General features: G+C 43.8%; 1 protein-coding gene across 4 annotated transcripts; it reads right to left on the reverse strand.

Annotated features, from left to right (window-relative positions):
• Nucleotides 1–4802: 4802 nt before the first annotated feature.
• PCGF5 (polycomb group ring finger 5) lies at nucleotides 4803–117120 on the reverse strand. 4 transcript variants are annotated; one of them, XM_084764023.1, is made up of 10 exons: nucleotides 116869–117120; nucleotides 52894–53175; nucleotides 30533–30629; nucleotides 27923–27978; nucleotides 27756–27815; nucleotides 25866–26014; nucleotides 22880–22978; nucleotides 19796–19885; nucleotides 14722–14781; nucleotides 4803–10085 (listed from the first exon to the last, which is right to left on the reverse strand). In XM_084764023.1, the coding sequence occupies exons 2-10, from the start codon at nucleotides 53003–53005 to the stop codon at nucleotides 10038–10040; spliced, it is 771 nt and encodes a 256-aa protein (XP_084620149.1). In that variant the 5' UTR covers nucleotides 53006–53175; nucleotides 116869–117120; the 3' UTR covers nucleotides 4803–10037. The 4 variants fall into 4 exon arrangements, with proteins under 4 accessions (XP_084620149.1, XP_084620147.1, XP_084620148.1 ...); XM_084764021.1 differs by lacking the exon at nucleotides 116869–117120 and adding an exon at nucleotides 71251–71456; XM_084764022.1 differs by lacking the exon at nucleotides 116869–117120 and adding an exon at nucleotides 55105–55308.
• Between the last annotated feature and the right edge of the window lie 27059 nt (nucleotides 117121–144179).

Here is a 144179-nt window from a genome sequence, read left to right on the forward strand (position 1 = left end):
TGCACATGTGTAAGGTAGACAGATCTAAACTAGAGGTCATCCTCAGTCATTTGGCTTTTTTTTTTTTTTTTTTTTTTTTGAGACAGAGCTCACTTATTGGGCTAGAGGGCTTGGCCAGAAAGCCCCACTTATCTCTTCCCCCCTCTCCCTTACTGCTTGGCTAAAAGATGTGCACCAGAAAGGCAGGATTTATTTTGCCTGTGTGCTGGGGAATCTGAACTCGGGTCTTCATGCTTGCATGGCAAACACTTTCCTACCTGCACCATCTCTCCAGGCCTTACAAAATTTCTTAAAAGAACACGCCCTTATGCCGTGGTGCTTGTGGCAGGTCTCTTTAGGACATAACATGAGCAGACCCAGGTCTAGGTACAGGTTAGTGGCTCCCCTTAGCAATATAGGGGGAATGGGGCTGCTGCGAATAGTGACAGTTAACAGAAGCTGTGTGTTCACGGTGTAGAGTCAGTGCTCTCGGTATTCACTCACGGGTTTCTTTTCTTGCCGAGCATAACTGTGCTCACAGCGTTCGCTGGGCCGGACAGCTAAACACTGCAGACTAGTTATGTGCTGCAGACACTGCAGTATATAGCGTGGCGATGGGTGAGACACAGGACCTGTAGCAGTTTATCAGAAAGGATGTCCTGGGAACTGCCGAGGAAGGGACCAGAGGGAACTGTGACCTACCTGAGATCACTCAGTTGGAGTGGCCAAATGAAGAATAAAGCCACTCCTGGTTGGATCCCAGGATCCCTTTTCCTTTCCCACAACAGGTTTCAAGCAAGAACTCTGGGCTGCCTTGGGCAGGGGCTATCCCAGAGCAGGGCCAGGAAAGGTGTTTGGCAGAGCCCCTGGTGGTATGGGGAGCCCTGGACACCAGGTCCTGGACAAGGCTATAGTGAAGGCTTTTTGAGATTTGTTCTTCCATCTTATTCAAACTGGCCCCAGCCTCCCACCCCTGCAGGCTTCCTAAAGCGGCTTTGTGGCTGTTCCTCTCAGGTTCCATGTTATCTTCACGCCTCCTTGGCCTGAACTTTCCCTACCTCCTATCTAGACCTTCACCTGGAACCCAGTAAATTAGATTATACTGGAGGTGGAGCAGATTGCGTGGTGATTGTGGTACTTACAGTAATGGTAGTGGGGGAGTGGTAAGGAAGATGGCGATGGCGTGGTATGATACTGGTGGCCGGGATGACGGTGGTAGTGATAATGGCTACGGTGATGGCGGAAGTGATGGCGGAAGTGATGGTAGTGGTGGTAATGGGGATGATGGTGCTGGAGGTGATAGGGCTTGGTATGATGTGGGGGCTGTGGTAATAGGTGTGACGGGGTGGTATGGAGGTGGTACTTGTGATGGTTGTGGTTGGTTTGGATGGTTATTGTAAGCCATCAAAAAAAATCCCCCTCCTTTATCTACATATGCTTCTATTCATCCTGGGTCTCACTGACATTGCCCCAGGACCTTTGTGTCCTCTAGGCTGGAGTGCTGCCCTGGGAGTATGCACCGTGGCATACCGGGTGCTGGTGAGGTTCGGAGTAATGCGTGTCTGTGAGCCTCCGTGTGTGCTGAAGATCAAACCTGGGTCCTCTGCAAGAGCAACAAGGATTCTTAAGTGCTAAGCTATCTATCCAGCCCCTATTTTCTGCTCTTACATAGTGCTGGGGGAACCTGGGAGCAGGAAGGCAGATCTGCCTTCATCATACTTATTATTGGACTCTTTCCCCCAACAGAACAATGTGTTTATGAACTGGAGAGATGCTCACAGGCACCTTTCCTGCTTGTCACACGGCAATTCTGCAGTAGACACGGTGCTCGTGTCAGAAAAGGAGGCAACTGTCAGTGTTTAAGGCTCCTGTGGGCATCAGTTACTCTGAAATCAGCTCCCTTCACTACTGTTCACTTCCGGTTATGGCGTGCACAAGGTCTCTGTCTGTGTCACATGAACAACACTCCTGTCTAGGCTCCATATCTGCCGGGGGGGGGGGGGTTTATCAGTGGTGCTGAGGAAAGTGCTATGGGAGGACAACACGTGGCCCAGTGTGCTTGACAGGACACAAGTCGTGCTGTAGGAGAAATAGGGCACTGTAAGTAGTGTAGGGGGTTCTATGAAAACCAGGGACTTATAGGGACAAAAGCGGCTTTTCTTGGGCTCAGCTAAATTTAGTATTTTTGTTGGAGTTAAGGTTTTTCTACATTTCCTAGGCTGGTCTCAAACCATTGGGCTCCAGCAGTTCTTCTGCTCCTATGTGGTTGCGACTTCAGGCACATATCATGTCTTCAGACTAGGGCATTTTAACAGGGCCGGGCACTTGGAGGGAGAAACGGCTTTGTAGGGAGGCAAACAACACTAGAAAGAGAGGCAAGGCTTTGAAAAAGGAGTGGATCTCCTGAGAAGTAGGGCTCCTGAAGAGCAGAGCTTTCTAGAGAGCACGGGAGTTTGTAGCAGATGAGAGCTTGCTGAAGGGAAAAAAAGCTTTCTAGGAAGCAGCCACGGTTTGTAGAATAAGCAGAGCTTGTAAGGATGAGCCTAGGCCATGCCTATGAGCAGGGCTTCCTAGGAGGATCCAGGCCATGCCTGTGAGCAGGGCTTCCTAGGAGGATCCAGGCTATGCATGTGATCAGGTAGGAGGATCCATACCATGCCTTTGAAGAGGGCTTCTTAGGAGGATGCGGCCATGCATGTGAACAGGTAGGAGGATCCAGGCTTAGCATGTGAGCAATTTCATAAGGAGAGCAGGGATTTGTGAGTAGAAGCAGTATAACCTTGTAATGTACACTCTATAAAATGCAGCCTAAGAGAGAACCTCAGGAAACCCCCAAGGCTGAGGCCAGCTTGCAGCCTGGTCATCTGTTGGAACACGGATAAAGTCCTCACACTTCGGACTGCATACATGACTAACATTCACATGCACCTATGTCCTGGCTTTTCTCTAAGCTGTAATACTACTGCAGGAAACACAAATTTAAAAAATTTCTCTGTGCTTCCTCTCCTACCTTGTTGCCTCTCTTTAACCACTACCTCTGTCTATTCTATTTCCCCTTCTGAGTGACATTTCAGCATTCTCCCTTGGGTCCTCCTTGTTATTTACCTTCTTTGGGTCTGTGCATTGCTGTGGGTTTATCCTGTGCTATATGATTAAAATCCACTTATAACTAGGTACATATATGGGTGTCTCTCTGGACCTAGATTACCTCACTCAGGATGATCTTTTCTAGTTCCATCCATTTGCCTGCAAATTTCATGATTTTAATAGCTGAGTAGTAGTCTATCGTATAAATGTACCATATTTTCTTTATCCATTCTTCGGTTGAGGGACATCTAAGTTGTTTCCAGATTCTGACTATTATGAATAAAGCTGCTGTATACATAGTTGAGCAAGTGTCCTTGTATGGTGGAGGGTCCTTTGAGTATATAACCAGGGGTGGTATAGCTGGGTCTTGAGGTAGAGCTATTCCCAATTTTGTGAGAAAGCAGCAGCTATGAGGGGGGGGACAGCTGTAGAAGACAGAAGGCCTGTGGAGAAAAGAGAAACCACGGGTGGGGGCATCTCTGTGACAAACTGGAGCCCTAAGTTAGGGTAGGCTCCGGGAAGACTTCGAGTAGGGGGGTCCATAGAGACTGAAGAGGGCCCCCTCTAACTAGACAAGTCTCCTAATAGAGGGAAGGGAACACCAACCCACCCACAAAAACTTTGACCCAAATTTTACCCTGCCTACAAGATGTTCAAGATAAAGACAGGGATTGAGAAAATGCCCAATCAATGCCTGGTCCAACCCAATACCCACCTCACAGGAGAGAGCCAACCCCAGACACTATTAATGATACTCTGCCATGCTTGCAGACAGGAGCCTAGCATAACTGTCCTGAGAGGCACCACCTAGCAGTGCCTTGAAACAGATGCTGAGAGTCACAGCCAAACACTGGGAGATATGTAGGGAGTCTTGTGGCAAAGAGAGGGGAAGGAGAACAGGACCTGGAGGTGAACGGAACTTCCCAAGAAGACAACAGAGCTAACCAAGGCCCACAGGGGCCTGGCATGGACTCTACTTAGGCCCCCTACATAGATGAGAGCAGGATGTTTTATTAAAAGGTACAGGATACCGAAGACAGCTCTATAGGGTGAGGATCTGGGACAGGAGAGCTTAACGGAGCTTACAAGGAGGAGCTTTAAGAGGAAGAACCCCAAGTGACCTGTAAGAGCAGAGCCTTGTCGAGTGAGTCTTCCTGATGAAGGCAGTTTGAAACAGGGTAGTTTCTCATGGTGTCGCAGCCCATGTCGCCTTGTTGGGCATGATTCCCCATCTCGTCTCTAGGGTAGCTATGCTGGAACCAAACTCTAACGTAGGAGTTTGAACGCTAAGGACTGTTTTACTTGGCTTTCAGAAAATGCCACCTCCAAATTTCCAGGTACACAAAAAGCTGAGCAGCTCAAGGCCAGTCTTCCAAAGGTAACAGCCAAACCTGTTTGAAGAAAACACTGTCAAGTCCCACGCACACTGTGGCCTCCTTTCTCAAATGCAAATGCAGATTATGTTAAATGTGTAGTCCTGCTTAGGGCATGGCTTTACCAGATCCCCTAGCTGTCTTCCCAGCAGGCCAACTTTTGGTCAATGACATGCAACGGGGTGTGTGTGTGTGTGTGTGTGTGTGCGCGCGCGCGCGCGCGCGTGCACGCGCGTAGACACCTGAAACACCTGAAGTATTACTCTAAATTCCAATAGAACTTGCTTTGGAAACTGCACTTAAAACATTTTTAACAGAGGGAGTGGTCTATACCAAGTAACATTAACAGGCAAACAATAAATATGCAATCAAAAAATTTAATAACAAAGATACTATTTTCAACATGGTCAAATATACATAGCTAAGCCCAGAATTTAAAAAAAAAATGTATCCAGCTCAACAGTACAGTTATACAGTTTTGTACAGAACATTCCATAGATCAACAGAAAATACATGAGCACAAAAATAAAAAATATTTAAAGAGAGTGTCTAAGCAGCATTTTCTTTCTGCAAAACAGACATAGATCTTGTACTGATTAAATATCTACAGGTGCTTTTCCTTTACAAAAATACATAGATTCTTAATAGACTAAGTCATTAACAATGACCTGGTAATTCCTTCACTTCAATTTGAATGATTCATAAGCTAAATCTTACAACCACAAAAAGGTTTTTATTTGTATTAAGATGTTATCACTTTTGACAAAAAGCTTAAAGTATTTCATATTTCAAAATAAAATTAGCAACATAACTTTACAATATATTCTGTGCTAGATTTAATAACCATGAGGGCTATTCTAAGAAATGATAGCTGTTGAGTTGCCAGACACAGGAAAGTGAAGGAACACGTACCCCCCGCCCCCACGCTCTTGTCCTGGACCACAGCTTCTTAAGGACACTTAGGCCCCCAGTCCCAATCTGAAAAGACTGCAAAAGAAAACCGGCCTCCGACAGTGCCAGGCTGACCTCCAAATATGTGCATGTGTAGACAGAGTCCCTGCTCCTGGACTTCCGTGAACACACCAGACTTTGTACAGATGCTCCCAGAATGGTTGGGTCTCCGTTTGTGCTACAGTTTGTTCTTTTTTTCTAGTAACTGTTACAAGATAGAAGAAAACTAGGTCTAGTATTTAACATATCTGTTACATCTGATTCTAGATTCAAAGACAATTAAGAAGAAAACATATTTCTGGAAAACTGTTTTGAATCATGGAAAAGTGGCGTGAGGATAGACACATTTGGATGAGATTTTAAGGAATTATTTTGAAGTTTACTTTTATCATTTTTCAAAGTGCCCAAACATTTTAATCCGACTAGAAAATATGGTGGCCAGTAAACTTACTGTTTGTGACAATCATATGCCAGGAAGAGAAGCATTTTCAAATGACCCGAGAAACACCACAGCTTTACACAAAGCAATAAGGTCCCTCCTGTTTAAGGACATTTTGTGTTTTTTAATCTTAAATCTCATGGTTTTCACCAAAACACACTGCAGAGCTCATGAAATAAATCCAAACAGCTGGTGATTCTGGGCTTTGAAGGGCGTCTGAGTAGTCAGGGCATTTGCTAAGCTTTTCGCGAACCAGACCTAGCAGACATGTCCCACCCTTTATCGCTCTCCACAGGATTCACATACTGAAAACAACAGTAACAGCATTTCAAGTTTTTATGATTCTAATCCAGAAAAGAGGTTTTGGCAAATTCATACCAATATTTTACTGGTATAAAGCTTAGGTTTCTAGAGAATTCCCATCTACTTAGAGGAATGGGTGAAGAATGTGGCTCAGTTGTACAGGACGGTGGGCTGGTTCATCCACTCTGTGGAGGTCTAACCTCAGGCTGATTTTACCTCAGCAGCAGAGCAGAGCAGACTGTCAACCCCAAAGAAAGAATGGCACACTAGGACATTTTCAGTGCTCCATTTTGCCAAAATTTGGCCACATGGTTGTTTAATTTCACTAAAACAGCTCCTGAAAAGGGTTACTTTTAAAGAAAAAGAATCACAGGCCCTTATGGAATTTCACTTTTAAAGACAGTAGAAACACTTGTGTAAGTCCAGTAGAACACAGTTTGTTTCACACAGGCTTGTCAGCCAGCAGACCGCACTTCACACTGACTGGTGTGCCTGCCAGGACTTCTGTTAAAGCCTGTCTTCAATGGAGCTAAACAGGCATAATTTTCTTCTTACCTCCATGGAATAAAAGGATTCTTAAAATTGAAAAACCTCAATTTCAAATTTTTAAAGTAAGTTTGTATTTCTTCCCATTTTTATAGGGAGGATATTTATAATTGTTTATTTCTTTCTCATATTTGAGGATTCTCTAAGATCTACCAGATGGTGTTGGGGGGGGGGGAAGTGAACATATTTGAAGGGAAATATGCTGATTGTGACAAGAAAGACACTTGATTTATCTCACCAAGAAAACATTGCAGTGCCTTCACTGGTGACATGCAGTAACCAGTCAAGGTTACTACTACCGATATACAGTCTGTCTCCAACATGTAACAGTAAAATGTCTTTGGTGATGCCTATGTTCTTACAAAGCTCTTTTAAGAAGCTTGTAAGCGCCCACGTAGATAGGAAACCATCGAGACAGGTACAGACGACTCGAGACTTATGCAGGAAACCTACAGCAGAAGTGCACTTCAGCAATGAGGCACTTTCTCAAGTCAGAGAACATCAAGTCAAGTCACAACATTATATAACACACTTGCTTCTTTTTAAGGACTCAGTTTAAAATGAACATTTGTGCAATCTCACTGCATTTGTGCAATGTGGCATTTCTATGGGGTATGTACTTAGTGAATAAAGAATATTTAAAAGCTGTTAAAAAACATTATTCTAGCCACTCAAACCTCAGACTTAACATAACTTCTTCAACGAGCCTTTTAGTTTACTTTTAAGCTAGAGAAAAGGACATTTTAATCTCTATTAACTGATGTCATTCATCACTGCCACTTAAAGTGATTCTTATAGACCACAGACTTCCTTTATATCCAAGATTCCATGGCCCTTTTAGGTCCGATTTTTAAGGCAAGTAAAACTGTTAACAAAATATTTTCTGGAATAAAGTTCTTTAGTTTATTGCTTAAGAAACAGCAGGTTGAAGAGTAACTTTCATTTATTCTTGGGCTTACAGATCCAGATAGTTATTCTTGCAAATTATTTAAATTTAAGGGTTTTTGTTAATCAACCCTGTACATGTAAAAGATGGCCACAAATAGGGCCTGCTTGTGTTTCCTACAGCAGGTTCTGGACAAGGGCAACTGAGGGTAAAATAGGTGTATGTGGTCCACGCTTGGGCTGATATACAGGAGGAGGCTGGCTGAAGAAGCACACCACACTACTCATGGTCCCGTCTGATAGCAGACATCCTTAATGGTATGTTTTGGCACATAGTCCATTGCATCTCAGTGAAGTGACATTAAATGAAGGAAATTTTTATAAAACTTTTCTGGTTCCTGTTTGCTATGTATCCCTTGGAAAATACTCATGTATGTGACCAGGCAACAAGCAAAATTTAATGAGACCTTGTATACAAAATTCACCTGTGGCCTTAAGGCTTGGTTGAGGAGCCAAATAGCCAAGTCTCAGTGTGTGGCTTTCAAAATTGATTTTGACTTATGTTAATTAAAATTCACCTTCATATGTAAAACATTATTTAGCTAAATGTAACAAATTGCGAAATCTTTAAATTCTTTTTAGGGATAACTAGGAACTAGATTTTGCACCACAGCAAAATAATTTCTCCAGTTAAGATACAAAATTCAGTTTTTGGTCAAGTATAACGGTCTTCCCTACACTCTTAAGAGTAAATCATCAGGCTTTTAAACCCTGCTCCTGAGTTCTTCCAAAAACAGCAATCTAACAAGATGAAGTTAAGAAACTGCTATAGCCTTCTAATACAGCAAACTTTAGTACAGACTTTTTGACTTAAAAAAAATAAAAATCATACACTTTCAGCCTTTTATATTATGAAAACCACTAAGATTGAGCTGTATTTTGTATATTTCTTAGAGCTGTGCAATGTTGATTTCTATGAAGTACTCTGGAATTCAGAAACATTAGCTTGTGAAATATTTTACTAAAAAATTGGACCACTTGTGTTCACAGAAAAAAAAAAGTGTGGACCATGCACAGGGCTCTTATCAGATTTCTAAAACAAGCATTTTTTCCTAATTTCCTCCTACCTCTCAGAAGTTAGCTCGTTTCAGAACAACCAGTAGACATGCTCCACAGTTCTCTTTTTTAAAACAACTATATGTTTTACAAGACTTACATGTTTGAGTGTAATAAGGTAAGGGGACTCTAACTTGCAGGCTACTTTCAAAATGAATGGAAGACTTAGCCAAACTGCCACCATCAAGGACATCATCTTACTTCTGACTTCCACGCATGCATTTTTAATGAACTCACGTCTAAAACAATAATCCCACTTTACCTGGTTACTACAGTATCTAAAATAAAGTATCCTCAAACCACTAATTTTGGTTAGCGTATTTATCTACTACATGGCAAAAGTTTGTTTTGTGCGTACGGTTTGGAAACGTGATACGCAGCTGACCATCTGAATCAGTAGCTTGAGAGTGTTATCTAAAAATCCTGGTATTTAAAACCATCGCACATAACCCTCTGCATGCCACGACACATGCCTAAGGCCAACTTAAAAAAATTATGCTTGCATAAAATGACATCAACAATGCAATGATGCACACACAACATGGGCTAGACAACCAATGGAGTCTTGTAAAGCAACACCCACCTGCTCTAAGACAGTAACAAACGTTAATGTACTCACACATTAATTTTATTAAGTCAATATGATCAGCTGCCAACATTATGAACTTCAGTTGTCCAAGTCACATGTTTCAACATGTAGGGCTAAACGCCTTTCTGTGCAATGGGAGACTACCCAGACATTTAGGGCATCTCCAACTGCAATGTGCTCTTGTCAAAAAATAACTGGAATTCTTCACAAAAGACTTGCACACTCAAGAATAAGCTGGCATTTTGGCTTTTTTTTTTTGGTTTATTCTTTTTTACATAAAAGTTTACCAAGAATAGGACAGTGGCTCAGAAACCACCTTTCTAAATATATTCTTATACAAAATAATTTCAAGATATAATTATACTAGGTTCTTGTACAGTACTCTATTTTAACAAGAATAAAAGTATTAAGTATGTGAAAACTGCAACACCACAAGGATTGAGCCATTTTACTAGTGTAATTAACATCAGAACAACCTTGCAACAGGCAAGCAAAATATTGAGAAAGCAGAGTCCTGGCTGCACACCTAATTGATTTCAGCCGTGGCTTGCACTCCGAGACGGCAGATGGTCAGTAGCAGAAGGGCACTTGAATTGCTCCTAATAGAAACAACATGAAGGAAACTGACAATTTGGAGACAGACAATGGCCTTATGTGCATGCTGAAAGTCAGATTGTGTCTCTCAAGTCCACACACCGTTCATTGTGCAATCTGTCGACGAGTAAACAAATAGTGCAGGATTCATTCAGTGCAGTCTGGGCCCCTTGGCCTACCCAAAATCAATTCTTGGTCGATACTGCAACACCATAGGGTACGACTATAAAAAACAAAACAAAAACAATGAGTAAGACCATGTTTACATAAAAGCAATGGTTTATATAGAAAAGCCTTGAAGAACTGAGATTTTATAAACTTCATAAATTTATTTCCTGGTAATAGTGATTACAAATTAAAGTTGTCACTAAATTGAAGTGATTAAAATGTAATTTAAGATTGAAATTCCTCTCGGTACCCGCCCCCCCCTCCTCTAGCAGGCCCATGGAGGACTGCAGCTGCATCACATCCCACTAGCCACTCTGTGGGCTGAGGATTTGCACTGTAGATTCTTCCAGGCTGCTGTAGGTGGAAACCCACTGAACCACACAAGAGTAAGGGCCCCTACTCTGCAAATCAGTGAAACAAGAGTTTCCACAATACTGTTCATACATTTGATGCCCTTTCCTTTAGTATTTAGCATTTATTTTAAAATGGTCTTTAGAAGTATTGAAAAGCATGTACCTAACTGCTACATGAAATGGTGACCACCTCCTTTCAATCTGAGTCACTGTTCATAGCTACTGCTTGATGTAATAAAGGCTTTCCATTGTCCTCAGTGTTGTTCTATGTAGAAGGCTCTGGCATCCGCTGCCTACCACACACGTCCTAGGGAGGAAAGAGCCTCCCGCAGATAGAGGCAGGCACCACGCACCCTCTCCATCTGCTTTAACTCCCTCTTCCACCACCACAGAGAACCAAATGGTCAGAGTGCAGTATGGAGAATCAATGACTTTCCTGTTCTATAATCTGCAGGTTCCCACTTTTTAAGTGAACTCCAACGAGCTAACTATCACGGAGTCAAGAAAAGGCCGAGATGACTACTGACCAATGGTCTGCTGCTATCTTTGGGTACCTTCAACAAAGAGAACACTGTATTCTTTAATAGAAAAAGGGCAGACCGAGACTCTACAGTCCTGACATGCCCTCTCAGCATTTCCACGCATGTCACAGTGAGAAGACTCGATGCTGGTATGCACTAACTTCCAGTTAGAAGAGGACAGCAGAGTAGGGAATGATGCCCCAGGCTTTGTCCTCAGCTGAAGAATAAAGCAGGTGCCGCTTGTGGTCTAACGGACTGGCACAGGAGTCTCAGACTTGCAAGGTTCCAATGGTCTGACCCATATGCTACTTCTATTCATCCTAAGTTTTACTCTGGTCCTATAGGAGCAGCTTGGAACTTGGTTAGTTGGATACAAAATTCTCTGGCTATTTCTGAAGCTCAGTCAGACTTTGTGAGGCCATAGTTGTACATGTTACCCCCTGCCCTGTGTGAGTATGTCTGTGTGTGACTGTGTATAAGTGTATGTGTATGTGAGTGTATGTATGTGTGCATGAGTGTGTGGGTGTGTAAGAATGTATGTGTGTGAGACTGTGTGTGTGTGTGTATACACATTTGTGGAGACCAGAGAGTAATCTTGAGTGCGGCTTCTCTGAAACTGTTCACCTTATATTTTGAGACAGGGACTCCTTTATTCACCCAGAGCTAGCCGACTAGATAAGGCTTCCTGACTAGGGATCACAGAAACCTACCTGCCTCTGACTCCAGAGTACTGGGATTCATACTCTTATGTCCAGATTTTTTATATGGATTCTTGGATGAACACAGGTCCTCATGGCATCAAGACAAGAACACTGCCAACTAAGACATCAACCCAGCCCTCTAAACTCTATATATTTTCTTAAAGTTTCCTTCTGACACTAAAACTTCCTTGTTTTTTGTTCACAAGAGAAAAATTGTGTTTGGTGTTTCCTTCTATAGCCCCAGGGCTGGAAGAGAACCCTGTGCAGAATTAACCTGCTCACCAGCTTTCCGTTAAGGAGCCTTTCTGCCTCAGCCCTTGCTCGGCAGTGCTGCACGCAGGGGCTCCTGAGCTGCAGCCTATCCTGGAGCAATTCTCTCCTCATGCTGTGGAAGTTGGCCCCTGATCTGAGCCCTGAGCTTTATAACACACTGCAGCATGTGGGTGGCAGTGATCATGCTCATTGCTCACCTCAAAGTGTGACTGACAAGAAATGCTTGCTAATAGTATTAAGTTAAATAAAATCTTGGAGAAGTGTTTGGAGTTACATCTAACTTCATAATTTAATCATGCAGAGTCTGCCATCTAAGAAGCCACTTAAGGTCTTTGTGTAAGCCATGAGTAGGTCTTGTTCTGAGGATAGATATACTGACTAAAAATTGTGTGATCACTTGTCGTTATATTTGACTTTTTTGTTTTGTTTTGTTTTGTTTTCTGAGATAGGATCTCTCTGTGTAGCCTTGACTGTCCTGGACTCGCTTTGTAGACCAGGCTGGCCTAGAACTCATAGTGATCCGTCTGCCCGGCTTTGACTTATTTTTAACCATTTTATTTTTAAAAATCTAAGAGATGAAAACAAGAGACAAAGAGGAGACAGAAATGTGAAATATTAGTTGGTAACCTAGGCAAAGGGTCTTTGAAATAATTACTTCAGTTTTTAGTTGTAAAATGTCAAACTAAGAAGCTCATAGAAAAATTAGTACCAAAGCTGGGTTTTATAAAATGTCTTTTCAGCATCTAGTGAATTTTGGAGAATTCCATAAAAACTAGCTTATTATCTGTCTGTCTTCTCCTACAATGCTAAGCCATTTTACATTTCTGATAAATATTCTACAAGGTCTTGACTTTATCCTTTTTGTATGGTATTTTAGTAATTATTTTGTGTGTTATTTAATATTGTTTATATTCAAAGTGAGATTTGGCTCTAGTTTTTTTTTTTTAAGATTTTATTTTATTTTAAAGCTGTGTATTTTTAAAGTGTGCCTGTGTGTGGTCTAGGCACATGTGAGTGCAGATGCCCAAGCTGTCCAGAGGCATCCCAATCCTTGGAACCACCTGATGTGGGTGCTAGGAATTACACCCTGGTCCTCTGTAGGAACAACATGCACTTTAACACCTGCACCATCTCTGGTACTAGTTTTCTAACTGAATTCTCTGTCAAGTTTTACTGTCATATTGATGCTTCCTTTAGGAAATGATTTTTAGGAGGATTTAAACTTAAAGTCTAATTTTCTTACAGTGCTGTTATCCACAATGAAGTGTTGAAGAACAAAAAGGAAATGAGGTGCAGCTGCAGATTTGCCTGATTACAGTGCTCGCCATCACTTAGGATCAGAGCTAAAGAGGAGCTCATCTCTCAGGAAGCAGACACAACATGAAGACAAGGGTGGAAGCCTGTGTGTCCTGGGTTACAGCTACAGACAAGGGATTGCTACAGTACATCGCCTCCACCATGCGGACGTTACAAGTTCCACTCAGTCAACTAAACTGTTCAGCCCTCTCCCTCATCTGCTTCCCGAGTGGCTTTCTCTTTCCCTGGCTAGATGGTATGTTAGGTTACATCGTGTCTAAAAAGCTAGGACTCAAACAGTGTTTCCAAATGTTCACATCTTAATGGTGGATTGAGATTCCTGTATCACAGCAGTAACCAGAAGACTAAGCTTAACCACAGAACTGCACCACTGAAGGTCCCTAGCACTGACCACTAGGAACTAGATTGATGATTTGCTTAACTACTGGGATAAAGGACAATGGATTGCTTATAAAAACATCTTATGACTCATCTGTGAGATTAAGAAGGGGCACATGATCTCTGTCCTTAGTAATATAGTAATGTCTTACTACACTGCATACAAACTCTTTTCCAATTAAAAATGTATTTCTTTTTAAACATATATATGTGTGTGGGCACGTGCACACCAGTGAGGGTGTCTGGGGAGCCTAGAGGTCTCAAATGCCCTGGAACTGGAGTGACAGGTTGTTAGGAGCCATCTGACATGGGTGCTGGGAATCAAAACTGGGTCTTCTGGAAGAACAGTACAGCTTTTTAACTGCTGGCTCATTTTTCCAGGCCAGTTTCCAAATCTCTAAAATGTATTTTTATTAGAGAAGCATTTCTTAGGCACAAGTTTAAGTTCCTTGTGTGTTACTAAGTGATCTCAGTCATTCCATCATGGCATCCCAGAGCAACAGTTAAGGCTGGCCTCAGCAGCCCGCTCACAGCTAAGGCTGGCCTCAGGAGCCCGCTCACAGCTAAGGCTGGCCTCAGCAGCCCGCTCACAGCTAAGGCTGGCCTCAGCAGCCCGCTCACAGCTAAGGCTGGCCTCAGCAGCCCGCTCACAGCTAAGGCTGGCCTCAGCAGCCCGCTCACAGCTAAGGCTGGCCTCAGCAGCCCGCTCACAGCTAAGGCTGGCCTCAGCAGCCCGCTCACAGCTAAGGCTGGCCTCAGCAGCCCGCTCACAGCTAAGGCTGGCCTCAGCAGCCCGCTCACAGCTAAGGCTGGCCTCAGCAGCCCGCTCCGCTCACAGAGTTAGCCAGAGCTCCTATTTACAGTCACTCGGTTTGACTTTTCATCTCACTCCAGGACAGATTAGAGATGCCTCAAGGGCTAAAATAGAAATTCTTGATTCATAAATAATAGTTGTTAAGACAGAATTTCATTCTTAGTTCAGTAAAATGGCTAATACAAAAGAACTGAAATAATGGGAATTTTTGTTATTTAAGTTTGAAAAGACTTAGGAAACTAGTTTTACAAAGTGTCTGAAAACTTAGCTTGGGATGGGAGTGCTCAGCACAGGCACTGTGGTGGTCATATGTCCCGTCATGAGTGCCTCTTACCTGATACAAAGTGCCATCCTGACAGCAGACTTGCGAGGCTGAGCAGTTCAGACAGCAAAACTGCGGAGGAGATGAACTCATCAGATAAGAGGCATCCACAACGGGACACATTTAAAACTTGCTATTTAAAGTAGTTTAACTCAAAAATAAGTGCCAACATGAGTAATTTAAGTAAACACTGAGGAGTGGTAGGGGTTTTGGGAGGTCAGTTTTTTGTTTTTTGTTTTGTTTTGCTTTGTAGACAGGGTTTCTCTGTGTAGCCTTGGCTGTCCTGGGCTTACTCTGTAAACCAGGCTTGTCTCAAACTCACAGAGATTTGTCTGTCTCTGCTTCCCAAGTGCTGGGATTACAGGCGTGCATCCGGCTGGAGGGGAAATATTTAATAACTTAGTGATTGGTAAATTTTAGTGTTAAAAAAATTTAACATTTGTCTCTGAAGTTTTTTTTTTTAATATTCTGAAACTACTGAGATGGTATCCTACTCTTTTCAGTTTCTTAGTGTAGAGTGGGTACCATTTTCCTCCCACCTGTTCCTGCAGTCAGTCTTTCCTATGCCTCCTCTTTACCTACTCTGAGAGCAGTACTATTCAAGACCAGAAACTCTACTCTCCCTAAGGGACTGATGCACTGCTCAGGTCAGATTCTTAGTTCCCACACTTGTTTTAATAGCATTGATGAGCCCTTTCAGTTTGTTTGATAGTCATGTTTGCAGTCTTAATAGCTATAGAACTTATATTTTAAGCTATGCATTTATTAAACACTGCATACTCTTGCAAATAGAAAAATTAAATGTATAAATAGCTAAAAAAATTAAACACATGAAAACATAAGTTTAGATTAATCAGGAAAAATTCAACTTCCCAGAATAGGCTTTTTAAGGTTATACTTTGGAGGGTTATAAAATTTCACCAGCTTTCTCTGGAAGTTGGTCCTTGACTTTGTTTAGTGCTCGTCACTGTCCTCTAACGCCAGCCTCGCACTACTGTCCTTGACTGACTCGGATGGGTCCTTAAGCGCTAACCTATCACACTTTGTCTGAGTAGGCTAGTTGCAAAAATCATTCAATAAAAATAGAGTTAAGATGGAAGAAAGTGATTTCATTAACTTTTTCCTATTAATCTCTTTAGTATCAGTCAAAACAGATGTGTTTGTTTGCCTTCCTAAAATAGGCAGAGACTGCAAATCAAGCTATGGTGCTGGAGTGGCTGAGTTAGGAAAAGAAACAGCAAGGGCCATCTGGGAAAGGCAGCTGGTGGACTGAGGGTATCTACCTACCCACAAGGTGAGCAGGAAGAACACGCCCATGGTGAAAGCGGAGGCTGAGCAGAAAGCTGCTAAACCAGGCGTGAACTTGAGAACCTAACCTGAGCAGTGTGGAAGTAAAAATGCAGGAGGAGTGGGCTGAGATCCTACGCAGTCTAACAGAGACGCCATTACTTTTTTTACTTATTACATTAGGCATTCTGCTAACTACTTTAGCACATAATAGTAGTTCTTGCTCAACTGTCACAATTTTAAGGATCTCCAAAACTGAGGAAAAATAGGGAGGTAAGACACAGCTGAAGGAAAAGAAGCTATAGTATATATAGTGAAAAGTTAGTGTTCAGAAAATACAAGCAGTTCCTACAAGTCACCAAGAACAGCCAAACATATGATTAGCAGAGATACCATATTGCTAAGACGCGTGTCAACAAGTCAGAAATGGGCCCTCTTATGCATTACTGGACAACTGGCAACCTCTCACATTGTAAGCTTACTCCACTGTAAAGCTAGCATTCTAGGCAATGGATATGCTTGTGCATTTGCAGAATACATGTTTGGAATAGACACAGCACTGCTTGTAATGTTAAAAATGAAAACAATCTTGATGTCCACCAAAATAAAAGTTAATTAAATTATGCTAGTCACACAAATGGAATTGTACCAATATGTTAAAAAAAAAAGTAACTTTAAAGTGTAATAGTTTTCCATAATACATATTATCAAATGAGAATACAGTTGCTAGAAATATATATGAATCCATCTATGTCTCAGATAACTTCTGAGCACAGGCATGGCCTCATGTACAGAAATACTAGCTTTAGGGGAACATTAGATGCCTGAGTTACCCCTGACTGAAACATGGATCTCTACTTACATACCCGCAATTCATAGAAGCCACACTTGGGCATTATCCCTGAGATTTAAGCACTACTGTGGTCAACTCTAACATTCACCATAACAATCTTCAAGCAAAATTATTGTAATGAATTATAAAATTTACAGCAGCTGTTTGACCAGGTGTGTGTTTTGATTCATAAGGATGAAGATATTTTAATTTATCATGATGGAGACAAGGTCTAGAAAGGACTGGAGCCACCCATGTCCATCTTTTCTAAAGGGGTTAAGCTAAGAGAACCTAAGGTGGGGGAGGGAAAGCACGGCCACAGGCCTGGATGCTGCAGGGGACACTCCAGCTCTGCAGAACTGGGAGGAAAACTCACTTCCCCGAGAGGACAGAAACAGCGTGAGAGAGGGACACAAAGATGGAGTACCCTTGCCTGAGGCCAATGACTCAACCCGGTGCAGAATTTACAAGCAGACATTCCACAGCACTGCTGAGAACAAAAAACTGCAAAGGTGACAATTACAGCCAAAGCAATCCAGAAATACAGCCCAGTGCCAATCACAAACCCACTCAAAAGCTGAGGCTCAACATGATTTTAAAAATCAGATTTCTGTCTCAATTGATACAAATGGACCTCATAAATCAATTTAGAAGGCCTTATAACAAGACATATTAGGACTTCAAAGAAAAAAGACAAGCGTAAGGCTTTAGACAGGAGCTTTGTGAAAGCTGCATTGTGTGCAGGCCTGGGTAAGAACAATGCCTGTTTAGAACACACACAGGTGTGTGCACATGTGCATGTGCAGACAATGGCGGAGTCTTCACACAGTGAGGTGCAGGCTGCACTACTCAATAATCTACAGAATAAGCTAACTCTTTAACCTTGTGTGTAAATGATTCAATTCCAAGTGGACTAGAATGTTTATAACATTTAGTAGCTATCAGCGCAGGAACAAGCTGAGCACAGCCCAGGGCTAAGCTAGTTAGTAAGGCCAGCAGTAGAGTACTGAATCACTGAATCAGCAGCATCCTAGCCTCCTGCTGGCATGGATGGAGCAACCAATCTCAAAGCTAGAGACATGGAACACTAGCAAAAAACAGTTTAGAGAAGACAAGCCATCTCTCCAGGTCTACCTCTAATAACTTTTAAAAACCCCGAAACCTCAAAACTGTGTGCTCAGAAGTGTAAGTGCATGAAGACTTGTGTAGTCGGCAATCTTTTGGTAGAAAGCTTGAATCAGCCATCTGATGCTTTGACATTAAAATAACTGGTAACTGAGCTTCTTGGCTCTTGCTTCTAATCAGGCTGAGGCCGAAGAATATTAGTCTCAGGCCAGCCAGTGCTACAGTGAGCTCCAGGCCAGCTTGGGCTAAATAGTAAAATCTCCCTTCAAAAAATACTCCTCCACCCAGACATATACAAATGGACACCACGGGCAGCTTTCAGGAGACCACTGTAACAGGTGAGCACTAGCAAAGGGCTTACAATGAGTGACCTTTAACCTTTAGGGTGGTCTATCCACAATGATGAGTTCCGGCACTCACACACTGAAATGCCCATTGAACTAGCAAAGAAAGCCCACATTACAGTCACTGCAGTACTGTTACTGCAGAGCTAGCACATCTGCTTCCCACAGTGCAGACTCACCCTCTGCAGTGTGCACCTTCACCTGAAACAAATACTTCAGGCTCAGGTAAATGAAGGCAATGTGCATGCAATCCTTAAAGGCTATAAACAAGGCAGGTCATTATTTATGCGATACAAGTACATTAAAAAAGGCACCCTAAGGTAGTCTGATGAGCTCTTCAACTAGCAAGTGACTGACACTAGGACATAATTTTCCCTTCCTGATCTTGAGGTATTTTTGCCTGTGGCTAGAGTACTGCAAATGATAGAGAATATTTTTTTTTTTAATCTGTGTGAAAACCAGATAGGAAAACGACAAAAACCTTCTGATTTAAGATCTCGGGTGTTTCAATATTATTCTAACATCACCATCTCATTTTCTTCTGAAAAAACAGACAAATATCTTAACCACTATATATATATATATATATATATATATATATATATATATATATATATATATATAGTACAAGGATCTTCTGAGGTTTTCTAACAGTCCAACAGATGTTAGTTATATGACGTCAGAATATCTCTGTGCTACAGAAACACGGCAACCCTCGTTATTTGTAAATCCCACATTATCTATATTGTGTGAGGCAAAAGCTCAACGCTGTTTGACAGATGATGTGCTGTGTGCTAGGTAGCTCTCATCAGCCTCGGGTATACACATATGCATTCAGCTCCCCAGGGGCTCTGGCAGCATTCCCAGTGCTGCTGCTTCCCACAGACAGGCTTGTCACCAGAGCACCTCACAATTGCTAACACTCCTGGCTCAGGTGGACTGAAGTTTAACAGTTAACCTAAGCAAAGATATTTAAAACACAAAACCCTTTTTTGGGGTGGGGGTCCTAGGTTTTCTCCTTCATCACTAGGGAGCAAGGCACAGTAATCTACTTCTGGCAACCAAGTCCTCCACTAAGTCTCTTTTCCTCAATCCTGATGTGACACTTGTATTGATTGCGCAACCCCACCCACTGTCTCTTTCCATGACGGCCCTAATGATCTCTGACTGACTGGCATCTACCTAACCCCACTTCACACTTTCACATTTCTAGCAGACACCAGGCTTTAAAAAGTACATGCCATCTCTGTTCTCAGGATAGCAGAATCCTGGACCTATTTACAGTTGAACTTAAAATTTTACCTTCAAATATTTAACACAGACATTGGCCTTGTACTTGGGCCAAGTTTTAGGTACTGGAGAATAAAGAGGAACCAGTTTCTTCTCTTTCCCAAACAAATGTTCTTGATTTTAATGCTCCTAAATGATACTGCTAAATTTGAATTATATAATAATATATAAGTAAATATATACATAGGTAAATACAAAAGTAATTTACGTTTTCTCCTCTTAGTCGCCATCTTGTCATATAGATGAATTCCATAGTATGATCCTTTCCCATAATTTCACCATTGCACAGCACATCCAGCTTTAGAAAGAATAGTTAAAATACATTAATGCAAAGGACATTTGAACCTATACATTTTTATACATTTTCAAATTTTAAAATATCCAACTAGCTATATCGACATGTAAGAACACTGGCTATTTTTACTAACCCACTTTGTCACAGAATTTCAACTGCTCAGATGTAACATGAACCAACACTTACCTGTGCCATACAACTGTATCTCAAGTTGGCACACAATTTATAAAGGCAATGCCAACTATTGATTCATGTTCTAGAGATCTACAGGCTTTAGACACAGGCTGGGACCACTCAAAGTGGAGCAAGCACATTCTATATACACCTCTCAGACTCCTCTGAGGTTTCCAGCATGGAAAGGTGTTTTACCTTCTCCTTAGTTCGGGGTCAAAGAGATAGGGCTTTAGACCATGGCGCAGATCTGTGTGTTCAGGGCTATCTGGCCTCTCTGATGTACTTACAAACTCTCCCTTTTGTTCTAGGTGGCCTCCTATAGGCACCCATGCTAAAGCCTCAAGAGGCTAGAAGAACTCCGTCCATCTTTCACTGAGTCAACAAAGATTCCCAAAAATGAGACATCTCAGTTCTCTAGTTCCCGGTGAAAGAAACTGCTTAAGATTTCAAGTGTGGAGGGAAATGAATTTTAAATGAATCTGTATCTATTTAGACAAAGACTAGAATTCTGTACTTGAAGCCTATTGCAAGATATAGCCTCAATTATATTAGATATATGAACTATATTATTAATATTTTAATAATATGTGGTAATATATAAACTTTGAGACTTTTTCAGTTATTTTATTAATTCTTAGAAGAACAAAGGACTCAACTCTCTTTTCTTGATCTTCTCTGTAAAACAAATTTATAAGCAAAGCTGAAAAGAAGCAATTGCTAATCAGGCAGGCTGCATCAATAATCATGAGCAATTCAGGCACCTGTTCCCAATTAGCAACGCTGTTTCAGACATTTAATTAAATAATACCCTTATATAATGGGCAGAAAAATAATGGGAGACCAATCCATACCTTAATGAAAGCTCAGTAGGTTAGAACATGAGACTCTTAATCTCAGGGTCATGGGTTTGAGTCCCACGTTGGGCGCCAATTATTGTTTTTAAGTTACATGTATTATCTATAAGACCGGCTAGCAATCAATCAAGACACAGACACTTGTCATACTTTAAAATAGCCTTAGTTAACCTGGGGCAAGGCAGATATCAATCCTCTAAACTACCTCCCATAGTAGGGCAAGCATGGGATCCCTGCCTCAATCCCATACCATCTGCTTCCAATAACCTCTATTAAGCTACCTCCATACTTGTTAATGTTCTTCATCTGGGCTGGATTCTCCATCCATCCTGCTGGCCACGTGCTTTCTTCTAGCTAACCCATGGTGGCGTTCCTCTCCTCTCCTCAGGTCTCTCTCCTGTTTTCTTTCTCAGTGGTTGTCTTTTTTCTTCTCAGAATTCCTCTCTCTCCTAGCTCCACCTATCTCCTGCCCTGGCCAGGTAGGATGGCTTTTTATTAAGCAAAAGGTGGGTCACACAGACAGCAAGCAGTAATCAGCATCCAAATACATCAGACCATTTTCCAACAAAGTTGTTATCTTTGGGATCGGGCTCTGACACTTTAATATTTGTATTAATGTATCTGGAGTTTTAAAAATGATTTATTTTTATTTTATGTGCATTGGTGCTTTGCCTGCATGTGTGTCTGTATAAAGGTGTTGAATCACTTGGAGCTGGATTACAGAAAGTTGTTAGCTGTCATGTGAGTGCTGGGATTGAACCCAGGTCATCTGAAAAAAGAGCCACTGCTCTTAACCACTCCAGCCTTTATCTATGAAAGAAAAATAAAAGAAAGAAAGAAAGAAAGAAAGAAAGAAAGCTGTAGACCCAAACTAATAAAAAAATTTGACCCAGACTAATAATCAATCAAGCCAGCCATTTCCATTAGGTTCAAGATCAGATGCGTCCTCAGAGACTCCTGTCTGCCAGGATCTGTGCTTAAGGCCCATCATACTTCGGCTGCCTTTAGTACCGGCCTTTAAGTCTCATGAGAAGTCACCTGTCCCCACAGAGCATGCCTGTTCTTTGGCCTCTGCTCCAGCTCACCACTCGAGGATAGGGCATCTGCCTATGCTTTGGTTCCATTTCCTGTTGGCCACTTTAGATTTGTGCTATGGCCTCCAAGGCTCAGGGGGTATCACAGAAAAGGAGACTTTAAGAGCCAGAGGACAGGGAGCTGGGCAGCAAAAGAAGTCTTATGGACACGACAGAGCCACTGTTCTAATGGAGGTTCTACAAGGCTTGCACAAGGCTGGGCCGAGCAACATTTCTTCACAGATGGAGGAGTCCATGAGGCCCCATCACACGCTGGGTGTCTACTGGCAATTACCGGTTGCTGGGGAAGGAGTCATTGTTCAACCGCCCACAAATTAATAATCCAGAGATGTCAGAATGTGGTTAAAGTAAATTGTCCTTGCTTCAATAAATAACTTCTTTCTCAGGCTCAGGCAAGAGACTCTTATCAAATTCAATGTACCACAAACAAAAAGAAGGCACAGACATAGTGGGAAGTGTACTTAGGATTCCAACTCACTCAGGGGTGATGAGAGGGGAGTGGGTAGGAAAGCAACTTAAATTTCTATATACATATATAAAGTGGTCAAACAGTAAAACAAAAAATTTAAGAAGTGACATATCTTAAAGCATGTTGACATTATAAAAAAGGAAGAACTCATTTAGCTAGGCAATTTATTTTGAGAGTATTAATATAAAATTTTCAAATATCTCCTTTAGTTAAAATGCATTAATGTGATGTACTTGGGATATTTTTATAAAATATTACATAAATATTAAATTCTAAAAATTAATTCTTAAACATGAAAAGAATTATTTTCTATAAGAATTAACTTGAAGATATTCTTATTTTTTCTTCCAGAGTTTTGCTACAGATCAGAATCATAAAAATAATCACAATTAAATATTTTACTTACCTCATAAGAACTTGGAAGTTTTAGTTTTAAACTCAGAAACTTTTTAATAGTTCCTACAGTAACTCGTGTAGAACATCGAATGAATTTCTTCATGAGACCCTAAAGGTAACAGGTAGACAAATTAAACAATCTAATTTGTTTTTACTAAAACTTTAGGCATATACCTGTAATCCCAGCATTCAGAGGATGAGGCAGGATTTGAATGAGTCCACATGGGTTGCAAAGTGAGACGGTCTCATAAGAGTACCCCAAACCAAACAAAACCAGCCCCAAACCAAAGGCATGGTCTTCTCGAGTTACTTTGAATATTTCCTAAATGTAAAACAAAAACTTCCAATTCTCTTAAGTAAAAAAAAGTTCCCAATTATTGCCTATTATTTACATGACATTCTTCAAGAATGCATTAGTGTGTGAGTCAGCAATCTGTTAAGTAGGCAATTTGGTTTTTTTTTCCCCAAAGATTTTTTTTTATATAAAGAAAATAGAGTTTAAGTAAAAAGATACAAAAATATCAACACTTTATTAAACAATGCTACTTTCTAAAGCAGTAGGAACACTTGTTAAGCATATTGGAGAACCTCTAAGTAACCAAAGAGAGCAGGAGTTTCATTAAGACTAGGGGCGTCTGGGTACAGCAGGAAGACACCTGCTCTGTGCCAGCAGGCCTCAGTGCCTGCAAGCTGAGCAGTGCGCTCTGGCTGGAGGAAAAGTGTTCCCCAGGATGTGCAACTGCACTTGGGCGCCATCACTAAGCTCTGTGCGCCTTGATGTGGCTCTTGTCTTACATGAGGACAGTGGTTCTGATTCGCTCTTTAAGCTTGAGCAGAGCCTCCTCCTAACAGATCCCCACATTACTGTTCAAATTCCCAAAATTAATAATCCAGAGATATCAGAATAGTTAAGGGAACATTTTAAGACAAAGCAATGGAGTGTTTCTAGAATTCATAATTCAATATAGTCTGGCACAAATCTAACAAAATTCCAATCTGGATTATGTAAAAGTTGATTTGGAAATATTTAGAAAATAAAAATAATGAGCACATTCTCCAGACATGAAACCAAATTACACTTGCTCTGTGCACCTGAGAACGACCATATAGATGTCTAGAGAGTGGCTGGCACCTTAAGACAGAGATGACTGGTGGATGGGGGGGAGGGGCGAGGAGCCAGGCTTCTTCTTGCTATCTCCCTTCTGACGTATGGAAAATGGGAGCATTGTGGTACAGCCCAGGGGCTCACCAGAGACTAACCTCACCCTGCTCAGCTGTCATGTTTTGTTTCCAGAGTGTCACCTTCCCATGGCACAACACCCTTACTGTGTCCTGTTGTCTAACTCAGGAAGTACAGAATTCAGAAATGTCTCTTTCTAAGCTGCTTCCCTGAGGCCACCGTGGGAGAAAGCACAGCAGCATCAGAGGCAGAAGTACAGCAGCAGGTGTCAGAGGTTGATAAACCAAGGCTCAGATTCTGTCTTCCTCTGGTTCTGAAAGAGTTAAAAGACTAAATACAAAATCTGCAGTGCTCTACCCTGTAAGGTCAGAGAGGCCTGCAGTTCTAGGGTACAGCAATGACTTACCAGTTTCCTGTGCGTGTGTGCGTGTGTGTATGTATGTGCGCGTGTGTAAAGTCCAGGCTCTTTATGTTTTCCTCTCATTTCTTTAGTATTATGATTTACATCTCTACCAGTCACAATAACTAACAAGTGACTTTCACTTATCTAAAATGAACAATTTAGTAGTTGTTCAACAATTGCGATATCCAATTTCAAATTTTTCCTCGTCTTCCAAAGAAACCCTTTACACTTTAGTGGTTACTTCCTATTCCTGCTCCACACCTGGCCTGGCAACTGCTCGTGTGTCTCACGTGACAAGATTTTTTTTCCTACTACTAATATATTTACCACACAATGAATAAATATTCATTAGCTTACTATGCTCAGATATAGCCATTGTTTCAAAATGCTGTTTAACTGAAAATCTAGGTTAAATTTGTTTTTAATTTCACAATACGGATGTACCATTATTAGTAATATGATAGGAAAGAGATTCAACCCATAAGAATTCAACCTATAAGATTTACACAGATGAAGAAAATTAAAAATAAAATAAATACAAACCTGTGAATAAAACAAAGCACAGAAGAAAAACAACAACCTGAGCAACTAAGAAGGGCTTGGACCAAGTGACAAGATTACATAAGAGCTCACTCAAGTAGTGAACATTCATAATGAGAATGAAAGCCGCTGCCAGTTAAAACACAGGAAACACTAAATAATATTTAAACACCAAGCTGAGACAGCAGTGAGTTTTAAGATTTTTAAGAGTCAGATCAATGATGAGACACAGGAATGAAGATGTGTAGAAAATGAAGGAAGTCTCCAAGGCACTTTATAACACAACTTTTTTTCAGACCTACTATTTTATTAATGAAAGATGTTATCCCTCACACAGGAGGCTTACAGAGTTTCAAGACCAAGTAGAAGACTGAAGAATATAATGCAGGCTGAAGAGATGTCTCAGCATCAGTAAGACACCAACGCTCTGCCAGCGGACCCAGGTTCAATCCCTCGCACCCACATGGCCGCTCACACCCCGCCTGTGACTCCAGGGGATCCAACACTCTCTGCAGGCATACACATGATGCACAGGAACACATGCAAGTAACACACCTACATACATGGATAAACCTAAACTTTAGAAAGAATAAATTTAAAGACAATTAAAAGTTGGAGACACTGCTTGAATGAAATAACCAGTCTGTTTTGGCTGCTGCATTTCAAAAATTAGCCACTAGATGGTGGCATTGGCCTGGGATGGTTGGGGGTGGAAAGACCAGGTGCCTGGAAAGCAAGGGCTTGGCCTTCCCCAGGTTCAGAATTTTAGAGAATGGCATTCAACTGCATCACATTAACAAAAATCTTTGAAAGAAATAATGTTCCTATGTTATAAAATTCATCAAGAATTAACAGTGCAACCTGCCTACTCACCTTTACTACATTGTCCCCTGACTGCCCGTTATTTCGTAAACAATCCAGACAGATAGCAATTTGTGGGTCACTTCTGTGATAGTCCTTATCATCTTGGTTTTCATCACCTTCTTCATCTGCTTTAGATTTGTCAACCTTTGAAATGTCATCTGTACAATTGAAGCAAAACTCACATGACCCAAAGTTTAAAAGAGAGCAACACTATGGTAATCACCATAACTAATACTTTTTAAACCCTCTAATGAACTTACTAGAAAATCCAAAGGGAAGATTCTAGATTAACTCTGTTTGGTCACAAAAATTGCAATTAGGGATTAGGACACTTTAGAAGGCAATTGGATACAAAATACTTCCAACTTCAATAAAAGATATGTTCAAATTATAAACCAAGTATTAACTTAAAAAATTTTAAATTATAAGCAAACTTCTCTAAGTTCTCAGAATTTCAAATTACTTAAGAACTCAATGACAGAAAAAGAAAAGTAGATTTAAAAATGCTTTGTAGTCACTTAACACACTAAAATTCCACTAAGAAAATTTGAATACTATACTTTATATAACACAAAATTTACTTAGAATGTTACATGCATGCAACTGTATTTACTGATGCATTTATGAACCATCTTGAACAACGTGTTAGACACCTGAGATAAGAACATGATTAAAGGATGTGAAGTCTGAACAGAAAATGCCCCACAGGCTCGTGGGCTTGCATGTTGGTGCTGTAAAAAAGGCAGATATTGGATGAAGTGGTAAATGAGACGTGACTATGTAAGATTCAGAAATGTTTTCAGATAAAATATATCTACCTAAGCTAAATATGAAAACCAGCTCTGCAAGAAGTACATTATAAAGCTCCCCTACGATGAGAGGCACATCCTTGTTCAATATAGTAAAAGTGCCTTACTGAAGTGGGACGGCAGCTCTTGCTTCTTTTCCTACCCATACGTACAAAGCCCATGTACAGTCGTCACTATCAACACTTGGCTCAATGAAAAACATGCCCCAAATTAAAAATCAAATCCAAAAATACTTTGGAAAGGAAAAAAAATAGGAAAAGGCTCATAAACCAGGATGTACAAAATGTCTAGGGCCAACAAGTCCTAGAGATAGGCCTATCTCTACCTTCTCAAAGGTGACTTAAAAACTGTGGGCATGTGTGTGCAGGTGCCCATGTGGATGTCAGAGGACAAATCTCTGAAGGCAATTTTCTCTGTCATCTTGAGGGGCTGAAGAGCCTGTATGTAAGCACTGAACATCAAGCTGGCCCATACCTTAGCCTTTCATGTGCACTCTGGGGATCAAACTCAGGTACTCCTGCTTTCAAGGCAAGTGTTTTAGCCAGTGAGCTTTCTCCTTCTCCAGGCCCTGCTGAAATATCATTACCTAGATCCCAGAGAAGAAACGTGGACACTGGGCCTGGTGATGGGGACACCTTGATGAGTGCACAGAGGCGCTTCCTGACAGATCCAAGACCTGAGTGTAAGCTCCTTTCAGAGCCTCAGAGCACAGCAAACCCCTGCCGTGGCTCTTAGGCACATTTCACTCTGTCTCTTATTGGAGTACCTTTATAAGTGAAGTAAAAATAAAACGCCCTCATGATTGAGGGTCACACTAAGATTATTTCTTCAGATTTTTCTGTCCTGAAACTATTGCCATTATCACCTATTCAGTTTTCTCTTAGGTTTTCCTCCAAGTCCAATTTCCTCTCTCCAATTACTTTCAACTGGTAATTCAAGATCATGCAGATCTGCACAGATTTAGATAAAATCTCCTGGGGGCCAAATGACTCCTGCACAGGAGATCTGTGAGTGTGGAAAGATATTACTCCACCAACATAACAACCGAGAACACCGAGAGAAGCTGGCAGAGACACACATAGAGAGTTACCTTGTCCGTTTTCTTGAGGTTTATTTTTCTTCCAAAATTCCAATTCACGCTGAAGTTCTTCTAATTTGAGGGAAAAAATATGAAAACCATAGCAGTATGAAATCTTTAGTAGAAATACAAAACACACAAAAAACCCAAGAAGTCTACAGAACCCAAAGGGAACTTACTTTCTCGTAGTCCAGGCACCAACTTAAATATAATTTCCTCCAATGTGTTATCCAGCCTTCAGGGGTTGGATGGCGGGGGTAAACAATAAAGACATCAAAACTCAATATACACACAGTTTGAGACTTGTTACCTGTATCATGAAACACACTACAAATGGTTTGAATGTACTTACTACACCAGTGCTGCCTGCACAGAGCGCACACCATTTCCCGGAGCCTGCCTCTGGTGGTGTGCTAACAGGGAGAAATAACCAGCCTTCTCTAGATGCACTCCTGTATGCACACATGCATCTGCCATTTGTCCCTTGATTAAGAGGTGGAGCCCAGATCTCTGAGAATTCCCAAACCGGAGAATAAGGACTACCTAGGAAAACTGCTTAGACCAAAAAGAACATTGGACAAATGATAGTGAGCCCTAGCCTAGGTCTTATGGGGCCCTGCAGGTCTGTGTTCTGTGTGACCCAGCCACAGAAGAGCCCCACTGCCCTGGCGAGCTGGCCCTAGACATTGCACTGGCAGTCCATCCCAAAACATGGCAGAACACAGCTGCTAACTGAAGCTGCAGGAATGAGGAAAGCCAAGGCCAGATTGCTCACTAGCCCACAGCAGTGGTGAGGAGTGAGGAATGCGGGCCATGAAGCACTAATGGAGGGGTGGTTTGTCCTGCGGCAACAGCTAACGTTCCCTCTCCTCAAATCCCTACAGTTCTGGTCCTTTTCTAAAAATGAATGTTCTCCATTTCATTTTCTGAGAAATTTAGACAGTTTGGTCATTTAGATTCCCTAGATAAAGAGTTCTGTATCTTAGTGTTTTTCTTGTTTTCTTTTCCTGACAACATATAACCCTCTTTTCCAGGCCTTGTTGCTCAGCCCACTCTCTTGCTTTTTCTACAGCACCTGTTCTTGCTTCATCTTCATTCTTCTCAACAGTATTGCTCTTCTCTGACATCAAACATCTAAAGAGGCAAAATCTTCTCCAAAAGTGTCTTTTAAAGCTGTTATTGGAGCTGGAGAGGTGGCTCAGCACTGCAGCCCACTGGAGATCAGTTCCCAGCACCCAAGCGGGATAGCCCACAGCTGCCCGTGACGCCAGCTCCAGATCTAAAGCCTTCTTCTAGCCTCTGCACACACCTCCTGTAGACACACAGACCCAGACAAGCAGACAGACAGATGGGGACGGCACACACACACATACACACACACAATCAGAAACACACACACACTAGCAGACAGACAGATACACAGACACACAAGCAGACAGACAGACAGATATACACACACACACATATACTAGCAGACAGACACAGACACACAAGCAGACCGACAGACAGATACACATACACACACATACACAAGCAGAGAGACAGATACACAAACACATACATAAGCAGACAGAAAGACAGAAACACACAAACACACACTTTCTATTTCTTAATCCTCTTTCAACCTGAACAAGTTTGGAAAGTGTAGTTTGTTGTTACTGTTATATGCTGTTACTTGCTGAGCTCCCTATAACTGGTCTTACAACCAGTATCATTTTGCAACAGTCTAACAGCATGGCTTAACTCTTTTTAATTTTTTCCGTCTGTTCTCTGTGCCTAAATAGTTTTCTTTATCCAGCTAGAGCTATTCCCCAGTGTTGGGAGCAGGTTCCAGGACTCTTCACGGACACCAAATCTGCCTGGTCCAGTCCTTCATTCTTGTAAGACACTGTAGGACTTGATACCTAATTTCAAACCAGGGGCAGTCTGCTTATAATAACACAATGTGAATGCATCAGTTAATGTAGTTTACTGTTTAGGGAATAATGACAATTAAATGTTCAGCACAGAAGCTATTTTTCTTGCAAACAGATCCAATGGGCAGTTGGCCAAGTGCAGTGGAGACAGATCCAGGGCTATGGAGGGCTGAGTAGTCCCTACTGCCCTCTATACCTTCTTTTAAGTTTTCCACAGACCATGTTCCAAGGTTCCAGCTTGAAACTAAACATGTGGACAGTTAGCTTTGTCTCACTCCTTAGCTCTAGCTCTGTATTTCTAACAGAGGCTGAAAAATCTCAGCCACCTCCTTTTGCTCATATATATCAAGACTGTCTCATTCAACTCTTAAAGTTTTAAATGATACAACACTTGCAAATGGGCTCAGAGTAAAAGGGCTGACTTCTCTCACTGGAGTCACACTTTTCACTAAGCCTTACTCTCAGCTAATTCTCAGTTTGTCTCCCACACATTCTTTCTTATCACCTCGCATCAACCTTGCATTCTTAGGTCCCAAATCACTTATCAATCTCTTTTTCCCATCACATATTTTTCCTACTATTGCTTTCCTGATAATTTTATTATAATACATTTATCCAACCTAGATCACCTGCACCTGAAAATATCTGAACTCTAAAAATTCCAAGAGAATGTTGTCATTTTAATTGCAGATACATTTCCTAAATACTATGTAATCTTATCTTAAACTTTTATTAAAGATTTAAAAATGAAATAAAATGCTTTAAAAAGACTGCAAATGCCTAAGACCTAAATTATGTTCAAATAGCATAATAAAGATTACAAATGCATACAATTAATTAAGGTCAGACAAATTATAGAATATGTTTCTTTACCTTAACATTTCTAATGGATTTGTTTCATGAACTTGGTTGCCACACCTTGGACAATCATTGCTGTCTTCAAAGTGCTGGACAATACAGGTCTTACAGACTAGGAAGAGATAGGATGGTATGTTAAAATTAAGCTCTATGAACTTCTCAAATTATATCACCAAAATAAAGCCTAACTGAAATCAAAGCCTCCTGATACAGTATCAAAAGGAAATTCCAATGTACTTACTGTTTCTATTAATATAGTTATAAATTAAATACACTATACTCATATTTTAAAACACTTGTGCATTTTACAAAAGGGGTCTTTCTCACTTAAAGAAATGGGGCACAGGAAAGTACAAATTGTTGGTTTTGCTTGTACTTCTTTTGCTAAAGCTTTATTTTAATGTAATATAAACAATTCCCAATAAAACTTGAATGACTGGGAATGTAGTCCAGTGATAAAGCAGGTCATGTCTGTGAGGCCCAGATTTAATTCACAGCACTGGAAAAACAAAAACCATAAGAGTTTTCAACATCTTTGGCTCCTGGGACAAAGCAGCAGTTACTATGGAACTTCTAGGCTCCGAGAGCATGGTGAATTTGTGTTCACAGGTGCCATAGTGTCACAAAACACACAGTATAAGAAAGTGTCAAGCTGGCACAAAGGTGAACTGGAAAAATGATTGAGGAATGGACAAGAGTAATTAGAATTTTAAATAAAGACTCTAAATAAACAGAAGTTTGGAGCCATATGGCAATACAGCCCACACTTCCTCTGAACAGTGCTAATCTCTACGGTCGTGAACTCCTTTTATTTTACCTAAGCTTCTGTTACTTAGTAAGCCAACTGCTCTGTCTAAACATGTCCTTATACAAACCTCAGCCCCTGAACTACAAAACTGCAATCCAATTCCTATGCCAATAATCCCCCTTTCTGTATTACTTCTCTATATCACCTCACATTTTCTCTGGGTATAGACTTACTCCCCTTTGCTTTGCAACTGTATTCCAATCTACTTCCCTCCCTCTCCTTGTATCCCACATGCTCTGACAGAAGTCAAAGGTTATCTGAATGACTGGCCAAGAGAAAACACTAAGATTCCTACCACTGAGATTGGGTCTGAAAACTCGTATATACACACTGCCTAGAGCAACACTATGGAGAACTCTGCCAGGCATGTCATTTTAAAATCACTTACTATATATGGGGAATAACACTTACTTCGTTTAATTGTTCATTTATTAAATGAACTGAATGCCAGGCATTATACTAGGAGCTGGCAATATAGGAATAAGTGGCATAAAGTCCACATCCTTATAGAGTGCATACTAGTCACATAAAAGCATGCAAACTTCAGTTAATGAGGGGTAGTCTTAACCCCCTTGCCCTTAAGAAACTAGGGACGGAGCCCTGGTGTCTAGCAGTTGTGTAGAACTATCAGGTTAGGCCTCTTAAAAAGGTGACGTTGCCAGGTCTTTCTGTGTTCTGTGATAAGGACACTTAAGTCCCAAACAGTTAGGGTGGTAACCTCTTCACTATACTTCTGAAATCCAGGTAAAAGACAACATCAGAAAGCATGTTTAAAAAGAAGTGTCTGTCTTGTTCTTCAAGCTATTTTGACCCCTAAAGAGTTTATTAAAAAATGTTTGTTTGATACAGAGCCTCATATAGTCCAGGCTGGCTCTCAATTCACTATTTCTGATGCTCCTGTTTCTATCTCTCAGGTACCTGGGATTACAGATAAGCATCAGCACACCTAGATCCCAAGAGGGTTCTCAACTGTTTGTTCAAAAGTCAAAATAATCTCTGACAGGGTGGCCTCTCTAAGTCACACTGGAGCAAAAAACAGACAGAATTCCATTAGAAAATTCCTGGTATGTGCTCTCTGAAATGTAAGAAACAAAGAAAAAAAGATATAAAAAACAAGAGTAAAGTGTTTTTATAAAGGCAAGTAGTGCTACTACTGACTTAGAGCTCTGATTTTTGTGGTCCAAAAGTTGTCCTGCACTTAATGTAATCGTGGTTATACACAAGCCTTGACCGAAAAGACACATGGCATACCCAGGGCAAATGCTCACTAAGCCAGGCAAGACACTAAGGGTCAGACCCTACGGTCCCAGGGACACCAATGCTAGTCTAAGTTATCTGATCAAAGGGATGTAAAGGGGAAGCATCCAAAGGTGTGTGAGATGCTTGTGGCCAAAGCAGAACCAGTACCCAGAACAGTGATGAGGAATATTTATCTAAAGTCTCGATCTGGGCTGTTCAAATGGTAGTCACTGGCCACATACTGTTACTGAGTGAGCACTTGAGATGTGGTTAATTTGAGATGTGCTGCAATTGTACATTTATGTTAGATATTCAGTAAACCTAGACAGCCCCTGTTCAGATCTAGCCAATGGACAGCTCATCTCATGGTAGTGGGGAGAGCTGGGACTGCCTGGCATGAACTCTGGTGCCCCCTATTTGACCACTTCTCCTTGGTGGGGAGGCCTGGTGGCACTCAGAGGAAAGGGAAGCAGGCTATCGGATGAGACCTGATAGGCTGTGACCATATGGTGGGGGAGGAGGTCCCCTTTTGTTACAGGTCTAGGGGAGGGGAATAGGGTGAAAGAAGGTGGGGGGGGGCAAACAGGAAGATATATGTAAGGGGATAGCAACCGGGAAGGAATTTGGATAAATTATTCAAATATTAAAAATTAAATATTTAATGTATTTTTGGTTGTGAGCCTAGCCTTTACTGGCTGAGCCATCTCTCCAGCACAACCCCACGGTCACAAATGGACAGATCATCGAAGTAGAAACTAGAGAAATAGTGAAGCTAACAGAGATCATGAATCACATGGACCCAACAGGCAGCCAGAGAACTTTTCACCCAAACACTAAAGAATACAATTTTTCAGGACCTCACAGAACCGTCTCCAAAATTGACCATATAGTTGGTCACAAAGCAAGCCTCAACAGATACAAGAAAATTGAAATAACTCCCTGTATCTTATCAGACCACCATGGACTAAGGCTGACCTTCAACAAGAATAGAAGTAACAAAAAGCCTACACACTCATGGAAACTGAACAATGTTGTGCCCAACGACAACGGGGTCAGGGATCAAATAAAGAAATTAAAGACTTTCTAGAATTCAATGAAAATGAAGGTACAAAATACTCAAACTTATGGGACACAGTGAAAGCAGTTCTAAGAGTTCATAGCACTAAGTGCCTCCATAAAGAAATAGGAGAAACAAGCAACTTAACGGAACACTTGAAAGCTCTAGAGGGAGAAAAGTAGACATAGCCAAGAGGAGTAGACGGCTAGAAATAATGAAACTCAGGGCTGAAATCAATAAATTAGAATCACAGAAAGCAATTGAAAGAATCAACAAAAGCAAGAGCTGGATCTTTGAGAAAGTCAACAAGACAGACAAACCCTTAGCCAAGCTAACTAAAAGACAAAGGGAGAATACCCAAAGCAACACAATCAGGAATGAAAGGAGAGACGTTAACAACAGACACCAAGGAAATTCGGAGTCGTTAGTTCTTACTTCAAAAGCCTATATGCCACAAAATTTGAAAATCTAAATGATATGGACAATTTTCTTGATAAATTTCACTTCCCAAAGCTGAGTCAAGATCAGGTAAACAAATTAAATAGTCTGATATTCCCCCAAGGAAATAGAAGCAGTCATCAACAATCTCTCAAGCAAAAAAATCCAGGGCCAGATAAATTCAGCTCAGAATTCTACTAGCCCATCAAAGAAGAAATAATACTAATACTCCTCAAACAGAAATAGAAGGACCACCAGCAAACTCATTCTATGAACCCACTGTCACCTTAATACCTAAGCCACACAAAGACCCAACAAAGAGAATTTCAGACCAAAATCCTATAAAATACTGGCAAACTGAATCCAAGAACAAATCAAAAATCTCATCCACCATGACCAAGTAGGCTTCATTCCAGGCATGCAGGGGTGGTTCAATATACAGAAATCCATCAATGTAATCCATCATATCAACAAACAAAGAAAAAAACACAAATGATCATCTTCTTAGATGCTGAAAAAGATTTGACAAAATTCAACACCCACCCATGTTTAAAGTCTTGGAGAGATCAGGGATACAAGGCACATACCTAAAAATAATAAAGGCTATATACAGCAAGCATATATATAGCCAACATCAAACTAAATGGAGAGAAACCTAAACTGATTCCACTAAAGTCAGGAACAAGACAAGGCTGTCCACTCTCCCCATATCTCCTCAATATAGTACTTCATGTCCTAGCTAGAGCAATAAGACAACTAAAGGAGAACAAGGGGATACAAGTTGGAAAGGGAGCAAAGTATCACTATGATGTGATAGTGTACATAAGTGACCCTGAAGATTCTACCAGAGAACTCCTACAGCTGATAAACACCTTCAGCAAAGTAGCTGGATACAAAATCAACTCAAAAAAAAATCAGTAGCCCTCCTGTATACAAATGGCAAACAGGCTGAGAAAGAAATTAGGGAAACTATACCCTTCATAATAGCCACAAAAAACATAAAGTATCTTGGTGTAACTCTAAACAAGCAAGTGAAAGACTTGTATGAAAAAAAACTTCAAGTCTCTGAAGAAGGAAACTGAAGAAGATTATCAGAAGATGGAAAGATCTCCCATGCTGTGGATTGGGAGGATCAACATAGTAAAAATGGCCATCTTACAAAAAGAAATCTACAGATTCAATGCAATTCCTATCAAAATGTCTACACAATTATTTACTGACTTTGAAAGATCAAGTCTCAACTTCATATGGAAAAACAAACAAACAAAAACCCATAATAGCTAAAACAATCTTGTCAATAAAAGATCTTCTAGAGGAATCTCCATCCCTGATTTCGTAAAGCAACAGTAATAAAAATGGTATGGTGCTGGCATGGAAACAGGCTGGTTAATCAATGGAATTGAATCGAAGACCCAGAAATAAACCCATATCTACGCACACTTGACTTTTGACATAGAAGCCAAAACCATACAATGAAAAAAAGATAGCTGGTCTAACTGGATGGCTACATGTAGAAAAACGCAAATAGATCCATATTTATCACCCGGCACCAAACTCAAGTCTAAGTGGACTAAGACCTCAAAACAAAACCAGACACACTAAATCTGTTAGAAGAAAAAATGGGGAAGAACCCGAACTCATTGGCACAGGAGAGAAGTTCCTGAACAGAACAGCAACAGGCCAGGCTCTAAGGTCAACAATTAATAAATGAGACTTCAGGAAACTGAAGAGCTTCTGTAAGGCAAAGGACACCATGAATAGAACAATATGGCAGCCCATAGACTTGGGAAAACTCCTCACCAACCCTACATCTCACAAAGGGCTATTATCTAAAATATAAAAAGAACTCAAGAAATTAAACTCCACCAAACCAAATAATCCAATTAAAAATGGAATACAGAACTAAAAAGAGAATTCTCAATAGAGGACTATCACATTTCAACATCCTTAGTCATCAGGGAAATGCAAATCAAAACAACTTTGAGATTCCATCTTATACCTATCAGAATGGCTAAGATCAAAAACTCAAGTGACAGAACATGCCGGTGAGGATATGGAGCAAGGGAACACTCCTCCATTGCTGGTGCGAGTGCAAACTTATACAACCACTTTGGAAATCTTGTGCTTTCTCAGAAAATTGGGAACAGTACTAACTTAAGACCTAGCTACACCGCTCCTGGGGGTTAAAGAAACTGTGGTACATTTGCACAATGGAATACTGCTCAGCTATTAAAAACAAGGAAATCTTGAAACTTTCAGGCAAATGGAAGGAACTAGAAAAGATCATCCTGAGGTAACACAGACCCAGAAAGACACACATGGAATATACTCACTTGTAAGTGGATATTGCCCAACATAGATGTCCTCTGAGAGACTCCGCCCAGCGGTGGACTGGGAAGGATCCTGGGACTTGAAGTGGGAAGTATGGAAGAGTTGGGGAGAGGGAAGGATCAGGGGGAGTTAGGATCCCCACAGGGAGACCATCAGGGCTGGGGGATCTGGGCACAGGGGGGCCTGCACAAACTGATGCGCTAACCAAGGACAATGCAGGCAGACAACCTAGACCCACTGTTCAGATGTAGGGGATCGACAGCTAATTCTGTAGGGGCGCGGGCGGGGGATGCTGCTACTAAACCTCTGGCATGCACTCTGGTGCCCACAATTTGGTCACTGACTGCCCCTTGGTAGGAAGGCCTTGAGGGCACACAGAGGAAAGGGATGCAGGCTATCCTGATGAGACCTGATAGGCTGTGGTCAGACAGTAGAGAGGAGCACCCGCCCTAGGGGAGGGGAATAGGGCAAAAGAGGGAGGGGGGAATGGGAAGATAAGAGTGAGGGGATAACAATCTGGGCATAATGTGAAGAAATAAAAAATGAATCCACATGAAAAAATAAAATATTTAATATAAAAATAACCTCAATGATTTTATGTTATTACACATTGGAATGACAATTATTTTAGATATACTGGGATAATATTAAAGTTTTTCTTTTAAATGTAGTCATGTGCTATTATAATTTTTACTATTTTGTGCAGATAGATATATTGTTTGCATGTGTGTCTGTGTACTACATGTGTACAGTGCTCTCAGAGGCCAGAAGAGAGAATTAGACACCATGGAAATGTAATTATAGATAGTTGTGAACCACCATGTCAGTGCTGTCAATAGAATCTGGGTCCCTCTGGAAGAGCAGTCTTAAGCACTGAGCTCTCTCTCTATCCCTGTACTAATACTAGATATTTTAAAATTATATATGTGGGCTAGTTTTGGGTAGACGGTTAGGGACTAAATCCAGGGCTTTGCTCAAGGTAGGCATGTGTTGCACCCTATATTCCCAGCCTTGTTTAAAATTTTAGTTTGAGACAGAGTCTCAGTAGCTCAGAGGGGTCCTGAGTTGCGGTACAGCTCAGACATATTATGAGCTTGTCATTCCGCGCATCAGCCTGGGACAGCGGAAGCACCGTGTCTAGTTGTGGATCACGGCTATTTCCACTGAAGAGTGCTGCTCTAAATGGACGGAAACTCTCATCAAGGATGGGGTTCTTTCCCATTGGGACATTTGAGATACAGCATTTTATTCATTTCTGCAAATGAAAAGTAAGCAGCTTCAGTAGGTCTTCTCTGATAAATAGTGGAATTAAGACCAAAATGCAGGCTTATGACATAAACCAGACACCTTCTTTCTAGAGGCTAAGGCTCAAAACTAGCATTAAACAAAATTCAATTTTTAAAATAAGTTTTTTTTTTAAAGAAAAATGTAAGACATAGAACAATAACCCATTTTTTAAATTCTAGTATTCCTCTATGTTCCTAGTGGTCGCTGGATGGCTACCACCACCATCAATGTGTCACGGAATTACATGCAGTTTTATAAATTAATTCAGCAGTTCTCAACCTTTTTAATGCTGCAACCCTTTAATGAAGTTCCTCGTGTTACGGTGACTCCCAACCATAAAATTATTTTTATTTCTACTTCTTGACTATAATTTTGCTGCTGTTATGTAAATATTTTTGCAGTTAGAGGTTTACCAAAGAAATGGTGACCCACAGGCTGAGAATCACTGAATTAGATACATTAATACAGTCTAATAATTTGATTTTCACTACAACCCTATAAACTGGCTAGAAGTATTCAACTTCATGCTTGAGGAATATGAGCAGAGGACAAACTGCCTGACTTCATGACACTACATGGTGGGACTCCAGGACTTGAATTCAGTGTCTATTGAAAACCAGTGCATATTGGTATGATGTAGCTCTTGCTGATTGGATCACTTTTCCCCACCGAGCTACAAACTATAGAACAACACTACCTTATTCACTATTTTGGGAGTTGTACAGGTCAATTTATGGAATTAAATCTCTTTTAGTATATTACAGGTATATTAAATATATTAATACATAGTATATTAGATGCATATTGTATATAGTATATTAAGTAATTTTAGGTTATGTTAGGTTTTGGGGGAGGGGTTGAGAAAGGCTTTCTCTGTCACTGTCTTGGACTTTGTAGTCCAGGCAGGACTTGAATTCACAGAGATCTGCCTGCCTCTGCCTCCTGAGTGCTAGGATTACACATGTACCCCACCATGCTTTAGGTGCAGTGTAGGAAATATATCCCCCTCTTGGATGTTATAAGGTGTTAAATGAGCACAGTGTTTATATTACACAAATTAGAGCTTGAGGAACGTTCAATGGCAATGAAAAAGTGAAATGGGGACAGGTTTCTGGTGCTTAAAACCTGTTCATCACTAGGAAGCTACCTGAGATGCAGCTTAGCACAAAATACTCTCTAAGGTACCTTAAATATTTGACTCCGAGCTCTGTAAGTGTCCAGCTGTTCTCCTGGCTAACTCGACTGACCTCTGAATGGCGTCACAAAGGCCCCAGGCTCTGGTAGGACTATGCATGCAGAGCGCCACGTCTTCCTCCTCACCAGCCACATGAAATAGCTGGGGCAGAAAGAGTTGGGGTCTAAGTGGGAAAGCACTTCAGTGACAATGCTGACAGATGCCAGGCTCTGGGCTCACATCTTTGTGTGGATTACCGTTTGGACTCTGACCATGCTCCTTCCACACATGAACAGTGGCGTACAGAGTACGGAGACTGCCTACAACTCCCTGGCTATATGCAGAGCTACAATCCAAACATCCAGCTCTAACACCTTTGCAATGTATCTTAGGATAGAGAGTATTTAGTCCCTGACCTCAAGATGGCATTTACGTGTTGCCGCAATGTTAAACTAGTTGGTGCTGTTTCTAATACTTGCCCTAGCTCCCGAAAAGTGAGTCAGGACCTGTCACATTTATTAAAAGCTGTGAAGTGCTGTAGCTGGGCAGATACTCAGCTGCTCTAACCGACTACGCTGGCCTGGCCTACCTCCCGGCCATGTGCTGTGTTACCTGCCATCTAGTCTCACCCTGGCTGCTCCTGCTCCATCTGTGTCCGCATGGAGACTCTCTCATGGCCACCTCCTCACGGCCTGGCGACCTTCTCTTTCTCTGTGCTCCACCTGAGATCCTCCTCCTGGGACTGCAAGTCCCATCTTAATTTTCTACCCAGCAATAGACTGTTCAACTCTTTATTAACCAATCAGAGATGATAGAAAACTTTTACACAACACTGAGACAGGAGATTCTTCAATTAAAATACAGAGACACACTTAATACAATGTGAATGAAGGCCACCTCTACACTGCAGGGAGGTGACTTAACCCAGGGCCTCAAACATGTCGGGTAAGTGCTCTACTACCCCCTCCCTGTAGCTTTAATTCCTCACGAGCTCACCATAAACATCATTAAAATGAAAATAATTACTGAATATTTTTACTGCTTCTAATCTTCAGGTTTGAAAAATGTCAAATATATAAATCAATGGGGAGATAGCTATTAGGCTATCTAATACAGTTTTCTACATTGATATGGGCAGCACAAACTGGAGCAGAGAGCTTGTATAGAAGTATCTGCACATTCTCTTTTGGACTAATTCACCTGCCCTAAGATGCTAACTCTGCAAAGCTCCCTTACTGGTGTAGGCAAACAGTAACTGGGCAACACTGGCCACTGTGATTGATGATGGGCAGAAGCTGGTCACAAACATCTTCCTTTATAAAACCTGCCCCATTCTAGGATCTGGCTCTCTGCTAAACTGTAGTCAGAAGTACTTCATTAGCAAAGGACAAATCACTGCCTCAGGACAGATACAGCCAGACAGTGTGTGAGCCAGTGCAAAGGACGGAAGCCAAGGTAGCAGAGGACGGCCACTCCAGATAGTCCTGCCACAGACTGTCCACATGCTCGTCATTAGGCTCATTATTCATTTGTACCTATGTATAAGAGAGATTTTAAAAGCTATCTACCCTACTTGGTTATTATGGGGACCAAATAAAATTAATTACTGGTTTATAGTGTCTGTTAAATGTGAGCTCTTTCTGTAAATCAGATTACTGGGTGAGCAAACCATCAGAACAAGGAGAACTAACATAAAGTCCTGAATGCCATCAGCCCATGCCTGGTTCGATATGTCCATTTAACAGGTGGGCATGCCACTGGAAGTGGACTGTCTATCACTTTGTGGTTAATACCTTGCAATCATTTCTACTTGCAACTTAGATGTGATGTGTAAGATACTTTGATTGTTTTGCCTCCATGAAAACTATCTTCTCATGTGGGACACTTCTTTTTCTGAGGCAAAGTGGGACTGGGGTCGGTTCTCATCCAATCAACTAACTCTTTTCCAGTAGACATTTTCCCCTGAACTTCATGTTCAGTACATCCCAACATTGACCTTGGGCTAGAAGTCGCTCGCATTCACTTCCCAATCATGTTGATGCACGTGCACTGTTACAGGCCGCTGCCATGGCTGAATTACCCAAGAGCTATCATCAGCCATCTCACTTCCTTACTTTCACGACTTTGGCGGCATCTGCAGAGCAGGTACCTGGCAAGTTGTTGGCCTATCATGGAAATGCAGCCCATCCACATGTCTTACCTGTCTGCTTTGATAGAACAAGTAATTTAGATTTATCGTTCAGAGCACTAAGTCCGACATTACTGACCACATTGTAATAATCAGCTTTTATCCTGTATCTTTAGCACTGCCACCCAGCAGTAACACCCTGTTTATTACTTCTGTTAAAAAGCATCTAGGTATATTAGTCTTATCAGCCAACTTAAAAACATTTTCCCCTCCTTCTTCAAGGGTATCATTAAATGTGCCATTCTTTAAAAAGAACAGAAATAAACCAAAACCAAAGCAGAGTCTCTCTATGCAGTTCTGGCTGGCCTGGGGCTGGTCTCTAACCCAGAGATCTGCCTGCCTGTTTCCTAAGTGCTGGGGTTAAAGGCACATACAACTGGGTCTGGGTTGGGCCATTCTTCTTTTTTTTTTCAGTGCTTGAGGTCAAGCCTTCTACCACTGAACTAGAACCTCAATCCTATAGGTCACTATGGGAAACATTTCTCATGTAGTTTTTATGTTGAGGACATTTTCTGCTATCAGGTTATATGTAGGCTCTAACTATACACAGGAGAGGCATGTTTCCTGCTTTTCATAATACATATCCCTACATGTGTAACTAACACTGATTTAAAAGTTCCCTAAAGTTACAATCTGCTGCTGTGAGCTTCTTAGTTTTACTAACATAAGGAACTAACAAGTACCTTTATTTCTCCCGTGTTGTTACATGTAGCTTGCCTCAAAACCCTATAGTGATAACTATTTCCTAGAAAGCTGTATCCCTTTTTCCACTGAGATGAAGGAACTGACATTTTACCACATCAGCACCTTGGCACAAACCATCACTACATAAGATTCCTGGCACTGCTACTTCCATACTATAAGTTTAGGTGACTCTTTTAACTACAGTCTAGTTTATATTATTCCTTACTCAAACCCATCCACAAAATGGGCCTTAATTTCCCTCCTTCATTTAAAAAAAAGAAGCCCTCCAGAATCCTTAAATGTGCAGAACTTGTGGCCCCCACCCGTCTCCCCTCACCTCTGACCTTTCATCTGCTCACTGCTGTTCAGCCACACTGGCCTCATGCACTCACAGCTTCAAGTCTGTGATCTTAGCATTCCCTCTGCCCGGATCTTCTCTCAGGTATCCGATGGGTTAGCTTCTCTGCTACAGGTTCAAATGTCACTGACTCAAGCTTGTCCTGCATGTAGACTTTTATGGATTCTAATACCATACTGATTGTTCAAGTCCCCTTGTCCAGTTTGACCTTCACTATCTATAGCAGATAAGTGATAGCCTTCTACTATATATTATGTATGATACTCTATGTCCCCAGGATCTGGACCAGAATCTGAACAAAAACAGGCTCAGTGAATACATGCAGATAAAAGGAAGCCATGGGGGTTAGGATACTAAAGGGAGCTCAGATTCTAGGTCTACAACTTTATCACTGTAGTCAAGTCAGAAAGAAGTCTACATGCCAACTGAAGGAATTCTGAGTTTACCAGCAGCCATGAAGAGGCACTCATTCCAACAGTACAAATTGGCAGCTGCATATTCTAACGAAGGGAGTTTTGTTTGGCTTTTTTATAATAGTCTGTTAGAACCAGTTACAAATATCAGCAATTGTGAAGATTCCTCAAAGTCTAGTGCAATGTTAGACTGCAGCTCTTAGGTTTCCATTCAGCCTTTGTGCTGGGTTCTTAATTAGTACTATTTATTTACCATAACCTCTAGGTCTGGGGACTTTCTGTTAGACATCAATATACTATATAATTAAACTTTAAAATTTTCTGTTATCCCTTTATTTATCCTTTTGTGTCTCCTATGATGATGCTTGCTCAGTGGTTTATTCCTCACTATTTCATAGCTTCAAAATAAAAAAGATCTATAAGCTTAACATAATTCATCTTTAACATAATGATTAACAGCTAGTATCCAAACTGTTTAAAATCAGCAACTATTCTTATTTCTAAAGATCATCCAAACAAACACTGTAATCACTTTTATGAATGGGGGCCAAACACCATGTGAAGCTTTAACAGTTTCACAGACCTGTGGCACTGCACGTGCACCTACTGCTAATGTGACTTCAATCTGGATTTTGTTTTCTAAACAGACTTTCACTCCAAATCTAAGGACCTCATAAATAAAGCACCAGAAATTTCATCAAAATAATGTCTTTTTCCATTAGGATAGCTTCTCAATTCAGAACTACGAGCAGACTCACATCCTTATCATGCATCTAATACCTCACGAAACCAGTCTCTCCTCTCACATGTAATTAATGTTACTTAATGAAATATTAAAAACAAAGATAAGCAGATGAAGAAAGAAGAGAGTTAGGGAAATGTCACAGGCATCTGCAGAAGAGCCTGAGTCAGACAGTAGGACTGAGGACCCGGCTCTGGTCCATTCTGGGTGTTTCTTATTATTTCTCAGTCGTCTACCTGAAAGAAGAATTTGGAAGGAGGGTCTGAAATACATTTTCCTCCAGCCTTTCTGTAGCCCATGTCTTTCTATTTTTTGGTCTCTGCTGAATATCAACTACTAAGAAAGGCTTTTATCCACTTCACTTCTTCACAGCATTGGTATATACAGAACCTGGATCTCATTCTTTCCTTGCCTGTTGAAGGTCTACCCTATCAGAGCGTAAGTTCTAGGAGGTTATGAACTAGGCCCAACATATTCGTTTTTCTGTTTCCTGTGGTAATTATAATACCTGGCACATGTAAGTGCCAATAAACACTTGCTGAATGATCAAATAATACTGCCCAGCTACAAGGAGTCTTGGTTAGATTAAATAAGACAATGAAAGGAAAGAGCTCAAACTCCCTACGACAAACATTCAATAAACAATAACTATGACTTCAATCTTTTATTAGCATTTACTTAATCACAGTATGATTCAACTGTAAACTGTCTAATTTAAGGGATGCTAGGATGACAAAGGTCTGGTCCAGAGTGGTGCTTGTCAGATTCTAGTGTAACACAGATTCACCTAGAGGGCTTGTTAATACAGATTTCTGCCCTTATCCCCAGAGGTCTACAGTGAAGCCCAAGAATTTGCACTGCTAATGAGTTCCCAGGTGACACTGTTGCTCATGGATGCTGCTAGCCTGAAGACTGAACTGTGAATAGCAAGAGTATGGGGCATGAGACTTCAGCATTAAATATCAGCCCCTGTACCTTAGTTGAGTGGCCATATGATTACTGTATTTGTTCAGAAACAGTAAATGGGAGCCGGAGCGATGGCGACACTTATGAGTGTGTACTGTTCTTACACAGCTGCAGAGGACCTTGTGATTCCAACCCCCATGATGGATATCTCACAACATCTGTAACTCCAGCTCCCCGGAATCTGACACCTTCTTATGGCCTCTGTGGATACCTACACTCATGTGGACAAACTCACACAGATACATACATAGAATTAAAAATATAAGTCTTTAAAACAAAAACCAGTGAATAAGTAACTGAAATTTGACATCATGATTAAGCTACTCCTATACTCTATTACATTTACTCTCACTCTCTCCGTGTGTGTGTGTGTGTGTGTGTGTGTGTCTGAAGAATCCAACTTAAGCTCAGTGGCAGGTACCTTAACTCACTGAGTCAACTCCTCCATTCTTAATATTGTGATATAAAATCAAGTTCTTCATCATGACACCAGCTGTATCTATCAGGGAACCCATCTTCTTTGTATGTGTTTTGTTCCAAGGGATTACTGCCATAATTTCTGGAAGGGCAGAAAGAAGAGATTCTGATGAACTTTATGACTATGAAGACATGTTCCCTCCCTTAGGGAGGCACTAGAAGATCCCACAGGAACCTCTAGCTAAAAAGGGTTAAGAAGCCACGCACTGTGCTGCACCTATCACACAGGAGCTTTTGGAATGAAGCTCCTCCGTCCTTGACTTAGGTGAGACTCTTTTAAGTCAACAATGTATACAATCACCAGAATATACACTCGACAGCTCCCCACACTGCCTGGGGCCTGTCATAAGACAGAGGACAGTCTCTGAGCTAGGCCAAACAGTAGTCCTCACTCTAGAGTCCATCTCCTCCTTTAATACTCACAGGTGCCTCAGTTGATACTAGGACGTAGTTTTAAAAACCTAACTCATAACTCCTAACCAACAACACTGTGCACATGTCTTTCAAATTAGCTAGCACTGTGTTTGAACTACTGAAAGGAAAAACATGTGATCAGGGATTAACTGTCCATTTATGCTTTTATTACACACTCACCAAATATTAGGGAGACATGTAATCTACACCTGTGTAGAAGACATGTATAGATGGGACTTAGAGGGATAAATGTTAATGGATGGATAGTTGTTGGCAGAGAACACAGCAAGAGAAATTCGTGCCAAGGAGAGCAGTACCTGAACCAAGTGTCTCCCTGTGTGTGATGTAGAGGAGAAGAAGCAGGGAAACAAACCACAGGAAAGTAGCTTTAATTTATCCTGGAGGCGGCAGCATCACACCTCTTTCTTTTCTTTTCTTGTTTTTAAATTTTTTTTCTTTTTTCTTTTTTTTTTTTTTTTTTTTTTTTTTGAGACAGGGTTTTCTCTGTGTAGTCTTGGCTGTCCTGGACTCACTTTGTAAACCAGGCTGGCCTTGAACTCACAGAAACCTGCCTGCCTCAGCTTCCTGATGCTGGGATTACAGGTGTGTCACCAGGCCTGGCCAGTATCATACCTTTCAGACTTTTTTTTTGGGGGGGGGGGCAGGGTCAAGATTGAAAAGTGGCAGTGACAGAGCCAGATGTGGTGGCGCACGTCTTTAATCCCAGAACTTGGGAGGCAGAGGCAGATCCATCCCTGTTAGTTCGAGACCGGCCTGTTCTACAAAGTGAGTCCAGGATAGCCTGGGATACACACAGAGAAACCCTGTCTCGAAAAACTAAAAAAGTGACAGTGACAAAGACATTATGTCTTTAGGCACAGCCACCCTGTACTGGTCAGGACTGTGTCACAGCAGGGCTGGTGAGAAGGAAGCATGGCCTGAATGAGAACAGTGGAGGGGTGAAGCCAGATGGATGGGAACTCTGGCAGTTTTGTGAGGGTAAACAGAACCAATAACTGTCTAGCTGGACCACACGCCTACTCAACGTGGGGAGTGTCTTACTGAAGGCCTGCCTAGCTTAATAGTGAAAAAGAATCTACTACAGCTACTTTGTTAGGCCACCATAATTCCCTACTATATACTAAATCTTTTCCTTACACCTACAGGTAACTGCAGCTTAGACCTCATCAAGACACCCATCTTTACAGAAAATGGGAACCATGACAGAAAGCCGCACATGGCTGCAATGCGGAGATCAGTGGATGGGGGCATACACAACTATCACAACTCCTACGTCTGCGGCTTGGGGAACACTGCAGAAGACTGCAAGAGCCAGAATACCAGGACGGCTTCTGTGAAACAGTCTTCTCTAGAAATGACTGGGAAAATGACAATGTCAACGGACATATTAAGGTAGAAGGAGGAAAATTTCAATGGGTCTCACCACTAGACAAAAAACTAGAGCAAGTAATGACCACTGGTAAAATTAGCTTGTCCCAGAGATGAGCCCCCTTATTGGTTGTCATGTAGAATGGTCATTCCTGAAACCACATATACACAAACAGAAACAGATTCAGCATGTTGTACTTATGTGTACATAAGTACGGTATACATATGTAGGAACAATAATGAAAGAGTTTAGAGTGGAAGGAACATGAAGTATTTGCAGGGGGGGCACCTGGCAGGGGCTGGACGCAGGAATAGGAAGAAATTATGTGATCTATTTCAATTACAAACATTAAAAAAAAATAAGGATGAGGAAAGGGGGGCGGTAAAATACATGCCAATAGTAACTGGAGAGAGCTGAGGTGCTGGTCCACGTCAAAGCACTGCAATACATGCTACTTGAAACGGCCTGCACACATATCTGGCCCTCCCTGGGACGGCCTGCACACACATCTGGCCCTCCCTGGGACGGCCTGCACACACATCTGGCCCTCCCTGGGACGGCCTGCACACACATCTGGCCCTCCCTGGGACGGCCTGCACACACATCTGGCCCTCCCTGGGACCGCCTGCACACACATCTGGCCCTCCCTGGGACGGCCTGCACACACATCTGGCCCTCCCTGGGACGGCCTGCACACACATCTGGCCCTCCCTGGGACGGCCTGCACACACATCTGGCCCTCCCTGGGACGGCCTGCACACACATCTGGCCCTCCCTGGGACGGCCTGCACACACATCTGGCCCTCCCTGGGACGGCCTGCACACACATCTGGCCCTCCCTGGGACGGCCTGCACACACATCTGGCCCTCCCTGGGACGGCCTGCACACACATCTGGCCCTCCCTGGGACGGCCTGCACACACATCTGGCCCTCCCTGGGACGGCCTGCACACACATCTGGCCCTCCCTGGGACGGCCTGCACACACATCTGGCCCTCCCTGGGACGGCCTGCACACACATCTGGCCCTCCCTGGGACCGCCTGCACACACATCTGGCCCTCCCTGGGACGGCCTGCACACACATCTGGCCCTCCCTGGGACCGCCTGCACACACATCTGGCCCTCCCTGGGACGGCCTGCACACACATCTGGCCCTCCCTGGGACCGCCTGCACACACATCTGGCCCTCCCTGGGACGGCCTGCACACACATCTGGCCCTCCCTGGGACGGCCTGCACACACATCTGGCCCTCCCTGGGACGGCCTGCACACACATCTGGCCCTCCCTGGGACGGCCTGCACACACATCTGGCCCTCCCTGGGACGGCCTGCACACACATCTGGCCCTCCCTGGGACCGCCTGCACACACATCTGGCCCTCCCTGGGACGGCCTGCACACACATCTGGCCCTCCCTGGGACCGCCTGCACACACATCTGGCCCTCCCTGGGACGGCCTGCACACACATCTGGCCCTCCCTGGGACGGCCTGCACACACATCTGGCCCTCCCTGGGACGGCCTGCACACACATCTGGCCCTCCCTGGGACGGCCTGCACACACATCTGGCCCTCCCTGGGACGGCCTGCACACACATCTGGCCCTCCCTGGGACGGCCTGCACACACATCTGGCCCTCCCTGGGACGGCCTGCACACACATCTGGCCCTCCCTGGGACGGCCTGCACACACATCTGGCCCTCCCTGGGACGGCCTGCACACACATCTGGCCCTCCCTGGGACGGCCTGCACACACATCTGGCCCTCCCTGGGACGGCCTGCACACACATCTGGCCCTCCCTGGGACGGCCTGCACACACATCTGGCCCTCCCTGGGACCGCCTGCACACACATCTGGCCCTCCCTGGGACGGCCTGCACACACATCTGGCCCTACCTGGGACGGCCTGCACACACATCTGGCCCTCCCTGGGACGGCCTGCACACACATCTGACCCCCCCTGGGACGGCCTGCACACACATCTGACCCTCCCTGGGATGGCCTGCACACACATCTGACCCTCCCTGGGATGGTCTGCACACACATCTGGCCCTCCCTGGAATGGCCTGCACACACATCTGACCCCCCCTGGGACGGCCTGCACACACATCTGACCCCCCCCCCCCGGGACGGCCTGCACACACATCTGACCCTCCCTGGGATGGTCTGCACACACATCTGGCCCTACCTGGGACGGCCTGCACACACATACCTGGCCCTCCCTGGAAAGGCCTAAGGCTTCGGGGATCTCAGTAATGCTCTCATTCCATTCTGCTCCAATACCCTGACCCACCCTTGTGTCCCACCATGTCCATCTTCCCCACCGTGCTTTGTTCATTTGCTTGTTTTCCACTCCCTCACTCTTCTCCAGCTTTACCGGAAAGGCCAGGAGGCAGATTCCAGGGCTGGCTTTCCTCACTAGCATACCTTCGCTTACGTATTTCTCAGCTGACTGACCAATGGGGCAGATGTCTTTAGTTCCCACAGCAAGAACGAGTGCTCTTTCTTTACCCATATATCATCCCACTGTAGTTTTTGTACAGATATTTTAGTAAAGTACTCTTCATATAAAGTTATGTCAACCTCTAAAACTACAAAGCATCGCAATGTCACTTAATCTGTCTCAATTCCTGCCTTTCCCACTTGGTTGCTTTGCTCAATTTTAAACACATTCCAAATTATTGTGAAACTGTATTCTTCCTATGTTATTACATGTAAAAAGCCCTGGCAGAAGACGCAGACGCAGAATATGATCACATCAAAGCACCCATGCAAGTCTACCAATGCTGCTTTATAGTACTGTTCATGTTATCAGAACAAACAAGAAAGTGCTCTGCAAATAGGGTTATTTCCCTAAGGGTTCAATATAAAGATCTACAGGACATAGAAATCCAAAAACCCAAGAGTAATAACCCTCATGCTATGGCTACAGCATCCTGAGGCTGGGCACCACGCTGAGGACCTGACCCCACACTAACTGACTGCCCAGGGCTCTCGGTGGATGATGGCTTCCACATCTGTGTTAGCATTGTGTTCTCATCAGAACTCTGCCACTTCAGTTCTCAGGAAAGGCTCAGAGTGGGCACTGCCCAAGAACTGCTTACAGCAGAATAACCTGTACAGTTTGTTATTTACCTCGCTAGGCTTTCAACTACTCTTTCAACAGGCTATTGCCAAGGTTGTTGGCTACTCTCCACAAAGGGACAGTAAGGCCCTACTGCTGAAGACAACACTCGCAGATGTCCCTGAGTATAGAGACTCCTATCCTAGGGGAAAACCAAATCCTATAGCTCTGCTGGAAGAGCATAGCAATAAAATGACTTTAAATGCCATTGTTATACAATGGATCAGTGCTTCTATCAGCCATTATCAGAGAAGCTGCCTCTTGCAGCAGATGAGAACTAAGGGTCCCACAGGTGGACAGTGGGCAGAGCACTCAGTCACAGATGGGATGCCTTGGCCAATCCCTCCACTAGGGCTCAGGGACCTATGCAAAAAGACTGCTAGAGCCAGAGATGACAGAGGAATCCAAGCAAACTGTCCCCAGACAGACACAACAGGACCAATGCACATATGAAACAGACTATGGCAGCGTGCACAGGGCTTACACAGGTTCAAGACAGATGGGGTCTTAGCACTGAGGGGGAAGTGGACACAAGTCCCCCACCCCTACCAAGAAGCTATCTGCAACAGGCACCCACTGGCCAAGGAAAAGTTAGTCTCCTCCAACAGAGCCTCACTGGGTATACTATCCACACTCCAGAGTAGGCCCCATGCCCAGAAGTAAATGGCCAACACACAACGAACTCAGTGGTATTTTTGTAGACTTTTTGTTTCATATTGTTTTGTTTGAATTTTTTTTTGTCGTACTGGTCTTTTGCTTGTGTAGTATGGTTTCTGATTTTGTGTTTTTGTGGGTTATTATGTGTTCATGCACAGATGAGTTTCTTTGGGTTTTCTGTTGTTTATTTTTTTAAAGAGAGAAAAAAAGGGCATGGAGTTGTGTGCACAGACAGGTGAGAGGGAGAGGAGAAAAGGGGAAAGTGCAACCAGATGATGTTTATAAAAATTTTCAATAAAAATGCAAGAAGAAAAATCCCAGCCACTCCTTCAGTGGAAAATAATACTTTGTAAAGCATATTAACAATATATTCTTCAATGATAAAATAAATGGTAAAAATAGCAAAATAAAATTTCATGGTTTATCAAGAAAAAAGAAAAATGATTTTTGCTTCTAACTAGTATACTTCTAGAATCTTTTGGTTTTCTTTTTAAAAAGATAATAATTTGGGATTTTATTTAAAATTTTCTTTCAGGATATAAAATTTATAATAGACAGAAATTGAGAGATTTGTGCTTTTACCTTACCCCTCATAGTCAGCCATTTCTGCTGGAGAGATCCAAATGCACAAATGCTAGAATCAGTGAAACCAAACAGACTGTGGACTATACATAGGTATGACAGGAAGCAAAAGAACATGCTCAGCTGCCTGCTCCAGTGTGCACTCCTTAAATCTTTCCCCAAAACATCCACATCCCAGTCACCTCCACTACGTCCACCCCAGATCTTACTGTCTTTGAAGCCTCTGCGTGCGTGCGTGCGTGCGTGCGTGCGTGCACACGTGTAGCAGACCTATGGGTAGGACAGTCTTCTAACTGATCCAGTGTTCCTAGAACCTGCCAAGCTTATTCTGGGCTCAAAGTCTCAAGACTTACTTGCTAGTCCCTCTGTCTAGAAGGTTCTTCCCATATTCCTACGGAGTGCAATCGCTTAACATTTCTGTTAAAATGGCATAGATAGGCTGACATGCCATCCTATCAAACAACTCCATCCTATCTACAATCTGTTCCTCTTCACGCCAGTCATCACCAATTAATATTGAACATATTTATTATAAGTTCTCCTTCCTAGAAGGTAAACTCGTTGAGCAGAGGTTTTTTGTTTTAAATTTTTTAAGAACTCTTGTATCTGTATTTAGCATCGCACCTGACACATAGTAGGTAATCAATAAATGTTTTCAATGACAGTTATTAAGCCCTCTTGTAATCCTCTCTATTTAGCACTGTACCTAACACATAGTAGGTAATCAATAAGTGTATCCAATGACAATTAATTATTAATTGTTCAAGTTAAATACAAAGCAAGGACAAATTAACCATAGAAGACATTTCACAGTTAACTACTAATTGAACAGTTAACATCCCAGGGGAGTATCCATCAACGCCACGACAGCTTTTCCACAGTATATGTGACCAGACTTGACCATAAGACCCAGCAAGTTTCAGTACGTTCAAACAGCTTTCAATAAAATTCTGTGTTTCAAACTGTGATTAAATTATTGTACTGGTTCCTTCTGCGTGTCAATTTGACACAAGCTAGAGTCATCAGAGAGGAAGGAACCTCAGTTGAAGAAATGCCTTGGTGAGATCTAGTTGTAAGGCATTTTCTTAATTAATGATCAACAGGGGAGAGCCTGGCCCATGGTGAGTGGTGCCATCCTTGGGCTGGTAGTCCTGGGTTCTACAAGAAAACAGGCTGAGCAAGGCAGGGGAAACAAGCCAGTAAGCAGCACCTTCCATGGCCTCTGCATCAGCTCTTGTCCCCAGGTACAGCCCTGTTTGAGTTCTGTCCGACTGCCTCCAGTGACGGACTGTGAGCTGCAAGTGTAAGCCAAACACATCCTTTCCTCCAAACTTGGGTTTTGGTCATGATGTTTTGTTGAGCAATAGAAACCCTGACTTAGACAATTATATATAACGTAAGATTTGTCAGATTACTTCCAAGTGATTTTATTCGGCTCATTTGTTTGAAACTATGGGTATGCAGTCTATCTGTTCAGTGGGGAAAATGAGCTCAAATGAGGCTTTGAAAAAAGACCTGTTATTATACGAGAAACTGAGCAGGCGCTGGAGCTGAATTCAAGTCCACCACTTTCTTTTCACACAGGGGGAAGATCCGAATACTCTTTGCCCTATACCCACTCCAAACTGCTTCAAGATTACTAAAAAGTTAAAATGACTTCAGTACACACAGCATCGAGTTTAGAACATATGATAGACATTAAACTGGGGCTACTGGAATCAGTTTCACTGAAGAAAAGTATAGTAACAGAACACAGAAAGTATGTATACTCATACAAATGGTTGTAAAAATGCCTCTTTCTTTGATAATGTCGCTTTTTGAAAATTCATAACCAATTAAAGTCTTTTAAGACCATTTTACAATCTGGTTTTAGAGTCAACATTTATTAGGATTCAAGTTAATTTTCAGAATTTGTCACTGGGATGTTAACAGCATAAAATTTCCTGAGACTGCTTTTTAAAACTTAAAATCCAGACAAAAACAAAGCACAGCAGGTTTAAAGAAAAAAAACACAGAGATAAATTTTGGTGAGCACGTGAAATACATACATGTATGGAGGCATTCTGTCACTGTGGTTGGCTTGATCAGATATCCTTTGCAGATATAGCAGGTGATGTACGGGTTGAAATCTTTCACCAAGTGTTTCCTTTGGGTAGCCATTCGTGGTCAGCTGGCTTTAGCAGTTCAGGCAAAGAGGGGCACTAGGGAGAAGAAGCTGGTCCCAGAAGCTGGCGCAGCGTTCTTGGCAGGGGTCCTGCGTCATGAGCATGCACACCCAGTCTGAGCACAGATCACTGATCATCACTCCTTTTGGTGGTCCTTTTTCATATCTGTTTCCAAAATCATAAGAGAGAAGGCATCAAGTTTCTTATACTGTATTTAATGTCATTAACAGTACATTTGTAAGGTCTACGTTTGGTGGCAGAACCTTTACTATACAATTAACCTGTAAGTCTATTATAATTTAATCGAGAGTAACATTCAGCCAGTTCTGAAGCCTCAATTATCATCACCTCCACACATGGCACCAGAACCACTGAATCAAATTAATATCATTTCTCACCAGTTTTTACTATCTGCTTGACTTTCTCCAAAGAGTTTCTGTCACTACAAGGTACAAAGACTCAAAACTGAAGTCATTAGCCCTCCTATCAAAGTGGCCTCGGTTTCCGTTTTCTGTTCTCCATCTAGTGAATAGTCAAATCAAGCTGATGTCCACTTCCTCTCCTCAAATACATGCCCTCTAGTCGTGGCCTCTTATATTCTGCTATCAGGTTTTTTCTATCCATCACATTTAGTACGGCTCAAAAAAAAGGGGAGGGGGAGTTTCTTAGCATGTCCCAGGAGATGTAAACCATATTCCTAGGCTGACTTTAACCTTTCCTTCAACACTTCAGGTAATAAACCGAGGGGATCACTTCTCTCTCCCAATGGACTCTGCAGGCTCCTGTCTTCCACCCAACTTGACAGCTGCATCTTGCTTGACTCCCTCTCCTATGCTTTACTTAGTGTGTTCTGTATTTGTTAACGTTTATTTCTCCCTGGTTTGATTTTTCTTTCATGTTATCATTCATTCATTCTTGTTTTTTGAGGCTGGGTTTTCATAAAGCTCAGGCTGGCCTTGAACTTCTGCTATGGATGGGATGACCTTGAAGCTCTGATCCTCCTGTCTCCTCCTTCAGAGTGCTGGGATTACAGGTGTGTCCCACCATGCTGTGACAGGGATCAAACTCAGGGACAGTGCAAGCCCCGGCAAGCATTCTACCAACTTTTTATCTCCTCTGCTAGGCAGAAAGTTTCCAAAGAAACCAGTCACATTTAGTAGATACACAACCTGGGAAATGTACTGTGCCTGTTTATTTTGTTGCTTAGTTGTAAAATAAAAGAGCTCTAGCTACCTAAATAAGTGAGGCTTAAATGTTTTAAAGTAAGATAATGCACAGTGAAAACCGAAGAAATGTCACTAATTTCTCTTGCAACTTTACGAATAGCTAGTTAGGTTATTTTAAAAGTTTTGCAAATTCCCTACAAGAAAGATGCCCTTGAAAAACAACGTCACTGAAGATGCTGATTTCACTAAATTCTTCTACGCTTAAGCTCATTTTTCAGGCAGGAACTTTTCTCCTATCTTGGCTGTTAGCTCATAGGCGAGTGTAAAACGACTGGAAAAGTCTAGAAGGCATCATTCCATCAGCACACACCCACTGCGAACATTCAGGGCTTAGGCTCCCAGCGTCTATCCCTTCGGGGAAATGGTGTTAAGGATATGACAGAAAGTGTAATTAAATTAATTGCAATCTAGGGGTTCTGGCCTTAGCCCTTGGTGACCTTCAGCAAAGCATTAATACCCTCGCCTGGATCTCAGCTCTTCTTTACTCCTGGGACTTAGGCGCTTGCGGCAGCCCTGATCCCAAACCCAGAGCCCTGTCACCCAAAGGAAGCGAGTGGTTGCGGTGTCGCGCCGGCGGCCCCTGGCAACTTTTCCGCGTTGGGCGGCGCGAGTCCCGGAGGTTCGAGCCCTCCGCCGCCTGGCAGGTGCTCGGCCCGGGACCCGGGGGCCATTCGCGCGGGGACCCCGAGACAGGACGAGTCTCCGCGGGCCGGCCGGGCCGCCCCCCGAGCGCAGACCCGAAGCCCCACGCGCCCGCCCCGCCCCCGAGCGACTCGGGCTCCAGCGCCCGGCGCGGCAGGTGTCTGGGGCGCCGCGACCGCCGGCGCAAACTTGGCGCGCGGCCGGGCCGCCCCCGCGCGGTACCTACCCAGTGGCCGCCGCCGCTTCTCAGCCCGCCGGCACGCCCGCCTCCGAGCTCGGGAAAGCGAAAGAGAAACAACTCCCGCCGCGGCCTGTCTGGTCCCCCGCGCCCTGTCCGCCCTCCCCCAGCAGGCGGGAGCGCGCGGGCTCCGCGGGGCCACTCGGCTCTGGCGCGATAGGGCGCGGCGGGCCTCGGGGCCAGGCCGGTGCCGCCTCCAAGGGCAGCTCCACCCACCTCCAACCGCCAGAGCCGCCCGCCGGCCGGCCACGCCCCTCCCGTGGGCCCCGCCCCTACCCGGCGGCCACGCCCTCAACCCACGCCCGCTTGCCGGTGCTCCTCCTAGGCGCCTGGGACACCCTGCGCGCCCTGCCCCCACCCCTGTCGCTCCTGGGTGACACGTAGCTGGGGCCAAATTTTATCTCTGTTCGCCTTATCCTCGCCACCCATCTCTCAGTTGTTTTCATTATAACAATGACCAGTATGTTTTTCCTGGCGGGCTCAAAAGCGATGGTCAGCGCTGCGACTGAGTCACTCCACTAAATTTTCTCCTTGGGGCGGGGGAGATGCCTCAGCGGATAAAGGAACTTGCCCCCAAGCCTGAGGACTTGATCAATTCCCCAGTAATCAACGGAAGGGGAGAGCAGACAGAAAGACTCCTGCAAGTTGTCCTCTGACCTCTGGAAAGGCAAGGTGGCCCAAGCGCACCCACCAGCATCTATACAAATAAATTTATTTATCAAAGAATTGTCTCCTAGCGGGGCATTGCTCCCATACTGGACCCACGGGGTTGTAGTGGAGATGAAGATCTCTTAAGAGCTATGAATCTTATTTAGAAATCACTATTGAACTTGCTGCAATTAAGCAATTAAGATCACTGACATACAAGTGAACTGGAAATTTGTGTAGGGAGTGAGAGCCATAAGAGGTAAAAATGTGAGCCGGGCGTGGTGGCGCATGCCTGTGATCCCAGCACTCGGGAGGCAGAGGCAGGCGGTTCACTGTGAGTTCGAGGCCAGCCTGGTCTACAAAGTGAGTCCAGGACAGCCAAGGCTAACACAGAGAGACCTTGTCTCGAAAAACCGAGAGAGAGATAGAGAGATAGATAGAGAGAGAGAGAGAGAGAGAGAGAGAGAGAGAGAGAGAGAGAGAGAGAGAGAGAGAAACGTATCAGTTTGCAAGACTCAAAAACAAAAAACAAGGCCCCCACACACACCCCTACCTCATGCTCTTTCTAGTGGACTTTGAGATTTCCAAGACACCATTCATTGAAGGAAAAAGATTTCTTGAAAGACGTCCTGTACTCTTCATATGATCCTTTCCTACTGCTTTCCCTAAACTCAAATTCCTACAAATACAACCGTGCTAAGCATAAGCTAGACCTGGTACTTTTGAGACAGGGTTTTCTGGATAGCCTTGGCTGTCTTGGACTCACATCTTAGAACAGGCTGGCCTCGAATTCACATCTATCCGCCTGACACTGCCTCCCCAAGTGCTGGGATTAAAGGCCACCACTGCCCAGCTTTTTTAAAGACTATAATCCTGGACTCCTAGGGTCCTAGGCAAACCAAGGTAGCCTTCACTTACTGATCAAATATAAAAGGAGCATTCTCCAAAGGGCAAGCTGCAAAGCAACCTTTAATCTCACACACCAGGGGCGGGGGGAAAGGTTGCAATTCCATCATCTCTTTTGTAAAAGCCAGAGCAAAGGTGGCTAAAGAATTCTCAGAGAATGCAGAGCATTTGCTTTATCTCCTAGAGGCAGGCAACACCTCTGGCTAGTGACAAATTGTGGAGGCTGAAGGAATAAAGGCACAGTCCAGGCACACAGGTATCCAGAGGTACAGGAAGCTTTAAAAACTATCCATGTTTCTGTTAACTACACAGGTAAATTGACGCAAGTAAAGCAAACTCCTTTGAGAGACGCCACAGGAAGACGCCATCTTCTGATAGAGCTTTAAGTGATTATAACCTTATGGACCCCTTTCGCAAAACTATGGTTCCAGGAAGGGGGTGACTTCTAGAAGACACAGCAATTACAGTAAACAAAAGAAGACAAGTCACCATCAAGTGACTATAGGCCTCATGTTGTTCATACCGGAGGGATCCAAATGTGAAAAGCCAGCCTATTTCTGAGGTATTTCAATATGCAATGGGAAGATCCGACTAAAATAAATGGGGAGACGGTGCTGTATATACTGTGGCACATACGTTAAAACATATTTTTTCAAGGGTAACAAACAGCTCATGAACTCCAAAATGAATGCAACTGGTGATCAATGAATGAGCTAGCCAGCATTTTCAGAAATGATCTTGGCCATGGATCTAAAAAGGCCATAAGCTAACAAAGGCGGGACCGGGTGCTCATACTTAGGCTGCAACAACCAGTCCCTGAATGTGGATTTAGAGGTGGGGATGCTGGAATGTGATGGTGGGGCTGAGATATGGAACAGTGTCAACTTTCAATTGCTGTGACATGAAGCCATGGCCATAGAAACTCTTGTAAAAGGAAAAAATGCTTAGCCAGGACTCGCTTATAGCCTCAGAGACCAGTTCACACTCATCATGGGAGGGAGCACGATGTCAGGCACCTGTGGTGCTGAGAGATACATCTTGATATCTATTAGGCCAAGAGAGACTGGTCTTCCCACGTGCTTTTGAAAGCTCAAAGCCTGCCCCCAGTGAGAAGCTTCGCCCAGGAAGGGCCACAGCTCCTAATCTGCCCAGTCCTTCTCAAATAGTATCGCTCCCTGATGCTCAAGCATTCAAATATATGACTCTATAGGGTCATTCTCATTCAAACCAGTTTGTAATTTCTTCGTTCTCTTCTTTAGCAACCACCTGGATTCTCACTCTGTGTCTGTCTCTGTGTCTGTCTGTCTCCATCTCTCTGTCTCTGTCTCTCTCTGTCTCTGTCTGTCTCTCTCACCCAAAAAATAAGAAAAGCAACTGGATTGCTTGCCTAACAGGTCCAAGGCTGTAGATCCAATTTCCAGTTGCTGTAAAAATAAAATGACAATAAAGCCCACCAAACAGTAATTTAAAACTTAAACATTAGTCTGATTAAAAATAATAACAAGAGCTGGGCACATGCTTGTGGTGCACACCTGTGGTACATGCCTGTAATACCATCACTCAGGGAGGCTGAGGCAGGTGGATCTCTAGGAGTTCAAGGCCAGCATGGTCTACAAAGGTCCAGGATAGCCAAGGCTACACAGAGAAAGCTTGTCTTGAAAAACAAAGAAGCAAAACCCCCACAAAAATAATAGCAAGATCAATGCCAGGAAAGGACAGTGTTTTCTGGTGAGTGTGCATTCTAAGTGTAAGGCAGTGCGGCATGAATTCCTGACTTCATTTTACAGACACACAAGACCACCAACCCCCCAAACAAAGAGCAAATCCAAAATCACAGCTGATTTATATCAAGCCAAAGCCAAAACAAAAGGGACCAGTTCAGTTTTATTTACACCTTTTAGAAATTCTTAAGTACAAGAAGTTATGGGATATATAGTAAACACGGTAATTAAAAAAAATATATGGAGAGGGGGAAAGAGAGGGGAAGAGCTAGTAACAGCAGCCATTTCCACCACTTGTAATTAAGTAGTACGTTAATATCAACTGATTTTAATGGTGTAACTTAGTTGAAAAATAGGGAGATATTGTCCCCTGAGAATTAAATGATGGTCTTTTCATTATTTTAAGTTAGTTTATGTACTTCAGTATAGTCTTTTAACAGAGTATCTTTAACGTATGAACTGCCTCCTGTAATCTAAATGTCTTCCTATAGAGATTGTGGAAAAGATCACAATTTAATGTAATTATCCTACTGGGCCCAAGTACCTTTGTGTTATGATCATAAGTATCACAGCTCACAGTCTGAAGCCTACTGAAATATTGGTGATGGAGGCGTGCAGGGAGGGGCAGAGAGCTGAATGGGGGGCACAGTCAGCCACTGTTTCTCACTGTGCCAGTTTCCACAACCCAGTAACTGTCAAGGACTCTGCGACCCGTCTCTCAAACCCCTACCCCTGCTAGCTCAGGTCACTACCATCTCTTCCCTTTGTATTCAGACTATGAATCAGTCTCCTGTCACCCTGTCCTCCTCCTCCTCAGAGCCACAGGACTCCTAACTACAATGTGCCACATCTTGCCCCTTGCTTTAAAAAGGCCCCCAAATCCCTGTCACAGGCCCTCCTGACTTCCATGACCCAAACCTTAACGGACCTCCTTGACTTCTGGTTAAACAGTCTTCTTACAATTTGGCACCCTAACCTAATCCACTTACTCTTTCCTGTCCCTGTTAAGTCAGAACAATCCTTATGTATTTTTTAGGTATCCGCTGATTTCAAACAGCATTTCCTGGACACCTCAAAGCTTCAAGGAGCCTTCTCTACAGACACAAACATATGACATAACAACTCATCAGTTTTTGCATGTGTCTGTGTGCATGTGTTTTCACCTGTGTAGGTGCATGTGTACAAGTATGTGCATGCATGTGGAGCCCAAAGCTGATGTCACTTTCCACCATATCCAATGTAGCATGTCTCTGATTGAACCTAAGAGCTTGCTGATACAGGATCTGTCTTTGTCCCTTGAGTAGTGGAATTACAGGTGGGCTGACATAACTACCCAGACTTTATGTGAGGGCAGGATTTAAACTCTGATCCTCACATTGCCTGGCAAGCACTTTACCCACTGAGCCATCTCCTCAGCCCCAAGCACCATATTCTTACTCTTTGAAGTCACCCATCCCCGACTTGAATTGTCCATTTTATCTGAGTCTGAACTAAAATGTGAGCCCTGTGTGTTTGTCCTTGACTGTGCATTCCCAGTGCAGCAAACACTCAAAGAAATGCTTATTTAAAACAAACAGACAAAAAACAAACCAAAACAACAACAACAACAACAAAACCAGGAACAGTTACATTTGAGGACGGATCCTCTATTTTATGCTTTTTCTTTGACTTCTTCTAGGGTGAATCTTCAGAGTATGTAAGATAAAGGTATAATCCCTAGGACTGTTTATTAAAGTCACACCAGGGAGTGGAGACTTAGCGACAAGAAAGAGTTATATAGAAATATATCAAAATGTGTTAACAGTATTAAGCAGAGCACAACCAAATAGTACGGAACTCCAGGTGAAAGCACTAGGCTGTGGTCAAGAGATCAGGCCCCCGTGTGCCCACTCTGCCTTCTAGAAAGGCAGTAAGGCACAATCCCAAGGCTATGGATCTGAGAACAAATGGAAAAGAAAAGCCAGAAAGGAGGAGAGACCCAGTACACTAGAAACCAGCAGGGAAATGCCGGAGACAGGAACAAGACTAAACCTGTCTTCTTTTTTGGTGTGTGTGTGTGCACGCGCGCGTGCGTGCGTGCGTGCATGTACCTTATCTTTTGAGACTTTCACTGAACCAGCTGGCCATACTAGCTAGGCAGTGAGCTCTGGGGGTCCACCTGTCTCTGTTCTCGCTGCCCTAACAAAACCTAGCTTTTACATGGGTGGTGGTGACCCCGAACTTGGGTCCTTGTGTTTTATGGCAGCTATTCTACCCACTGAGAGCCATCTTCTTAACCCAATATTTTAAAGCACTTTCTATGTATTATGCTATAATGGAAAGTCTGCATTTTCCCCCCTTCTTTGGGAAGTGGGGTGGTAGTGGACAACAATCCTATTTTTCTTTACTACAGTGTTAATGGCTGATGGAGCAAGTTCCGGTAATTCTTGAAGACAAAAGAATAGAACTGAGGGGCTGGCTCAGAGATAGCTCGGAGGCGCAGAGCTCTTCCACAGGACCTTTGCTCCACTCCCAGCTTGAATTCCAACTAGTGGCTCACAATTGTCTGTAACTTTAGTCCTAGAGGATCCTCTGCCTTCTTCTAGCCTTCACAGGCCCTGCATGCATGCGGTGTACAGGTATACATGAGGGCAACACATGCACAAAGCACAGAACTGAAGTAGTTTCAAACTGTAAGGAAAACTGAACTTCTCCAACCATCAGGACTAGGACATTTCAAATCATCTTTATGAAGCTGTAGGGGGTTTGACTAAAGTCCTGGGGTAATACATGCACAGGAGACCTAAGGGAGAAACTAAGAATAATCCTCCCAAGCTCCAGGGAGAGAATGTATCATAAGTGAGGGGACTGAAACCCCAGCAACATCAACAGACAAATAGAGAAAAGAGAATTCCAGGAAAAGGTTTTACTTTTATCGATAGCTGCCGATTAGAATTTAAAGAGCAGATCTAGTGCCAAGAGATCAGTTTTGTTTTAACTTATTCCTTATTGAGAAGTTTCTATTGATTTAGAGTGCACATCATCAGCCTGTGTGAGCACCTGTGCTGTGCTGAGTCTTCCCTCACCTCTACAGGAGGGGACCTCCACAATGGGGAGGCGAGAGGACATTTTAGAAGTCAGCTCTCTCATTTCGCCACAGGTCCTGGGACAGAACTCAGGATCAGGCCAGCACTTTTTTTTCCCTGATAAACCATCTTATTGGCTCAAGAACCTGTATTTTGGTTGGATAAGTCAATTCCTTCAGCTTGATTTTTTTTTTTCCTGAGAATGGCAATTATGTCTTCTTTTGATGAAGGGGAACATTTGAGGTCAAACCCTGAGTTTTACTATGCTAGGCACGTGTTCTGCCACTGAGCTGCACCGCCAACTAAATTCAGAGGCCCTGTCATCATCTTAACCATTATGTACATGGAAGATTTTCTGTATATATTTTGTTATTATAACAAATACAATTGAGAGGACCAGTGGAAGAATGCAACGGTCTCCTTCCTCGGATCTCTGGAGCACATTTAAACTTTAAAACTAAGATGGGGAACCTTAAATATTTCACTAGGAAACCCGTGTCTATAAAAGTTTTAATAACTAGGCCAACATTAAGAATTGACTTACTTCCCTCTACCAAGGGAGTAACAGAAGTCTAGTGTTTTGGTTTTTCCCCCCCTCCCTCCCAGTAAGATACAGACTCTCTGCATGGGACCCCGGCAGGGTTAATGAGCCACTTGAGCTATCTGCTCTCACATCTGGCAGGATTAGCAGACTCCTAAGTCCAAAGGAAGAAGGGCCCAGGGAGGAGTCCAGAGTCAGCTGTGGACTGTCAGGTAATGCGGTGCTGAGGGGCAGGCAGGCAGCCAGCGGGAGAAAGAGGTGAACAGCAGACACAGACAAGAAGGCCAAGGCCCAGAGGGGAAGCTCTTCTCCCTCCATTCACAAGTCCATCTTGGACCTGGGAGCTCAGACGGGTGGGAAGAAGAAGGGGGAAAAAAATCACTCTTACAAAACCCGAAAGAGGTAAAATTGGTTTATCTGTTGCTTTCAGGTATTCGAGAACTTAATGACTGACTAGGATACAGCTTTTTGGTTTTGTTTTTCTATTTTTCTGTCTAGGTTTATAAAAAGCCAGAGGTGGGGTCTAATTTAAAGCAGGGAGACACGAGCTAAATAAAACACAGGATAAAAACTGGTAACTCTCAGGAGTTCAGAGTCTTGGGACCCTCTGGAGCCATGATAACTTCCCCCTCATAGTTCAAGGGAGGCTAAAGGGTTGGGAAGAATTATCTTAGCCAACTAGAGAAAGTCTCTCCTGGTACGGCTCACAGCATCTTAAGTAAGGAACACATGGAAATAGAAGCTGGCCACGTGGATATACGGTGACTGAAGCTGAAGCTCATAAGGGCGGGGCCACCACTGCCGACCCTAATCCTGATGACTGGAGAAATTCGTAGTTTCCTCCATGGATCATGAACAAACAAGCAAGGAAAGAAACAGCATCCACCTTTGCAGCAGGCAAGACTGCTTAAGTTCAAGTCATGGTACAGTTGCTTCTGGGGTTTACATTTCAGCACCTATGCCTCCTTGTTTTCTCATCACTTAACGGGTCCTGACACAGGCACACATCATAGAGAAGTTATGTGGGATGGTGCCACGGCTGCACTGACTATATATTCAACAGACAAACACGCTCGGAGTTAACTTAGACTTCCCACAGCTGTACTGTCCCCTGCTCTGGAGAAGACAAGAGTTATAGAACATTTATCTCATTAAAGTCCTCGTGCACAAATAAGTAGAACACATTTCTTCATACACTTTGCTTGCTTTTAGTACTACGCACTAGGAGGAAAAGCTAGCTGACCCAACTCATCTTCAATATGCCCGCTTTCCACCCTCCGGGAATTTAAAGCTAAGATGGCTACTCCTGAGTAAGCTGAGCAAAATGAGCGGTGGCTTAAATTAGGAAGCGGATATGTATTAGATGTATGTGTAGTTTTACACATATTCAAAACTCTATCTCTCCGACTGGGAAATGTCTCAAAGAGAGAGGACTGAGTCAGTTATTTCTTCTCTGGAAAACGTGTACGCAAACAGAAAAAACAATGGTCAGCAAGGAGCACGGAAAAGGGGAGACATGGAGACACCGGCACTATCTAGGGTTAGGAGATGCTGGGCTTGGCGAGTATGAGTGGGCACCAGGGCAGTGTGTTCTCCCACTTCCCAGGGGCAGCCCATCACGCCAAGGCTGTCACAGTTCATCTCCAGCGCTGATTTCCGGTGCTGACAAGGATGCCCCCTGAGCACGCCTTCATCTTCCCTTCTGCAGATATGAAGCTCTAAATACATAGTATCCTTCTTCCCGTGTTTGATGTCATGTCTGTGTGAAAATCCAAAATTAGGGGTCTGGAGAGATGGCTCAGCGGTAAAGAGCACTGAGCCCAGAGGTTCTGAGTTCAGTTCCCGGCAACCACATGGTGGCTCACAACCATCTATACTGGGATCTGATGCCCTCTTCTGGTTGGGCAGGTGTACATGCAGATAGGGCACTCATACATAAAATAAATAACCTTAAAAATAAAATTCAAACTTAGAGGAACACTTAGAGGAACATTCAACATCCTTAGCAATCAAGGAAATGCAAACGATATTCATCTTACTCCTGTGCATGGCTGAGATCAAGAAAACAAATGACAGTTCATATTGGCAAGGGTATAGTGCAGGGGTACACTCCTCCACTGCTGGGCGGAGGGCAAACTTGGTCAGCTATGATGGGAATAAGTATGGAGGTTCCTCAGAAAGACGAGAACCGATCTACCTCAAGATCCAGCTGTACCACTCTTGGGTATATACCCAAAGGTCTCTTTATCCTTCCACATGGATACTCACTCAACCACATCCAGAAATTGGAAACAACCCGTATGTCTCTCAGTAGAATAGATAATGAAAACATGGTACATTTACACAACGGGAGTAATACTCAACTCAAAATGACTTCATGAAATTTGCACATAAATGAATGGAACTAGGAAAAAAAAATCATCCTGAAGGAGAGTAGATGAATCCAGACCCAGAAAGACAAACATGGTATGTATTCCCTAATATGTGGATATTGGCTGCTAAATCAGTGATAACCAAGCTATAATCCATTGACCCACAGAGATTGTGAATACAGTTAGGGACTAGGGGAAAAAGATAGAAATCATTAGGAAAGGGAAATAGAATAGTTATTGATGGACTGGAGGGCTAGAAAGAGAGGATAAAGTGGGAAGGGGAGGGAAAAGAGGACTAGGGAGGGAACGTAAGGAACGACAACTAAAATTAAGGCCCATTTGAAGGGTAGTATGGAAACCCCAGTACAGAAGAAAAGACATACATGAAGGTGATCAAAATGAAATCACCAAATAATGAGGGGACAGAGCCCCAACTGGCCATCTCTTCTTACCAAATGAAGCTTCCAATAGCAGGATTGGTTTCCATCTAATTGAGCTACTGGCCAAAAGGGTCCCATGGGAATCCTCAAACAACCCAGGCCATTGCCAAGACTACACATTGCCCTCCACAAGCTGACAGCAAGGTCCCATTGCTGAAGACCACACCCACCCAGCTCACTGACCATAGAGAAGTCAGGCTGGCACCTCCCTGCAGCCTTCACCCCTGCACACCAGTGTCTTTAGTACAGGAAGGTGCTCTGCAGCTATCAAAAGAGAAATGTAAAATCCAACCCAGGCACAAACACTCTGATCTACACAGTGGTGGGTGCCCTGCCTGCAATATATGCTAGCGCAATGGTGGCACAAAACATGTGGGAGTAAACAAACCAATATATGATCTGACTTAACGCGCACTCTATGAGACAGAACCCATACCTGACAAGTGTGACCAAGAACCAGAGATTAGATAGCCAGGGACCTGGGCTAAAACCAAATATTACTGTTCTAAACAACAACAAATGCCATAGTAATAAAATGACTCCTAATGACATTCTGCTCTACTCAGATATATCTACGTCAGGTGTGTATGCATGTACGTGGAGGCCAGACATCAATGCTGGGCTCCCTCTTCGGATTGCGTCATTCTACCTTATTTTTGACACAAGGCCTCTCACTGCACCCAGAGCTCATCTATCTGTCCAGGGTTCTACTTTACTTTCTTTCTCTTTCTTTTCTTTCTTCTTCTCTGAGACATGTGTAACCTTGGCTATCCTGGACTCACGTTGTAGACCAGGCTGGCCTTGATCTCACAGAGATCAACCTGCCTCTGCCTCCCAGAGTGCTGGGATTATAGGTGAGTGCCAGTGGGCCCAGCTTTTAGTTTGCTTTGTAATGCTATGAGATGATAGTCCGGCCAAAAACAACTTGGGAAGGAAAGGGTTTCTTGGGCTAGCCTTTCCATGTCACAGTCCATCCCTGGGAGGAAGTCAGGGCAGGAACTGAAGCAGAGGCCACGCAGGCGCAGGCGCACTGCCTACTGCCTTATTCCTCCTGGCTTGTTTGCTTTGCTTGTTTACCCACGACAGCACCACCTGCCTGCGGATGGCACCGCCCACAGACCCACAGAAGACAGGATGCTTCCACAGGAATCACTAATCAAGAAACTGCCTCACAGGTCGGGTGTGGTGGCACATGCCTTTGATGCCAGCACTCAGGGAGGCAGAGGCAGGTGGATCTCTGTGAGTTTGAGTCCAGCCTGGTCTACAAAGTGAGAAACCCTGTCTTGAAAAACCAGAGAGAGAAAGAGAAAGAGAGAGAGAGAGAGAGAGAGAGAGAGAGAGAGAGAGAGAGAGATGGAGAGAGGGAGAGAGAGAGAGAGAGAGAGAGAGAGAGAGAGAGAGAGAGAGAGAGAGAGAGAAAGAGAGACACCAAATGTTAAAAGCATTCTGCCCTATTTGTTAAGGATCTGGACCTCACACTTCTCATTTGAAAATACTCAGGAGCCCTAGTGATGTTTAAAGGGTGCAGTCTCCCATTTTGTCTGGGATTCTGGGGTGCTGACCTTCAAAAGCAGTAAGCTACTCGCGTTGCCGTGCTTTTTGTAGTAGCTGCAGCCTCTCGGTGGCTAGCTGTAGCTGCCAGCTGCTGGCTGAAGAGACCCTGGAGGCAAAGGCGGGGAAAGCCTGCCTACCAGCTCTACACCTCTGAAAAACAGCAGCTGCAACTGGCTACGGCACACCTGAAAATAAGGACGCTACAGTTTTGAAACCAGGTCTGCCTTAATCAGCTGGAGCTGAGGAGGAGGTGCGGTTTCTCATCTCCCTGCTTCCTAACAAGGAGGCTTGAGATGCAGACAGGCACAGCGCGCCACAGCTAGCTTTGCAGGGTGACCCTAACATGCAGCTTCAAGGCACTTTGCACAGAGTCACCAAGATGAAGGTCCAGGTGAGTTCTAAGAGGCTTTGATATCAAATCGGTTTCAAAACTGCCGTTTTAATTTACTAAATTGAGAAGGATGCTCCCCAGATCAAAGATTGGTAAACCCACAGACTATCTGCATGCATAGCTTTGGAAAGCAAGTGTTCCTAGGGACTGTTGATCCTGATTTACATTCCCAGTGACTTGTCACTTCCTGGAATGCTGCACAGATGTTGGGTTATCACAAGCTGCCAGGGAAGGTCACTGGGACTTGGAAACTGTAAGTCGGTAGAACGTCATTTCCCTTAGTGTCCCCTTAATTCTTTGATGCTTTTTTACAGAGGAAGTCTAAAGTTTTAAGTTAAGCATTCATTTCTACTAGAAGGAAAAACTTTCTGTAATCAGAAATGGAAGTTAAGAAGCCTAGACATGCAGGCTGTAAATACTGACATTCACAGACACAAAGCCTTTATGTCAATTAAGGCAGTTTACATTAGGAGCATCCAACCACTGACTAGTCATTAATAAGCCAAGGGAGTAGAACCTGGGATCCACATATTGGCATTTGTATAAACATTTCATGGTTTTCTTCATGGTTTATTAACTTGATTTGCCTTTTATTTATATAAAGTTATTACCTTTATATAACTTGATAAAGTTTCATAACTCGAATCTGCCACATCGAGTGTTAAATTTTATATGTTACATATTACACAGACTTGTTCCAAATGTCAGCTGTGGGGACTGCATGCTCTCCAAAAGAACTTTCAAAGGACTTTGAGTCTGATGAACTTTCTTTAGAAATACGTTCTTTAAAGATACAATGAGTTCACCAATCTGCCTCTTAACAAAAGACTAGCACCTTCTAACCACCTCGGAGTTAGAAAAAGCTTAAGAAAACTGATTAGATTTAGAATCAAGGCTCGGAGAGAGACTTGCCCAGCCACATACAGAAACACAGAGAGCCCTGTAGGATGGGTTAGCACTGCTGCTGATGGTGTGTGACTTATAGACACCCACAGTAAAACTAGGGGAATACAAGGGATGAAACAACTGGCAGAAGGGTAAGGGGCTGCAGAGTCATGCGGCCTACATGTGAAGAAGAGGAGAACATGGAAGGAGCAGGGCTTAGCTGTGAGTTCGAGGCCAGCCTGGTCTCCAAAGCGAGTCCAGGACAGCCAAGGCTACACAGAGAAACCCTGTCTCGAAAAAAACAAAAAAGAAACAAAATCACAGTGAATTGTTGTTCATATTAGTGACCAGAGTGATGTACTGCAAAATTGTGTTACAGGGTAGTTAATTCTAGGTATACTTTTGGATTGGTTCATATCAAGCTAATACTTCTATCTGACATGGAACTAATTAGCACTACCCATAGCCAGATAGTTACTGCAATTGATTCATCCGTATTTACACATATTTATTCACACGTGCATAGTTATAATTTAAAGATAGCACCTTAAAAATAGATGTACTTTCTCAAGCATTACAGAGGCATTTTTTCCCTATTTGTGGGTTTTGAGACGAGATTTTACTATGTTGCCCAAGCTGAGAGCAAGCTCACTACACAACCTAGGCTGGCCTCACAGTGGCACTGCTCCTACCTTAGGCTCCCAGGCACCAGATATTATAGCTACCCACTATCAACGACCACATTTTTTGTTTGTTTGTTTGTTCTGTTTTTCAGACAGGGTCTGTGTTAGCCTTGGTTGTCCTGGACTCTATTACATCCAGAAAGGCTTTCTCTTAAAATTGATGAAGAAATAATAACATTCCAACATAAGCACAAACTAAGGCTGTGAATGATCACCAAACCATCTCTGAAGAAGATATTTAAAGGAATGCTACAGCCAAAGAAGAGAATATGCCGGGCAGTGGTGGCGCACGCCTTTAATTCCAGAACTCGGGAGGCAGAGGCAAGGCGGATCGCTGTGGTTTAAGGCCAGCCCGGTCTACAAAGTGAGTCCAGTACAGCCAAGGCTACACAAAGTCAAAACACAAACAAACAAACAAAAGAATTTTCAAGCAAGGCGTGGTGGTGCACACCTTTAATCCCAGCACTCAGAGGCAGAGGCAGGTGGATATATGTGAGTTTAAGGCCAATATATCTACAAAGCGAGTCCAGGACACCCAAAGCTACACAGAGAAACTATGTCTTAAAAAAAATCAAAAACAAAACAAAGAAATAATAAATTTTCTAACAGAAAGAGATGAACAGATTCCTACAAGGAATCTATCTTGCCCAACTCAGAAAGCAGAAGATCCCTGACACTAACATGGGATAACCAGCCAACAAAAACCCTAACAAAATCACAAGCACTACTAAACACCTTCTGATAGTAACTTAATCACTAATAAAGAGGAGCAGACGGGCTGATAGATTTAAAAACTAGAGCTAAACATGGTGGTGCATGCCTTTGATCCCAGCACCTGGGAGGCAGAGGCAGGAGGATGTCTCTGAGTTACGGTCCCTTGGTCTGTATAATGAGTTCCACCACAGCCAGAGCTGCACAATAGAAAGACTGTCTCAAAACAGACTGTCTCAAAATAGAAAGACAAAAACAAACAAACAAACAAACAAACAGGAAACTAGATCCACCAGGTGGTGGTGGTGCACGCCTTTAAGCAGAGACAGGGAGGATCTCTATGAGTTTGAGACCAGCCTGGTCTACAGAGCTAGTTGTAGGGCAACCAGGGATACATAAAGAGACTCTGTCTAGAAGCTGGGTGTGGTGGGGCACACCTGTAATCCCAGCCCTCCCGGAGGCAGAGGCAGAGGCAGGAGGATCTCTGTGAGTTCCAGTCCAGCCTGTTCTACAAAGCAAGTCCAGGACAACCAAGGCTACGCAGAGAAACCCAGTCTCAAAAAACAAAACAAAAACGAACAAACCAAACAACAAGCAAACAAAATCTAGATGCAACTATTGTCTCTAAGAAACAGCTCTAACTAATGAAGACCTCATAGAGTCTAAGGAGGAAGCCACTCCATCAGCTAAGCTGCTATTGACTATTCTGATACCTGATAAAATAGACTTCAAACAAAAATTAGGCAGAAGATATAAATACATTTAGTACATATTAATGAATAAAAACCCATCAAGAAGACATAACAATTTTATCTGCACCAAACTTTGAAGCTCCCAATTTTCCAAAGCAAACATGAACACACATAAAAGGTGAAATAGGTCCTGATACTGTAACAGTGAGTGAGTGTCAATAACTTACTCCCATCTTTAGAAAGGTCATCAAAACTGAAAAACCAACAAGGAAACATCAGAGTCAAACCATAACACAGATCATGTGTAATTTCTAGGTATCTACACACTATTCCACTCACCAGATCGAGAAGGCTTCCTTCTCAGCAGTCTACAGAGCCTTCTCCGAAATAAAACCATACACCAAAATAAAATGAAAATTATGACTCTCATTAAAGTCATAATAATCTCAGTGGAAATACTATAGTGATGTGCCCCAAGGTTGTAGAAATGTAACAAGACACTCCGCAAGGTTGCAGGCAGCACGGAAGTGACAAAGATCAGGATGGGAACTGAGAACACTACACAGAATTAGGTCTTTGGAAAAAAACAAAAAACAAGAATGACAAACCTTTAACTAAACTAACCAAAATAAAGAAACCCAAACTCATTACATTAAAGATGAGAAAGAAGGCACTATAGCACATTCCAATGAAACCCAGATGGTCTTGAGGAACTATTTTGACAATATCTACTCCAAAAACCCTGGACATTTTAGAAATTTCCTAGAAATAGATAAATTCCTAGCCATATATCAAATCACCGAAATTAAATAAAAAAGTTAGAACCACTGAGGAGCACCTTGCACAAGCGTTCCTCACAGTCAGACACAATGGAGTGGAAGGCGTACTGCTACCCAAAGACATTCATGAATTATCCTGATTCCAAAACTGGATGGGGACACAACAACAGAAACAAAAACTACTCACCAGTGTTTCTGATGGATATTTATAAAAACAAAAACAAAAACAAACAAACAAAAAACTCAATACAATTCTCACAAATCAAACTCAAGAATACTTTAAGATAATCAGGAACCAGGAGTGGTGGTGGTGCACGCCTATAATCTCAGCACTCAGGAGGCAGAGGCAGGTAGATCTCTGTGAGTTCAAGGCCAGCCTGGTCTACAAAGCAAATCCAGGACAGCCAAGGCTACACAGAGAAACTCTTATCTCAAACGAAACAAAACAAAACAAAAATCAAATATCATAATTTAGGTGGGTTTATATGTCAGGAATGGAAATACTGCTCAATAGATGCAACTAATAAATGTAACACAGCACATGAATAGATTTAGGGACAGAAATCAGAATCAGAGGCAAAAGAGCCTCAGCAAAAGTTCAGTATCACTTCATAACAAAGGCTCTGAGAAAACGAGGGTTAGAAGGAACATTCCCCAACACGATAGAGATCGTTACGTGTAAGTTATGGTTCTCCAGAGGAACAGAGCTTACAGAATGAAATACATATCTCATTAGGATAACTTACAGTGTCCAGCTAGTCTAACAGTGGCTGCCTATGAACAAAAAGTCCAAGAATCCAGCAGTTGCTCAGTCCACAAGGCTGGACGTCTCGGCTGTCTTCAGTGTACGCTGGAATCCCCAAGAGGCAGGCTCTAATGCTGCCAGGGGAGGAATGGACTTGCTAGAGAGGCAAGAGCAAGCAGGCAAAAGAGCAAAACTTTCCTTCAGAAATGGTTTTATATAGGCTTCCAGCAGAAGGTGTGGCCCAGATTAAAGGTGTGTCTTCCCGCCTCAGGAGATCTGGATTTAAATTAAGCAAAAGTCCCTGGTCGGTGCCCTTCCATTTTTTGCATGTATTAATTCCAGATAGTCAAGGTGACAAAAGAACAGCCATCTCGCTGTATGTGGCAAAACCTATAACCAACAATATACCAAATGAAAAACTAGTACCATTTCCTCTGAAATCCAGAACGAGGCAAGAGCTTCTCCCCACTTTTATCCAATCCACTGCTTGAAATTTTAGCTACAGCAATAAGAGAACAATAAAAGGAATTCAAAATAAGACAGATAACATGATCCTACACTTACAAGACTCTACCAGCAAACCAGGCGTGGTGGCACACGCCTTTAATCCTAGCAGTGGGGAGGCAGAGGCAGGTGGATCTCTGAGTTCAAGGCCAGCTTGGTCTACAAATGGAGTCCAGGACAGCTAAGGCTACAGAGAGAAACCCTGTCTAAAAAAAAAAAAAAAAAAAGACTCTACCAGCAAACTCTTAGAACTGGTAAACATGTTCAACGTATTAGTAAAAACAGAAAATCAACAAACAAAAGTCAGTAGCTTTATTATATGTTATGGATATGATGGATCTGATGAAAAAGAAATCTGGGGTGGGGGGGGAATCCCTACTCATAATAGGGTGTGTGTGGGGGGGGGTTGTAACTTGGACAAAGGGAGTAGACAGAAGCCATACCGAAGTGTGGCATTTTAGAAGCCAAATGAAAAATCACAAAAGAGGGACTGGAGATAGTCACGCTCGCTGTACGGCTGGGTGGCGATGCTCCTAGAAGCAGTGGGTTGGTGAGGGAAGCCCAGGCCCCAACCAGCAGGAGCTGTTGTCAGCCCCCTGGGAAGAGGAAGCCTCAGCTGAGGAGCTGCCTTCGTCAGCCAGGCCCTTAGTCAAGTCTGTGGTGCATTTTCTCCATTAATGATTGCTGTGGACGGGCCCAGTTCACAGGGGCGTACCGTCCTTGGGAAGGTGGTCCTGGGCTAGGACAGCAAGCTTAGCAAGCCACGGAGAAATACCCCCTCACGAGTGTTCACTGTGCCCTCTGCTTTAGTTTCCGCCTAGAGGTTCCTTGAATTCCTGTCCTGAACTCCCTTAACAAGGGACTGTGAGCGGAAAGTGTGCACCAAGTAAACCCTTCCCCTCCAAAAGCTGCTTTTGGTCACGGTGCTTTTTTATCACAGCAACAGGAAACAAACTAAGACAGCTTCCCACCAGAGTGAGAGAGGCTAAGATCGTACTGCAGAAGACACCAAACACCTTGGGTGTGAGACATAGAGAAAAGCAGGAGAGGCGTGAGTGAGCTACCAACTTCCTCCCCACCAGTGAGCATTGAAACTCCCGGGCTGAGTGGGCTACTGCACAAGAGAGAACGTTGTTGATCTTTCCGGGTGGTGAACTCTTCATCAGAAGGCCAGCCTGCCGGGCAAGATCTACCCACTAGTGTAATAGCTAGCTAGCAGCTTGGTAGCCATGGGGATAACCAATTCTGCCATCTGACTGGGTTTGGGGTTGCTCCACAAGGTGGGGAATCCATGCCAGGTACCAGTAAGCTGCGTGAACAACCCGGATCTGGGGAAGTCAATGGGCCAGGTACATAACTTGCTGATGTTAAAACTAAACTCCCATTCAAATACCTACACTTTTATCCCTAGACAGAAGCTGATCCCAGCCTTTATCAGACAAGTCTCTCCATACAATGAACAGTGGTGAAGGCAGACTCACGGCAGCCCAAGATGCTGAGAACAAGTGGGTGGTCGTTGGCTCTGCCAGAAACAAGGCATTCACACCACCCCCTTTAAGACTCAGGCAGACTGTGGAAGAGGGGCTGGGACCTATGGGAAATGTTGGAAGATGAGGCGAATGGCTGGGAAATACCACCCTCTTTAGACTTTAGACAACCATGAGGTCATTAACTCCTAACAACTAAGATTAGCTGAGGTGGCCCCGCACAAGACTGGCCCTGTCAACTGTCAATCATGGCAGGGAGAGAGGCTGCACAGGGGTCCTGCCCTTTAGTGATGAACTTTAGGCTAAGATTCTGGGAGGGGCTATACAATTAAATACCCTCTCCGCTGAGCCACCAGGCTCCGATTGATAGCTTCATACCCATGGGCACACCGATAAGCCAGGGTTAAACTAAATAGGTCATAAAACAAAGCAAAGAGACATGAAGGAGAGAAAAAAGATATATTGGGGGGGGAGGGGGTAGCAAGGTGAGGGAGGGGTCAGAGTAGTCAGTATATATTGTGTGCATGTGTGGAATTGTCTAAGAACAAAGTTAACTAACTATAATACTTTCAAAATACTGAGCAATGCTGGGCGTGGTGGCACACACCCTCCTAGGGAGGCAGAGGCAGGTAGATCTCTGAGTTCCAGGCCAGCCTGGTCTACAAAGAGAGTCTAGAACAGCCAAGGCAACACAGAGAAATCCTGTCTCGGAAAACCAAAACCAACCAACCAACCAACCAACCAAATAAGCCCACAGAATAATCCTTAGTAAAAGAGAAATGCTGAAAGTATCAAAATACTGACCTGAAATTACATTACAGAAGCACAGTACCTGAACAGCCTAATACTGACACAAAAGCAGATGCTTAGAATAATAGAACAAGCTGGGTGTGGTGGCGCACGCCTATAATCCCAGCATTCAGGAGGCAGAGGCAGGGGGATCGCTGTAAATTCCAGGCCAGCCTGGTCTACAAAGTGAGTCCAGGACAGCCAAGGCTATATAGAGAAACTCTGTCTTGAAAAAAAATAAAACAAATAAACAAGAATAATAGAACATATGCCCATGACGGTAGGTGATACCTACCGTCACCTAATTTTTGACAAAAGTGTCAAAAATATACATTGAACACAGGTTTTTAAACAACTAATGGGGCAAAATTAGATTCCCTCCCCATCAGTCACAGTCATAGGGGAGGGGAGTAAGGGGAAAATGGGAAGGAGGGAGGAACGGGGGGAGGGGATACAAGGGATGGACTAACAACTGAGATATAATATGAATGAATTAATAAAATATTTTTAAAAAGTGCAGATCCAGCCTACAGAATGGGGGAAAACTTCCCCAGTTAAATGCTTTCTTTCGTAAGAGTTGCTGTGGTCATGGTGCCTCTTCACAGCCACAGAACACGAGTAAGACAAACATATTCAAGAAAATGAATTACACTAAGAATTATGTTACATGAAAGTAGTCCAACTCAGAAAGGAAAATTCCATGTTTTTTTTCTCTCATGTGTGGAACCTAAATGTAAATGTAAATGTGTGTGTATATTCATGTGTTTATACTGTGGCTTATATAGGCCATGAAACCGGAAGGAAAGGGGACAAGACCTAAAGGGACAGGGAAAGAGAGAACGATAGTATGCACAGATAGTATGAAAGAAAAAAAAAGCAGAAAAATAAACAGAAGAAGGAACCAGTGGGTGGCTAAGGGGACCCAGGGTCCCTGGGAAAGGGGTACTAATTAGAACAGAGTGTGACATGTATGGAAGGAAATGCCATGACAGAACTTACTACTTTGCATGATCACTTTAAAAAACTAGAAACACTGAATTGTTATTTTCATAGAGGGAGCGATGGACCACGTTCTTATTTACTCCCCACCCCTAGTTAGCATGCATTAGTCATTAAAATGAGGCTCTGCCATTGTCCCAGGGATATTCATAGTTACTTTCTATTTAGATTTATTCAGATTAATTCTCTATTTCATCCCTGTCAGCCCAGGAGCTTCCAGGAATACAGTATAAAATGTTAACAAAAATAAATAGGTAAACAAAGGTCTAGAGCTATCACATCACTCCCTCTGAGAATTAAGAGTTCTCTGTGGCTACTGCGCACCTCCCAACAGCTGCCGTCCAGTAACGGGACTGCGACTGTTGCCCACATCTGTGGCCTGCGCTTGTCATAGAAACAGAATGGTCCTGCTGACTCAGTACTCTTGCACACCCCCCTGTGCCTTCCTACACCCAGAAGCCTAGAATCAGGGCGACACCCTCAAATCCCATCTTTAATAACACACAAGCAGCAACCCCACAAAACTTCAACAAACCAGTGCCCGTCAATGCCAACTTCCCAAAGTGGCTTCTACTCTCTTTCCTTGCTCAACAGCCAAGCGTGGATGTGTTCAGCACTTATCCTGCCTGTTACTTCTTTTATTACTTATGCAACTCCACAAGGTAGACACAGTTGGTTTGCTCATTGTGTGAATGAGGGTGTCTCTGCACTGAGGCTTCCCAAGACAGCAAGGATGAAGGCGGTGCTGTGGATCCATCCTGGTGCTTCTCAGCCCCATTCTAGAGCATCCTGCCCTAGGGTGGAGCTTTCAGACCTTAGCTCCTCTCTTCTCAACCTTGCCTATGACTCAAATACACAGTGAGTGTAAAATTCTAGCCTTTGCCTACCTGTGCCCCATCCTCCCTCCTATCCTCGTTTCTTCACCTGTTTAGCCCAGTTACAATTCTGAGTCGTCCAGAATAGCCCTTTGCCCTCACCGCCTTGCAGGAGTCTACCTTTGGAGGGCTGCTAGAGACCCATGTACTCCATACTTTAAGGAGTTTTGAACAGTATCGGTGTTCTTGTTCTTTATTAGGATCAGGGAAAGTGGCATATAACTTGAAGTCAAGAGGAGGTCGGTGCATACATTTTGTGTCCAATAAATGAGGGCAGAATATATAATAATGTCTATGGCAATACAGCAAGTGAAACTAATACAGCAATCTCAAGGTGTTTCGGGTAAAACGGAAGGCACCACTTGACTCTCCAGGGTCTCCTGCAGTCTAGCAATCAATCTACAAGGCAACTGTTTGTAGTAAGGACACATTTGTGCATTTGAACCTTGCAGGTCAATGTATGCACTAGTGTGCACACAGGAAGGGACTAATGCCCGGTCAGTGATCACACAATACTGGAACATACTGAGGTGTTTAAGTCTGCTGGAATCAAAGTTACAATTGGAACAATCTCATGAAATGGGAAGTGAAAAGAAAATGTACTCAGCTGCCATCCCTTCTGGTTTTGAGTATGTGTTCTAACCCAAATGCATGCTAAACACTATTTTGAGTACCATGATGTAGAGGAATTTTAATTCACAACATGGCTGCTCTAGCCAGAGCTCACATCCAAAGTCCTTCTAGGTCTGTGTGATCCAGCTGGAATACAGGCACGTCTTTAACCCAGGAGACAGAGGCAAGCAGATCTCTGAGTTCAAGGCCAGCTTGGTATAGAGCAAGTTTCAGGTAGAGAAAAGCTTAGGTCCAGGTGTGGTGGTACACGCCTTTAATCCCAGCACTCAGGAGACAGAGGCATGTGGATCTCAGTGCTGCTCGGGCAGTTCAGTTGAGTCAGTGAGTTGAGAGGCAGTGCGGTGGAGTTGAGCTTGTGGCAGTTCAGTTTGTGGGATTCAGAGGCAATTTTACAGAGTCAGTTTTACAGACAATTCAAAAGAGAACAAGCTAGACACAGGTAAAGACAGAATGAGCCAGGGAATAAAAAGGAGCCAAGCCAGAAGATTAGACTAGATTGCTAGAGTTAGTTTGAGGCCAAGCAGAGCAATTCAGACAGATGCTGTGAGAGAAGCCAGTTTGAATCAGTCAGATAGGAGAAGAGTTTGAGTGAGAACAGCTGAGTTGAACCAGCCAGCAAGAGTTCGGAAAGACCTAGAAAGGGTGAGATAATTCAGCAGAAAGACTCAGAGGCTAAAAACATTCTAGACCTAGATTAGACTGCATGGGGGCTAGGACCTTTCAGGACTAGACCTAGGTTAGCAGAGGCATAGTAAGCATCAGAGACCACAATTAAATCAGGCAAATAAGGATACATTTACCCTTTACCCCTACTTTCCCATAAGACTCCTTACACTTCTCCCAATGTTTGGCTGTGAGTCTCAGCATCTGTTTTGAACTGCTGCTTGGTGGAGCCTCTCAGAGGACAACTCTGCTAGGGACCTGACTGCAAGAATAACAGCATATCATTAATAGTGTCAGGGGTTGGCTCTCTCCCATGGGGGTGGGTCTTGGGTTGGGCCAGGCATTGGATAGACATTCCCTCAATCTCTGCTCTATCTTTATTCCTACACATTTTGTAGACAGGGTAAATGTGGGGTTCAAGTTTTTGTTTGCACTCGGTCCTAATGTGACCTCATGAGCTGGGGTGGGTGGGTAGAGGGGGAATCCCCTTTTCTGAGGAACAGGGGAGGGGGCAGGGGGAAGAGAGAGGGAAGCTGGGACTGGGAGGAGAGGAGGCAGGGGGCTACAACAGGGATGTACAGTGAATAAATTAATTAATTTTTAAAAAGATATATTTACACCTCTCTCTCTCTCTCTCTCTCTCTCTCTCTCTCTCTCTCTCTGTGTGTGTGTGTGTGTGTGTGTGTATGTGTGTAGCATATGAGAAGTTTTTAACGTCAGAAAGAATGTGACATTTATCTACATTTAAAGAGGGAGAATAGGTAAAACTTGATCACTTATTTATTACCCAGAATTCTTCGACATTTTTGAAAGCTATAAAGATACACGGTGATCTGGGTCAGAATCTGAAACATTTCTGCTTTTCAGTTTTTTTTTTTTTTAGGGTAGCTCATGAGAGAGAGAATGGGAACAACAGGCCAGCACAAGGCAGGTGTGAACTAATTGGTAGCAGGTGTTGCACATTAGAGGCACCATGTAGCCTTTCTGCTCACCACAGGGCCTGGCATCCAGCCACCGGCAAGCTTCGAATACCTAGATAGTGCCTTGCGCAGACCACAAGTTCCCTGGCCCTGTACTTCTATAGCATACACTGAACCTCTGTGGGACAGTGGCTTCTCACCAGATTGAGCTCCCTACAGAACTCATTATCAAAAACTCCACCTAGAAGACTCAACAGATACCTACCGGCTTTAACAGCCTGGGAGACGATTTCCAGGTTAGTCTTAGGAAGACTACCTTAAACGTCACCGAGGAAAAGAAAATGTAACCCCAAGATGAAATTGTTCAGTGGGCTTTGTAGGTGTGTGGTGGTGAGACCAGGGGACAAGTCACCGCAACATCACCTTCTGGCACAGACGGGGACTCTGGCAGCAGATAGACTCTTCACAATGAGAAGAATCATGTCTAACACCCATCAAGGAATGCTGAGAGAGCAGAGTTGTAGGTCACTCATTTCAGAAGCTGATCTATTCTTTTGAAATAGAAGCCTAATTCTATTAACCCCCGATCTATCCAAAATGCCAGACAGTACAAAATAAGAGAAACAAATACACAAATAAAATGAAAGCACCCATTTGGGGACTATTTCTGATCCTGTTAACCCTGAGTTGACATAATCACCCGCCTCTGTGCCTCTGCTCCACTCCACTCACTCTCTGATGCCCAGTTGAAGATTCGTGGTTCAAAGGATCAGAGTTTAAATCAGTAGGCATCCTCTCATTTCTGATACATTTTCTGTACCTTACACAGAAAGAGAGAGGTAAGTGAGGCGTGCCTCATCCCGTGTCCATGAGAGTACAATTGCTCTTGCAGTATTCACTTGTAAGAAAAACAAAAATTCTGTTCTTTATAGGATGAAATAAGGGGAAATAAAGTAAGACAACAGAAGGGCAAATGAAATTACCTTAAGGAAAAAGAATTACTGATAAGAATGCAAATAAATTGAACAAGGTTACTAAGCAACACAAATACCATGCATATGTGGAATTTTTATGAAAGCACACATCTCTAACTACAAATAGTCAGAGTGCCCACAATAATCTGTCTAGAAATGACTTCTAAGGAAACTAAGGAAGCTATCTGACCAAAAGTTACTTCTGTAGGTCAGGAAAAACATTCATTTTTGATGCAGAAGGCGCAGCCTGTCTAACTTGTGTTTGAGTACCCATGAAGTTACAAGAAGCTTAATAATGAACATCCACAGCTGAGACTATTTACTGCCCTGTCTCAGGGTCCCAGGAACCAGGTGTTGAAAGCACCTCTGTGAAAGACGAAGACTGGCAAAGGGGTGTGAATGTGGAGGCACCTTGTCAGCAGGTTCCAGGACTTGACTGAGGGGTGCCTCTTTTCCTATCTACCAGAGGACACACATCCCTCAAGGAGCATGTTCTCCCATGCTAAGAGAACAAGTTTTACCTTCCTGTGTTTTTATTTTCGAGTTGTACCCCGTATGTGCAGGAACTGTTAAAGGCAGAAGATGGTGTCAGAGGCCCTGGAACAGGAGTTGCAGGTGGTTCTAAGTTGCTGGAAACCAAACCCAGGTCCTCTGCAAGAGTAGCAAGTGCTCTTTACCACTGAGCCCCCTCTCTAGGCCCAGAAGTTATGTTTTTTGTTTTGTTTTGTTTTGTTTTGTTTATAGAATATATGGGTTTTAACTTTTTAAGACCACGATCTTACAGACTTATACAATGGTGCTACTTTACTTCAGTCCCCTGAACATCATCATTACTGGGTGGTGGGATAAGGATGACGAATCTGGGGTCCAGCCTGGGTGCCTCCTGTACAATCACAACTTGGGAAGCATGCCAAATGACTGAAAACACTCATTACTTCTAGAATTAGCGCCTTCTCTCCCCAGAAGCTAGAAGTTAGGCTAACTCGAGGATAATCTGAACATTAAAATGAATGACATTAATGCATTGATAATGCACTAAAGATTACTCAAGTTAATACTTAAAAAAGCAATCAAGCAAATAAGATGAGAAAAAGGAGGTTCTTTATGATAACTTCTCTAAGGAGTGAAAGGTCATAAAAATCACCATTTTGTACCAATGCCATTGCTTCGAGCGGTAATTTCTAGGGATCATAAACAAACAGGTAAAAGATGTTGGGGAACAGGATATTTGGGTAGTTTTATAATATCTGTCCACACAAATGCTATAGTTCTATGTAACAAAGTTTTGTATTGTAAACTTGTGAGTTACAAAGTCCTCACCCCTGCTATGTGCTGGTTGAGGAAACGGGACAAACATTTCCTAAAGCCAAGGCTGAAAGTTGACAGCACTAGTAAGGGTACACTTCGACATCACACATCTGCTAAGCTGATGGTGTTTACTGTGTAATATTTCTCCAAAAAAGTCTATCTTTAATAACAGAAATATAAAACAGGCCCTGGCAAGGGCCATTTAATGAAATATTAATGTCAATGAAAACCAAATACACATTATAAAGATTAAAGAAGCTTGCCAACGAAGTGTCACGTGCGATTCCGGGTGGGCTCACTGGATCTCCTTCTTGAGTGATAACACTGAAGAATTTAGAAGAAGAAGAACATTTGTAACATGAACAACTGTGAGAATTATACTGAGATAAACAGCATAGAGAGGCGGAGTGAGTGTGATGGTGTGGGGACAAACGGTGGATTACTTGGGAAACATGGACTTTACTTGCAACACTCTTGTGACTCTACCACGGGCTCTTAATGTCAAAAATAAAACTTGGAAGAGAAGTGAAAGATTAAACACCAAAAGGGCAACAAATGTCCTCATCCATACAGGCTTCTAGCAGAGGAATCTGACTACTAACTGAATCACCCTCTGCACAGAAGTGATCTTGTGACTGAATACAAGTGACGGCCAGAAGGATCCCTCATGTAAAGACTTTTGTAAGGGAAAAGCTCTTTCCAGCCAAATGCCCTTCTTAGAAAATGCACCTGCTCTCAGAGGACAGCTATGCTAGGGTCCCATTTGCAAACATAGCGGAGTATCATTAATAGTGTCAGGGGTTGGCTCTCTCCCATGGGATGGGTCTCAGGTTGGGCTTGGGATTGGTTGGACATTCTCTCAATCTCTGCTCTATCTTTATCCCTGCGCATCTTGGAGACAGGGTAAATTTTGGGTGAACATTTTTGTAGGTGGATGGGTGTTCCTCTCCCTCTATTAGGCCCCTACACAGATGTTGCCTATGGGCAACTTGGTCTTCATGTGGGTCCCCTAGTAAGGAGAGCATGGACTGTCTCTTACATGGACTCTGTTGCCTGCTTTTTGATCACTTCCTCCTGGTGGGGCTGCTTTGCCTAGCCACAGAAGATAATGTGCTCAGTCCTGATGTGACTTGATATACAGGGGTGGGTTGGAGGGCTCTCTTTTTCAGAGGAGTAGGGGAGGGGGGAGGGGGAAGGGGGAGGGTGGGTTAGGGGGAGAGGAGGAAGGGGGCTATGATTGGGATGTAAAGCGAATTAAAAAATAAATTGGAAAAAAAAAAAAAAGAAAAGGAAAATGCCCCTCCTAATTTCATGTTCAGCATGCTAAGTGAGCCACATCTTCAGCACAGGACACACAGCAGAGATCCAGGCTCCCTGATTGGTGGGATTTACAGTTGGTGGGAGAAAACAGAAAATAAGAAATATAAGTCAGGTAGCAACAGCAGTTGGGAAGGAAAGGAAAGCTGAGGGGAACTTCAGGGAAGTGGTATTTTTAAAAGGGAGGTTTGTGCGTGCTCGCTCGCTCGCTTCAGCAGCGCGCGAACTAAAACTGGAACAACACAGAGAAGATCACATGCCTCCTGTGCAAGGATGACACACAAATTCTCCAAGTGTGCTGTATTCTTTTTAAGGGGGAGGGGCTAGAGGACTCTAGTGAGTGAGTTAAGGTACTCCGCCCAGCAGAGCAGGTAGGTAGTGGGGGCGGGGGGGGGGGGCAGTAAAACAGCAAAGATGGGGCAAAGGGCTTGAAGCTGGCATCTTCTGGATGATGACTCACTGGATAAGGTCACAGAGCCACTTCTAGGTCATTGCTGAGGCACCGTCATTTATTCTGACACCTATACTGCTGCCTCCCCCCTCCCCCTCCCCCTCCCCCTCCCCCTCCCCCTCCCCCTCTACTCAGCATTCCACTTGTTCTGGACGGCTGGCACAGTAGTGCCCTAAGAAAGGGCCCAGGGTCCTTTGCTCCCCTCAGTGAGTGTCTACAAGGCTTTCCTTCCCCACCTACCAGTCACCTCAGGAGACACTCTCTTCATACATTCTCACTCCTTTTCTCTGATACTTTTTAAACCTTCAGCCCCAGAGGTTTCTCTTCGGAAGTTCTGTTTGTTCGGAGAGTGTGTGCCCAGGGCTGGTGTTGTGTTTACAGCCTCCATGGTTTCTTTTCACAGAGGCAACCTTCCTCCTAGGATGATGCCACAGATGCACGCGCTTCTCTATTCTCCTCCCATTCCACTTGCGCTTCTTCTAGATCTGAATTAAGCTCTGCAGGCAGAGACAGTACAGTGAATGTCCTGTTCGCTCTTTGTAGTGATGATCACGGAGCAAGGCACCTAGCAATTCTTTGATTATCAGCAGGGCCGTCTTATACAACAAGGATTAAAAGGCCAACTTCTTACTAATCTGATACAGGTTGCCAAGTGTCAGCACAGCATGTCTCCCAGTGGCTGTTAACTGTAAACACCCTACTAGGGACTCAGGTACAATCTAGTTGCCTTGGAACTTGTTCATGATGCGGGCAGCCAAACATCAGACAGGCGTGCGAGCTGTCAGGTAAAGCCTACCAATAGTGACTTACAACATTATTTCTATAGGAAGAATAAATTTTGAGCTTGGTTTAGATAACTACATTGATGAACCTTGGTATATTGCAATACTAGCATCCGTGACTGTGGGTATTTATTTTGCTCATGGGTTATTTGTGACAGATTTAGAGGGCCATGGCTGATGTGGGGGGGAAGGGTGGCATATAGCGGCTTTATATTTGCTGGACTAAACATGTAGTTAGAAAAGTCATCCGCATTACCCTTGCACAATATTTGAGCTCAGGACTGGATGGTGTGGAGAATCTGAGAGGGCTATGAGCAGCTCAGTGATTCTAGTGAGGGCAGAAAAGGTATTGACGGTACACAAACAATAGCTTTTGTGTCTCTCATCTCACTGGGCAGTTAAGGGCTCCAATCAATGTGCATAGAAAAAAACCTAGTCTACTCACAGCTATTGTGTGGGCCAACAGTTACAAATTTACCAGGTAGCTCACAGATTTCTTGACTTATATGTAGTTTTTCACGTTCAGAATTTCAGAACGTTAGAAGTCACCATTTCTAACAGCTAATGGAAAAGTTCAAACCTGAAGCTCAAGGAAAACATTCGAGCCTGTATCCAGATTAACAGTACACATCACATGCCTGGAATTTTGCTGACCTGTATACTACCAGTTCCAGGGGGGAAACTGAGGCAGTTAGAGCAGCAAGGAATTTGAGAGGCGGGAAGGGAAGGAGGGAGAGGGCATGGCAGCATTGATCAATAGTGGGGGATTTCAGTTTTGCATCACTAATTCTTATGTTCTTTTAGCACTTTTAGCACTTTCTATGTTGCTGTGTTTGTCACCCAGGACTACAGAGAACCCAAATACATCCAGGGAAATGGCTCCATCACTTACCTCACATCCAATTGCTCCATGTTTTGGTAGTTTTAAAACAGGATAGTGCTTTTTTTTTTTTTAAGTGCTGTAATGAATAGAAGTGCTTGCTACAGGTGGCCAATGAGAGACTTACATTTTGTCTTTAGGATGCTAAAAGTGTGGCAAAGCTGAGCCAATCAGGCTCAGCATTTGCAGCATCCAAAATTACCCATTACCAAGTTCTAAAGTCATTCCTTGTTTTGTAAGCGGTGAATTAGTCAACCGCCCCAGGATTCTTTAGAGGACCACGTACCATCTACCCTGAACTGTGTGAGGTGCCTGGAGCACAGTGGTGAACATCGTATAAACAGACCCATGCTTCCAAGGGACTTACATTCAAGAAGGAGTATTAGTTAAATCAATATCTGCTAAGTAAATATGAGGCAAGAATATCTAAATTCCTTACTGGAACACAAACTTCTATTTTTCTTGTTTTAGAAGGATGTTGCTGCTGTTGTGTATGCATGCAGGTGTGTGGACCATGATGTGCGTTGGAAGTTAAAAGAAAGCTTACAGAGGTTGATTCTCCTTTCCACCTTGGCTCCTGGGGGTCAGGCTCAGGCTGGAGGGCCCATGTGGCAAGTGCCTTTACCTGCAGAGCTATCCCGCCAGCTTGCAGTAAAAACTTCCAACAAAAGTTGAGACTTTTTTTCCCTTTTTTTTTTTTAAATGAAAGGCTTAACCTGAACAGTCTGAGCTATGGTAAAGTGGGTAATTTCAATATGTTCTTCAGTGCTGGAACCGATCTGTGGTAATTTTAACACTTCATCCCTTCCCCACTGCAAGCCTTGTTGGAATATAACAGAGTGGCCAGTAGCTCTCAATCTTTCTAATGCTCGTGACCCTTTAATTCAGTTTCATGTTGTAGTGATCCCCAAGCATAAAAACTATTTCGTTGCTACTTCGTAACTGTGACTTCACCACTGTTATGAATCATAACATAAACATCTGACACACAGGATATCTGATATGCGATTCCAAGCGTTCGCAGCCCACAGGTTGAGAACCGCTGTTCTACAGACAGATATAAGCCAGCCAAATCCAATGGAGGTGAACATCTCCCCTGCCCCTTCCCTGAAAAGCTGTAAAAGTATTTCTCTTCTTGTCTTTCTGGCCTGTTTGTTTTCTTTCTTGTTTTTTTTTTTTTTTAACCACATATTTGGCTTCTAGTTAGCCACATGAGAAAACCTGCTGCTTGCCCCGCTTTGCTTCTAGTCATTTCTACCAACACATTTCCTTACTGCTTTCCTTCCTGTGGCAAAATCCCCCTCCCCCCCCCCCCCGTGAGAACATGAAGCGTGTCTACCTTCTCAACAAAGCGTGATCCTTCAGTACAAACACGTGCACATTTGGAGCCACCGTTCTACAGTGAGCACCATGTAATGTATACGGCCATGGTTAATCTCGCCATCCACCTACCTTGAACCAACATGGGGCACCTCACTATTAGAGTTCAGTTAACAACTGCTATTAGCTGAAGCCAGTTAAGTAACAATGCAAAAAAAAAAAAAAGTCTTCTCAATGGCTTTTAGTAGTGAAAAAATATAAACTCCGGGCTCTGTATTACACATTATATCAAGACTCTTACTTAACAAGAAAGATGGACACCACACAAGGGCCACTCACTGTGTGCTGGGCAGGTGCTAACATGTGTTTAACAGTTTAATTTTCACAGAAATCATATGTGCTAATTTGTATTTTAGCCCACTTTTTCAGATGAATAAACTCAACCACAGAATTAAGTTAACTATCCCAAGGTCACAGTGTTGTTGGGACTGAGATTCACATTATTAATGGCTTCAGAGTTCACAGGCAAACAAAGTCCTCACTAGCACCACCACCACCATCACACTTACATAGCATTCTTACATAAATGATTGTTTTGAACATGTGTGGATTTTAAAACTAATTTCTTGCCATGACCCTGCTGAGTAAGTGTGACTGATTCAGTTTGCAGAAGAAATTGAGACAGAGGTCAAATACCTGTTCAGGGTCACAGTACAAGGAGATAGACCTAGAGTTGCAGTCTGGACAGCCTGGTCCCCAGGTCCAGAAGCCCCAATGCCAGGTCACTGCCCACAGTAATCTCCAGAGCGTGGGGCAGCCAGGAGTGTGTACTCATCAGAACCTCCGAGGCTGGAAAGCATCCATCAAAACAGGGAATTGTGTCTAGCCCCAAATCCTCAAGAACAGGTTACAAAGTTCTCACTTAGCCTTGTAAAGGCAAAAAAGTAACACACTTAAGCAAAGTTTCATCAAGGAAATGGATTTTTTTTTCCTTTTCTGGAAAACGTAACCAATTCAGAACAAATGAGGTGTTGCAGTGGCTTCTTTAAAATCCTTCTATAGAAACTGGTTTTGTTCTTGCAGCACTGGGGTTTCTCAAAATTCCCTCGGGGGCTGTGGGTAGGAGAAAAAAAAAAGGCAGGACCTTGTTCCCCGACTCCACTGTCAAATAAGCAGCTCCGTTAATATATTTTACATATGGGGCTTCCCCTTACGGTTCTGCTATGAGATTTTGTTTTAAGTGGGCAGCCTTCTCAGCTGTAACTCCTTTCCCACCACTTCCCTGGCATTATCATTTCTCCTTTTGCTTCTTCCATGTCACATTTACCCAAGCTCTGGCCATTCTCTCACCTGATCCTCCCTTTCTACTCCCTCCTGTCAATCACGATCAGCATCTCAACATTGTGGCAAGCTATGCCATGGCAAGCTCTAGTTAAATATTTATGTATCAGTTACATCATGAAGCAAACACCCCCGTGAATTGGGTTCTGATGTATTGATCCCATTTTCAGGGGAAAGTAAGGCTTAATTTGCCTATTACCCAACGAATGCTCCTTAGGTAGGTGATAAAGACAGAGTGAAAAATCTTGCCCCCAACTCTTTACCAGCACGTTACCCCACCCTTCACCCACTTTAATATTGTTCATTCCCACTGGGATTTTGATCAAGACTCAGTCTGTTAATAATGGAAGACAGACAGGAAGCACCTTTCTTTCTGGAACAGCTTTTCTAGCAAGACCTGCACATCACTGAGCACTGTAGTGCCTGGTCACAATACAGCAGGAGCAGCTCACAATGCTGTGACTCTTGGTCATGTTTCCTCTTGTTGCCTGGACACCACTAAGTGCTGTACTGTCTGGCCACAGCTGCTCATAATGCTGTGACTGTTGCTCATGTCTCCTCCTGTTGCCTGGACACCAGTGAGTGCTGTAGTGCCTATCAGCACAATAGCATCTGCACACAATGCTGTGACTGTCGGTCAGGTTTTCCTGAGCTCTGAGAAAGAGACCACATTCCCTGTTCGGGGCACAGAGCAGGAAGATGTTTAATAATCATCATCAAGAGTCTTGGCAGGTAGTCGGGGTCTCTGCATTCTCGTTTTGGGCAATCCTCTGAAACAGGTGCTGTCACTGCCTTCTCCTCAAGGGCTCATATGAAAGTAACTTTCTGGCTCCGGGAAGCTAGGCTACCCCAAGAAGTTAACCCTGGACAAAGACTGTGCCAGCAGCACTCCTGGTAAATACAACACTACAACTCTACTGTCAGGGCTCCTCGGCAGTCAGCGAAAACACAGGGAGTTAATGACCTCAGGACACAGTCTCAGTCAGGGACATGTGGGCAGTTAGTTGATCAGCAATGTCTTTATTTCCTTCCAAGTGAGTGAAGTAGCTTTTGGAGAGTGGAGATTGGTCTCTAGAGTTGTCTGAAGGGTCTGGGTTCCCATGGCCCACAACAGAGTTTCCTTCTGGAATACACCCTCCCTGAATGACTTTTCTCTCCTGATCCCAGTCCTTGTGATAGGAGTGGGTCTGAGCTGTGGAAATGGACCCACGTCTCCATTTGCCAGACAGGAGGGCTCCATAGACATCTTTAAGGCTTCATCAATGACATCTACAAAATTTCAGTAGTGAACTGAAACTGACCATAAAGTTTATTTATTTTTTTCTAAAAAACCACTTATTTGCTTTTATCTTGTATGCGTGAGTGCTTTGCCTGCATGCATGTGTTACATATTTTCCTTGTGCCCAAAGAAGCTAGAAAAAAGTATAAGATCCCCCTGGAACTGGAGTTAAGAGTCACTGTGAGCAACCAAGTGAAATCTGGAAACCAAACCTGGGTTCTGTGGAAGGGCAGCAAGAGCTCTTAACCACAGAGCCATCTCTCCAGCATCAGAGGTCACTGGTTCCTAATGAAAGCCCTGCATCCTATCCTAGAGATGAGGCCAAGTTTCACCTACAGTAATGTGGAAGGTGTCAGAGGCACAGCTGAGGCCTGACAGGGAGGTTTTTCATGCTACACTTGCAAGGAGTGATTTAGGGTTCTGCAGAGAAGAACTTTGCCCAGGTCATTTTCTCAAGGTGACTGACACGCAATGACTGAGGGAGGCTGGTATAAAGGCCACCACAGCCAAGTCAAGAGAGGTCAGAAGGGCCAGGCCAGCTTCAGACTCCTGGGGAGGCTGGTAAAATGGATTAACTGGCTTTTTCTCCTTTGTCCCCCTCTATGAGTCAATGAGTGAATGTGTGTGAGAGAGAGAAAGGGAGGGAGAGGGGAGATGTATGTATGTATGTATGTATGTATGTATGTGGTACAAGTACATGCAGAGGGCAGAGGACACTGATATCCTGTTCTGTCGGTCTCTGCCTTACTTCTTTGAGACAGGATCTCTCACTGAATTTGGAGCTAGGCTGGCAGCCACCAAGACTCAGTGACTCTATCCCCCGCAGGACTGGGGTTACAGACATGCACAGGGACAAGCACATGGCCGGTTTTAATGGGTGCTGAGGTCGGAATCCCCCTCTTCACGCATATACAACCAAATTATACATTGAGCTATTTCCTCAGGCCCCCTACCTGTCTCTCTTATACAAAGGACGCCACCTTAAGCCTGCAAGGAGTAGACCTGTGACAAGAAAACTGTGTCTCCAAAACTGTACCATGTGGAACACTACTCCTGGGGGCAGAGATGTCCTTCCTTGATGCCCTAGAACTAAGAAGTGAGTGGTAGAAGAAGAGAAAGGAAGCAGAGGTGTTAATGCACAGGACGAGGCAGACACAAACCTGTTAGGTTTGAGGTGCAGTTTCAGTTTCTGAGCAAACAAAACAAAACAAAAAAATACATAAGAGGTCATCAGAGACAGTGAAACTGAAAGCTGAGAACACAGCTGGGGCAGCCAGAGATGCTGATGTAAGAGAAACGTCTGAGGAGGGCTAGAATGGGCTCCCTGGCAGGGGACACTGACTGGATACACACAGCCAAGGCTCCTGGAGTAGCCTCACTCGTATTTGGAGCAGGCCCCCGACGACAGGAAACTCCATGCCATCCACAGAGTGTGGGGCACAGGATGAGAGGCCAAATGTCATGTGGAATTCCCCATTAAGTCAGGGTTGAACTGTTTCTACTGTAGAGCCCAGGGGGATCCCCAGGGTGCCACCCCAGAGAACCTGCCTAACAGCTGAAGGGCAGACGGCCTGGGCTCCTGGTGACAGGCCGACTTGCTCTCTGGAGAGAAAGTTGGTGACATGGCTTCGGTCGTGGTTATGCCCAACTGTTACCTCCTCTGTTGCTCTGTGACCAAGAGCAGAGGTAGTCGTGCAGTGACTGATACTTAGGATGATGAGTCTGCGTAGAGTCCAAAAAAGAGGTGAAGGGGTTAGTGTTGTCGGCAGGAGGGTGGCCACACAGACAGAAAGGAAAGAACGGAGAGCAAGGACAATGCTGGTGCCCAGGGTCCCTGTGGTAATGAGACCTGTGTGGTTGAGAAATGAGCAGGGCACTGCTGGCTCACGTGGGACCTTCTACATCAGGACGGAAAACCATGGGGACACAGTTGGGTAGGATGACATAATCTGACATTCCCAGTCCCCTCTGTGACTGTCTAAATGTGAAATGTCCCCCTGAGGCTCACGTGTTTGTGCACGCGGTCTGCAGCTGACGGTGTTATGCTGGAAATTTGTGGAATTTTTTTGAAGCCCAGCTGGAGGAAACAGGTCACTTGGGGTGGGACTTGAGGTTATGAGACCCACTTTAGGTAAGCTGTATCCTCCTGACTTCTGTCAACCATGCTTTCCCTGCCAGGATGGATTGTGTCCATCCCATGAACCAGGGCATGTCCCCTAATGAGGAAAGCTAACAAGCCCTTTACAGGATTTACTTTTTACATCATCTTCCTCACAGCCTGACCAAGTAAAGGTGCTGTGAGCTTACTGTCTCGGCCCTAAGGATGTAGGCTTTTGAGAGGAGGCACTGTCTGTCTGTTGGGCACACTGGTGGAGAAATGAATGACAGTGTGAACGAACAGACACACAGGCGTGTGTTTAACCCACTCCTGTAAGGAAGAAACAACAAACATTTATATCTCTTTGGGACACTTAGAAGATGTCCCCAGAACAAACTACGTTTCTCCTTTCTAAAGACCAATGCCAAGACATAAGGGAAAAAAACCACAGAGGCAGCAACTGTTTGGGAGGGTTCAAATGTATGGGCAACAGTATCCAAGAGAGGCTATTACAATAAAAAAAAAAAGTGAGGCCTAGGCAGGGCAGGACTTGTGTAAGGTAGAGGAGGCTGTGGGTTAGGACCAGAGGCCCACTGTACACTTACTCTTCTGTCAGCACTCTCATTGAGACTTAGGTGTGGTCTCTGGTTGAAAAACTGTTTGTGGGGATGGAAAGATAGCTCAGATGTTAAGAGAGCACTGTCTGCTCTTCCAAAGGTCCTGAGTTCAATTCCCAGCAACCACATGGTGGCTCGCAACCATCTATAATGAGATCTGATACCCTCTTCTCACATGCAGATGAAATACTGTATACATAATAATCAATAAATAAATCTAAAAAAAAAAAAAAAAGAAGAAAAACTGTTTGCAACTCACTGGTAAAACCAAATGTGTCCTTTATACGTAAAGCTTCTTAACACACCAGCAGTTTGCCCACCCCCCCTCCATTTTTATTATTTGAGACAGGGTTTCACTCACTATGTAGCCTTGGCTGGCCTGTAACTTGCTATGTAGACCAGGCTGGCCACAAACTCCGGAGATCCACCTGCCCCTGCCTTCTGAGTGCTGGGATTAAAGGTGTGAACTACTGTGGCTGAGGCCTGGTTTTCACCAATCAGTTTGTGCGACTTTTCATAATACTTAAGTTTCTAGACTCAATTCACTGACTCGAGTTGTAACAAAAGTGATTTGTGTTTCAGTGGAAAAATGCAAGTAAAACTATGGCTGAGATGTGGTTGAACAGAATGAAGTGCTTCCGTCCTGGAGGGAAGGGAGGGGTGTGCTTGTAATGGGGGTGGGGTGGCTGCCCAGGACCAGCTGCCAGAGGCATCAGCAAAGCTGTGGTTTTGCTTTCTCTCTGGAGGCAAGGTTCCCCTCCCACTGACTCTCCGCTGCCACCAGCCCTTTCTTCACAAAATTCAGAAGTCCATTGTGAGCTCAAAACTCAGCATTTAACCCGACTGACTCTCCAACCCTTCTGTGTAAGAAGCAGGCTACCTATATAAATCACAGCTGCCAGGGGTTGAATAATGTGACGCAGACACAACGCTGCACAATGCCTGGACAGCAGCAAGCCCTGGGTAAATGTCAGAGCTTGCTGTGGTGCTGGCACTGCCTGTGGAGAGTGTACTTCGGTGCAGCCACCCCTGGAAAATAATACGCCACAGAGAGGTCACATAGACAGAGAGGAACATGCTGGAAGAATCTGGGTATCTCATATCAGGCACCAGATACGTCAGCAAGCCTGTAGATGAACCCATCCCCCAGCTGTTGAGTCTCCCCAGTGAATACCATGTGGAACAGTGACAGGCTACACAGCCAAATCCCAGACTCAAGAAACTGTGGGCAGTAACAGGTGATTACCATTGTTTGAAGTCATGAACCTTCTGGGTGGTTTGACGCACACCATCAGATACCCAGAATCCTGTAGTTAATCCAGTCTCCTGTCTCCTCCTTACCTAGAAATTATATCATACTATTAGCCCATCTGACAAAAAGATAGGAGTTCCCCCTCATCCTGTGCAGGTCAGCAAGAGCCTGGAAGCTTCAGAGAGGGATCAAAGCTTGTCTTCCAGTGAGGCCCAGTGCCTCCGTGGTTCCTCAGGCTGTGACTTCATGAGCTGGGATAAAACCAGTTCATGGGGCAGGGGGTGGGGGTGGGGGGTGGGTTGAAAACTGTGAAGTCAACAAGTGTAGACTTGACTCCTTCCTTATGGGGAAGTCTGAAGGTAGGGATGCTATTTTCAAGTCAAAGAGAGAAAGAATGAATATGAATCTGAGTGTGTGTGTGTGTGTGTGTGTGTGTGTGTGTGTGTGTGTGTGTGATATGGCTAGGCAGAGGTAAGCAGCAGATACACAGGAGTGTCAAGAAAGTGTTCACTGAGAGAGAACTGGGTGATTGTATGTGCCAAGAGCAGCGTGCGACATTTTGTCAGGGTACTACAGAAGTTCTCTCTGAGGATGCAACACGTCTGTTAAAACGTGTGTGACTGAAGCCATGGAAAGATTGAGAGAACAAGGAATAAGACGTTACAATAAACATGAAGGCCCTGGGTAGGAGCAGGGGCTGGAACTTGGCTCAGAGTCTCCAGGATGCCATGGGTATCTTTTGATACATTGAGCTCGTTTGATACACTGAGCGCATGGACACTGCTTAGAGTCAAAGCTATCAAGGACTGGGGTGCAGCTTAATGGGAGAGAATTTGCTTAACATGTGCAAGGCCTTGGGTTTTATGTTCTATACACACACACACACACACACACACACGCACACACACATGCACAATTACCATTTCAAAACTTGAATTTAGTATTGCAGAACACATAAAAAAATTTTTAAAAATCTTTAAGAATTTAATGTTACATCTTGTTCAAATTTTAGCAGAGTTTTTTTTACAGTTAGTGTATCTCTCTGTTCTGCGCACTTTTTCCTCCCCTGACTCTCTTGGCACCCCTTTTCACTCCAGCCTTTGTCAGTATCTCACTTTAGTGTCACCCTCTACTCCCAAGTGTCAGCCACCAGGTGGAATTCCTGGAGAAGCCCCTGACCCGTTCTCACTCAGGCCATTGGAATGAGCACCTGGCCGGCAGGGAACGGGAGCAAAGAACAGACGAGCCACCGCTCCATCTTATCTCTACCACGTGGGTCAATCTCCTCCAGCCAAGGCCTCCAGTGCTACCCCTGCGCTTTCAAACTCTTCCCTTTTTTTCTCTTCTTACAGATTCTTGCATCTCACTGTTTATGGATTTTCCCCCCTCTGGCTACTGTAGTGAATTACCCAAATTAAAGTTTATTATTTTATAGTTTTATGGTCAGCCATTGGCCAGTCTTGAGGATGTAGCGGAGAACAGGCGTTCCCGCCCTGTTGATTTTGTCACCCACAACCTCAGACCCAGGCTCTCCTTTCCTTCATCTACAGTCAGCAAGGATGCTCACTGGGCATTCTTCAAGAGCTGCCTGGCTTCTGACCACCGCGAAAAAGTTCTCAGCTTTTAGGGACTGGTGCAAATAGGCTGAGGCCTCCCAAATAACTTGCCACCTCGAGGTTAACCTACTGACATTTGCAAAGGCCCTCTTACTACCTAAAATGACACAGCCACAGGTTGTCAAGACAAGACTGGGAAGTACTTGAGAGCCACTGTTCTGCCCTACCAGTGTCCCTTGTGGGATGGCTGGCACAGACGGTCTTATTCGGTATGTCCTAACTGGCCTCTACTCCTCTCCCTAACAGGACACCTGCTATTAGCTTCTTCCTCGTCTTTCTTTCTTTCTTTCTTTCTTTCTTTCTTTCTTTCTTTCTTTCTTTCGAAAGAGTCTCTCTGAATAGCCCTGGCTGTCCTGGAACTCACTCTGTAGACCAGGCTGGCCTGAAAGTCACAGAGGTCCGTCTGCTTCTGCTTCCCAAGTGCTGGGGGTACATAGAGGCGTGCGCCACTTGTTTCCTTCATCTTAGCCGATAGCAACATCGACAGTCTAGGTGTCCAGGCCTGAACCTACAGGAGCATCTTTGGCTTCTCTCCCACATGCACATATTCCACAGCCAAGTCACAAAGAAACAGATCGTCTTTAAAATATATCTGGATTCCGGACACTTTAACGTCTCCATTACCACCAATTTTAGCCAAGGCCACCTTGCAGGGGGAATCCTGCTGTCATTTCTAATTGCTCTTCCTGTTCCTCTCCTGAAGTCTATTTCCTGAGCAGCCAGCGAGACTGGTTTTTAAAACTAAGTAAGTTGATTGCTTCTGTGAGCAAAATGCGCAACATGCCCTCCCACCCCCCATCTCTCTCTCTCTCTCTCTCTCTCTCTCTCTCTCTCTCTCTCTCTCTCTCTCTCTCTCTGCCAACTCCCTTGCCCTGTGGGTTTTCTGTTCCTGATGCACCAATCTCTGTGGCGGGGGTGGGGGTGGGGTAGGATGGGGGGCGGGGGCTGATGCTCAAACATCATCTCAAACTACTATCTCAGTTCTGAAGGCTGCGCCATCGGTTGCTTCCTTTGCTTCCATTCTCAAGCGGGGCCATTCTAAAGCCCAGTGGAGGAATCTTCTCCAGGTGCTTCTGGCCTTTGGCTGGATTTCAGCCTCTGCTGGGTCCCTGGTGGCGGTGAGTGGGGAGCCGAGGGTCTAGTCCCTCCAGGCTGCTGTCTGCTGTCCTCCTCATGCTTCCCCATGGGCCCCTCTGTGCTGGTTTGGGGGCCAAACCACTCCAGCCTCTTGACACTTCCATGCATCTAAGTGGTGTGACGTCACTTAACCTTGTACTCCTCCTTTCCTGCTCCAGTTTTCATATCTTTTACCACCTTGTGAAAAACATAACGATACGCACTACGCTGACTGAGAATTGTTTTCTGCTAATAGACAAGATCCCACAAGGCGAAAGACTGTCTGTTGTTCACGACAATACGCCGAAGACAACTTAGTACAGACAGAGCAAGGGTCCCTACCCTAGACTATTTCCTAATTTCTCTAGGGTTCTACTGTGGCCAACATTTCCTTCGGTTTTAACCATTTGGAAGTACAAAGCAGAATGAATTCTGCGATGATGGCGAGGAAGGTAGGTGAACGGAAAACACTTCTTCAGAGAAGGCTTGATTCTCCTTGATAAAGATGTACAGAAATGATGGCTGGGGGGGGGGGCGAAATGTATATAATTACAATGTCTATAAAAATAACAAGAGTTTCTTCTGGGTGATGGAGGAGGTGGGGGTAGAGAGAGGGAGGGGAAATGCCATCAGGATGTAATATATGAGAGAAGTGATGATGATGATGATGATGACGAAGACGATGACGATGAGCATGGGGCCTCACAGACACTGAACCACCAACCAAAAAGGATGCATGGACTGGACCTAGGTCCTCTGCACATATGTAGCTAATGGGCAGCTTGGTCTCCATGTGGGTCCCCTAGCAATTAGAGTGGGGGGACTGTCTCTGACATGGACTCAATTGCCTGCCTTTGGGTCACATTCCCCCAGCTGGGCTGCCTTGTGGAGCCTCATTGGAAGCGTATGAGCTTGGTCCTGATGCAACTTGATGTGCTTAGGCAGCTGGTGGTGGTGGTGGTGGTGGTGGTGGTGGTGGTGGTGGTGGTAGTGCTCCCCTTTTCTGAGGAGAAGGGGAGGGGGGAAGGGGAAAGACTGTGGGAGGGTGGGACCAGCAGGGGAGGAGAAAGGGGGGGCTGCAAAGAGGATGTAAAGTGAATTTAAAAGAGGGGGGAGGGGAGGGGGGCTCTTTGTAAGACCATTATCTAAGTATAAAAGCAAAACAAATTGAGTTTGAGTTAACCTCGCCTCATCATATTTAGAAAATAAACGGACTAAATTAGTAATAAATGCTTTCTAAAAATCTCTACGAATGAAAAAAACCGAACCACATTCATTAAGGAACCATGAGAAACGAGGGAAAGCTGCTTAAGTTTAAGGCACAGATTGCCGCAGAAAGCTTAAAAGAGACAAGAATGGGAGGAGAGGGGAGAGAGTGGAGCGGGGATAGGCGTGAGGTGAGCATTAGTGGATTTTAGAACCAAAGGCATTTTAGAAATAAAACCCAAACTTTATAGAACAGAGAGCGGAAGCCCAGAGAGGGCAAGCAGCCCTCTCGTCTCACACAGGGACAAACTACTGCAGAATAAAATAGTGAAAAGATCAAAGCTCTTTTCCTTCCTTATTTTGTTGTTGCTATTAGTTAGTTAGTTTTGTTTTGTCAGAGTCTAATGCAGTCCAGGCTGCCTCTAAGGCTGGTCTGGAACTCTTGACCCCTCCTGTCTCCACCTCCCAAATGATGGGGTTATAGGTGGGCACCTCCACCCCTGGCTCTCTGCTATCTCCTTAGGTAATATGCATTTAATGATCTGGTTCTCTAGTTTAGAGGGCTGACACTGCCTGTCAGTCTCATATTTGTCTCAACTAGGTCAGGACGCCTCATTTCAGGAACAGTGTTCTTGACAGGAGGCAGTCCCCAAGGAGCATGGCCACAAGCCTAGCAACATCGCAGTGGCTCTTGGAGGGCTGCTTAGAACTCCAGTGCACGAGGACACACAGCAGCTAGCCAAGAGGGTCAAATGTGGTATTGTCTAAGTAGATTACCTAGACGCTAATGGAGAAAAATGACCATCAGAGCAAGGATCTTGACAAAACCTGTACTTCTAGACACAAAATTGCTGCCCGTAGAAAGGCAAAAAAATAAAGGAAACAATATTTTAAGAGGAGGAACCATATGTATTTTAAATGAGAGTGTCACATAAACACAAAAGGCAGCAGGAAGTGATTTGAAATAGTTTCCAAGTGTATCAAGCCATCACCCACTGCTTTCTGAATACCTGCTACAGGAAAGAAAAACAGCACAGTAATATGGATTTATGATTAATACAAAGGCAGTAGCTCATTTGTTTGGTATTTCTCAACAGTCTTCCATTCACTATATAGCAGCTGGTATTTTCTTTTTAAAAAAATCAAGAAATTGTTTATTAAGGGAATATACACAGAGTGACTTATTCAATGGGAAAGCATTGCTGTTAGAAGGGGAAAAGAGGTATTTTTGGATCCACCAATAATCTAGCCTCACCATGGTTACAGGCTGTGCTTCGTAAGTTTTCAAAGTCACATTCGAGTCAAAATGACCTTGGTAGTAATTTGAACCAAATCCCATATGTTATGCTTGGAGAAACTAAAGCTTAAAGAGGAAGGGGAGGGCACACTATCTCCTCACTCTCAAGGACCAATGTGGAGTGACTACACTTTTTGACCTCAATGCCTCCACCCCTAACGCCCTATGCTGAAATCCTGACCTCCAAGGTGACCCCTCAGGGGAGGGCCTTCTGAAGACAGTTACAGGAAGGTACAGCTGAGAGCCACACCTTCACCAAAAAGCATCCAGAGTCTAGTGCCCTCCTGGCCACGGGAGGGCACAGCCAAGAAAGTGGTTCTTACTTTCCCCATTTGTATGGATAGGTATACCTACATATATGTATAGGTATGTAGCTGTTAATATTTGTAAAGGACTTGATATTAACTTTTATTTGGTCAGGAAAGATGGAATAAAAATTAAAGCAATATAACTTTTAGTCATATATTTCTAAGTGGGACTGATACTTAACTACCACTAGACAAGTGTAGATTCTCAACACTTTATAGAGAAATGGTTTACTTGTTTGCCTAACATTTATTATACACTAAATAACTGTGTGTTGGGATAAGGTTACAAATTCAGATTAAAAATCCACAAATTTAGCCAGGTGTGGTAGCACACACCTTTAATCCCAAACTTAACCACTGTACAATATGGTGGAGACAGGTCTAACAGGTCTTGGTTGTGGCACAGTAAATGCACCCACAGTGGGGAAAGAAGGGAGGGAGATGACCAAGGATGGGAGAGGGGCATTATTAATAGAAGTTTGTAAAACAAACAAACAAAAAAAGAACATTTTTTTTGGCAGGAAAAGATAATGTATTTCACAAGGAGGTCCCCAAATACACAAAAGCAATGACCAGAAATGAAATGGCTGGCAGAGTGCATGAAATTCGAGGTTCTCTCACAATCACATTGGCAGTGACAGGCCTTGAGGGTGAAGACAGTGTAGACCAAGGTCAGGGTAGGGACAGTGTAGACCAAGGTCAGGGTGAGGACAGTGTAGATCAAGATCAGGGTAGGGACAGTGTAGACCAAGGTCAGAAAGCCCTAAGTCATACTCTGGGATTTGGGCTTTATTCTCTGACAAGAAGAGGACACAAACACATCTTCACATAGATGGACTTTTTTCTAAGATGAAAGATGGAAATGGGGGGAAGGAGTGAGGAAGTTAATGTGGATTTCAAGTAATCAGTGACTGCCTGAAGGAAGTGGCCATGAAGAAGACAAAGTTGTATTTTATGACTGAATAGTGAGAGGGTGGAGAATTCCAACTTCTTTTACATTTACGTGTGTGTGTGTGTGTGTGTGTGTGTGTGTGTGTGTGTGTGTGTGAGAGAGAGAGAGAGAGAGAGAGAGAGAGAGAGAGAGAGAGAAACAGAGAGAGAGAGACAGAGACAGAGAGAGACAGAGACAGAGAGAGAGACAGAGACAGAGAGAGACAGAGACAGAGACAGAGAGAGACAGAGACAGAGAGAGACACAGAGACACAGAGACACAGAGAATATTAACTAAGATCATTAACTAAGACCATTACAGCTTGTGCTGTGGTACCCAACTGCTGAGGTAAGGAGACAACAGGAGGGAATTGGTTTTATTCCTGCATCACGTGGATTCTGGTGATCAAACTCAGCTCATCATCTCACAGGCGGCGCCTTTACAACATGGCTGGCCCCAAGAATTCCAGTTCATTAACAGCACAGTTATATTCATTTTAATCCATGAACTTTAAGTGTATTCTCCCCAAGAGGTTGCCACTAATATAATGTTAATCGCTTCCTCTTGTTTTTGGCAATAATAACTGTTAACCTCTGAACCCAGGTCTATGGCTTTGAGCAAGCTGATTCACCCCCCTCTCGGTTGCACTGGAAACTCCTAAGAGTGGCAGCAGTCATTGTATCAGGATACTAAGTCACTCAGTTTGGGGAGAGAGGTGTGTAAATGCTCAGAAAATATTTTAAAACTTCCTCAACCATTGTCAAAGGAAACATGCAAATGCTACAAATCTAGCTGTGTAGAAGTTTTGCCAGTGCGTATATTTATACATGAGCTTATAGGGATGGTAAGAAGTGAACATATAGATGTTTCTAAAGAAATCCAGAAGCATCCAAGTTGTGGTCACAGTACACTGCCTGTCTGATCTCTTGGTACAAGGACACAGAGAACGAAGTGTCACAGAGGTGACAGATACCAAACTCATTTTCACTCTTCACTTCAAATCTCCCTCACGTGACATCGCCTGGGTACTTGACTTACTGTTATTTTATGTGCACTGGTGTTTGGCCTGCGCGTATGTCTGTTTGAGAGTGTCAGATCTTGGAGTTGCAGACAGTTGTGAGCTGCCATGAAGGTGCTGGGTATTTTAGTGAAGGGCCACCTTTCTTCCTGGGTGTGTTCCTGTGACGGCCACCTCCAGGGCCCTGCTACCTAAGAGGAATCTCTTCTTCACAGACAACACCCGTGAAGCGGCTGTATTCACCTCTTAGGTTATCTAGGGTGCCTCCTGGCTTGCAACAGAATCCACACAGGACGATGTTCTGGCCGTGAGTCAGAGTAAACGCGTGCCGATCTTGTGGCAGTGGTTCTTAACCCTCCTTGCACAAATCAGAGGTCTCTACAGGTGGCTCCTGCCTATCAGTACACACCTCAGGCCTGGCCCCTCCCAATTCAAACACAGGCACCATGCATAGGTCCAGGCACCAGGGTTTTTTAAAGCCCTCAGAAGATTCTGAAGTGAAACCAAGGCCGAGACTCACGACACTAACCAGACCTTCCTTCTAACGTAGTCTGCCTCCAAAAAAGGCAGCCCCTGGGGCATACTCTCAGTGCCCTCACCCCCACCCTGAGGATGCTATGTCATGCCAGCTGTCTCTTGTATCAAGTGGGCAAACTCGGAACCATGTATGAGAGGGTTAGGTGTGCCCCTTAAAGAAGTGGTTCTCAACCAGTGGGTCACGATCCCTTTGACAAGGGTCACCTAAGACCACGGGAAACCACAGATATTTACATTACGATTTATAACAGTAGCAAAATTACAGTTATGAAGTAGCAGTGAAAATAATTTTATGGTTGGGGGTCACGACAACATGAGGAACTGTATGTATTAAAAGGTCGCAGCGTTAGGAAGGTTGAGACCCACCACCTTAATGATTACACTAGCCTACTCATATTAAAGATGTATAAATATAAAGCAATCTCCTAGCAACCAGCCTGGGCTTTCCCCGAGCATCTACCGAGTGCTAGAAGCCAGACCCAGTCCTGGGTGACCCTGCACCCACCTGACATGAGGTGATTCTTGCCCTCAGTGAGTTGAAGCCTTGAGAGCACGGAGAACACTTTTGTTTGTAATTTGCCAGTAGACGTTTTCTCTGATGTAGAGAATGTTTATTCCCATCTATACAACAAACGTTTCTTCTTTTTCACAATTTCTTTAGTCAAAAGTCTAATCCGGCAAGCCCTCTAACCTTAGGAGATCATGGCTGTTATGAGCCTTTCTTGCATATCTATAATCTTTCTTAGAATTCCTTCGGCTCTGGAGACTACTGGTGGCACCAACTACTGCTGGAATTGCTGTTTCTCGGTGAGTTCCTGGTAGATCATAGCAGGGAGAATCAGACACACTCAGGGAGACTAAAGCTGGCTGGAGGGCAACCTGAGGGTGCAGCCGAGGAACCTCCAAGAGGCTGCACTAAAGGTGAAGACAAGAGGAAATTACAGCGAGTTCAGATTTACTTGAATTTGAGCCCTAAAATTTCTCCACGGAGAATCTAAAATAAAGCCATCAAGTTAGGCAGCCTTTGCAAAAATGACCACTGGTTCTCTGACAGCATGTTCAAGCTGAGAAGAGGACGAGAGGGGTACAGATGTGCTGGAAAGCAATGATGTTTAAATACCGCTTGGGTAGAGGAGTTAGCCCTTACCACCAGTGAGAAGTTGGAAGCTTTTTAAAATTACTGGTTCCTTAGGGGTCTGCCCAAAGCCAAACACATCTGAGTTTGGGGCTGGGGAAACCATTTGAAACTTGGAAAGCTCACCCAAAAGGTTCTTAAGACAGAATGAGCCATGCTGGGATCAGCCGAGGCAGAGACTTCTAACTTGAAAGCAAATATGTGTCTTATCTTTTAATATACACATTTCTAGCACTTTAGGTCCAGGCAAGCCTCCAACCCCCCTCTGACCACTGTATTACCTTCTTCTTACTGATTTTAATTTTTACTACACTAGCCCACGGAAATTATCTAGAAATTCAAAGTGTGCTACCAAGTTGAAAAATGAAAAATAGTATCCTGCCTCGCTTCCCGCTTGTCCCAAAGGCAAACTAAACACAAACATTTTACCTGCTTCTTCTAATAGTTCGCTTTATATTCCTAAATAGTATTATAAATTTCACTGATATACTACTTCTAGACCTTTATTAAGATATTTCAGGTGTCCCAACATATGCTAGCTTGTCTTCTCCTGTCCATCTATAATAGTCAATCTTTTCTGTAGTCATGTATGTCCAAGGGCAGTATTTAGTCCGTGTATCTTAACATGGCTGCACTGACTGTTATTACCATACTACTGTAGCTGCTGATAGTATTGGAAGTTTTGACCCCCAATCCACCATTCTCCACAATTCAGCAAGTAAAGGGTTAACATCTGCTACAGCAAGGACAGCCTTCAAAACTTGCCTTTAGTCTACAGCAGGTCCCTGTTCTGACTTGTCAGTGGCCTGGCTACCAGTTGGTTGTTAAATATTCTGAATATCGCCTGTAGGTACGACCACGTGATTCATTTCTTGCTATCTGAATATAAGTGAAAGTGATGTACTGTGCTTCCAAACACGCCCTTGTTCCTACAATCCAGAACCTAACACTGACTGACCAGGTTTAAACTCTAGAGCCAAGGGCAAGCCTTCACGGATAGTGGGGGGTGGGGTGGGGCAGGGGGCATGACTTTGTAAAGCAGGGACACCACCCCCTTAAAATGCTCACTCTGAACTGAGCAGTGGAATAAAAGGTGATTGATTTCTCCTTTAAGTTACAATTTGGGGGAGTTGCAATCATATTACAGATGTATAGACTTTATTTCTTTCCTTTTAGTTTAAGGCAAGGTCTCACTATGTAGCCTTGGCAGTCCTGGAACTCCCTATGTGGACCAGGCATGCCTTGAATTCAGAGATCCAAGCTCCTCCTCCCTCTGCCTCAGGAGTGCTGGGATTAAAGGTGTGCACCGCTTCACCCAGCTACAGCACAGTCTGACTTTGAACTAGCTCAGGAGTGATGTGCACCGTTGGGATTTTTTTTGTAAATACCATGTGTTCAGCCATTTTCACTTTCTTGTAGGGCTGTTTATAATTGCCTTCCAGCAACCCCGTTCAACAGTTTTTCTTAATTGATAAGCCCTGGGAAAGCCTCTCTGAAGGGCGTATTACGCTAGGTCAAAAGTGTATGGCTGCCCAACAGCTTTCCTTTACTTGGAAATTCATTAAGTCTCTTTCCTAAAGGCAATCCTACTGCCTCTCTGACCTGGACTGCTTCCCTCGAGCGCTGCTAGACGGCTTTTTAAATTGCCATTCTTGAGTTTCCTTTGGTCTTTTTCCTTCTGTTTAGTTTCTTGCTTCTGGAATTCTGTATATTGTTCCTTGATTTATTCCCACATTTTAAGAAAAAATGCCATCTATTATATGTATTAATTAAAACGTCTTAATTCCTTCTCTTATTTGATACTTTGTATTGATTTTAAGATTGAAAATAAGTCCCATCTGACTTTAAGAAAGTAATCCAAGTTCTTTTTGGTTTTATTTGTTTGTTTATTTATTTATATATTTTGAGTCAGAACTTCTCTATTGTTTAGCTCTAGCGGTCCTAGGGTCCTCAGGTACCAATTTTCTCCTCTCTACCAAGTCAGCAGCCACTGAACTGTTTGTTTCTTATCTCCTAATTCTTTTCAGCTATCTCCCTTTTGTGTTCACCATTGTTATATGATGCTTGTTAAATGGTTTGGATGCATCAAGGGTGTGGCTGCCAGCCAGTACAGTGAGACCACTGAGAAGCTGTGGAAAATTGGGACGGGGTATCGTGAAAACAAGCTGGGTGGCTGGGGTGATCTTAAAGGACATATTGAACACTAGCCATGATTCCGACTTTCTCTCTGTGCTTCCTGTCCACAAAGTGAAGGGCTCCAGACCAGGTGGCTTTCCCTGCCATGACTCCCTGCCTTGAATCAGGCCCAGAGGCAGCAGGACTGACTAAAAATATTGAAGCCTCTGAAAGGATGAGCCAAAGCCAACCTTTCTTTCTTTATCTCAGGCATTTTATCACAGGGATGCAAAATTAACGGAACATCTCGGCATGACAGTAAACCATCAGATCAGTCTACCAAAGTCTCACATGAAGCTTTATTAACCAAATTTCATGGGCATAGAAACTGCCACCAAAGATGGGTTTTTCTTAGACTTTTACTACTCCTACTTTTCCTGACTTGTAGGCCATCTGAGTAACTAATAGCTTCCCAGGCATTTTACTATTTTTTAATGTGTGGGAAAAGTCCTTTTTAATTACACACACACACAAATTATTCAAGTAAATCCTAAGTCAGGAACAAAGCAGGCAAACAGAAGGCTGGTGGGGCTATGGCTTCAACAGGTAAGTTAGTTACCTGAAGCAAGTAAGTTAAATAAAGAATTATTTTCTAGATAGTAAAAAGATCTTGAGTCTTAATCTACTTTTAAAATATGATTTGTGGCACTAGACTATTTTCCCTCTATTTTTCTTGCATTGAAATGCTGAACTTTTTCACACACTATATTCTGATTACAATTCCCCTTTCCATGTCCCCTTCAGTCCGAATCCACCTTTCTGTCTGTCCTTAGAAAACTAAAAGGCATCTCAATAACAATAAAAACATAAAATAAAATAAAGTAAAACCAAGCAAACTGGAATAGGACAAGTCAAACTGAAGAAAAAGCCAAAGAAAAAGCACAAGAAACACTTATAGACACAGAGACACACATGTTTGTACGAACAGGAATTGTATAGAAACACAAAACTAGAAGCCATAATATATACAAAAGGGCCTAAAAGTTTCTTTTTTTAAATGCCCTAGCTGGGGGCATGGTGGGGCATGCAGGCAGGCAAATCTTTTATTTAGAAGCTAGCCTGGTCTACAGAGTGAGTTTCCAGTACAGCCAGGGCTACACAGAAAGACTGTGTCTTGGAAAAAAAATGATAATTACTTTAAAAATTTAAAAAGTTTGCCCTGACAAAGCATTTGGGGCCCTAGATTATAATTAAAGGTAATATATGGCTTTTGTGCATGAAAGCTTTTTCACTGACCTCTTCTCACCACTTCTTAACCACCTTTGGATGACCTGAGCTGAAAGGTACTTGCCTTGACAGTGTTATAGATTTTCCAAGAAGCTGTCAGTTCTGAAATCTTGGCTTGTCTGCTTCTAAAGGTATGAAAAGACGGAGGATGAGAACTTTACAAACATGGCTAAGCAGGAGGGCTGGCCTCACATCCCGGGCGTTAGAGTGTCCTCATGCTCAGCCAGCCAAGGCAAACTGGAGACACTTAGCCTCCAGATTTCAATATTTAAAGATAAAACCCAAGCACTTGCCCTAAACACTTAACCTCACAGCCATATAGACAATAAGCCAAGAATAAGCCGAGACTGAGACACTAATATCACAGCTCTGGTCTGATTCTACTCACAGGCAGCAGCATATCCTGACCTGTCAAAACCTTGTACCTGCTCTCTGCTCTTCTTTAAGGCTCTCCTAAAAACAGGCAAACAAAGCCAGCCTCCGGCAGGACAGAGGGTCCCCCATGTGGGAGAAATTAAACGGGTCTAGTTCTTGAGCTGGGTGGTAATTTATACGGATGCTCGATTTTCACAGTTTGTTAATGTGTACATTTACACTTCAAACGTTTTCTGTACATGTATTACATCTTACAATTAAAAAAAAAAGGAGTCCTGAAAAATCAAAAGAAGAATACATAAGGCAGAAATTTCACTTGTCAGGAAATAGACTGCTTCAGGCTCTCGTAGCCAGCCTGGCAAGGAAGAGGTGGAAAGCTGCCACGACGAACATCAAAGTCGAAACCAGTGTCCTGCCAAATTTCAACAGTCGTCTGTGTCATTTTGTCCAAAATATCTACTTGTGAAGGATGATCTTAGACTCAGTTAACACTGCAGTAACACGGTAACACTGATACCTTGACATTTGCATAACACTATTGATTTACAAAAGAGTTTTGACTTCAAATCCATAGAGGATACAGCAAATGTTATTTTTTTTTCCCATGCAATGTGTGAGGAAAGTGGAGAGCTTAATAACTCGTTAGTAGGATTGAAAAGACTCAGCTCTGATCTTTAGCTTGGTGTTAGTCTTGCCTCATATTCAAGGTCCTAGGTTTGAGCCCCATGCGGGGAAGTGGGGGACTAGGGGGCTGGGGAGCTGGGAGTTTGGGGGGCTGGGGAGCGTGGGAGGCTGGGGGCTGGGAGCTGGGGGGCTGGGAACTGGGGAGCTGGGGGGGGCTGGGGAGCTGGGGGCAGCAGCCAAGATTACAAGTAGAAGAGTCAGGAGAGTGAGGATGCTAGTTGCGATGGGGTAGTGCCGTGAGCACACGTGCACACCCAAGCAAGCAAGAGGTTCCTTAAACATTTAATAAAGAGCCTTCTGCATTTCCAAAGTTCTGAGTTCAAACACAGGGTCTGAATGCTGGTCTTGACACCAGAGAGGAGAGATCTACCAAGTGTGGCTGTGGAAGTGATAACCCAGGATCTACCTGTCCTCACCATTTCCCTCACATGTAGTTGACATAATAATACTGTATCAGAGGTCATCTCAGATGCAAGTCCAGCACGAACAGTCAATAACCTTATAAAACAAAACAAAAGAATTGTCTTTCAAAATAAGGGGTACCCCCAATATGGGGGTCTGCCATGGGTCTAGTTCATGGGTTCCAGTTCGGGGAGAGGGGGGGGACTATTAAAGACATTAAACACAGTAATTAGTGCATTTTTCTTTTGACCTGGGCAGTAAAGACACTCAGGTAAGCAGTTTTGCTATGAAGCCTCCAGCTTTGCATCTAAAATTGAGAGCAGGCAAAGTGGGGTGTGCACAAAGTCACTCTGAGCTCTGCACCAGGCTCTCTCTCCCAACCCAGGCTGCACTAGTCGAGGCTTGTGTTTTGTTTCTCTACCAGTTCTTACATGCTGAGCAGCTGCTGGTGCCCTCCCCTGCTCACCCGACTTACAGCATGCTGAGGACGATTTCTAAGGTTCCGTCAGTGACGCTGAGGACGATTTCTAAGGTTCCGTCAGTGGATACTTTAATTACTTAACCAGCAATTCTAACTGTTATTTTTTGTTTGTTTGTTTCTAATCAGTTACAGCTTGGCCCTAAATGCCTGGGATCCTGGGCAGCTCTCGCATTCCTTTAAAAGACCTTTAGCACTCCCTCACCGTTTAAATGGGGCAGAGTAACTCCCTTATCTCTTCTTTACCTTTTCTTTCCAATCCTGTGGACTAAATGCTAAGAGAGACTTCTGTGCGTATGTTCCACAGTTGCCGAAACAGATGTTTACGTTGATACGTAATCATTTTGATTCTGTGGCCCCACAGTTCCTAAAAACTACCTGCTTTCGACTTCCAACAGTCTGGATCCCTTCTCAATCCCTAGCTTGGCTTCACTTTGAGTTTTTTTTTCTGGGTTTTTTTCTTTTTTTGGGGGGGGGTCATAACTCACAACCGATCACACCATAATTATAAAACCCTGAAAGTTCCTCACGCCTTTCACGCTTTACCCCTCCACGTTTTCCTTTTCTCCTGTATGTTCATACTTGCTGAACCAGCCATTACAACCGCTCCTGTTCCCAAACTGGGCGTGGTGGCGCACGCCTTTAATCCCAGCACTCGGGAGGCAGAGGCAGGCGGATTGCTGTGAGTTTGAGGCCAGCCTGGTCTACAAAGTTAGTCCAGGACAGGCAAGGCTACACAGAGAAACTCTGTCTTGAAAAACAAACAAACGAAACCCCCAAAACAAACAATTCTGCTCCTGTTCCCTCTCCCAACCATCGTCACTCCACTTTCCCTTCTCTTTGTACTTGACTGAATGCCCATACGGGATTGGCAGTTTCAGAGATACACAAGCCATGTCTACTTCCAGCGTCGGGAGCACTGCTGGAGGAAGTCACATACACACAGGAGTGATGTGGCCTCCACAACCACACGAGAGACTTCTCTAGCTCCCGCTGCCTTTGGGTCTTGGGTGGATGTAGGCCAACAGCTTTCTAAACGTTTTCCACTCTACCTCGGCTTCACACCTCACTCTCAGTTCTTTGACTAATTGACAAAAGATGGCCAATCTGTTTCAAATGAAGCCCCTGCCCGTCTACAAACTCCTCTAGATTTCAGAATTTCACCTTCGCTTTTCTCTGTTTAAACTGTGTAGTCTACAGGTTTAGACAAATATAATGGCATGTACCTATCATTGTAGCATGACAATAACGTACTCCCGGGGCCCTCAAACCCTCCGTGTTCACTATCCATCCCTTCCTGCACATTACTCACAGAGGTTCCTTTGGCAGAAAAGGCATTCAGCTGAAGCCATGTAGCTTGGCTTCCTCCACCTAGTAATATCTGTGTGCTGAAGCCCTACCCACGGTGGGCAGGGGCTTGAGGGCACCTTCAGACTTAACTCCTCAGGCACTGTCCAGCTTGGTTTTGTTTTGCTTTTTTTTTTTTTTTTTTTTTTTTTTTTTACAAACAGGGTCTCGGGCCTGGAGCTCACCAAACAGAGCAGTCTGGTGAGCTCACAGGCCCAGCAACCCACTGGCCACTTCAGAGCTGAGATCACAAGCATGTTCGGCCCACCTGGGGTTTTGTTTGTTTTTCTTTTTCTTTTTTTTTTTTTTTAAAGATTTATTTATTTGTCATATACAATGTTTTGCCTGCATGTACACCAGAAGAGGGCCCCAGATCTCATTACAGATGGTTGTGGGAATTGCTGGGAATTGAACTCAGGACCTTTGGAAGACCGGATGGTGCTCTTAACCGCTGAGCCATCTCTCCAGCCCCTTGTTTCTTTTTCTTATTCTTTTTGTAAAACGTGAGTTTCTGAGGTTTGGATTCAGGTCCCAGCTTGCAAGGCTCTTTAATGACTCAACTATCTCCCTTGTCCCGTCCATGTCTTTGCACAGCTTGGTGGCGTCTTATTATCACCAAATAACATTCCGTGGTCTAGATATCTTTCTTGAAGTATCTGGAAGAATGAATACAGGATATCTTTATTGCTTTCATGTTTGTGAGTTATGAATAAAGATGCCGTAAGAACCACGGTGTAGGGATTTGTTTTGAATGGACACAAGTTTCCAGTTCCTTGGGTGGAGTCTGAGGAATGCAACTGCAGGACTGCCTGGCAAAGGTGCTTGGTTTTTACAATACTTTCCAAAGTGGCTGTACCACTCAGCATTCCCTCCAGCAGAGGAAGGAGGGTCCCTGTTGAGCCACACCCTGTCCACCATTTGGTGCTTCCTGTGTAAGGCGTTCCGGCCACTCCAAGAGGTACCCATCGATATCGCTGCTATTCTGACTGGCATTTTCCGATGTTTATGATGTTAATCATCTGTTCATAGGATTGTCCTGCTATTTTCCTAGTTTCTTTAGTGAGGTGTCTGTAAGACCTCCCCTCCCCTTTTTTAAAATAAGAGTTTGTATTGAGTTGTAGGAGTTCTTTGTATTTTTGAAGTACTTTTCTTTTTTTCTTTTTTTGTCTTTCCAGACAGGATTTCTTATGTAGTCCTGGCCTCTCTTTGTAGACCAGGCTGACCTGAAACTCACAGAGATCCACCTGCCTCTGCCTCCAGAGTTCTGGGATTAAAGGTGTGTGTCACCACGCCCAACCTGAAATACTTCTTTCACAGATACATCTTTTGAAAATACTCTCTCATGGCCTGTGACTCATCTTTTTATTTTCCTGACAGTGTCTTTTTGCAAGGCATACTTTTTAAAAATAAAAATGTAAGAAGCACAACTTCAGATAGCCTTTTCCCATGAATTATGCCTTTGTTGTCCTATTTTTAAAAAAAAAAAACTACAACCAAACCGCAAGTTATCTGCATAGTCTCCTCTTTCCCATTTTCTAACAGCTTTATATAACTGAATCCATGTTTGTGGCGCATTGTGAGTTATCTTTTCTTAGTTGTCACCTACAGCCCAGCTGGCCCAGCACCCCTTGCTGAAAAGGCAACTCCTCACCGTGTTGCCCTCGCTCCTTGTCAGAGGCCAGCTGGTTAACTCTGTGGGACCTCGGGGTGGGAACTCGGGGGACCCTCGCTTCTGCTCCACTGACCTGCTTCTTGAATCTCTTGCCAGTGCCACCACTGCTTATTACATCTTTCTAGAAATCTTCAAGCCAAGTAATGTCATCCGCGCAACTCCATTCTTTAATATCATGCTTGTTTTCCTGTATAGACTCTAAGATTAAGTTATCAATGTTCGTAAAGTAACTAATGGAATTTTGATTGAGACTGCATTGAGTGCATTACTCAGGTTCAGAAGTCTTGACGATGTAGCCTCACTATCCACGAACATGGAATTTCCACTTAGTTTTTCCTTGAGCTCTTTCCGTTTTATACCTTCATCACATGGGATCTTACACAGATTTTGTTAGACTTAGAACTCAACATGTCATCCCTTTTGGTGTGCTGAGGAGAACTACAATGCGTTTGTGCTGATCAGCATTTTGCCAACAGTCAGGGAAAACCTCAAGATCAGGAAATGCTTCCAACAGAATGGCATGTCTGCGGGGGGCATTTTCTTGATTGATGATTGATTTGGGAGAAGCCTGACCAACTGTAGGGCAGGTGGTCCAGGCCATGTAAGAGAGGCAGCTAAGCAAACCACGGAGAGCAAGCCAGTGGTCACCATTCCTCCACGGCCTCTGCTTCACTTCCTGCCTCCAGATTCCTGTTCAAATTCCTGCCCAGACTTCCTTAAGAGCTGGAGTGTGACACTAAGTGTGAGGATCAAATAAACCCCTTCTCCCCCAAGTAGTTTTTGGTCATGGTGTTTATCACAGCAACAGAAACCTGACTAGGGACATTATTCTTTTTTAAAAAAATGTTTTTATTAATTCATTCATATTACATCTTGATAGTTATCCCATCCCTTGTATCCTCCCATGCCTCCCTCCCTCCCGCTTTCCTCCCTACTCCCTTCCCTGATGACTGTGACTGAGGGGGACCTCTTCACCCTGTATATGCTCATAGGGCATCAAGCCTGCTATCCTTCCTCTGAGTGCTATCAGGCCTCCCTCCCCATCCAGGGGATGTGGTCAAAAATAGGGCACCAGAGTTCGTGTGAAAGTCAGTCGCCACTCTCCACTCAACTGTGGAGAATGTCCTGTCCATTGGCTAGATCTGGGTAGGGGTTCAAAGTTTACTGCACGTATTGTCCTTGGCTGGTGCCATAGTTTGAGCAGGACCCCTGGGCCCAAATCTGCCCATCATAATGTTCTTCTTGTAGGTTTCTAGGACCCTCTGGATCCTTCTATTTCCCCATTCTCCCATAGTTCTCTCACCTAGAGTCCCAACAGGATATCCTCCCCTCCGTCCCACTTTCCTGGTAAGTGAAGACTGTCATGAGACATGTCCCTTGGGCTAGTGTGCAGATGTAAGTGCGTATATACCATTTGACTCTTTCTGCTTCTGGGTTAACTCACTCATTATGATCATTTCTAGTTCAATCCATTTGTCCACAAATTTCAGAAATTCCTTTTTTTTAAATAGCTGAGTAGTATTCCATAGTGTAAATATACCACAATGTCTGTATCCATTCTTCTACTGAGGGACACTTAGGCTGTTTCCATGTTCTGGCTATTATGAATAAGGCCGTTATGAACATGGGAGAGCATGTGAGGGACAGTATTCTTAGCTGCAACTCTCACCTGTGGTATATAGAAAAGCAGCATTTGTACAGTAGCCTTGCACGAACCCTGCTGGCACTGCCTGTTAATTTCTTTCATTCTTTCTCTTTTTGTTTGGTTGGTTAGTTTTGCTGATGTTTTGTTTTGAGACAGGGTTTCTCCGTGTAGCCTTGGCTGTCTGTCCTGGACTCGCTTTGTAGACCAGGCTGGCCTTGAACTCATAGCGCTCCACCAGCCTCTGCCTCCCTGAGGGCTGGGATCAAAGGCGTGCGCCACCACACCCGTCTCATTCTTTCTCATTTTTTATACAAATAACTCTTCAACAACAGCTTTATTTCCTCCTTCAAAACCAATATATCTTTTGATTCGCATTTTTTGCCTTATTGTCATGATTATCGAGAAATGATTTCATTATAATCAAGGTGGCCATATACCTTATTACTAAAAGGGGGAGTTTCCTTTAGAATGGAAATGGCCATCCCTCCCTCACATGCAAATAAATAAAAATGTGCTGGTGATATAGCTCAGCCAGTGAGCGTACCCATGGCACGTAAATGTAAATTTGATCCCTAAGACCCATATGGTAAGGCTGGGGGAGATGGCTCAGTGGTTAAGAGCACTGGCTGCTCTTCCAGAGGTCCTGAGTCCAATTCCCAGCAACCACATGGTTGCTCCCAACCATCTATAATGAGATCGGATGCCCTCTTCTGGCCTGCAGGTGTACATGCAGGCAGAGCACTCAAAGACCCATATGGTAAAATAGACTCTTTTGCAGGCTGTCCTCTGACCTCACTCACAAACACACACAAATAGATACAAATATACTTTAAAATTTATAAAAGAATGGGCATTATTTTCCCACAAATATTATCCCACAATCGAACCAGCATAACAAGTATGGGTCGAGTGTCAGTCAATCTGGAGGTAAAGTTACCTTTACTTGCTCCTGTCCCTTCAGCCTGAGCAATGCCCGGTGCATTAATTACCTCCCTACTCCCTCCCCCCAGGAAGCCACTCTACCCACAGACATACAGACATCTTCCTTACAGTGTCTGCTTGTTTGGGGCAGTGTTGGGAATTGAACTCAGGTCCTTGCACTTTGCAAGCAGACACTCTCCTGCTAATATAATCCCATACCTATGCTTTTGTTTTCATGGAATTTTCCCCCACTGTCTCTCTAATATTCTCAAGCATGTATTCCCGGTTTTAGCGTCCTCTCCATAATGATGCCCTCCATTCATCTGGCCCACAGTGGTGGAATGCACACTACCTGGAGGGGCTTTCCGGTGATCATACCATCCCAGGTCATTCTTCTGCTTCTGTCTTCTCATGTCCTCCAACCAATTACACAGCTAGTGACGTTGCATTCCCTTCTACGGGAGCTCACCCACCCTCCCACCCCTCACCCACCCCACACCCCCCCTACACCCACCCTCCCACCCACCCCCCACCCACCCCCACCCTGACTCAGGTTTGCCCTGCTGCTCTTCTGGAAACTTTTAAAAGATCTCCCTACCTGAAGCTACCATTTCTCCCTATGCCTTAAAATCCTGTTTGATTACATCATCCCACACTTAGCGTATCTTTGATGTTCTCCACTACAAACCCAATGGGGCTCCGGAAGACGGCTGATAATGTGGCCCTACATTCCATGCATCCCCCTTTCCCATTCAACTCTCTTGTAGCTCCTCATCCTTCAACTCAGCCACACTGCTTCCATTTCTGGATGTGGTCATGCATTCTTTCCTTCAAGTCTCAACATGAGTTGGTCCCCAAATCTCTGTCAGTTCTACTCCTACAGAATCTTAAAGGTCTTATGCAAAAAAAAAAAAAAAAATCTCCCAAATATTTCCCAAGTTTTCTGGCTAATAATATACTTGTTTTTCTTTTCTAAAGTCTCCGTGTACTTTCTTTTTTGATGCTCTAACGGTTGCAGCCTTTGGTTATCTGCCACACCCTCTCTGTGTGATCTGTAAGGTCTCTCACAGCCTGACTGATCCACACACGTCTCATACTGTCTTCCATATAGTAAACTAAGAGATTGTTCAAGTTAATCTACACAGTGCATAGAATAAAAACGAAGTTGATTTGCCAATGTTAACTAAAACGAATTCTTAGGGGGCCTACTAGAAACTGAGCACCTGTTTGTAGTTTATGATGTTAGACTGGGATATAGGAATCATATTAAATATGCCAAATGGCACAAACGCAACTGGTTCCTAAAACCAAAGAGTTGGGCCAGACCTCAGGGGTCTCAGAGGCCAGACCACAGGGGTTTCACAGAAGAGAGAGCCTAGGACTTTTCGTGTTTATTCATTTATATACTAGGATCAACAAAAGCCTCGTATATATTTCGGGGCACCCTATGCTTGTTGGTGTACTGAATGAATGAATTGTTTTCTTGATCCCTGTCAGAACCCCCTTTGACAATTGCTGTGCCAGCCCCATGGCTGCATACATGTGCAGTCTGCAGCAGTTACCATTTATTTTATTTCTTGTTTGCTTACTTATTTACTTACTTTCGAGACCAGGATTCATCTAATAAAAGCTGCCTTTGAACTACGTAGCCAAGGATGACCTTGAACTCCTGATCCTCTTGCCTCAACGTCCCAAATACTGGGATTACAAGCGTGTGCACCACCACACCCGGATTTCAGTTATTACTTATTAAGAGCCTTGTAGACACCAGGTCCTTCTACGTTAGGCCAGACTCACTCGATCCTTCAGTGGAAACGGCATCAGGGCCTTCCCTCCGCCACTACCCATCCCCGCCCCACCCTGCCTCACTACTACACACACAGTTAGACGTGAGAAAAGTTCTCCCAGAGTAGCTGGCTCCTTGTAGAGAGCACTGCCTGTTACAGCCCAGGCTTTTCTACTGACTATTGCTATAGACATAAGACCTACTACATGGCCTATTTTAACTTCTGTCTCCTGATGTCTCTCCAGGCACTCACGACACCAACTAAGTGGAAGCACACAGGAAAAGTTTTAGGCCACTTTCATTAAAACTTAGAGACGACGTTAACATTATATGGTACCTTTATCACCATAAATCTGAGAAGCTTGACCTTATTTACCAGAGAACTTCATTCCCCCTTTTTACGTCTTAAATATATTCTCAACTGAAAAGTCATTTGTCCGGCCACATTCAGCAAGTGTTTGTTGACTCTCACAGAGGTGAGACACGAGAGGGCACACATCTACCTATGGCATGATTTGTCTCTCTCCCCACCTGTTGGTACTTAGACTAGCCGAGGGGCTTCTGACAACATAAACTCCAGACCCCTGGTTCTAATCCCACCTCTGAAACTTGAGCAAATCACGTCACTGATATAGTCTCTCCAGAGAAGGACCTGGGGACCAGGATGAGGGTGGCCAGTAACTTCAGGATCTCTCGAACTCCAAAATACTGTGTTCTCTGAGCTCAGTCGAAGCCACACTTTCAGAAGTGACCACTACTGTGACAGGAGGGGGACGGCAGGGTGGCCACTCTTATTCGGCAGCGAGACTGTGGAAAACCTGAATGCTGACAGTACTGCCACAAGATTGAGGCTGAGTAATACGCCCCCAAGTTTATTCCTTACAATAGTATACTTTATCAGGGTAGTCTTCTGAGGGTAATTAAATACTAATACGAACCACCCTTCCGTATTATTGCTGACTTATAGCCTTAACCCTCTTGGTATTCTATCCAGATATTTAAAGGATAATTTTAAGCAGTAACTGTTAGCTACTATTCTGTGGCATTACCAACATTAGCAAAGTAGAATCAGGGCTTCTGACGGATAAAGGAAGCTTTGGGTTTGTTTAAATTAATGCTACTCACTATTACTATGGACCATCTTCACCACCACTGCGTACGAGTTTGGTTTACAGGCAGGAGGAGAGAGGAACGGAGAAATGCCAGTGCTTCAAATGTCAAATGAGAACTTAACTTTGCCAATTTCACTTCAGTTTTTTCTTCTTTACACTTTCTTTTAAACTAGTACCTAATGACTTACTCATTGAGTAACATGACATAACTCCAAAGCTCTGCATCCTTGTTCATGCTAAGCATCTTAAGACAGGATGCTTAAAGATTTGCCATCTTGTACCTGTAACAGCACAGAGGATAAAACCAATCCACGGTGAGAAAATTACAACAGTAGAGAGGAAATCAGAACTGTACCCTACTGGTAACTTGCTCACCAAAGGCAATGAATTGCAATTGTCAAAGGGGGTTCTGACAGGGATCAAGAAAACAATTCATTCATTCAGTACACCAACAAGCATAGGGTGCCCCGAAATATATACGAGGCTTTTGTTGATTCTAGTATATAAATGAATAAACACGGAAAGTCCTAGGCTCTCTCCTCTGTGAAACTTAATGTTTTCGTAGTGGGAGAGTGGACCTACAGAATGCCTGAACAAAATATTATTAGCGATTAGAAAGACGTTGGAGAAGTTTGGAAGGAGGACCAAGAACTAAAAAGTACGGTAATCAAGAGTATTTGTGGGGCCTTGGCACTGGAGATGAACCTCAAATGACGAAAAAACGTTGCTCTGGAGTCCTTCAAATGTGGGGTGGGGGTGGGGGTGAGTCGTCAGCAGTCAAGAATGACAGTAGGAAACACAGTATTCATGAATGAAAAACTAGATGGCCTTTAAAACTTAAAAAAAAAAACCAACCACCAAGCTAATCTTTAATATCATCTACCTAAGAGATCAATTGTTTAAGATCAACTTACTTTTTAAAAATTCCGCTAATTGCTTGGAAACTACTGAAGTAGATACAATTACCAGAATTCCTTCCAAGCTGCAGCCTCCCTCACTTGACACCATTCAAATTCTGAATGAGACTGGACCCGGCCCCGCAGCGAATCAGCGCCTCCTCTGCCTCATTAACGCAGCCAGGTGGAATCTTGTTACCCTTCCAGAAAACGCGAAACAAGGCTGGGGAAGGTGTGGGAGCCCTACACCCTGAAAGTTACTGTGGCAGGTTTAAAAAACAGAACAAAAAACCCGCCGCCGCCTTTCCAGGCGTCATCACTCGCAGAAGGGCCGCTCTCCAGGGTCGGAGGCCCACAGCGAGTACGCGCGCGCGTGTGGAGCCCGCGTGAATCATCGGAGCGCGGTCCACCCGGGCGATGATTCATTCACCGCTCCGGAGCTCGCGGCCACACGTTCCCGGCGTACTATGACGGCCGCACACGCAGCTTCCTTAATATTAAACAAATGTTTCAAAGTACAGACGCCTGCAGCGAGAAACGCTGAGAACCCAGCGAGATGGCCAGGAACTAGCGTCCCGGGGCGGGCTAGGGCGCGGTAGACAGCGATGGCCCCGACCCGACCCCCCGAGGCGTGCAGTGGCGCACAGGTGGGTCCCCGCCGCCCTCGCCGCCGCGCTCCCGCTCGCCCCTCTGCTCTCGGTGGCATCTTATATAATAGCCTGAGCCGATCCAAACGGAAGCGGGGCGCGCGCTGCTGGGGCCGCCCGATAGAGGTGCTCATGCCTCGAGCCCGAGGGGGTCCCCACGCAGCTCCCAGGAGAGGGGGAAAGGCCCGAGCGCCCGCCCCGGGCGTCCCCTCGCGAAGGCGCTCGGTCGTGGTCGGTCCCCTTCAGGAAGCTGCGAGCGTCACCAACTGCGTCAGCTTCTTCAAACACCGTACCCTGTCTCCCTCCAGCCCGAGAGCCGCCACCGCGGGGCCAGGGCCGCGGGCCGCGCTGGCAGGCGCTCCCCGGAGGAGGAGAAAGTTCCCGGGGACCCTCCCGTCGCCTACTCGGCCCAGCCGCGCAGCCTGCACTCGTGCGCGGGTGTGGGCAACTTGGGACCCCCGGCTGCGCGCGACCCCTGCTGCCTGCCGAGCTTGCACAGCGCCCGCGGGTACCTCGCCCCCGGGCCCAGCGGAAGAACCGCCGCGCTGAAAACTTCCTAAAGCTGGGAAGCTGCCGGGGTCCCCGAGCATCGCTCTTACCTAGCTCTCGGGAGGCCACGTTCCGGGCGGGCCGCACGGGGCGCGTGGTGCGCGAGCGCGCGCGCGTGGGGCGGTAGGTGAGCAGCCTGCGCGGGCGGGGGCGGAGCGGGACCGGGTGGCGGGGCGTGAGCCGCGCGGGCGGGGGGTCCGGGTGGCCCCGCGGCGGGAGGGCGGAGGGAAAGGAGACGACAGCGGAGCCCGCGGTGACGGTGACGGTGGCGGCGGAGGCGACGGTGATGGGCGCCGGGCGAGCGCGCCAAGGGGGCGGAGGAGTTGCCAGAGGGTTTGTTTACGCATTGCTGCCCGGCTCGGGGCACAGCCCGCACTCCCTGATTGGACACAAACTGGGGCACAGCCTCTCGCCGCCGCCCGCCAGGCCTTCTGGAGCAGCCGCCGCCGCCGCTGCGTAGCTCCGGGAGCGCCTGCCGGGCACAGCCCACCGCGGTGTCCGGGCCTGAAAGAGGACGGTCCCGGCGGCGAGTAGGGTAGGCGTGGAGCGAAGCAGGCTCCAGGAACTCGGAGTAGCCCACCTGTAGTGGTACGACCTTGGCAAGGAGAAACTTGAAACTTCTCTGGCTTGGAGTCTGCTTATGCTCCAGCGGCTGATAAGATACCTCACTTCATCCCCTCCACCCTCTACCCCCACCAGGAAGCTTGCCCTTGAAAAGCAGCTCAAATATCAGTATGTCTTTGGTCAAGTCAATGCTTTTTGTAGCTGACCGTGGGCGCTCACAGTTCTTTTCTGCCTCCCACTTCCCTCCTTTTAATCTCGTATCTTCCACGTGACATTCAAGAGTTGTCCTCCCAGAAGTGACCTCCTCGCCCTGATGCTGAGCATCCTCTGAGGACTTTGCATAGTCCCAGTTTCCTTCACAGCTGGACCTCCACATCTTCAGTCTCTTCTCCTTTGCTCAACTGTCACCTCATAACCCGAGGCTGAATACCATGTCTTGAATGTTTTGATAGATTTGCATTACCTGGATCCTGCTCAGTTCTCTGCCAGAGAATACCAGGCTTTCATCTTCCTGTCCAAGTGCTCCCAGACTCAGCCCCCTCCTTCCCCCTACCATTTGTGTGTAGCCTACTGGATTCCCTGGTGGCTAACGTCAACCCAGTTTGGGGATCAGTCGTGTGTACCTACCCTGTGCACACGCACACTCCCCCTCCCATGCGTTAGATTTCTTGAGGAAAGTGACCAGGTTTCAACAGGGCTCCTGCAGACTGGCAGACTGGGAGAAATGAAACTGAAAACAATCCTATGTTGTGTCTGGCCTTATCTGCCGTTCTGTGGGGCCCAGAGAACTTTGAATCTCTGAAGAACGGAGAGCACAAACCCCATCAAACTGTTCAAGACCCACGTATATCCTCCACATACCCTGTTTCTGTATTCACTCCCCACGTGGAACCATGGGCCTCCGTACTCACAGTGGGCGACCCGGCTCTGGGTGGAATGTGACTGGGTTCTGCAGAAATGTTCCTTAAGCCAAGGCCCGTGGTGGTGGCCAAAGCGAATAAAGTAAACCATGAAGCAACAGACACAGGCTCTAGATATGCTGTGTATCGTTCCACTGAGAAGACATCTGAACTCTGGAGGAGCATCAGATGAACCATTTCTTTCTCAGACATTTCAAATAAGTTACAAACACACGGGAAGAGCTGCAGTTGCAACCAGGGGAGAGGGTAAGGCCACCCAGAGATTAGCAGCACCCCCCCCCACCCCCCAGGGCTCCAGCAGGGGGTGGGGGGTGGGGGAGGAGACATCCAGAGCAGGAGAGCCGAAATACAGAGTGGAACTTCTCCTGGAGATGTCCTCAAAGCAAAGGGTCCTTCCTGCCACTATTCCTTTGCAGCCGCCCCAGTCAGGTACTTGGAGAAAGCAGAAGCCAGTGCACATGTGGAGGAGGGGCCAAGACATGACAGGTGTTAGGGAAAGGAGAATGAAGCAGCAAGCATAGTGATGGATGACAGATGTCCCCAGGCTTGGGTACAGCACCGTATTGCTTCCGGGACTCATCCTCCAGGTCAGTTTCTTCAGTGTGGACAAACATCCTGCCCCCTCCCCCCAGGCCTGGCACCTTGTCCTCCCCCATGTATATTTGCTTGCATTCTCCTTCCAGCCTTCTCTTTTCCAGCAGGACTTCCTTTGGCTTTCCTTTTCTCTTTCTCCCCTTTCTTTTTGTGTTTCCTTCCTATCATCTCCTCCTGGCTCTCCCTTTCTGAGTTCTTTCCATCGCTTCCCTGTGTCAGCCGCAGGCTTTGGTATGAAAAGAGGTGCCCTCCTTCCCATTAAGGCGTTCAGATTAGCCACCACTATGCTGGGGCCCTTCCACACACAGTGCTAGACAGTCGTGTGTGTTATCTTACTTAATCTTTACCATACACTCGTTGGTTGAGCGCCACTGGATATACTTTGGTGGCTTGCTTATTGTCTGTCACAAAGGAGACTTTCTTTACACAGGTTACTGGTGACACGACCCTCAATCCTCTCACTGTTCATGATAGGATTTCCTTTCTCATTTTTTTTTATCCTACATGTTTTCCTCTCATTATCAGAAATGCTGCCCCAAACCCTAAGTTCCAACTGTCCGTTACATCTTTTTAAATCTCTAACTGGAGGAGGTAGCATTTCATCTGGTTTTTGAAGGGCGAATAAGTTTGAAGAGCCAGAAGTTGATGAAGGAAGAACATTTTTGGTGAAACAGTAAATAGTAGGACCCAACTCAGCTGAAATGTGGTGGAATGCTAACAAATTAGAGCGTGCTTTAGAAATTCATCCTGAAACCGCGTGTACAGAAACACAGATTAAATCCTAAACATGTATATGCTCCATATTATTTAAACCACCATGGTTTACGGCCACAGAGAAGCGCTAACACTGTCTTGCCCGAAATGTTTTAAAGCAGAACTACGGCTGCAAGATCGGGTCCCTGAATATCAAGGTTATAAAACATGGCCATTAAAAACTACCCAGATGCAGCCAATGGACAGGGCATTCTCCACAGCTGAGTGGAGAATGGGGACTGACTTTCATACGAACTCTGGTGCCCCATATTTGACCACGTCCCCTGAATGGGGAGGCCTGGTGGCACTCAGAGGAAGGATAGCAGGCTACAAAGAAGAGACTTGATACCCTATGATCATATCAGGGGGAGGAGGTCCCTCTCAGTCACAGTCATAGGGGAGGGGAGTAAGGGGAAAATGGGAAGGAGGGAGGAATGGGTGGATACAAGGGATGGGATAACCATTGAGATGTAATATGAATAAATTAATAAAATAAAAAATATTTTCTTTTTGTTATTTAAAAAAAAACTAACCACATTCAAATTCCTTCTTTGATAACTGTTGGGTTGTGTGATCTTGAACATACATGTATTAAGTTTCTTCCTCAACAAAGTAGGGGAAAATGATGTCATCTACCTCAGTGGCATTTGTAAAAATTAAATATTATATATATATAATGGTCCATATTCAGTTTGGGCAACAAGAACAGCCATAGAGTATCTCAAACAATGCACATTTGTTTAGAGGAGGAAGTCTGACACCAGGGTGCTCTTGAGTTCTTTTCAGGAGTGCAAACTGTCAACTCCTTGCGTTCTGGCAGTGGGAAGAGGGTGAGTGTGAGAGCTTTGTTAGGATCCTTTTCATGAAGGCACATATCCCATTCATGTGAACCCCACTGTTAGCACCTAAGCTTCTTCCAAAAGCCGCAGCTTCAATGCCATCCATACTGGGGATTAGGATTTCAGCAGATGACATTGGAGGATTCACTGATGCTATCCTTACAAGAATGGAGCACAGTGCCCATGAGGAGGTACCCCACAAATACAGGTGATATTGTCGTCTTTCCCATGACCTCACGCTAGAAGACACCAGAGCCAGAATGGGCCTCTCAGGCTTTTAAAGCCCTAATTTTGCATTTCTGGTACTGGGAGCAATAGTGTATAGCACCCGTTTGATGCCATCTGTGAAAACACAGCACCCCACTCATTTCCTCCTTAATGAAGGTCTTAGCCAAGTGTGCTGGCACACACCTTTAACTCCAGCACTTGGAAGGCATTGGTAGGTGGATCAGTTTGAGGACAGCCTGGTCTACATGGTGAGTTACAAGACAGCTAGAGCTATGTAGTGACACCTTATCTCAAGAAAACAAAACAAAATAAAACAACAACAACAACAAAAAACAACCCCCAAACAACAACAAGGTTTCAGTCGTATTTCTAGCTCTAATTCCTTTCTATTTCCTCATTAGTCCTGGCTGCCCTGGCATACTGTAAAATTCCAGGAAGATATAAGGAGCATAAAAACTAGTTACGGACATCTCCTCATCAACAATATACCTTCCGAATTCTGGTACAGTAGAACTTTACTAATTTAAATTTCAGAAAACTCAAAGCAATTGAATTAGAGGTGTAGTCCATGTAACATCAAGTCTATCAGCCTAAAATAGAAGGTCCTTAGATTCACTGGAACCATGAAAAGACCGTCAGGCTGTCCAGCCTATTACGAGAATCTTTTTATTATTTATTTATTTATTTATTTATTTATTTATTTATACTCTCTTTCTTTTCTCAGTTCGAGGTCCTACTGTTAAGAATACCTCTAGCCCCACAAGGATTATGCAGCCTACTTCCAGGGCATACGCATCTTGAGACAATGAACCATTTGACCTTTTAGCTCAAGAACGTAGCACAGTATTGGGAATAAGACATGTGCCACATGCTGTGGAGCTGACTGGCTTGAGCGGTGGCACACTGAAGGATCTCTTTCTCCACCCCTTCAGAACATGGTCTTCTTGGGGAACTCTCATGGCTACACTGCACCGTACTCCACTAATTTATCAAAAAGCATGGCAGCTGCTGAGTGTGGGTAAGTGTGCAATCTACAATATAAAGAACATTTAGATAAATTAGTTTTAGTGTTGTAAATCCAGGCAATATTTTAAGAGGGTTAGGAAGACACTTTTTGAACCATTGGACTTTCACCTTCAATCCACACAATACAAACTAAACCTTAACCTATTAGTAAAGACAACGTAACTATCACCGTTATACACTGTGCTCTAGATTGCTTTTGTTAATATAGAGATTTCTCGGTTCTATGTATGGCTATATTATCCTGTTAAAGTCAGTTCTTGAAAGACACATTTTCCCTTAGTCTAAAAAAGTCAGCAATTCCACTTTTCTCTCTTACTTCAAAACCAAATTTATAATGCAATACTTAATATCTAAAATCTACCTCATGTTTCCCAATTTAACTTACATGCCTTTTCTAGGAAGTTGGAGGGAAGGGAAAAGTTTAGTTCTAGATTATCTGCTCATTTCATTAAAGAGGAAACTGAGACACAAACAATGACAGTGGCTGGCTGAAGCCTCTCAGGTGACCTCCATGTTGGGCTAATATTCACTTATAAATGAGTATATATCATGCGTGTCTTTCTGGGTCTGGGTCTCACTCATGATGATCTTTTCTAGTTCCTTCCATTTGCCTGCAAATTTCAAGATTTCCTTGTTTTTAATAGCTGAGTAATATTCTATTGTGTATATGTACCAAAGTTTCTTTATCCAATATTTGCTTGAGGGAAATCTAGCTTGTTTCCAGATTGTGGCTATTACAAATAAAGCTGCTATGAACATAGTTGAGCAGATGTCCTTGTTGTATGGCCTAGCCAGGGATCGGGCCAGGTGCTGGGACTTGCTCCTGGACTCTGGGCAGGACACTGAGAGTGGTATGGAAGAATGGGAGGATGGAAGGACCCAGAGGGTTCAGGAGCCCGAGAAAAACAACATTAAGGCCAGCAGATCTGGACTCAGCGGGTGCCTGCACAAACTGTTGCACCAGCTAAGGACAGTGCATGCAGTAAACCTAGACCCCGTGTTCTGATATAGCCAATGGACAGCTTATTCGCCACAGTTACGGGGGGGAGCAGGGACTGCCTCTGACATGAACTCTGGCACCCCCGATTTGATCACATCCCCTTTGTAGGGAGATCCTGTGGGCACACAGAGGAAGGGGAAACAGGCTATCCTGATGAGACATGATAGGCTGTGGTCATATGGTGGGGGAGGAGGTCCCCTGCTGTCAGAGGTCTAGGAGAGGGGAATAGGGCAGAAGAGGGAGGGAGGGTGGGAACGGGAAGATATAAGGGAGGGGATAACAATGGGATGCAATCTGAATAAATTATGATATATTTTAAAAATTATATTGACAAGAGGACTCGATGTGTAAAAATGCTTTGCCAACAAACGTGATGACCCTAGTTCAATCTCTGGGACCCATGTGGTAGATGGAGGGAACTAACTCCCACAAGCTGTCCCCAAACTTCCATATGCAAGGCGTGGCATGTTTGTGTGTGTGTACACACATGCACACACAACACACATACATACACACATATACATAGTATGTAAATAAAAGTGTAAAACAAAGAGTGGCTAGTGACAATAGTGGTGAGATCTTGCATTCTCAAAGCACCCATCCGTGCTCCATCTGCGTGGTGAGGAACCGCATTGCTAAACCCCTTCCCCAACCCGCCATTTCTACCTGTCACTCCCAACCCACTAGCACCCTGTTGAATGAAAGTGGGCAATCTCTGACTCCTCTTCTTTATGCCTCCCCACCCACTTCAGTTTGTCTCCCTTAGTTGTTATCTCTTTGGTCTGAACTAGGCCACAGTTCAGGACATCATCATATTAAGTGCAATGGTAATGGCTTTGCTTCCCCCCCACCCCCATCCCTTACAGTAGACCTAGCAGAACCATTTTAATGTAACCCAGGTTTATACACTAACAATAAGATAGTACCATCTGACATATAAACTAAATTTCCACGTGAATTCAAACCTTCAATAAAGTATGCATTTACACTTGTTACACCAGTCCAGTCCTGAAATATATATTAGTAACTAACTTCTTAGTAATGTACAATGTGTGACCTTTGACACATTGTACCTCCATGAACTGCAGTGTGTTTAGATGGTAGCTGGTGATATTAGTATATGTGCCTCACTCCTAGGATTATTTGAGCGTTAATTAATGGGATACTAAACATAAAGTGCTTGAAAAAATAGTCCTCAGACGAATAATCTTATGTCAAGCCTATGACATAGACATCATCACTGTTCTTGGATAAGAAAACTCAGGCCTAGAAGAATTACAAAACTTGTTCCAGGTCATCCAGTTAAAAGGTGGCCGAGCCAGGCTTCAAAACCAAGCAAGCTCAAATGCTGCAGTTGGTTCTTGTGAAGAACTTATAGATAGCCGTTGTCTTACACTCTTTATTTATTATTATTATTAGTAGTAGTAGTAATACTTTACAGAGAAGGAGAAAGGCCTTTCCCCACTCTCCGTTCAGTGCTCAGCACCACTCTATGGAGAGGTGAATATTTCACACTTAAATGTACTGGGTACCACTGTTTCTGCTTTCCAAAGAGTGGCAAGAAGGATGGTTATCAAGTGCTGTCTGAACTCCATTTCTTTTCTGCCCTCTACAGCAGCCTCTGTTCTGTGGTTATTTCATGTACTTCCTTTAGGGCCAGAACACTCTCCATGTTTAATTCTGTCTGTTCTACTCCAGAAGGTAATTTAGGAGTCTCCCCAGATGCTTGCCAGCAAATAATTCTTTTGGTCTTTGAAGGTTTTTTTTTTTCTTAGTATATGTTATGCACTGTAGTTATCAAATGGACCCACTTGGCTGTCTTTTGTCCTTTAATGATGCTAAAAGGAAAACAAAATATCCTATTGTTGGGTTTAATGTCCTTTTCAGGTGTTCCATGAATACTTCTTTGGCCTCGCATCTCTGCATTGTGCATGGATTTCTGCGCTCTCTTGCTTTCTGTATGTGTGTTTCCCCTTGAGCATCTGGATGTTTGTAATGTAAACATTTAGTCTTTTTGGTTAATAGCAAATTTTACTTTGGCCTTCTAATAATGAGATGTTTATAGACCCTAGAATCCTAAAACATTGAAGCCGGAAGGACTTTTGTAGATAACTGAGACTCACACATTTCTCCTATAGGGAGGAACCAAGACCTAGAGAGGCCATGTAGCAGAGGGATGCTGCAGGACCGACAGCAAGAGGAAGCCTGAAGCAACCCCAAGACGTATCCTTCATTTCTTCCTTAGGTGTTGGGCTAGGGCACTTGAATATACTAATACAGAATTTATAAGTATCTTCTCCCAAAATGTTTACGTTCTCAGATTGGTGTTTTAAAAACATATTTCCAGAGGGATAGGAGTTTAAAGAATGAAAACAAAGCATGCACAAGTCGATAAGAGTTATAAAGAACTGGGACCATATCACTGAATCTGACTCTACCAGCAGTACTTACTTCATTGTGTACTGCACAGTACAGTCTCAATGGTGTTGGTGACCCTGACTGTCTCATGTTCCTGTGTCTTCAGGCCTTTCCTATTGCTTTGTTCTTATAATCCCAGTAATTTCCAAGTTTCAAGGTTTTCAGAATAGTCCTTCTAGCTTGGGGTTCTTTATGAGACATCAGTGGGGACTCAGTAGCTGCATCTGTGGGCACAGTGGTGATGACTTTAAATGACTTCAGATGAGAACATACACTCTTCCCTGCAGGCACAGGCACATACTCAGAGAGCTTTCGAAATCTGAGGAAGTGCACTCCTAAGTTTTACCAGTTTTTTGTATAAAAGACACAGCCTCTGGTCAAATCATTTGGAAAACATCAAATAAAACAAAACTACATCCTGATACCTAAATCACAGAAAGATGCCACAAAGAGGATTTCAGACCAATTTTCCTTATGAACACTGATGCAAAAATACTGAATAAAATATCTGCACATACCTAAGAATAAAAAAAGCAATATACAGCAAATTAAATGGAGAGCAATTTAAACCAATTCTGCTAAAATCAGAGACAAGACAAGACTTTCCATTCTCCCCATATCTCTTCAATATAGTACTTGAAGTCCTAGCTAGAGCAATAAGACAACTAAAGGAAAACAAGGGGCTACAAATTGGAAAGGAAGAAGTCAAAATATCCCTGTTCACAGATGATATGATAGTATACATAAGTGACCTCCAAAATTCTACCAGAGAACTCCTACAGCTGATAAACACCTTCAGCAAAGTGGATGGATACAAAATTAACTTTTAAAAAATCAGTAGCCCTTCTGTTTACAAACAATAAACAGGCTGAGAAGGAAATTAGGGAAACAACACCCTTCACAATAGCCACAAATAATATAAAATATCTTGGCGTAACTCTAACCAAGTAAGTAAAAGAGATGTGTGATAAGAACTTCAAGTCTCTGAAGGAAGAAATTGAAGAAGATATCAGAAGATGAAATGATTTCCCATGCTCCTGGATCATTAGAATTAACATAGTAAAAATGGCCACCTTACCAAGAGCAATCTACAGATTCAATGTAATTCCCATCAAAATATCAACACATTTTTTATGTACCTTGAAAAAACAATTCTCAAATTTATATGGAAAGACAAACCAAACCAAAAATGTAGAACAAACCAGGCTAAAACAATCCTGTACAATTAAAAAAAAAAACTTCTGGAGATAGCACCATCCTTGATGTCAAGCTGTACTACAGAGCGCTGGTAATAAAAACTGCATGATACTGACATAGAAACAGACAGGTTGATTAATGGAATTGAATTGAAGAGCCAGAAATAAACTCATACACTTATGGATACTTTATTTTTGACCAAGAAACCAAAACCATACAATGGGGGGAAAAGCATCTTCAACAAATGGTGCTGGTCTAACTGAAGACCTGCATGTAGAAGAATGCAAATAGATCCATATTTATCACCCTGCACAAAACTCAAGTCCAAGTGGATCATAACGTCAGATACACTAGATCTAGTAGAAGAGAAAGAGAGGAAGAGCTTTGAACTCATTGGCACAGGAGACAACTTCCTGAACAGAACACCAACAGCTCAGGCTCTAAGATCAACACTTAATAGATGGGACCTCATGAAACTAAAAAGCTTCTATAAGGCAAAGGACACTGTCAATAGGACAAAATGGCAGCCTACAGATTGGGAAAAGATCTTCACCAACCCCACAGAGGGCTAATATCCAAAATATGTAAAGAATTCAAGAAATTAGACACTAACAAACCAAATAACCCAATTAAAAATGGGGTACAGAGCTAAGCAGAGAGTTCTTAACAAAGGAATCTCTAATGCCCAAGAAACACTTAATGTTCAACATCCTTAGCTATCAGGGAAATGCAAATCAAAATGACCCTGGGATTCTATCTTTCACCAGTCAGGATGGCTATGACCAAACACTCAAGCAATAGCAGCACATGCTGGTAAAAGATGCAGAAAAGGGGGACCCCTCCTCTATTGCTGGTGAGAGTGTAAACTTGTACAACCACTGTGGAAATCAATCTGGAGGTTTCTCAGAAATTTGGGAATAGATCTACCTCAAGATCCAGATATTCCACTCCTGGGCATATTCCCAAAGCATGCTCCACTCTACTTAAAGGACACTTGCTCAACTATGTTCATTAATTAATTTATTTATTTACTTTACATCCTGATTGCATCCACCCTCTCCTCCAAGTCCCCCCCCCCTAATTGGGGAAAATGGAAACAACATAGATGCCCTTGACCAGAGAATGAATAAAGAAAATATGGTACATTTGCACAGTGGAATAGTACTCAGCTATTAAAAACAATGAGATCATGAAATTTACAGGCAGATGGATGGAAGTAGAACACATCATCCTGAGTGAGGTAACCCAGTCCCAAAGATAAACATGCTATGTACTCACTTAATAGTGGATATTAGCCATAAAGCACAGGATAACCACAATCCACAGCTCCAATCCACAGACCCCCCAAAATGCTGAGTTACAAGGAGGGACCAAGGGAGGATGCCTGAATCCCACTCAGAAAGGGAAATTAAATAGTCATTGGAGGTGGGTGGATGGAGGGAACTGGGTAGGAGAGGGGATGGGGAGGGGACCAGGGGTGGGGATTAGGAGTAGGGAGATCTGGGGAGAGAGGGTCAAGTAAGAGAATGGAAATTGGAGGTGGGGAGTCATCTCTGGGATTTGCCAGAGACCTGGGATAGCGGCGGCCTAAAGAAGTCTAGGGGGCTCACCCTAGCTGAGACTTCTAGCAGTGAGGAACATGCAGCCCGAAGTAGCCACTTCCTGTAGCCAGGCATGACTTCCAGTGGAGGGATAAGGACACCAAACCACCCACAAAACCTTCTACCCAAAATTTGTCCTGCCTTCAAAGTGTGCAGGGACAAGGATGGAACAAAGATAGAAGGAATAACCAACCAAAGACTGGCCCTACTTGAGACCCGTCCCATAGGAGAGAACCCGACACTATTAATATCACTCTACTAGACATATAAACAAGCCTAGCACAACTCCCCGGGAGTGGCTTTACCCAGCAGCTGATGGAAACAGATGCAGAGACCCGTAGCCAAACATTAGATAGAGCTGAGGGAATCCTAGGAAGACTTGAGAGAATGACTGAGGGGGCCAGAGAGGGTCAAGGACTCCGCAAGAAGACCTACAGAGTCAACTGACTGGGATCCATTGGTGCTCACAGAGAATGAACCAACAATCAAGGAGCATACAGGGACTGGTCCTAGGCTCCGGCACATATGTAGCAGGTGCACAGCTTAGTCTTCATGTGGATCCCCCCAACAATTGGAGTGGGGGCCCTCTCTGACTCTGATGCTCCCTTTGGATCCTGTTCCCCTAACCAGGCTGCCTCGTCTGGCCTCATTAGGTGAGGATGTGCCTAGTTCTACAGTGACATAATGTGCCAGGGTGGGTTGGTACCCATGGGAGACCTTCTACTTCTCTGAGTAGATGAGAGAGGAAAATGAGTGGGAGGTGTGTTCAAGGGGAGGTGGGGGGGGCGGGGGGAGGGTGGGGACTTGGAGGAGAGGGGGGATGCAATCAGGATGTAAAGTGAATAAATAAATTAATTAATTAAAAAACCGAATCCACATGGTTTAGATTGATTTGCCTTGCTTCTGGAAGAATTTTCAGTGTCTTTAAAATACTGATGTGAATCTTACAGATTTGTAAGTGGGAAGGACATGACTATATAAATTATGAAACATATTTGTCCTTAAATCAGTATATTAAATGTGTTTCCAAAGGATTGGTGCAATCTAGAACCTACTTTGGAAGTGTTATTTATTCTTGGTGTTTCAATTAGACAAATCACATTTGCGCAGTTTGTTCTAAAACTAGCTGTTCCAGATGATAAGATACTTGGCCCAAGGATACTTTTTCTTCTTATTTTGTGCAACAAATGAGACTATGTCTCTTCTCTTCAGTTATCATTTCAGAACTTACATGCTACTATTTCTTGGTTTGGAAATTTCTTTCTTCCTGAGAGAAGTTCATAGGCTATTTAAGATTGGCCTCACACATGAGCTGCGCAGTTCCCGTAGTGACTTCAGCTACCCACTTCTAGTCACAGAGTTTTCAGCGCATTAACTAACTACAACAGTGACAACTAGCTCTTGTGGAGTGTCTACTGTGGAGCACACATTGTGCTAATAGCCTTACATACAACTCCCCACCTAGTTATCACCACAATCTTATAAAATATTAGTTCCCTGCTTTACATGCAGGGAAATGATGGGAACTGAAGTAACTTTGCCCAAGAAGTTTCCATGTTTATGAAGAAGGAGACAAGCAGGATTAGAGCCAGGACATTGGTTTGACTCCGACCTGTGCTGCCTTTCCACTGTGGGTTTATTTTAAAAGAAATGTCCAAAAGCAGTGGCCTCCTAGTGCAGCCCTCAGTGCTTGGCATGGCACCTGGCATTTGGAGAGGTATTTAAGCAATTTGGCCAAGCTATTCAGGCAGAAAATGATGGACCCATGTTTTGAAACTACCACCATCATACGTTATTTACTTTTTAAAAATTAGTTTTTCCTTTATTAAGCCAGCATAATCTCTAACTATATTCTAAATATTTGCCCTTATGCCCACAAGTAAGTGTTGTTTCACTCCTTATCAAGGAAACTTCTCTTTGTATTAGACAAAGACATCACAAAAACCACAATCAGCCAAAATGCTGAGCTGGAGAGCCCAGTTCCAAAGAATACATCTACAAAACAACTCTGCACCTAAGTATCAGAGAACATTTCAGAAGAGGGGAAAGAAAGGCTGTAAGAGCCAGAGGGTTGAGGTGAAACAGAACTGGGGGCATTGTGTTCTTGGTTACCCTGGGTGCAGAGAAATTTAGGCATGGTTCTGGTGTTCCTGAAAGCAGATTGGAAGCACCAGGAACTCATTAGGAGAGCCTATCCCTGATGGAGCTTTGGTAGGAAAACTGGCCACCTCCTCATGAGCATCCTTGGATCTGTGGTGGAGGTTTCCCTCCAAGAGACAACAACCTGAATCTCCACAGGTCACTGGGTTGTGAGTGGCTGGCTGCTGCTGGCTGACTAGGATAATTCTTTTCTTTCTTTGACCTGGGTCTTCACAGCAGTTAGATCCAGAAGTTGCCCAACAGTCCCGGTGTGGGCTTTTTTTCTAAACTTTATTATGTTGAGTTCAGTTTTCATTGCTTAGATTTCCCTCCGCATACAGACAATCTGGGACATCTACATACTCTGGCTGCAAAGTAGAGCAAAGCTGGGTCCCCAAAAAGAAAGAGAGCTGTGTGGTTGAGTGGAGGGAGCCAGCGTGACTTTAACCCTGTAGAATGCACTTCTTGCTCTTTCTTGGGTAGGAACTCCAGGTATATGAAAGGAATTCCCTAAATTTGATTAAAAAAATGGTAAGCACATGGAGAGAAGGAGTCAGAATGGCTAAAATGAGGTTGAAAATGATGGACTCTGAAATCCTATACGAGGGATCCCAATCTTACAGCCAATACCAACTTAACTGAATAAAAGTGGATGGCCAGGAAAGTGTAATGATCTACTTTGTCTTCAAGGGGAAATACTTTGCAATTTGTAGCCATAAAAAAGACAACCAGTGGAGAATGAATAATTCTAGGGGTGATGGAGAAGATGGCTTCAGGAGAGCTCAGGATAGCATTGGAGAGAAAACTTGGTGATAGAGCAACAAACTCTCCACAGAGGGAGAAGCTAAAGAAACAACTGCACAGATGCTTCTGAATGAACAGTTGTGGGCTCTGAAGACTAGCTAGATGACCCCAAGGACATGAATTATGCATTATGGAGGCTCAGGCTACACTGCCTCTGTGTAGTGTGGTACACTCCACTACTACAGTGAAACAGGCGAAATGATGGATCGCCTTCCCCTAATGATGGAGAAGAAGTCAAGCCGGCAGACATGGTTGATACTCACGATTTATGCTAACCAATTCCAATCTATTCAACTTGTCAGGAAATGAGGTGCCCCCTGGAGTAGGGATTTATGCCCTGCTAGTCTTGGGTTCTCTAGGTCTTCAAATGAGCGAGAAACAAACAGCACAGGTTGCCACTTTGGTGATTACGTCCCAAATTATGCACAGCAGAAAAATAGTAGACAAATATAAAGGAATGGGACCACAAATTTGAGAACTCTGAATTAGGAGAAATTAAACAATGTTCTATACATTATTTAAATCAAATTGTACAATTAATGTTCTTTGAGGAATTAGATTAAAACACAGATATCTTCCCTGCCAACCGTAACCTCTACTTCTCAGCCACTAGGCACTTGTCAGTTCTTTCTCCTAACGTGTCAGAATGGAGCCTCATCTAGTGTATAATCTGACTTTCTGGGGGGTGAATTTTTGTTTTTCACACTTAGACCCGTGGCAATAGCCTTCTGGTTTTTGTTTTAGAGCCTTTAGTTTTATGGGGAAGATCCAATCTTCATTTTAGTCTATAAATACCAAATATTTACAAGATTAAAAAAAATGCAACAACAAAATGATCTTAAGATCTAGCCCTCTTATTCCCATTATTGTTTGTGTCTGCAGCGAGCAGAGTGATCTTGGGACATTGGTTCCCTCCTAGCCAAGGATCCTACACTTTCAGATCCTTGTCATGACTCCTTATCAGAGGTACACAACCCAAGCCTAGTGAAAACATAATTCACTTCTCGCCTTTCTCAATAACACCCCCCCCCCCAGCCCCCGGCACACACAAGAGCTCACTATACAATAGAAAATGGTGTATATATAGGCAAGTAGCAAACACGTTGCTGGCCCCAGGTACTAAAAATATGAGAATTCCAAACAGCAACAGTAGGTTCAAAACACCACGTAGAGTAGAGCATGGCGGCCAGTTTTGTTTACTTCAAAGCACTACATTGAACCTTGCATGACTGGCAAAATAAAGGTTACTGCAGAATTTGGAAGCCCCCATAAGAAAGCTACCTCAATAATAATTGCTGAGCCTTACATTCTCCTGTCTGTGTGCAAGTTCTCTGTAAGCACTTCATGCATAGTGGCTTATTTATTTGTCCCTCCCCCCCCCCCAACTACTCTAAGAGGAGAGAGTTGGAAGCAACATTCAAGATAGAGATAAGCATGCTGGGTATTTACTAGGGAGTGGTCTGAGTGTCCACATTTGGGGAGGAAAGAGAAGGTGTTACTATGCCTGTTTTATGGAACGTAACTGAAGCATGCAGATGTTATGGAGCTTGAGCAAAGCTACGCATGTGGTGGAGCCGAAATTAGAGCGCAGGCTGTCGGGAGCTACCATCACACTAGTATACCACAGTCTGCTTAATGATCACTCCCAGAGTCACAGGGTGACTCTGCTGTGATGCTTTAGAGAAAGTGAGATTAAAATTGTCCTTCTGTACAACGCATACATGGTCAGCATCTCCCCTCCTAAACTTGAAGGACAGCTGCACAACTCCATTGGATTTTCTCTTGTTGTGTCTATGTGTGTGATGACACTTGTGAAAAGAACGTTCTCTCATGGCCGCGCAGCACTGGGCTTCCTGGGGAACACATTTTAGACATAACTTTTACTTAAGAATTACACAACGGGTTGTTTTTTAGGATGGAGTCATTAGTCTTGTATATTAGCTCCCCTCGGTGACTTTTTCTTGAGAGATATACCAAGCCTTTATTTGAAGAAACAACGGCTTGACACGTCTGGTTATTCCAAAACTTCATTAGTTTCTCAAAATGTAAGCTCCAATAAATGTGTGTATTTATATATGTTACACAATCATGGCACAAATGTGAAATATTGAAAGCCTTAAAATACCTCAAATGTATTATTTCTAGACAGAACGCTTGTCATTGTCTTCCAATACCCACCCCCCTCAGAAAGCTGTTCCTGCACCAATTTCTGCTACATGGCACCAAAGTCCACTCAAGGTGAAGAATAAAAAAGTAATTATTGCAGAATATTTTCCCACCCTACATATCTAAATATCCAGTGACTTGTTCAATTCTCCCTCCAACAAATACATCCCAAACCTCTCGCTACTTTCCACCACCGCTGCCCTCCTGAGCCACGCCATCTTCTCTGGACGCCAGAAAATACCCACAGCAGGCTTCCCCTCTACCACTCTTGTCCTCCTTAAAGGATCTGTCACCAGAAATGAAATGACACTTGATACCCTATGAGCATATACAGGGGGAGGTAATCCCCCTCAGGAACAGTCATAGGGGAGGGGAGTAAGGGGAAAATGGGAGGGAGGGAAGAATGGGGGGATACAAGGGATGGGATAACCATTGAGATGTAACAAGAATAAATTAATTTTAAAAAAGTCTCATATCACATTCCATTTCCTGTAAAACCACTCAGTTGCTTTCACTTGTACATACGAAATGTGTACAAAGGAATGGGGCCGGGCTCATCCAATCGTCTCCCTCATCCTAGTTTGTTTTCCTCATGGTATTTATCACCTGCTGAGGTTATCTTGTACATCTTCTGTCTGTCTTGTGAGAAAGAGTTCATGAGAGCAAGCATTTCCTGTATTGCTGCTGGCTGTAGCCCCTTGTGCCAGCCAACTGTTTTGGGGAGAAAAACTGCTCTTGACAGTTTTCCATCTGCCCTTATCTAAAAATTATAAGTTGGTCACCTTACACGTGGCCTGCCTTTTAGAAAAATTTTCATTGAAAAAAAACTGTAGTTAGAAAAATAGTGCACTTCATTCTCACATAACCTTCCACCCAGATTTCCCCAAATTACTGAAATAACTGATAAACAGTTTCTAAAACAAAATAGCAATCAAATACTTTTTATTATTAACTACTCTACAGCTCTTATTTAAATTTTTCTAACCATTCTACTAATTTAATTTTTAGGTTGTAAAACACACAAAAAATTACTATTTAATTGTCATTTTTAAAAAATCTCTTCAAATCTGGGAAAGTTCCTTAACCTTTCGTTCTTTTATGATCTTGAATTTCCTTTTAAAATTTCCCAGTCTGGATTACTCTGACATTTTCTCATGAGTAAAATAAGATCAATGCTATTCTTATCCAAATTTTAAATCATTTATAGAGGCAGCTGTCCTAACCCATTGCTCTTCTCCCCCAACAGTTATAGTAAGGTATAATTCACAAACTGTACAATTATTTATTCATTCATTATATAAATCCATTTATTTAAAGGGTATAGGTCATTGGTTCTAACTGTATTCACAGACTGCACAATAAACACCACAGTGACTTTTAGAATATTATTGTCATCAAAGAAGAAGCCCTGTTCCCATTACTCACTCTTATTTCTCTCTAAAAACCTAACTTATCTGTCAGAGTCTAAGCTCCAATATACAGATGCTGGAGGGACACCTGCACTGACACCACAGCACATATTCACTTACTGAATAACTTGTGCCACTGTCCCTTTGCATTCTGACTTTAGTGGATACCATTTTGAAGTAGCATTCTGTGCTGCTGTTGAGGGTATCTTAGAAAAATTATTTTTCAAGGGTTGAATGTAATGCAAATTAATCATCTATATTCCCCGTCTTACATAGTTATTTCATCAGATGAGTATTCTTTTGAAACTATTTCCAGAGCAGTAAGGGTCTTCTGATCTGTTTTGGGTTATTTTTGGTAGACGAGATATTGCAGTTGCTTGCAGTTTCATAAAGAAAATTTCTTTATGGCTTCTCACTTTGAGATTCTGTTAGGGAGAATGTGAAAAGAGTCTCATATTTAGGGTTCCCATAGCTTTGGTGGCTTGAATGTTATCTTACATTCCCAAATGCCTTTGTATTTTTATTATAGTTTTATTATAGATAGACACTGTTTCGTGCCCTGACTCTAAATTTAAGTGTGATTTAATTGATTATTTGCCAAAATAACCACAGTAAAAATTCACTCACTTTCTCATTTTGTTTTGATTTTGACACGGAATTGTGTAGAGCAGGCTGACGTGAGATCCTCCTACCTTGGCCTCATAAATGCTGGGAGTACGTGTGTACACCACCATATCTGGCCCATTTTCTTTTGTGAGCTGTAACTTACTTTGTTGCTAACTATGGAGACTCAAGTTTACCCTTCCTTTTGGGTTTTATTGACAGGTACAATATCCAGTGTCCTCTGGCTGCTTAGGGCCTTCTGGATGCAGCACTGAATGTTCTGTATACTGGAAAGCCCCTCCATCCCAGGTAAACCAACTGGACACCTTATGAATGTTTTAGGGGAAAAGTACCCACTATGTGTGGGACATTAGGACTGCAGTGGTGAGCAAGGAGACACTGGCATAATCTTCATGTCACTTAGATAGGTAAGCAGACCATCTCTACAGCCTGGGTAAGTGAGCAACCAGGAATGGGCTGGATTTTGACTGTGGTAGGTTTTTGGTTTTGGTTTGGTTTTAGCTTTTTTGGGTTTTTTTTTTTTTTGAAACAGGGTTTCTCTGTGTGGCCTTGGCTGTCCTGGACTCTGTAGACCAGGCTGGCTTTAAACTCACGGCGATCCACCCGACTCTGCCTTTCAAGTGCTGGGATTAAATGTATTCTTGGATACGGTGGTTACTTTTAAATGTGTTATTTTATAAGTGTCTACTAGTATTATTCAGAAAGACAGAGTGCCTTCTGTTGGTTTTGTATTTGTATGCACGTTCAAGTATCTTAAACTTACAGTGATTTTTTGACAGTCTGAATGTTTCTATATCACACAATCACATTGCCTGTGGACAATAGATTATTTTCTTTTTTCAAATTCTTTTATGTATTTATTTTGTGTGTGTGTGTGTGTAAGGCTTCAGTAATGTTACAAAGCAGACATAGTGATAGTTGGGACTAGAGAGAAGGCTTAGCAGTTAAAAACGTTGACTGTTCTTGCAGAGGCGTTCGAGTCAGGCAGCTCCCCACTGCCTATGAGTGCATCTCCAGGGGGTCCCATGCTCTCCTCTGACCTCTGTGGGCAGCTGATTTGCACCCACACATAGACACACAAGCCTACACATAACAGAAGACAAAAGAAAGTTTAAAAGAAAAAGAGACAGTAATAGTATACTTCATCATCTTAGTCTTCTTTAAAGGAAAATCTGTAAATTTTATCACTGAACAAGCTCTCTGAGGTGACTTTCGTTACATTACTGTATCTGATCATTACAAGTTTAAAATTTTCTTCCATTTTATAACTTGCTAAAAGTATATGTGCTAATCTTCCTTTTATTATATACTATAAATAATGTTTATAATAATATATCAAACATATTATATACAATAAAAGGCAAATAGAAATACACCTCTCGTTCTCTGTCAATACAATGATTTCTGTGACAGATCGCTTGTATGTGTGTTTGTCCCGTGGTTTTTGGGTTTAGATAGCTAATATTATGTTTATATGCTTTTTGCCTTTTGCTAAGATGTGAGATTGACCCAAATTATTTGTCATGTTCTTTTTTCCAGTAAATTTTGTGTATCAAATCTATTTTGCTATATAAATACATTTACTTAAAATACAAGCATATTATTTGCTGTGGTCCTGAGTCTTCACTGCATATATTTTCTGGCTCAAGCTCAGTCTGGGGGCAGCTTGGAGGGTCTCTCGCATCTCAGCTCTCTGCAGAGAGGTAGCTCATATCTGGGTGGAATGGCTGATGTAGGAGGCCTTGGTTGAGAGGCACGTCTCTGCTTTTTGTGGTTTCTGAACCCCCAAAAGGCTAACTCACAACATTGTGGCTTCTATCTCAGGGCAACCAAAAGCAGAAGGAAAAAATAAGCCCAAGTGTGCCAGTATTTTTCACACCTTTCCCTGTGGCCAGAGTTACATGCCTAAGAGCAAAGAAGTGAAAGGTTAAGTAAGAAAGAGGACTTGCGATGGCACTCCTTGCAAATAATTGGAAACATTTAGACTCTTCTCTGATTCTGAGTCTAAGAAGAAGAATTCCTGCAGTCACTTTACACTGGTCTGTAGCCTGGCCCTCTAAATAGACTAAGGACTCTTTTTTTTAAAAAAAATCATTAATTACTTCACAGCCTGATTCCAGCACCTTCTGTGCCAGTCCTACCTTCACAACCCCTCTTCCCACTCCCTCTTCTCCTTCTCAGAGAAAGGGAGGTCCCCAAGTGGTATCAACCCACCCTGGAGCCCCAAGTCTCAGCAGGACTAAGTGCATCCTCTCCCACTGGGGCCTGGCAAGGCATTCCAGCTAGGGGAAAGGGATCTAATGTCAGGTAACAGAGTCAGAGGCAGCCCCTATTCCCATTATTAGGAGAGCCACATGTTGACCAAGATGCACATCTGCTACATATGTGTAGGAGGTCTAAGCCCAGTCCATGCATGCTCTTTGGTTGGCGATTCCATCCCTGTGAGCCCACATTGGGCCCAGCTTAGTTGACTCTGTAGGTCTTCTTGTGCTGTCCTTGACCCCTCAGGCCCCCTCTATGCTTCCTCCCACTCTTCCACAGACTTCCCTGAGCTCTGCCTATTCTTTTACTTTGGGTCTATGCATCTGTTTCCATTAGCTGCTAGACGAAACTTCTCAGAAGACAGGCTAGGCTGTATGCTAGGCTCCTGTCCACAAGCACAGCAGAGCGTCATTAATAGTGTCAGGGGTTGGGCCTCTCTCCCATGGGAAGGGCCTCAAGTTTGTCCAGTCATTACTTTGCCATTCCCTCAATCTCTGTTCCATCTTTACCCCTACATTTCCTGTAGGCAAGATAAAGTTTGTTTTGAAGGTTTTATGGGTAGGCTGGTGTCCCCCACCCCACTAAGATCTCTTGAAGCAGCCTGCTGCCTTGGAGAGTAGCAGGAGAGCCTCCGTGAAGATGTGTAGACAGAGTTGCACAATGGAAGCACACAAAGTGCTTGCTCCGTTTGCCTCTCTGCCTTCCTTCCCTTCCATCCCTACTTCTTTCTTAAATTGCTATGCACTGCCCTGAGAAACAGCCATATGACAAGGATACATTGCTCATTTTAGGGACAAATGAAGGAATAGAACTAACAGGTTACAAAACACTCTTGATGAAAGATGGGCACAATGTGTAGATGATACCAAAGCATTGTATATGAGAAGCAATATGATTTGTGGAAATTTTTAAATCTTATTGTTTTTATTTTAGCTATAAAATGTGCATGCAATTAGTCATTTAAAAGAAAAGCAAAATATGTGAAATAATATAAATATTTATCAATAGAAGGATGATTGTATAAGTTATGACACATTCAACTGGACATGGTGGTGCATGCCCATAACCTCAGTTTTTGGGAGGCAGAGGCAGGATGATGGAAGCAATTTCAAGGCCAGCATGGTCTCCACAATGAGTTCCAGCATAGCAAGGGCTGCATAGCAAGATCTTATTTAAAAAAACAAACAAAAAGTTATGGTATATTCACATTATAAAATATCATAAAATTTACAAAAATATTAATTGACAGGATAAAACAACAGCATTTTAAATAGGGAAAATTGTTAAACAATAATCATGATATATATTTTAAAATCTATGTGAATATATTGACTCAAGACCTCCACAACTGGTTAAGAATATTGTCCCAGCTTCTAGAACATCAGTGGTAGCAGCAAAAGGAGCAGGGCAAAGGCGGCGGCAGGCGTGACCACAGTGTGTTTGTCTGGGAGAGGAGGCATGCTGGGAAGCAGATGTTGTCCAGTGGGACATTAGGGGGATGAAATCTATGCCATGTCTTTGTGCTTGTTACCTGGGCTTCATAGCAGGCGGACTGGTATAGTCAGAGAAAAAGGAACTAAACAAAAAGGATATTGAAAACCTTACATACAGCTGCCACCAAGAATGCAGCTCTGGTAACTGCTGGCCGCACTGTGGTCCCAAAGTCTTCTGTTTGTGGTAATTCCAGTTGCTCCTGTCAGCCTGTCTCCTCCGTTGACTGAACTGCGTGGAGATCAGAGATCCCAGTGTGTTCATACCTTTGTATTATCCCTCACAGCAGTTAGGCCAGTAGGTGCTGGGTACCTGTTTGTTGAATTCGGTGATAAACCTGTGCTCTTCGTTGCATGAAGGAAAGAAAGGAAGCAACAAAACCAAACCCGTGAGAAGAACTCGGGAATACGGGCTAGCACACATTGTAGTTATTATGCTTGAATCAGGGCCACTTACAGGAATATGGGATTTGGGATGATACAGTTTATTTTTAGAAAAGCCCGTCTTTAGTCCCAAAAGGAAGTAAATACAATGGATTTTGTCCCGAGTGGTGACCAGGAATAGCTTTAGAAGGCTAGCTGTGAGTGAACTTTTATGTAACAGTGACCATGTGCTTGAATCCAGAACTAGAGGGAGAGGAAAATAAGGGGGAAAAAACCCACTATTTAATACACTCTATTTTGGAAATTGGTGGCTGGGCATCTCTGGGACAAGGGAAGCTCCCCAGGGTCTATGGGAGTGACCCTTGCTGAGACTCCTAGCAACGGGGTTGTTGTTGTTGTTGTTGTTGTTGGGTGTTAAGGAGCTTGAAGTCACCACCTCCTGTAGCCAGGTGGGACTTCCAGTGGAGGGAAGGGGACACCAACCCACCCATTAAAACCTTCAACCCAAATTTGTCTTGCCTACAAGAAGTGTAGGGATAAAAATGGAGCAGAGATTGACTAGCCAATGACTGGCCCAACTTGAGACCCACCCCAGTGGGAGAGAGCCAACCCCCGACGCTATTAATGATACTCTGCTGTGCTTGCTGACAGGAGCCTAGTACAATCGTCTTCTGAGAAATTTCATCCAGCAGCTGATGGAAACGAATGCAGAGACCCACAGCCAAACAATAGGCTGAGCTTGAGGAGTCTTGTGGAAAAGTGGGAGGAAGGATATCCCATATTCCTGTACTTAGTAAACTAACCTAGGCCCATGGGCACTCACAGAGACTGAACCAACAACAAAGGAGGATGCATGGCTGGACCTAGGCCCCCTACACCTATGTAGCAGATTTTCATCTTGGTCATCATGTGAGTCCCCTTAACCACTGGAGTAAGGGGCTATCCCTGACTCTGTTACCTGACTTTGGGTTCCTTTCTCCTACCTGGGCTGCCTTGTCTGGCCTCAATGATAAAGGATGCAGTGTCTTGTTGTGACTTGATGTACCAGGGTGGGTTGGTACCCGTGGGGACCTCCCCTTCTCTGAGAAGAAAGGATGGGTGGAGGAGGTATGAGGGTGGGACGGGGGAGGAGAGGAGGGAAGGAGCTGGGATCAGGCTATAAAGTGATTAAATTAAAAAAAAAAACACACTCAATTTAAAAAAAGAAACAAGCTCTGGCCTACTAGGTTGAAACGAATTCCTGTAGTTACTTTTTAAAAATGATACCAAAGGAGATCTGAAGATGTTAAAAATACTTTTGTGGGCAACGAATCACCAATTTTGCAAATTAGATGTTGAAAGAAAAACTCTGTAATGTTCCCAAGCACAGTGGAAGAAATCCTTGACGATTACAAGATTTCGTTCAGGGGAGGATGAAAGGATTCCATAGACGTCAGACACAGAAAAGCACAGAGCTTCTAGGACATCTATGTATCAGGATCAGGCAGAAGATAACCTAGCCCCTTAAACACAAAGCATCTTTGAGTAAGACTCTTTCAAACAAGCCACTTGAGCGGCAAGAACAAGGGTGCTGAATTAATCATAAACTACTGGAGAAATTGTCCTCTAAGGGGATCTAGGGGGATTTGTAAGAGAAGCAGTGACCACAGTGGACTTTAACTGACACCAGCCTTTGATTGTACCACACTAGGCAGGCAATCCCAGGCTAAGATTTTGTGAAACCAAGGGCAGAGTTTACTTAAGGGCAGGTGATTGTCTTTGGAACAGACAGGTGTGCTTTCATCAGTAGTAAGGGCAGAGGGCAATCTGATTCAACATTTTTATTTATCGTTTTATTTATTTATTTGGTTTTTTGAGACAAGGTTTCTCCGTGTAGCCCTGGCTGTCCTGGAACTCGCTTGTAGACTGGGCTGGCCTTGAGCTCACAGTGATCCACTTGCCTCTGCCTCCAGAGTGCTGGCATTAAAGGCATGAGCCACCACTGCCCTGCATGACTCAACACTTTTAATGAAGGGTCTGGACAGGCAGAGTCTCTGTGTTTTCAGAGAACACTCAGCTCCTCTGTACAGTGCGACACAGCTGTTGCTCAGTGAAGGCCTGTGAGCTCACAGAAGCACACCACAGTAGCCATCTCAGACAAGAGTTAGCGCACATGGGCAGAATGATCTGCCTTGTACCCTAAAGATAGTGAATGCATCTTACTCTGGGCCAGTGATGATCAAAACAACCAGATGTACGAGTTGAGCTGGCCTACCAAGTCATTTCTGGTCCCTGTGATTAAAAATTAAAATGTTTTGAAGAGTCCAACAAACCATTGTTAATAAAAAATTTGTAATATATCCATTACATATTAATATAAATGAACAATTTTAGTAACTGCTTTTAAAAAGCTAGAAGGCCATTATTTTCAATTTTTGCTATTCTGTTTTATAACTGAACTACATAAAGTATTTCTAGTGTTTTCTATCCTTGTTGGGGCTCAGTGATTAAAGGGTACCTACTGCTTTTGCAGAACACCCAAGTTAGATGGTTCACAACTGCCTGTAATTCCAACTCCAGAGGATCTGACAAACCTTTAAGGCCTCCACAGGCATCAGTACTCGTGTGCGCATATCCACACAGGCTCATATCAACACCCAGAATTAAAACAGATAAATAAGTAAATAAACAAATGTGGGTGTTATTCTTTGATGACATGTTAAAACTCAACCACTATTAAGTTTAAAATATCTATATATTTACTTGTGGTGTGTGTGTGTGTGCGTGTGTGTGTGTGTGTGTGTGTGTGTGTGTGTGTGTGCATGTGTGCACATGTGTGCACAAATGTCACTGCATCCATGGGACTAACTTATAAGAACTGTTTCTTTCCTTTTGTCCTATGTGTCCTGGGGATTGAACACAACCTGCTAAATGAGACTTAGCAGCAATCACCTTCAGTCATCCCATCAGCCCACTATTAATTAGTTCTTTAGAAGTTAGTTACAATGGGAGACTGAACACATATTAACTGGTGATAGGCTGTGAAAGCAAGTGATCTGTCTTGCACTTTGACTGTGCCCCCAGTCCCTGCAGGTAGGTGATGCTTGGGTGTAGTTGTGAAAGTGATTTCAGGCTTGAAGTTCTGCTCAGTAACACGTGATTATGCTTTGTTCTGTTTTTGAGGCACCTGTGTAGCTCAGGCTGGCCTGGAGCCTGTGGCTCACTTAGTTCAACCTACAGAGTGCTGAAAACACTGTGGTAATGCCACCACGTTTGGCTTTTCAACTTCATTTCTTTGAAATGACAGGCTCACACTTTTGGAGAAAATGTCCATCGAGTCTTATACACACATTTTGTCCGGCAGTTGCTCAAGTTCAAACCAGTCAGTACTCTGTGGAGAAAGCAGCAAAGGGAGCTCACAGTTCAACCTCGTGCTTGTGTTTCCCCAACAAGCCTTTAGATTCATAATGAAATAGCAGCAATTTGTGTGTACTTCTCCCTCGTCCCTCAGGCGTTAAAAAGACATCTTATCAATGGCCAAGACTTGATTAAATTAGTAATCTTACTGATTCATCAAGGACACTTAGGTAAAACTGACTTTTTCTTTTTAAGTGGTGAGTGCAGGGCATGAAGAACGTGACAGTGGCCGTTGCTAAGGCAATGGCTCTGTCTGTCTCTGATTTGTAGCATAAGCACAAATCCTGTGGTGACCAAAGCAAATGTCTGCTTCGTATGGTTAGGAAAGTCATTTTTACCTTGCTGTCCCTCCAAGGTGTCTCAAGAACCCTGAGGCCTATGAGCCAACCTTTAGTGGCTACATCCTTTGCTTAGACTGAGCCCTGCACACACGGCTTCACCTAAGACAGCCAGGAAAACACACAGTCTCCTCTGACTAGCATAGACATTAAATGGGAAGTCTTTCAGAAAAACTTACATTTTGGCTTCTTTTAAACCATGGCTCTTCTGTAGCTGAAATACATTTTTTTTTGTAAATGAGAAAGATTAATTCAAGAAGATATCTATAATTATTCAGGATTGAAGGAGCTTCCTAAAAGAAAAGAAGAGATAATTAGGATCTTTCTTTGGAAATCTGGAGAGTTGTTTAAAAGTCGTGATTTCACTGGATTGGTATTTATTGAGCATCTGTAGAGTGTGATGTGTTATGTAAGGAGGTGTATATCTGCCTCCCTGAACTGGTGTGCAACTAGCAAGGCAGAATATGTAACTGTAATGCGAGAGATGAGAATTTGAGAACCAAATATAGAAAAGGAAAACAAAAATCAGAATTTGCTGCAAGGCAATATGAGATGCACAGCCACAGAGACATGCAGAGCTCTGCTGTCCTTGGTCTAGACCTGTAGCCCTGACCCTGAGAACTTACCCCGACCTTGGACTCTACCAGCTGCAAGTGAGACCCAGAGCACCAGCTTAGAGCACCCTCTTGGATGAGATAGGTTAGCCATATCAGCTAGTTTCTGTTAACTTGCCCCAAACTAAAGTCACCTGAGAAGAGGAAAACCTCAGCTGAGAAACTGTCTTTATCTTTTTGGCCTGTACTCATGTCTGTGGGGCATCTTCTTGGTTCATGACTGATGCAGGAGGGCCCGACCCGTCATGTATGGTGCCACCCCTGGGCTTGAGTCCCGAGTGTATAGAAAAGATGTCTGAGCAAGCTACAGAAGCAATCCAGTAAGCAACACTTTCCCACAGTCTCTGCTTCAATTCCTGCTTTGAATTCCTGTATTAGCTTTCCCCCATGATGCCCTGTAACCTATCAGTCAAATAAACCCATTCTTTCTCTAGGATGCTTTTGGTTGGTGTTTTATCACAGCAACAGAAAGACAAGGACTACAGTGGCTTGGGGGTGGGTGGGTGGTCATTCTTTGCTTGTATTTGTTTCCACTAAGCTTTCCTTGCTGCTTCGTCTTTAGGCACTTTGCAAGGCCATGTTTCAAAAGCTGCCT

The sequence above is a fragment of the Acomys minous genome (genome assembly GCF_964271855.1).
Source record: "Acomys minous genome assembly, chromosome: 2".
NCBI lineage: Eukaryota > Metazoa > Chordata > Mammalia > Rodentia > Muridae > Acomys > Acomys minous.

Excerpts from the sequence above, each read along its gene's own strand:
- PCGF5 (XM_084764023.1), bottom strand. The coding sequence starts at position 53,005 with ATGGCTACCCAAAGGAAACACTTGGTGAAAGATTTCAACCCGTACATC. Across the intron at positions 30,630-52,893 it reads GACAGAATGCCTCCATACAT|TCTGTAAGACCTGTATTGTC; the intron begins GTATGTATTTCA and ends ATCTCTTCCTAG. Across the intron at positions 14,782-19,795 it reads GGCGACTAAGAGGAGAAAAC|TTTTGCTGTCTGAACTGCTC; the intron begins GTAAATTACTTT and ends TCTCCTCCGCAG.